This window comes from Odocoileus virginianus, chromosome 20 (assembly GCF_023699985.2).
Source record: "Odocoileus virginianus isolate 20LAN1187 ecotype Illinois chromosome 20, Ovbor_1.2, whole genome shotgun sequence".
NCBI classification, from domain to species: Eukaryota; Metazoa; Chordata; class Mammalia; order Artiodactyla; family Cervidae; genus Odocoileus; species Odocoileus virginianus.
This window is the reverse complement of record NC_069693.1, coordinates 35,138,515-35,260,410: the sequence shown is the minus strand read 5'-3', so window position 1 is coordinate 35,260,410 and position 121,896 is coordinate 35,138,515. Positions and strand designations below refer to the sequence as shown.

The window sequence follows — 121,896 nt, the reverse complement described above, 5'->3', positions numbered from 1 at the left end:
GATCAGTCAAGCAAGCCCTCTACTCCCAGTTGGTTTGAGTTCACCGGGGAAAGGAATGTACTGAACTCCTGATCAGGTAAATCACCACTTAAAAAACAAACCAAGATAAGTCAGTCCTGGGGATGTAACATACACCATGTTGACTATAGTTAATAATACCAGCTTGTATATTTGAAACTTGCTGAGAGAGTAGACCTCAAAAGCTGTCATCACAGGAAAAAGATGGTTTGGTAACTGTGGTGATAGGTCACTTCACAATATACACAATATTGAATAATTATGTTGTACACCTGAAACTAATGTAATATGTCAACTGCACTTCACTAAGAACAAACCATGCCTTGGTGCTATTTGCTTCTTGCACATGGATAGCAGGATGAAAAGTGAACTCAGAAATCTGACTAAAAGACTCCTTCACTTGAGTCATCACCACTGAGGCCTGGGCACTAGAATTTGTTTTAAAGTTTCATTGAAACCACAGAAACCCAGACTTACAGGCTCAAATTAAGATTCTGGTTCTGACATTTACCTGTGTGACCTTGGGCAAGTCACTGAATCCTGTGAGCTTTAGCTTCCTCTATAAAATGTAGAGAAGGGCTGCTTCACGGGACTTTTTTCAGGAGGAAGACACTATTGTCTGCAAACATCCCAAACATCCCTGGCCCATCCACAACGGGCCCTCAGTAAATGCTGACCGATGAACAAATCAATGTAAGGGATACGGATGTGCATGACCATGTGTAAAACTGAAAGAGACATCCAGCCGATAATCTAAAGCTCAGAGCGAATGTTGTCTCTTGGTCATGCTGTCTGTCCATTGCTCCGCAGAGCACTGATGCTGGGACCCATTCTGCCTGTTCGTGCTGTGACACTCTTCTCCCTAAACCCTTGCTCCAGCAGGTAAGGGAGCAAAATACCAGCCCCTGCCAGCATCACTAAGGCAAGAATGTGCAACTGGCTTCTTGTGTTCAATACTATGGAAGTGTTGCCAAGATCTAGCCTCCCACCAAGTAGAACTTGCATTCCATACTGTTACGCCTAAGTGGGCTGGGCACGCCAAGAAATCAAGAAACATCCAAGTCCAAGTGATGGTGCACTGCCACCAAGCCTTTTCTTTTTGTTTTCCTGGAGGGGCTTAAAGATGACAGCTGAGCCATATACCCACGGCTAGGACACCCGAGCCAAGGAACTGGGTGTGCCTGAGCAATTAACATTTAACTGAGAGGAAAGCACCAAGGAGAAGCAGGCGGTTGGAGCTCTGATGGCCAGATCTGACCCATCATCACGTCAGTGTTCAAACTACAACTGAAGAATGCCAGCAGGATGGATAAACCTGCCATAAAACACCACTCACAGAAACTCTGGACACTCTACCCAGATGGGGGAGGCCGAGGATAACAGTACTACCATTAGGATGGCTACCATTTACTGAGCACCAGGTACCACACCAAGTATCTAATCCAGATCATCTTTCACCCTCACTTGTGAAGCTAGTATCCTTATTCCTATCTACCAAGGAGGAAACTGAGGCTTGGAGAGGTTAAGGACTTTGCCCAAGTGACTCAGCTAGTAAAATGTCTGGCTCCAAGCACATAGCCACTGTGATATATCCACAGAAGGCAAAACCAGGCTGGGATTCCTGGGAGGTAGCCAGAAGGGAATAACCCACAAGGTGAAGAGTGAAAGAAATGAGAATGCAAGGGACTAGCCTAAGCCACTCCTCATTAGGGATTTGACTTTCAGTCTAGAATGCTCCTGAAAAAGTCTAGAATGCCCTACCAACTCTGGGTTTGAGAAGTCAGCCTTCTCTCCTCCTGGCCACAGAGCTGGCAACAGCATTCCTCATAGACAAGCTTTCTCCCTCACAAGGTTCAAAGTTGTAAGAAGACTACCACTCAGGACAATGCAACAGGTTTTAAGAAGCCACCCCAAACCCCAGTTTTATTCCTTATTATCTGGTTATAAAATCCTAATTATCTACTAAGGCAGGAGCTGCATTTTGATTTAGGCAGTGTTTCCTTCCATCTTTGGGTTTGAAACACACAGTCTACACTAGATGTTTTTCCAGGGCAGCTTCCTCCACTGGGCAGACCAGACCCTGCTTTGCTATTGGTGGTTTCTACAGAACCCGTGTCTCAGCTCCAGGGCTCTCCACTAACAGGTATGGTGAAAGATGAAATGATCACCAGTGATCTTCAACTGCTCTTGTGACATAAAGAGCAGAAATCTCAGCCTGAAGAGTCTCAACCTCCTCGACACAATCTAGCTGTTACAATGGATGGGGAGGGAGTTAGAAGCACAAGCTCCAGTACAGGAAAAGCAAGGTCTTGTTCTCTGACAGGTGGATTAGCTTTCAAAGTAATATAGATTTTTAACCCATGGAACCCTTTTTCAACTTCTCCCAACATCAACAGAGGCCATGAGGCATAGTAATGGCCTCTGAAAAGTCAAACCACATGAAGATCGTGACTTTGGCTCCTCTGTCTGCCTCCTGAGATGATCTGAGGTTGCCCTGGGTACGGCTGTAATAACAACAGCACAATCGCAGGAACAATGAAGCAAAGGCAGAAGGTGCCTACAGTTTTACCTCAGTCTTGTTTGTTAGGATGGAGCTGATGCGCCTGTACTGACAGTCAGGAACAATTAGCACAGAGCAGCTCTGAAAAGGAAAAAGAATTCACAAGTCATCAGTTATGGGTGAAGGGAAGTCACCATCTGCCAGCGGGCACCAGTGTGTCAGTGCTTTGGGAGGGAAAAGGAGTGGGCTGGAAGACATCCAGGGGCCTCTCTGCCCACGAAAAAACAGAGTAGCTTCTCTGCCTGCCAGCAGCACAGTGTCAACACATTCTGCGTGTCTCTCTCTGTCTCACACCCAAGGAAGTGGAAACAACTGACGTACCAACCCAAGGGGAGAAAGAACTCCATGGGCTCACTCCTCTGAAGCAGGGGAGCCTCCAGATTGCTGTTGTTAAAAGCTGATGGTCACCTCTGTCCTCAGTGCCTCCATACCTTGTCTCCCCTTGTCCTTCCTTCCCTCCCAAAGGGAAAGCCTCTGCCCCGCTTTAGGAGAGGGGTGGAGCAGCACCTCCGGGGCTTGGCTGCTCTGAATGGGAAGAGCAGCGCAGGAAGGGCAAAGCAGAGGAAAAGACGAGGGCAGCACCTTTAGGTGAGAAACACTTTCCACAGTTAGAAGCCACAACTATAAATGTATCCAACAGAGAGGGCGGTGTCCCGCTGACTTGCAATACTAGAATCAGGAGCTGCCAGAAATAAGTCATCTTGTCCACACACTATTAGTACTTCTGATTGCTGGCTACAACAAAATAAGGCCTATGTTTGTTTCTCTAAGATTTAGAATCTTAAGCGGGATTAGATGGAGGGAGAAGGGATAGCCAAGTGTAAGAAAAAACTTACCAATGAACAATAAGTGTTAAGTGACACCCCCTATGGACATAGTTTAGAATCTTTACTTAGTCACACAACATCAAGAATCAGCTAGTTCCAGGGCCTTGCACGCTGTTCCATTAGTAGGGCTCTCCTCTCCCCACCCCCACCTGCCACACACTCCACAATGCATTATAATCACTTAGAATAGAATGTTTAAATGATATCTGTTCAATAAACTGTCCCTGTTTCTTAATGATGTTGGAAAAGGAAAAAGAAAAAACAAGAAGGCAACAGAATCCAAACTCTTTGCAAGCTGCTTGGTACCTATCTTCCCAGGGTGTTTTTGGTGAAATTTTGGCTGGGCCGAAATCTATATCAGTGAGGACAGAGGTTGCAGGACAGCTTTGGGCATCTATATTGGAGTAGAAAGAGAAACCAAACACAAGTCTGGCCACAAGTGGATTCGGCACATTTTTAGATGCAGTTAAAAATGTCACGGTGTGCATGAGGAGCAGGCAAAGGAGTTTTCTGTGGGAAGTAATGCCTGTAGGCAGAATAAACTGTCCAGTCTACTCTTGGGGAGGAGCACCCTGCGATGAGAACAGAGGAGCTAGGGGGCCTCAAGGAAGGTGTTGGTTCGGAAGATGGAGGAGACAATCTTGCCCGTGGCGTTGATAGTGCCTTCGCTGTCTGAGCTGGATTCAGAGTCGCTGCTCCCGGAGTAGGCACCCAGGCCCGGAAGGATGCCAATACAGACAGCTGCAGACGGGCAGTGGATGGAGGGACTGCTCAGGGAGGTGCTTCCCAGAGACACGCAGGACGGGGCTTCTGCAAAAAAGCAGGTGGGATTGTTACTTCAGCACCCTTTTCCAAAGTTGATGGCCTGCTTTCCATGTGTTGAGGGCTTCACGTTTGGAAGCCTCAAAACAACACTATGCAGTCAACACTATAGTCACACTCATCTCAAAGTTGTGCGCCTCGTTTGCAATTGAGAAAACTAAAGCCATAGCAGAGAACATTTTAAGACCATGTAGGATGTCACCAAGTAGCTGGGGCTCTTCTTGCCCAAGGAACCTCATGGCCTCACCTCTATGACAGAAAGCCTCAACCTAGAAAACACAGGACTTGAAGGTTAGAGGAAAAGTTAAGGACTCTCCTCCACCCCTTCTTCTTCCCTGTTTCAGTCTCATTTAATCACTAAAACAACCTGGTATGTAGGGATCCCCCACTTTGCTGATGAGGGAGGTCCAAAGACCCGCCTAAAGTTAAAGGCCACTTACAGTAGAAAACATTACACTAAGTCTAAATCAAAAGATAATGTTCTAAAATGTTCCCAGAGCCCACTGCACAGTACGGCTGAAGTTCAACTCATTGTCTCAGGCTGACAAGCATATTCCCTTCTAGGGTTTTGCCTTAGCAAGCCCCTAACACCTCATATAAATGCGAAAAGGATACACGGTTCCAAGTAGATGAAATGAGGAGTAAGTAAAAAAATACCACTGAGAAGCAGACGGAGATCTCAACCAGTCAGTACACAGAGTTCATCTGCTCATACAGGAATTACCAACAAGGAAAAAGCAAGCTGCTAAAGGTAAGCAATGTGAAAACATGGAGATGCAGAAAAGTGACATGAGAGTTGACAATGACTGCAGAAGAGGTGGTAACAAGGTTACAAGAAAACAGACAAATATTTACAATTAGTATCACAAAAGCTAACTTCTTTATGATATAAAAAGTTCTTCCAAAACCAACAAATCAACTAAATAGAAAAGCAGACAGAAGAGACACAAACAGTTCACCAAAAAAGAAACAAATGACTTTAAAGCATAAACAATATGTAAGGAGAAATAGGCACCTATATATGTTGCTGAGGGAATGTAGGACAATGTGGCCATGTTCTTCACACTTAAATGATATTCACGCAACACTGCTGATAACAGAAACCAAAAGGTGGATTAATAGAGGACCAATGTAAGGGACTAGTATCCAGCCATTATGAAGAGTAGAGCATCTCTGTGTGTTCTGGTATTCAATGATCTCAAAGATAAAATAACTTCATTCCACACTCTTTTGTCCTTTTTCTATTTGTTATTATGTGCATATGACTACCTAATTCACACAATTTTTAAGAAAGCCAAATGCAAAAATTCAAAGAGTATCCTAGGGTACTTAATTAGGAAGGACAGTCCGTCTAGCTCCATAACCCCTGTATTATAGCCAGGAAGGCTACAGAAGACTGATAGTTCTAATGTCTCTTTTCCCTATCCAATCCCCTGGGCACAGAGCAGGACAACACTCATAATGTGTGAGAATGCAGGAAAATGCATTAGAGAGTTTCATTGCAAATGGCTAGATTTTGGAGGTGGGAGTGGGAGTGAGGAGAATGTGAAAATTTAGGACATAATATCAAACTGTATCTCATTCATTACCTGAACATTCATTGTATTACTATGCTCACACATACAATGATACTTTCAGCATTCTGTGAGAAACTTTTGTTTAAAAAAAAACCCTGATATGTTAAAAAAGATGGTAAGGATAACCCTATATGCAAAACAGAAAAAGAGACACAGATGTACAGAACAGACTTTTGGACTCTGTGGGAGAAGGCGAGGGTGGGATGTTCTGAGAGAATAGCATTGAAACAAGTATACTATCAAGGGTGAAACAGATCGCCAGCCCAAGTTGGATGCTTGAGAGAAGTGCTCAGGGCTGGTGCACTGGGAAGACCCAGAGGGATGGGAAGGGGAGGGAGGCGGGAGGGGGGATCGGGATGGGGAACACATGTAAATTCATGGCTGATTCATGTCAATGTATGGCAAAAACCACTAAAAGTAATTAGCCTCCAACTAATAAAAATAAATGGAAAAAAAAAAAAAAAAAACCCTGATATGGTAAGGGCATGAATCAGTTACTTAGAAATGTAATTTGTGTGAAGCTATTCAGTGAGATGTGTCATTTTATTAAGTATTTCAAGGGTGAATTGAGTTTTCCGGTCTATCTTAGAAAAGAAGGGTCAAGTTCAGAGCACCTGTGGAGGACTAAAGCTGACCTAAAAGAAAGATGGAAGCCAGCCTCAGAAATATAACCAAATAATTGGGACCATGATGGCATTAGCAAAGTTTAAGTGAAAGGACCAAATCTCCCAATTATCTAGGAAGTTTCAAGAAAGAATAGAGATGGCAGCTCTAACAAATTTCATTCCAAAAGCAGTTAAATGCCCACAGAGAACAAGATGGTGCCCTTTGATCTCACCCATTTGGTGAAGTTTCCTGCCAACTTCTGCATTTGCAGGACCACATTATCATACTAAACTGACACTGAAAATTACTAATGGAGAACATTCTTGGGATTCAGACAGATGCGTGACATGAGAGTAGATGGGACCAACTTGTACATTCACTGGATCTGCTCAGAGCTTAAGCCAGCGCCTCCAGTGGGGAAGCCTAAATCTCCATAAGGACCACAGAGCTATCTTCTGGGGGACTCAAGGGACAAAGCTTTCTATTGACCAAGGTCAAGACTCTACAAAGTTTCAGGGGACAGCCTTCTCACCAGGCCTTAGCTCCTAGCAAGAGGATATTTCTTGTCCAGTTTCTAAAATAAGAATGAAAGGGTAGGAAAAGGGATTTAGAATAACAAAGAAAAGGTGGCTCTTAAATACAATCTGTCTGCCTTTAGAGTTTAAGGAAGCCCACATGTTTTCCCTTCCACTGACTGATGGAGATAGTTCCTATCAGTGTATAAGCACCAGATACAGGGCTCCCTGGTAACTAGTTGTAAAATATTTTAGATTTCTATGACACTATACACACAGTGTATATACTTACCCTATTTAAGCAGCCATAATTTAGCAAGTTTCTTATATATTAAAAAGATCCCAGTTAAAATGGAACTCTTACATCACTGATGAGGTATAATTTGGAATAACTTCTCAGCAGAGCAATTCAGCAATATTTATCTAAACTACAAATGTATATCTGACTCAATGAGTCTACTTCTAAGTATTTAACATGACATATTGTAAATGTGAAAAATGATCATGCAAAGGGTTATTTAATGAAACATCACACTAGAAAATGAACAAAAACAATTTAAAGGTTCATCAATAAAAAAACTAAATAAATACACTATGGTACAACCATACAATGGATTTCACAGCCTTAAATAGGAATAAAGAAGCTCTCTATGCGTAAGTATGCTATGACTCCCAAGGTAACTAAGCAACAAACAGAAGCATATGTTAATTAAGATAATGATGATGATAGGAAATGCGAAACAACATATGAAGTAATCTTACCAAAAAATCAACTTGAATTGATCAAGCTCTAGATCTAATTACCATTTTACACAAAACACAGGGTATAAAGGAATACCATGGGGATGCAATTAGCAAAACTAGAGGGTGAAAAACTCTACAAGATAGAGACCCAGTTTTTTTACAAGTAAAATATAAAGGAAACAAAAATAAAGAAAAAGGAAGAACCCACAGGTTAAATGAAACTTAAAAGACATACTAGTTTACTGTTAAGACGCTGTAAGATGGCAATATTCCCAAACTGATCTACAGATTTGAGCAATCTCTATAAAAATTCCAGCTGCCTTTTTCATAAAAATTGACTAGTTGATCCCCAAATTCAAACAGAAATGTAAGGGACCTCAAGTAGACAAAACTATCTTGAAAAAGAATAAACGTGGAGGACTAACACTTTCCAGTTTCAAAACTTCCTACGAGACTAGAGTGATCAAAACTGCATAGTTGGGGCTTCCCTGACAGTCCAGTGGTTAGGCCTCTGCGCCCTCACTGCTGAGGGCCCTTGTTTAATCCCTGGTCAGGAACTAAGATCCCACAAGCCGTGGAGCACAAACAAACAAGTCAAATGTGTGTGGTAACAGCATAAGAACAGCTATATAAATCAATGGAAGAGAAAAGACAGTCCAGAAACAAACCCATACATGTTGTTCAACTGATTTTCAACAAGTGTCACAACAATTCAGTGGAGGAAAGTCCTTTCAAAAAACTTGAGTCAAAAAACTAACACAAAATGGGTCAAAGATCAAAATGTAAGAGCTAAAACTATGAAACTCTTCAAAAAAATTTAAGTGTAAATCTTCATGACCATGAATTAGGCAATAGCTTCTTAGATATGACTCTTAAAAGTACAAGCAATCAAACAAAAATAAATTGATGGCATCAAAATGTAAAACTTTTGTGCTCCAAAGAACACTATCATGTGTTCTTTCTCTACAACCCACAAAAAGAGACAATATTTGTAAATCACCTCTCTTATAAGTAGTCTAGCATCCAGAACATAAAAAGAACTCTTATAACTCAGCAGTAAAAAGACAAATAAGCCAATTCTAAAGTAGGCTCAGGATATGAGTATATATTTCTCCAAAGAAGATAAACCAAAGGTCATTAAGTCCACAATGCCAACATCACTAGTCATTAGGGAAACTCCAATCAGAACTACAATAAAGTATCACACTTCATATCCACAGGATGGATATAAGAAAGACAGTAACAAGTGTTCTATTTTTCTTTTCTTCTTTTTTTGTGTGCCACATGACATGTGAGATCTTAGTTCCCTGACCAGGGATGGAACCCATGCCCCCTGTGTAGAAATGCAAAGTCTTAACCACCAGACCACCAGAGAAGTTTCTGTAATGAGTATTGATAAGGAAGTGAAGAAACCGGACCCTTACATATACTGCTGGTGGTATATAAAAATGGTGCAGTGACTGTGGAAAACAGTTTGGCAGTTCCTGAAAAAGTTAAGCATAGATTTACTATATGACCCAGCCAATTCCACAACTAGGTATATACCCAAGAGAATTAAAAATAGTTATTTACACAACATGGGCATGAATGTTCATAACAGCATGGGTCCTAAAAGACCAAATGTGAAAACAACTCAAATGTTCATCAACTGATGAGTGGACAAAAATGTGATGTATCATACAATGGGATATTATTCAGCTGTAAAAAGTACTGATACAAGCCACGGCATGAACTATGAAAACATGTTAAGTGAAAAGAAGTCAGACACAAAAGGTCATAGGTTGCATGATTCCATTTACATAAAATTTTCCAGAAAAGGCAAATCCAGAGAGACAGGAAGTAGACTGATGATTGCTAGTGGCTGGGGAGAGGGAAGAATGGGGAGTAACTGCTAATGGGCATGGGTGGGGCTTCATTTTTGGCATGACAAAAATGTTCTGGGATTAGACAGTGGTGATAAATACACATTATTAAAAACCACTAAACTGTCTCCTGTAAAAGGGTGAATTTTATGGTATGTGAATTATATCTGAATCATTTTTTAAAGCCATGTAAACCAAATACCATGTCTAATCCTTCCTTGGATACTGATTTTTAAAAAACCAATTGTCAGACCAGAATGCAAATGGCAGAGTAGCAGGACATGGAACTCACCTCTTCCCACAGATGTATCAAGAATGCATCTATAAATAGAACAATCTCACAGAACACCTACTGAACACTAACAGAAAATCTCAAACACCTGAAAGGACAAGACAGATTTCCAGGTAACCAGTTAGTACAAAAGGAAAACGAGAAGAAGCTGAACAGGTCCTGCATCCCTGGGAGGGAGCTGAATGAGAAAAGAAGTTCCTGCACCCTGGGAAGTCCCCTCACCGGCAAGGAGGTCACCTGGGACCAAAAAGAGGCTCAGAGGAAAGCACAACAACCAGTTAGTGGCAGGCAGGAGAGAGACTTACAGAGATGGTCTGTGCCACCATCCTGTATGCTCTAGCCTAGACACAAGTCTGCTGATATGGATGGGAGTTGGGTGTTGGAATGCAGGCTTCAGAGGACAGACCCAGGGAGAGGACTGCTGTTGACTGTGCAGAGACAGCTTGTAGGGGGTAAAGTGTAGGGCACAAAAACCAGGAGTGTAACCAGAAGAAGCCTAGGCCACCAGAGAAGCTAAGCACCACTGTTAATCAGCAGGTGAAAGAGAGGGGTGGAGTTGCCACTGCAGCCTCTTTCCCCACTTGCCGGCTCCTACTTCCTCTCGCTCCAGGAGAGGCCCCCCAGGCAGGCTCCAGCGCTCTGGCCACTGCCTCAGCAGCCCTGGGAGTAGACGTTAGTGGGTTACCCACCAACAGAGGTGGGGCTGAAATCACAGCTGAGCCTCCAGGGACCATGGGACTTAGAAAGCAGAGCTGAAATCTCTCACCACAGCTGCACAAACCACAGATTTACACCTCCACGGCTGGCTTTGTGAATTCAGTGTCTGCGGAACATCTGAATAGACAACTGATGCTCCTGAGACCAGGACAGGCTAGGGTCTGAGCTGCCTCCACAGCTCCCGCAGAGGGTCCAGATGTGCAAATACTGCAGTCCTGGGACCTGACTTCAGTGGATCTGCATTGGTGGCTTTGTGAAAACAAAGCCTGCGAGGAACCAGGGCTGACTGCCAGGACACCCACAGAGGACACCCACAGTTGAGGTGGGGCAGAGTCGTGCCAATGACAGTGTATTTGTGAGCCCACACAACAGGTGAAAAGTGACACAGCAGAGCACACACACAGGTGATCAGCTCTAAGAGAGAATACTCAGTGACTCCTCTCCCAGTGGGAACATTCTAATCCCACATACCTCATACCACAGATCAGAAATGCAGCTCAGTGGGCTTTCCCTGATCCACCCGACAATACCAAGGCCAAGGGTTTGATCTCTGGTTTGGGAAGATCCCACATATCACAGGGCAACTAAGCCCACGTGCCACATCTACTGAGCCCGAGAGCTGCAAAGACTGATGCTCACGCGTCTTAGAGCTGGTGCTCCACAACAAGAGAAGCCACTGCAATGAGCAGCCCGTGTACCACAACTAGAGAGTAGCCCCATCTCACCACAATTAGAGAAAGCCCATTCACAGCAATAAAGACCCGACACAGCCAAAAATAAGATAAATAAATAGATTTTTAAAAAGAAATGCAGCTCAGAAATAGAGCTGGGGGCTTCTACTCCAACAACTAGGGAGCAGATCCTGCCCCAGACAGGGCAGTGACAGCCAGAGAGCAAAAGGGAGGCCACGCTCAATATCCAGTGCAGGCTCCAATCACCACAATATCAACCACACCTCCTCTCAAGGGGACAACGGCCAGAATACAATAAGGAAAAGAGGTGGCGGGCATCCATACTATAAAAACAGTTCTCACATCAAAAAAAATTAAACCCATGCAAGCTACAAAGGGTCATTCCCATATAAAAATAGGCCTCCAAGACTACAGTAGGTAATTGCTTCTCCTAAACTCATAGAGCAAGAGAAATGTAAGTAAAATGAGGAAGCAGAGGAATCACTCCCAATTAAAGATCAAGAGAATTCTCCTTAAAAGAACAAACAATGAAACAGACCTCTTCAGTCTGATAGACACCAAATTCAAAAAGGAGATAATGAAAACATTGAAGGAATTAAGAATATCAACAAAAATATAGATTACTATAAAAAGGAACTAGAAACTACGAGGAGCTAAGAAAAATTAGAGAATTCATTTGACGAGATAAAAGCTGAACTAAAGGCTATGAAAAGCAGAATGAATAATGCAGAAAAATGAATGTGATTTAGAAGAAAAAATAATGGAAATCACTCAATTAGAACTGCAAATTAAAAAAAAAGAAAGCAATTTAAGAGACCTATGGGATAATGCCAATCAAGGCGTAATAGGGATCCCACAAGGAGAAGAAAAAGAAAAGGAGATTAAAAATGTACTTGAAGAAATTATGGCTGAAAACTTCCCAAACCAGAAGAAAAAAAAAAAAAGATATCCAGATACAGGAAGCACAGAGGGTCCCAAACAAGATAAACCCAAACAGACCTACATTAAGACGTATTATAATAAAAAATAGCATAAGTTGAAGATAAAAAGAGGATTCTCAAGGCAGCAAGAGGAAAATAAAATTAATTACAAGGGAACACCTATAAGGCTATCAGCTAATTTCTCTACACAAACAATGCAGGCCAAAAGGGAATGGCAAGATATATTCAAACTCCTGAAAAGGAAATATCTGCAACCTAGGATATTCAACCCAGCCAAGATTATCATTCAGAACAGAGGGAGAGAAGAATTTCTCAGATAAGCAAAAAGTAAAAGAATACAACAATACTAAACCTATCTTAAAAAAAGAAATATTGAAAGGTCAGCTCTAAATAGAAAAGTACTAAGGATCTACAGGGAGGAGAAAATCACAATGGGAAATAAATCACTTAAGTAAGACATTACACAGATTTTAAAAAATTTAAAACTTTCTCTGAAAACAATGATAACCACAATAAGCAGCAAAAGGATGACCATGAAGATGCAAAAGAGGACATCAAAATCATAGAATGTGGAAGAGGAAAGTAAGAAAACTTGGTTTTTTTTTTTTTTTTTACAATGTGTTTGAGCCTACATGACTACCAGTCTAAAGTAGATAAAGGAAGGGGTTAACATACTTGAAAAACAGGGCAACCACAAATCAAAAACCTACAAACAGATTCACAAAATCCAAAAAGAAGAGAACATAAGCATAATGGACAAAAGAAAAAACAAAAAAGATGAAGAAGAAATAAAATCAACAGGAAAACAAAGTTTAAAATGGCAATGAATACGTATCTATCAATAATTAAATGTCAGTGAATAAGTGCTCTATCAAAAGACACAGAGTGGCAGACTGGATTAAAAAAACAAAAGCCTACAGCATGCTGCCTACAAGAGACTCACTTTAGGTCAAAGGACACTCACAGATTAAAAGTGAAGAAATGGAAAAAATTATTTCATGCAAATGTGAAATGACAAGAAAGCAAGGGTAGCAATACTTATATCAGACAAAATAGACTTTAAAACAAAGGCTATAAACAAAGATAAAGGACACTATATAATGATAAATGGATCAATATAAGGAGAGGATATTACACTTGTCAACATGTATGCACCCAATATAGGAGCACCCAAATACATAAAACAAATAACATAAAAAGGGAGAAATTGATAGGAATACAGTAATAGTAGGAGACTTTAACACCCCGCTCAACATCAATGGACAGATCTTTGAGACAGAAAAGGCAACAGAGATTCTAAATGATACAACAGAACATTTAGACTTAATTGATATCTTCAGGACATTACATCCCTCCAAAGCAGAATACACATTCTTTTCAAGCCCACATAGAACATTCTCTAGGATTAAACACAAAAAAGCTTAAACAAATTTAAGAGTATAGAAATTACTTCAAGCATCTTTTCTGACCACAAGGGTATATAAAACTAAAAACCAACCACAGAAAAAGAAACAAGAAAAAAAATTACAGGAAGGCTACACAACATGACTAAAAAACCAATGGATCAACAAAGAAATCAAGGAAGAAATTAAAGAAATATCTTGAGGCAAATAAGAATGAAAACACAACCACACAAAATCCATGGGATGCAGTAAAAGCAGTTCTTAGAAAGTTCATAGCAATATAGGCCTTCAAGACAAGAAAAATCTAACAGCCTAACCTACCACCTAAAAGAATGTGAGTGAGAACAAACAAAACTTCAGTCAGCAGAAGGAAGAAGATAATAGAGATCAGACAGGGAATAAATAAAAGAGATTTAAAAATAGAAGAAAAAAATCAATAAAACCAAGAGCTGGTTCTTTGAAAGGGTAAACAAAATTGACAAACCTCTGGGCAGGCTCAACTAGACAAAAATAGAGAAGACCCAAATAAACAAATAAGAAATAAAAGAGGAGAAATCACAACAGATACCACAAAAATACAAAAAAACCATAAGAGAATACTATGAACAATTAGATGCCAACAAATTTGACAACCTCAAAGAAATGGACAACTTTCTAGAAACATATACAGTCCACCAAAACTGAACCGAGAAGAAACAGATAACTTGAACAGACCAATCACTAGAAATGAAACCGAATCTGTAATAATAAAAACTCCCTACAAACAAAAGTCCAGAACCATACAACTTCACTGGGGAATTCTACAAACATACAAAGAAAAACTTACACCTATCCTTCTCAAACTCTTCCAAAAGACTGAGGAGGAAAGACTACTACCAAAGACATCTATGAAGCCATCATCCTGATACCAAAACAAGACAAAGACACTACCAAGAAAGAAAGTTATAGGTCAATAACTTTGATGAATATAGACACAAAAATTCTCAAACTAGCAAACAGAATCCAAAAACACATAAAAAAGGTCATACACCACGACTCAAGTTGAATTCATTCCAGGGTCATGACAATGGTTCAGTGTATTGAAAACAACGTGATACACCACACCAACAAAAGAGGACAAAACCAACATGATCATCTCAATAGATGCAGAAAATGTATTTGATAAAAATCAACATCCATTCATGATGAAAACCCTTGCAAAAGTGAGTATAGAAAGAACATATCTCAACATAATAAAATGATTTTATGACAAACCCACAGCCAATATAATATTCAATGGTAAAAGCTGAAAGCCTTTCTGCTAAAATCTGGAACAAGACAAGGATACCCACTCTCACCACTTCTCTTCAACACAGTATTGAAAGTCTTAGCCACAGCAAATTAGAAACTAAGATCCCACAAGTCATGTGGCATAGCCAAAATAAAAAATAAGAAAATAAAACTTTCTTTAAAAAAGAAAATTGGACACGTTAAAAATTGAATGTACATGATGGGGTTCATCATACTATTACCTCAATATCTAAATATGTTTTAAGTTAGCTATAATAAAACTTTTTTTAAAAAAGAGCATATTTGTTAATTGTCTATACACACATAGAATAATCTGGATATACACATATATCCAGATATATATGTAAAAAATGTACTTCCCTCTGGGAAGGAAAATTGGATGGAAGAGGACATATAGGGAGAAGGAAAGCTCTTCACTGAAGATCCTTTTCACAAGTAAATTCTAGAGCAAAAAGGTATCAGCAACAGCCCACCATTACTGGACTTCAGTGGATATGTATTTTAAAATACCCATTAATTTTTGAAAGAAAAAATATATTTTAAAGCATCTTTTTTTAAAAGAGAAATAAATGTAAGCCCTGTTTCAATGATGACCATTTGAGTTCAGCTCAAAGTCTCAATTCCACAGGAAGTCAGAAGAACTGAAAACACTCTTGAATTTCTTATCCCTGATTCAGTCATGAGTGATACTCTCACTTATAACTTGGTGCCACTTAATACAGTACCAGATTTGATCACATGAAAGAAACCACCAAAGAAAGTGTACTCTTTGTAAACTATTTAGCCTCTTGGTCCAATCCAATCCAATCCAACCAACAGAAGGAGTCAGGCATTCTACCTCTCACTGGTAGCCAGCCAGGTGAAATGAAGAAACTTGACATTTAAGGGAGAAAGAGAAAAACCCTTTGTGAGGAGAGGTTGGTATCACCAGGGCTTTGGCATTGTTAGCACTCCTGAGAGAACACAACTGTCATTTATCAGTTCCATGGTTTCTAACATATTACTTTGGTGGGCAGCTGATACAACCCTAGGTTTAAATCCTGCATGGTTTAAACTGGCTTAGTAAGTTTAGGTAGGTTTGCTTGGGGATACACGCGTTCCTTCACAGATACAATGCATTCCAGCCTTTTATCACGGTTCATGTGTATGATGGGTAAAGAATGACATGAAAGCTACCACCCACCTTGATTCTTATCATCTGGGTCAGGGTCCGATTTCAGTCTTTTCACACTGTTTCCACTGTCTGAACTGTAACAAACAAACAAACAAAATATGTGATTTGAGCTAGATCGAATCTTAGGGATCAAAGCTTTGGGAATCAGGAGCTCCAAAACCATTTTATATGGGTTTTAGGTAGCCTCAAGGAGCTGAGATGATCTAAAAAGTCTTCATTTCAGCTTCTTAATCTCCTTCCAATTATATTATTTTTTTAAAATCTATTTTTTAATTCAAGGACAATTGCTTTAGAGAACAATTAAATTTTTGTTGTAAAGAATTTAAACCTCTGACCAATTCAAGGGGTGAAGTATTACATCCTCAACTATCACTTAAACATCAGATTCTTTATTGTCATCATTCATCTTGGTTAGAACCACAGATCGATTTCAAGAATATCTGGACATGTTTATAAATGACAAAAATGTAGTTATTAAAGACTAAAGGAAATATCTTTAGTGACATCCTAGAGAGTCTGAACGTCACCCAAAATACCTTCACTAAAAGATTATCTAAAGAATGTACTTCTCTCACCACGCAGCTCAGAAAATGCACAATGTTCTCCAGGTCCAGCATTACTACTAATATATGTAGTGTTTGTAAATTTGTACCTATTAAACAATTTAGGACAGTGAGAAAAAAAATGCAATTCAAAGAGGAAGAAAATAGTTCTAGAAGGAAGGCCTTAATCCCAAAAGGAAGAGATGGTGAACAAAGAAACTGGCCAATACAAATCTAAACATTGTCTCTATAAAAAAAACATCTAATTTGTGGTATTAAACATGACCACACTAAAGTCCTGGACAGGGAAGGAAGAAGGTTATTATGGCTAAAAGTTCTAAGATCTATGGATAATTTTGCAGGCAAGTAAGACAGCTATTTACTTTATGGTTTTGCTAAGTAGTCCTGGTAAATTGCCAACTTAAGGCACAAAAGAACAGAAACAGAATACATAAATCCGAACTAACAGAAAGAAAAAAAAAGAATTAAAAATTTTACAATTATAATCAAAATTTTAATAAAAAGAATATAACGAAAAGAGTTTTCAAGTAAAAGACAAATAACATTAGACAGTAGAAACTGCAGAGCTCCTTGGTGGCCTAGTGGTTAGGATTCCAGGCTTTCACTGCCATGGTCCACATTCAGTCCCTGGTCTGGGAACTGAGATCCTGCAAGTCACATGGGATGATCAAAAAATTATTTTTAGAAAAGACAGTAAAAACTATACAAAAAAATCCTAGTAAGTCCAAGCCTACCTATAAAGAGAGTTTAACAGATGATTTCAAGTCAGCTATTTATGATTAACTAAAAACTTAACAGAAGCAAAACAAACAACTTATGACATAGAAATATTTACAGTAAAGGAATGGAAAAAGAGTTAGCATAGCTAATACTAACCCAAAGAAGGCTGGGGCACCTATATTAAGAAAACAGACTTTAAAACCAGAAGTATTACAAGGGATAAGAAGGTTAGTTTATAATGAAACAAAGTTTAAATCACTACAAAGAAATAACAATCCCAAACATCTATGCTTCTAATTAAAGAGCTTAAAAATATATTCAATAGACTCTGAAGAAAAATCGAGAAATCATTACAATAATGGGAGATTTCAGAATACTCCCCTCAAGGACTAAGAGAACAAGCACACAAAGACACAGAAGATCTGAACAATACAATCCACAAGTTTGTTTTGCTGTACCTACATACAACCCAGAAAAATCACATAACACAAATTCTCCTTAACTTGGAACATTCACAAAAATTAATCTCAGGAAAAGATCACAAAGCAAAGCTAAGTAATTTCAAAAGAATTAGTAAACATAAACCACAATGCAATTAAGGCAGAAATTGATAACAAAAGAAAGATTATATTTCAGAGACTCTAGGCCATCACTGATTACAGGTATTAAAATGTGGGGGGAAGAAGGTTCATCTTGGAACCAATGAAATATGGTTAAGTTACCTCAGTATCTTGATGTATCTCAGTGTATCCCAGTGGTGATGGACAGGGAAGCCTGGCATGCTGCAGTCCATGGGGTTGCAAAGAGTCGGACACGACTGAGCGACTGAACTGAACTACCTCAGGATGTTTGGAATAAATGTCTCTAAGTCATGAGTCAAGAAAGAAATCAAAATGGATATTTAAAAATACTTACTTGGAAACAGAAAATTGTATACAATGAAAGGTGAGGAAAAACTATAGCTTTAGATGCCTATAACTGAAAAGAAGAGCTGAAAATTAATTACTTTGGTATCTGACAGTTGTTTGTAACAGAAATAATAAAAGTGTAAACTTGAGAAAGTAAAGAATATTTCAAAGAAAGAATGCAGAAGACATTAAAGAGCAAAAATAATAAGAACTAAATTCAAAAGGCCTTTGAAAAGGCTAATAAAACAGAGACTACCTTCTCAAGAAAATAGTCAAAATAAGAATAAAAGTACAACTTTTCAATATTTGGGGTGAAAAGGGGACAAAAGCAGTTAGAAAAATAAAGAATACTGACAATTTAGCTAATGCATTTGAAAAAAGACAAAATGAACAAATTCCCAGAAAATACAACTAAAAAAACTGACTCAAAAAGATTTGGAGAAAGGTAGATAGTCGTATAGTCACAAAATAAAAAAGAGGGGCCCAAAGTGATTTAATGAGTTCTACAAAACCTTTGTAAAAAAACACTACTATCTTATACAAACTCCTCTAGAAAACAGAAAAAGAAAGAACACTCCCTAAATCATTCTGTGAAGTTAGGTTTAATTTTCACATCAAAATCAGATAAAGTGGGGGAAAAAAGTACAGGCCAGTCTCAATCTTGATAAAAAATGCAACAACCTATACAAAACATTAGCAAACCAAATCCAGCAAAGTTTAAAAAAAAAGAAGAAAATATATCACTGCAAATTGGGTTTATCACCAAGAGCGCAACATCAGAAAGATCTTTATTTTTTCACTCTAACAGTAAAAAAGAAAATTTTATCAATTCAAAAGCAGGAAAAAACTGACAAGATTTAATAATTCATGGCTACAAACAAAACAAAACCCTCTTAAACTAGGAACAGAACTACAAATACCATCCTTAGCAGTGAAAAGTTATAAGCATTCGGTTTAATATTTAGAGATAAAACAAGGATGTGCACAGTAACTGTTCTAGTATTTTGCTGATAGTCCCAACCAGCTCAATAAGAAAAAGGAATTAAAAGGTATAAGGAAAAAACTGTCATCATTTAGTGACTTTCTACAAAGGAATTTCAGAGAATCTACCAATAAATTATTACAGTTGATAAGAATTATTAGTAAAGTTAATAAAAGTTGGGTAGCTGGATAAAAATATACTAAAATCAACTGCATTTTTATTTACCAGCAACAAAAAAATATAAAATACCTAGGAATAAATCTAATCAAGGACATGTACAACATCTTTGAAAAAAAACAACAAAACTCTTAAGACTTTAGTGAATGACTTTAACTGAAGCGAACAAACAAATGTAGATATAAACCATGAATAAAGGCTCAAAAATATAAAGATCTGATCTCCCCATAAATTTAACAAGCAATTTAATAACATTTCAATAAAAATCCCAATAGGGACTGTTAAAGAACTTAAAACTACATCTAAAATTTATATAGAAGAATGAAGTGGCCAAAAATAGACAAGACATCCCTAAGAAGAATGTACCTTATATCAAAAAAATATATTCTGAGGATATAATGTACATTATGATGACTATAGTTAATGATATAGTATTGTATATTTGAAAGCTGCTAAGAGTAGATCTTAGAAGTTCTCATCACAAGAAAAAAGTGTATAACTATGTATGATGCAAACTATGTGTAACTATCTCAACTAGACTTATCGTGGCCATCATTTCACTATATATACATATATATTATCAAAATATTATGTTGCATATTTGAAACTGTTATACATCAATTATATATCAGTTTTTTAAAACCAACCATCTTAAAATTAAATGTATTTGACCACTTTAAAATTAAAAAGATAAGCTATAAACTGTAGGAAAAAATGTTTAAAAAAAAAAAAAGCCTGTGAATCAGTAAGAAAATTACAAATAACCGAGTAAAAAAATGGCAATATAAATCAACAGATCTTTTAGGACAATGGGACACATGAATGGCAAACCAACATATAAAATGTCAAATAAATAAATAAATAAAATAAAATGTCAACTACATTTGCTAACAGGGGAATGCAAATTAAGACCATAAGGAGATACTATTTTATAAATCACTTTATTGATGTATCTGTGCTATCCCCTAGGGTAGCAAGAAGCCACATGGAGTAATTTAATACTTAAAATGTGATTACTATGGCTAGGGGACTGCATTTTAAATTTCATTTAATTTTAATTAAATTTACATAACCACAGGTAGTCAGGGGCTATCATACTGGACACATGACTCTAGAGAAACATGCACATATGTACAAAGTTTGTCCTTAGCCCATCAGCACCATGTGTCATAATTCAAACATTCATTCACAGGAGAATGAACAAAGTTTGAATCTCAAATAATGCACTATTAAACAGCAATGAAAGTGAATGAATTACAGCCGCATATACACAAAACTGTTTTAGTCACAGAAACAATTTGAGCGAAAAGCCAAATTCACAGAAGATGGTGTACTGACAATGAAATCATTTTTAATAAAGTTCAAAAACAAGGAAGTTATTATATGGTTACCTAAATAGGAAGCAAAAAAAAACCCTACTAAGTAAAGAAAGACAAAAGAATGATGAACTAGACTTAGGAAAGTGGTGTGAGGATGACAAGGAAGGGAGACTAAATGGGGAAGAGCACAGAGGCAGACTCGGTATCACTAATGCTCGAGGTCTTAAGATGAGTGACGGGTTCACGGGTTCTTGTTTTATTACCATGCATGCTTCCCTGGCGGCTCAGTCGGTAAAGTGTCTGCCTGCAGTGTGGGAGACCTGGGTTCGATCCTTTAGAGAAGGAAATGGCAACCCACTCCAGTACTCTTGCCTGGACAATCCCATGGATGGAGGAGCCTGGAAGGCTACAGTCCTTGGGGTTGCAAAAAGTCAGACACGACTGAGAGACTTCTCTCTCTTCACACACACATCAGGCATCAGACTTTCACTCAGCATTACAGTCATCCATGAACTTGAAAAATTAAGACTCCCAGACCTCACTCCATACTGAGCGGAATCAGTGTGAGGCAATCCACAGGATTAACTCCCAGCTGACTCTAATAAACCCAAAGCTGGGTAGATCAGGAACGCCTGCCCCAGGAGACTCATTTATTACCTGCACAAAACAATAAAGGACGATCTAATAAAAGGTGGTATATAGGGACTAGGAGGGCTTCCCTGGTGGCTCAGATGGTAGAGACCTGAGTTTGATCCTGGGTTAGGAAGATCCTCTGGAGGAAGGCATGGAAAGCCCTGTCAGCATCCTTCCTGGAAAATCCCCACGGACAGAGGAGCCTGAAGGGAACAGTCCATGGGGTCGCAAAGAGCCAGACACGGCTGAGCGACTCAGCACAGCACAGCACAAGGACCAGGAGAGATACTTACAACACCCATTCTGCTAGAAGCAAGACACTAGAGACACTGACTGGCTACCTAGAGAGCCCCCTCTTGGTACAGCCCAGTACAACTGACCCAGGTCCAAATCCCCAAAGATACTGGACCATATCAAGTTTATATGAAAAGTTGAAAGGAACGATCCATGGCTTGGGTAACTGGCCCTTTTCAGGCCTCTGATGTGCCTCCCCTTTGCTGCTATGCCATGATGACATTTTTACATATAAACAATGTTGCAAGCAATGTTTCCAAGAAACTGTTCCAGCATTCAGTGTTTTCCAAACCACAAAACTCCATCAATGCACTTTCTTCAAAACATGTGGCTGGCTGCCAAAATACCATATTGATTTTCCTAACAGACTGCACTTCAACTTAGTATCATTTTGCTTATAGTAGAGTTGGTGAAATTGAAATGACCAAATTTAATCACTTTGGTGCCATTTCAGGGTTTGAAAGTGGAGGAACAGAGAACTTATCAAAACCTCTAGAAGTGCTGCCACCCCACATCAAACAAGCAGCGTCCCAGCCAGGTGTGTAACCCTGTCATAGCTGCCACCTTCTTACAGACCTCAGGGCCTTTGCCCCAGCTCTTCTTCCAGCCTGGGCTGTTCTGCTCTCCTTGTCTGCCTATTAAAGCCCTCATAGTCCTACCTAATCAGTCTCCTTTCTAATGCCTTCCTTAACTTCCCCCATAGGAGTCACATATACCCACTCCAGGCAGTTATTCCTCCTCCCTACTCTCATTACACTCTATATAAATCCTTCCACAGAACTTGCTACCTTGTTTGCCTAGAAACACAGATGCTCAAATGTTGAATTCCACGTCTCCTGTTACTTTCCAACTTTGGACAAAGGTACTCAACCTCTGAGATTCTCAGTCTCTGTACTTTATAGAGGAATAAAATATCACCTGCATTGAAAGTACTTAAGTGTCCATTGAAGAGTGATTATTATGTTCAACGAAGAGAGACACAAAGGTCAAAGGCATCAGAAGACACCAAATCTGATAGGAGAGCGAGGGAGGGCCACCAAGGAACTTCACCAAGACCTGTGCCTAGGTAACTTTTTTCTGACTACCATTACTCTGGCATTTTGGGGCACACAGTCAGAGGGAGATTAAAGTCGTGTGAATGCGGGCTGACCTCTTATGCTTCACAGCTCCTGCCAACAGCTTTGCCTGGGAGAACTTGTTCTTGGTTTCTATGGGCTTCACAGCTTTCTTCTCCACTTCCTTCTTGTTTTCTGAAGAAATTCCAACCTTGTTGAGATTACTGTGAGTTACAGGTTAAGGATCAAACTAAGCAAAAAGAAGAGCTATAGCAGGACAGTGATAAATCAAGACGTGGAAGGCACCTGTAACTCATGAGCACTTCAGCTCTGCCATGGAATGTTTGGCCTACTTATTTAGACTCCCCAGACTTTTCTTGCAGTCCAGTGTTTAGGACTCCATGTTTCCACTGCAGGGGGATGGATTCAATCCTTGGTTGGGAAACTAAGATTTCACATGCTAAGAAGCACTGCCAAAGGAAAAAAAAAATGCCCTCCCCTCTTTATTCTCCCAGTCAAATCCAGCTTATTTAAAGAAAAATGAAGATGACTAGGAGGAAGATGGCAAAGCAAGCCCAAAATAATACAGAGAAGCAAGTTTTTTCCCTTTGCTTCCCAAAGAAAATCCTGAGGAGGACCAGAACACCTGCTATTACCAAAAACATGGCCAACATCACACTTGTTGGGGAAAACGAAGATCCTGAAGAATCCAACAGAAAAAAGTGTAGCTTCCCTGAATGCAGAAAAATTATTTGCCTTTCCCTCTAAGGATAAAATAAAATTTTTCAGAGTGTCCTATGACTATTAGTAGCATTCAGCTTTAGATAAGACTAACTCCTATTCTGCGGATGTAAGACAAATCAGAATCATCTTAAGGCTCATTTAAAAACAGGGTCCCTCCCCTGTCCCAAACCTACTTACTGAATGAGGACTTCCAGAGGCCCAGGAACCTGTATTAAACACTCTGAAGGTGATTTTAATGAGAAACCCCTGTGCAGAGACAACACAAGGAGTGAAAAGCTATTTAGAAGCATAAAACCAGTTCATTTGTTACATACTATTTTCAAGCTTGATGTCAATTTCTTTTGTTCTCTTCACCAGCCCCCTCCTCTCCTTCCCTTTCATGCTCTCTCACAACCTATTAGTCAATAGATAAGTACTAGAACATGTGCAATTCCTTACTTAAGATGCAGTGGTGCCTTGCTGGAACAACAGCGACATCTAGTGCTCAAGATATCTAAGACGTATGTATTATCAGCCCAAAGGAATGGAGGTGGGACTATACAGTCTAAACTATTCCTGTATCTTTGAGCAATGGAAAAACCGGGTACCAGAAATTAGGAAATTTTAATTTCTAATTCTAGTGTCTAATTTTCAGACACTCAATTCTTGTGGGAACCAGTTATCTTAAACATTTGTAATATTCAACAGGGATTATACTTTATACTCAGCATTACTCTGAGTTTCATCTATTTATATTTAATGTTTTTAAGGTAATCATGGAAACTGATGTTAATACTAAATGTTCTTTTTTTTTAGAATAAAAATGAAATAGAAATTTCATCTTTCTAGTACAGAATACCAAAAACCATGAGCATGCTGTGATTTTTACCTACAACTCCACCATAAAGGATAGAAACTTTCAAGTACAACAGAAAAAACTTAACAAAATCACACATTTCTAATACCAAGACAAACACAAAAACCAACATTTAACTTTTTATTCTTCTTAAGTGAAGAAAAGCTCTCAACTTCTTTTTTGGTGGGTAGAGAGGGAGATGGTAACAATATTTTTGATCCACATCCAAAGCCGCAGTCCTTTTTCCCCCTTAAGACCCTCTCTCCCCCTAAAATGTTTTAAATATACAAATACATTTCAAAAGTCTCAAGGAATAGACTACATGAAGCAGTTTTTAAAAGGTCACATCGTATTTGAACACACATATTAATAAATACTGTTCTAACCTAAAGAAAACAAAAGTTCTGTTTATACTGGCACAAACTGCAGCTTACTTGTATTCCCAAGTATCACATTATAAAATATATCTTATACCAACCAAGCAAAACCAAGAACCATCTCCTGATTTAGAGCTTTAATAAAGAGATGTCTGAACCCCAATTCCTACCTCAACATGTCTCGGGCTACATGCATGCTTGGGATTGGCACATTATACATCAGTGGGCTGGAAGACTTGCTTTGTTTCAGTTTTTCTAGACAGAACTTTCCAAGTCTCCAATAAAAGCCAATAACCCTGGAGCCTCTTCAATGTTGTACTGCAATGTTATCAGGACAGAAGAGTTTCTTTTGCCTCACAGCTGCCCTGTTCATCCTTCCCTTTGAACTGAAAACCCAAGGGCCTCTCATACTCATGCCACACCAACAATACTCTCCAGAATGTTGCCTTGGGAGACACTGTCTTATTTGCTTTCCTGCCAAATTAAGCACATAAAACAAGATGTAATTCAAGTGAAAATGTAATGTATTTTTTCCTTAGAGGAAAAAGCTGGATGCCTGAAACAATGGAGTATATGCAGTACATATACCTGCCCATCTCTGCAAATATCAATGCATAATACCATCCTGGGGTCATGACGCAATAGAGTGGGGGAGGGAAGCTTCAGAAGAATCAACCTCAATCCTACAGTTGGGATGGAGGTGTGATTTTTCTATCAACTTCTATCTTAGTGTTATACCAGAATTCCACCTGGAAAACAGAGACTAGAAGCCACGTCTCTCACTACCTGTTCAGAGCACGTTTTGTGACAGCATGTTGCTACCTTATCTCAATCACCATCAGTCACCTTGTCTTTAACCAAATTCCTGGGAATCTGTTCACATTTTCTCCTACATAACTCTTTAATGGGACCTACTGCACACACTCTGCAAAAAACACCACCAACTAGTGCATACACACAGTCATAGCACCAATCTTAGAGGTAAAAAAGCCTGTTAAATCACACTACTGAGGTTATTCAACATATAAGCTTGAAATACTCAAATAAGCTTTCTCACAGGAGGAAGATGCTAAGGTGGCCTTTTTAACCTCTGCTATGAGTCATTCGTTAATCTCTTCACACATACACTGAGAAGCTACTCTACACCAAGCGCTGGAGAAAGCAGTGGTAATCAAGTCTGTGTTCTTACAGTGCTTACTTTATATTCCAGCAGTAGAGAGGCAAACAAGCCTGTAAGTATATAATTTAAGATTTTCGGGTAGTGACAGACTATTTAAAAAAATGACAGTCTAAATAGTGATGCAGGTGGCTGCAACTTTAGATGGAATGCTTAGGGAAGATCTTTATGAGGAAGGGAGCTGAGACCCAAGTGTCATGAAATGCCAGCCCTGTAAACTGTAAAATCTGAGGGCAGAGCATTCCAGGCTGAGGAAACAGCAAATACAAATGCCTTGAAATGGAATCACAGAGCTCAGTATGAGAAGAACATAAAGAAGGGCAGTAAGCTGGAGTGTAGTAAACGTGAAGAAGAGTAGTTCAAGATAAAACAGGGAGGTGAGTTGGTCTAAATCATGCAGAACCTTGTAGGACCTGGTTAAGAATGCAGATTTTAAGTCTAAATGCAACAGGAAGCCACTAGTGTTTGAAACAGGAAAGTTATATGATCCCACATATGTTTTCAAAAGTTCCCCAGACTATCGTCTAGAGAAATGGACTGGGAGGGAGAAGAACAGCAGCAGAGACAATTAGATGGTCACATAGTCCAGAGAAGGTCTACGACTACTGCAGTGGCAGTAAGAGCTGGAAGATTTGGAATACATTTTGGAGGTAGTCTGGCAGATACCAGAAAAAGAAGAGATTTGGAGGAAGGTAGTATAGTGAAAGTAGGAGTAGTGAGGCATAGAACTGAGAATTTTGATTCAGCCAAGTTACATTTGGGATGCCTAGTAAGACATGCAAGTGGATGCCAGAAAGATAACAGTGAGCCAAAGCAAGGTCCTCTTGGCTGCTTTCCCTACCCCTCTATGGAGACAGACCAGGCTTTATCTGTAGGGAAGGTCTGAGGACACAGGAGGGTGGCTAAAAATTTCCTTTAAAAAACCCAGAAGCCAGTTTCTCCCCTGGATGAGGTTTATTGCATTGCCCATCTGTTTCAGAGTCTAATCTCACAAGGCAAGAATACTGTGGTACTGACCATTAGGATTTAGGCCTTCAGTTAATCCTAAAGGATCTGGACTTTTGATTGCAACAGACTCTTGCACGCAACATAACTCTACATATTGCTGCCAGTTATTCAGCATCACAGGAACATCAGAGTTGAAAGGGAACTTAAAGATGACGAGGCAGAATTATAATGAAAAAACTGAAATGCATAGATGTTGATGAGAAACTGACACCTTATAGATTCCTAGCAAAGTACAAAGGATATTCTGTATTCCTTCAGTTCTTTCAGTTCTTCTTCTCTTCGCTGTTTTTCTATTAGTTCTTGCTGCCGAGAAACCTCATCAAGGAAGTTGGTCTCATCTTCGTCTAAGCCTCTTACCATATTTTCTGAGGAAATAATTAAACAAGGAACACTTAAAGCAGGCTAAAGGGAAAATATAGTCAAGATTTTTCCTTGTCCTGTTTTTTAATAAACAGCAGATTGTTCAGGGGATTAGAAGAAAGAATTTGTAAACACCAAAGCTTTTGGATAGATAACATGGCATAAAATCAAAGCAGCTCTCCCATTACTAGATGTTAGCATAGAATTAAAATGGGTATACTGAGTTCTAAGCAAAAATGCTCAATGTGGTCTAGATGGTAGAAAGCTGTCTCTTTTCCACCAAATGAGCACCTAGAGACTAGATAATCAAGACAATTTCATGGCTGGTTAGAAAAAGTGTTGCACAAGGCAAAAGTGCACCAAAAAGGCCCTGGAGAGTCCCTCAGATGCTGTTTTTTCTGAAGCTTACTGAATTTGAACTGTTCTTCATACTCCTGCTGCTTCCTGTCTTTCTGTTCCTGTAGCCTTTCATACAGAGACCGAGGGTCATAAACCTCCTCTGGGCATTCTGAAAGAAAAGGGAGGGGGGGAAAATACATACTTTACAATCCATTCATATTATTTTGGAATCACAAAGGATTTAAAGATAAAGTCAAGTCTCTGCATGATCTGAGGGCAAAGATAACACAAAAATAGTACAAAGTTCACAGCTTCCCTCTAGACCTCAGACAGGAGCCAGCAGTTCCCAAAGCCAACTGTGAGTGTGAACAGGGCCCATGGACTGAGACAGCTAACTGGGTGAGAGATCCACCCAAAACAAGCCCTGCATGATAGCAGCACTCTCAGCTATTCAGACCGTGGATCCACCTGACTGGCTAGAAGACCAGTGGAATCCTCTGGAATAGAGTGCGGTAGAGCGGAAAGGGTGTGGAGGCGCAGATCCTGATCTGCTCCGAGCTACGGAGACCTCACCTAGGTCCCTTCACCCCCTCAGCCTCAGTTCTTCTACTCTAAAGTGATGTTAATAGCCTGCAGGGTTGTGAGGATTAAAGATCTGTGAGCCTATATACCTTCTGGATCTTCAGGTTTTCGAACTTTTTCCCATTCTTCTTGTCTCCTTTTGCGCCGTTCATCTAGCTCTGCCTCAGATACAAACCTCTTTTTGATAACAAGGTTACCGTCATCCCCTCCATCCATAATGGAACAGTCTAAAAAACAAACAAAATATTTCAAGTGAGAACTGTAATTAAAATTCTGAAGAGAAACAAGGAAATTAAACTCTGTCTCCCCCAAGCAACAGACTACCTCAAAACTTCCTTCAGCCTTGAACTGGAAATCCTCAAGTAGTTTAACTCATAAGTCACTGACAAAAGCACAGGATTACATTTTTTTAATGTATTATGTAGTTTTATCAATATCTATGTTTATCTACAAAGTCAGTAAGAGGACCTGGAATAATTCTAAGGTGGTGAATGGTGGAGCTGAGAATCAGCTGAGAGCAAAAATTCATACTCTTACCCACTTAATCATACCCCTCCCCAGAAACCAGGGATCTTCCTTAAGAAGGACACGTCAATTTCAGCTTTCTTCTTATATCAAATTCCAGTGCTGAGAATGTTCATGGAACATCTTCCTCTAGCGAAGACGAAAATGGAAATGGAGGAAATAAATCCAAACATGCAGAACAAAAGAATAGTCTTTGCCTAAATCCTACTGTTGAAGTTCAGTTCATTGTAACAACACAGAAAATTTTTAAATTTACTAGAAACAAAACCAAATCAATGGACACAAGTTGTTGCTCCTACCTAAAGCTCATAACCCTGGACATTTCTGACTTAGCATTACTCGATGACTCCAGCCAAAGGCCTATTACAGAGAGAGAATTGTTCCGTCTCTGTGACCATGCCAAAAATTCCTAAAGTTTTGCAGAACGACCTCTTATGGAACAAGAGCCAACATTTTCTTAAATGTTTCTGGCAGAGAAAACATCAAAGATGTAGAACTCTAATGGATGGGAGAGACAATTTAGACCCTCACTGTCCTCTTTCTCAGCTGTAGCTCTCCTTCCTCATCCTATATTGGCTGTCTGGTTTCTTCCTCTCACCCTTATTTACTGGGAAGTAATTCAGAATGTGATGGGTCCTCACAGCCCACCTCAAACAATTCTCCATCTGGCAACAGAACCCACCATTCATACCCAGAAGATTTTCATCTAACCCATACTTTAAAACTGCACTCCCTTCAGGCAGCTGACTCTCTCTCTGAGCAGATGACTAGCATGATAGTTATTCCTTAAACTGAACTGAAATCTCTCTTCCTATAAATTGTACACATAGGTTGAATCCAGTGGGACTACACAAAAGAAGCCAAATCCCTTTTTCAACACGACAATGCTTCAGTTGTTTGAAAAGAACTCCCATTTTCCTCCTAATTTGTCACTTTTCTAGGTCAAGCATTCCTAGTTCCTTTAATCTTATAAAAACATGAAAAAACTGTCTCAAAACAGTGAACTTAAACTGTTAGGATTTAAACCTGGGAAAGCAATATTAGGATATGGTAATACAACTGGCATGCCATTGAATCCATCTCTTTACTCGTTACACTTGAAAAAATAAAATATAAATACTGAAAGAACTCTTCTTATAGTTCAAAACAAAAACCTTGAATCTTACATGCTTCCATCTAAATAAGAATTCAGACTCAAGATTTATTCTTATAATGCAGAACTAAGGAAGTAAAGCCATCTATTTAATTTTTATAGCCTGTTGAGTTTTTGGATAAAGAAGAATTCATTTGACTTAAAAAAAAAATGAATTTGACTTTAAAAAAGAATTCATTTGACTTAAAAAAAAAATCCCTGAAACTCAAGGGTCAGAGCCTTTAAAATACATGTAAACAAAGGTTTGAATTTGAAACAGAAACTCTTAGAGAATAAGAATTTTCCCAACATTTATCAATTACTTTTGGAAAAAGACAAATTTATGGGATTCCAAGACATTGCTACTCTCCTTCTCATTGTTTTTCTCAAGTGTTAGAACTGAACTTTTACCCAAAGAGTTTGCCTGTGCTATTTCCCCATCTTTCACATGTAGGACTAAATCAAGAATCACGGTTGGTTAATGAAAAAGAAAACAAGGCAGAAGCACGTTTTAAAAAGGAAATTTAAAGACAATGGGTTTATAATTTGACAGAAAAAAATTCTAATTCTCTCAATGGGTTGGCTTCCTGAGAAAAGTCACACTGTCAAAACTAAGGAGCACTTGTAAAAATCTGTTCTTTAAAAAGCCTAACATAATCCCAACATTCCCTCATTCCCAAAATAAAACTAGATGGCCATGCCTAATTAGAAAACATTTCTGTGAATTTAAAAGGACCAACACTAAACACAGACTGCTTCAACCATCTCTTTCTTCAATTTGCACATCTCCTATAGGTCCTTATTCCCTGGCACTTCAACTACTATTCCCTTCTTGCCTGCAATGCCACCAGTGGCCCTCTGGTTAATGAATTTTCTATATCTGGAAAGGTCAAAGGACAGAAAATGTTTATGAACAAGTAGTCATAGTCCTCAGTATGCTAGACAATATTCAGAATATTCCTTCTCCAGAAATATTCAAAACTTCCCTATCAATAAGTACTGCCGAGAAGCTAGCTTAACTTCAGACACTTTTCATGACAACTTAATCTAATTCAACCAACATATAACAGATACCTTCTGTTGCAGTCTCCTTACAGGAGGGAAAACAGGTAATGATGATTATAGATTCTGAGATCAAGAGACCTTGGTTCTGACACTTGTTAAGTTTTATGATTTAGGGGAAGTCATTTAACTCATCTAAGCTTTAGTTTTCTAATCCACAGATTATACTCATCAATGGAGATTAAGAGTACTGCACAACATAAAGTTTCTGTGAGATAAACTAGATAATTCATGTAAAGCCCTTAGCACAGTGTTTGGGACCTACTTAAAAATGCTTTAAAAGGTCTGTCATTATTGCAAAGAGCTATGCTGAGCTCTGGTTATGGGAGTGAGAGAAATATATAACCCTGTGCTCAAGGAGTGTAGGAGAAATAAATCAGTGACATAAACAACCATGACAAGTGAAGTGGGAAGGGATCAGATGAAACTGAGGGAAATCAGGAAAAGCTTCCATGTATATGTATTTGGTAATTCTATAATTCCCCTTTACTATAGTTCTTTTATTGTTTTATTATTAATTCAATTTAAATAAACTCAACATCATGCTGACTGCTTAACTCTGTGTCCAGCATTGTGCAAATTCTATGGGGGTGCATAAAGAAAATAAACTTTAAAGAGCTAGTACTCTTGTACTAGTTCCTAACAGATAACAGTGTATATAATGAATTACCAAAGTAAACGGTACAGCTAAGAGGCAGTAATGAAGGGCACAAATAGGGATCAACCCAGTTTCCCAAGCTGAAAACCTGGGCATATACTTAAGACTCCTTTTTCCTTATTCCCTTACATCCCACTAGTCACCAAGTTCTGTTGTTTCTATTTCACAATGATCTCTAATTCATCCTTTCCTTTCTAATGGCTTCTTTTCAGGGCCTCATCTTGCACAAACTACTCTAAGAGCATTCTATTAATCTCTCAGTTTCTCCTCTGGCCCCTATTTGAGCTATTTCTAAGTCTACTATAGCATTTATTCACTGTGTTTTATCACTTACAACTATTCCAAAAGCTCTTTGTATCCACAGTGCTTATTAGCACAGTGTCTGGCATATATTAAGTATATAAGAAATACTTACTGGATAAACCAACCAGGGAGAGAATTTGAAGAATTGAAGCAGAGAGGAATGCTCTCACATACATATCCTTAGATACTGTCCAATGTAAATTACAGAAAATAACAGTCATCAAACAAGTATTCACTAATGTGTCTTTGTCCCATAGGGAATTTTATTCAAACATCATACAACTTGTGCAATAGGAAACACAGGACCAAAGATTACATCACCTTACTATATTAGATAACTGACATCTTCTTCAAGAATAACTCTTGCTACTTTCCTTTAATTTCAGCTAACTAAAAAAAAAAAAAACGCTCTCATACTAAAAAGTTCTTACACAAACCATTTTTCTCTGAAGAATCCAACATTCATTAGCTGTTTATTTTGCAACAGAAAGGTGATTTCTACCCTCAACTTATTTACCTTCTTCCAGAAGCAGAGAAATCAGAAACTAAAGTGTTTATTTCTAATTCCTACAACTTACCTAAATTTTCACAAGTCTCTTATTTTCCTCTTTGGTTAGAATAATTAAAAACAAAACACAAATAAACAAAAGTCCAGGGGTCTGGAAATCTAATGATAAAAATTCATTTAGGGATGAAGATTTACATTGAGAATGCTTATTTTGTCCTTATTGTGTTTAATTTTAGAAAGAATAACTGTGCCAACTTTTCTTTACTCTCATAGCACTTTTTTATGGTGATTCAAGTTCAATTATCAAATTAAACAGTACAGTATTTTTAAAAGGATTATATAAGTTCTTCAAATAGAGAATTCATGGAAATCCAAAACCATACCAAAATCACTTTGTCCCAACTTAAAAGTTTCAAACTGATGCAAATTTTCAAATTTGCTTGACAGCCAAAGAAACAATGTTCTTATATTTCAAGCTGAAATAAATGTTAAACACTGCACTATTGTGTTTGTACTGGAGATTGTAGTATTTAATTTCCAGATTGGTGAGACAGAATGGGTTTATGCACAACATGCTATATAAGTTTCAAAAAACAAAACTTAAATTGCTGCTCCCAAGATAATTGCCATTGCTGACATGAAAATTATTTCATTTAGCTTGTGCCATGATGCAAGTAAATGAGATCTGGTTCCCTCTGGATTTGAATTTTGTGATGGCAGACTACTTAAGTGTTTACATAACTGGCCACCATACCCTCCTAATTTCTAACATTAGATACACTGTACTTGTAAAAATACACCAGGGCAGATCAGATCTCTGTGTCACAATGTTCTAAGACTTCCCCAAAGGGAGCAAAAACAATAGGCCAATCCACGTTTTTTTCTGTTAGTAAATATACTTAAGTACTGCTCTTCCAACATTATCCTGATGTTCAAGTCACGTGAGATTTTAAAATGTAGGACAGAAACTAAGAGGAATTTGGCAAACTAAAAATCATTCTAGAAAAGACTGCTTTCTGGCCAGAAGGCACTTCTATCAAGCTACAGTAACTTAAATCAAGCCAACTTCAGAGCATGACAACTACTAACAGAACAGTCTGTTAGCACTTATTACTAGATAAAGTAATTCTCAGTCACTCTTCTAACACTGAGGCTTATTTAACCTACTCCATTAGCAAAGAGGACTAAAAAAATCTAAAAATGAGGGCACAGCATTAGCAAATGCAATTCATATGTAGAATGTTTATTATAAACAGCAATTTGAAGTAACCTCTTTTTGCAAGACATCTAGAAAACACAAGCAATGTATCTTTCCACAGCATAAGAACAGTTTCATCATATGCTCATTTACCTTGAATTTATCTACTGATAGATCCACTGGAAGAAAAAAAGATAACAATTTAAATATTGGTTCCCTTAGCTGATTCTCAACTCCCCAACTCATCCATGCCTCTCAGAATGTAAGTACTTCCCCCTCACTGTATGTAATTCTAATATGAGCTATATTTTTCACACACAGTGCTTCTTAAATGCAAACCAACTACTTTATCTAAAACTCAAAGAAAAAAATAGCATCTGTTTCAAAGCTGGAGAAAAATCTGGTCAAGTTGGAATTTTGCTACACTGGTATACCTATACCCAACATGGTGCCTCCCTAATAGATTTCCAAGGATAGCTTTGGCTACATATTATTTTACCATCTGGGCTGACTTTCAGTTCAGTCCAGTCCCTCAGTCATGTCTGACTCTTTGTGATCCCATGGACTGCAGCACACCAGGCTTCCCTGTCCATCACCAACTCCCAGTTTACTCAAACCCATGTGCATTGAGTCAGTGATGCCATCCAACCATCTCATCCTCCGTCGTCCACTTCTCCTTCCACCCTCAATCTTTCCCAGCATCACTGTCTTTTCAAATGAGTCAGTTCTTCACATCAGGTGGCCAAAGAATTGGAGTTTCAGCTTCAGCATCAGTCCTTCCAGTGAATATTCAGGACTGATTTCCTTTACAATGGACGGGTTGGATCTCCTTGCAGTCAAAGGGACTCTCAAGAGTCTTCTCCAACACCACAGTTCAAAAGCATCAATTATTCGGCAGTCAGCTTTCTTTATAGTCCAACTCTCACATCCATATATGACTACTGGAAAAAACACAGCCTTGAGTAAGTAGACAGCAAAATAATTTTGTCTTGTTGGCAAAACAAAATAATTAATATGCTGTCTAGGTTGCTCATAACTTTTCTTCCAATGGGCAAGCGTCTTTTAATTTCATGGCTGCAGTCACCCTCTGCAGTGATTTTGCAGCCCCCAAAAAGAGTCTCTCGTTTCCCCATCTATTAGACACAAAGTAATGGGACTGGATGCCATGATCTTAGTTTTCTGAATGTTGAGTTTTAAGCCAACTTTTTCACTCTCCTCTTTCATCAAGTGGCTCTTTGGTTCTTTGCTTCCGGCCATAAGGGTGGTATCATCTGCATATCTTGAGGTTACTGATATTTTTCCCGGTAATCTTGATTCCAGCTTGTGCCTCATCCAGCCTGGCATTTCGCATGATGTTCTCTACATGTAAGTTAAATAAGCAGGGTGACAATATACAGCCTTGACGACATACTTCTTTCCCGATTTGGAACCAGTCTGTTGTTCCATGTCCAGTTCTAACTGTTGTTTCTTGACCTGCATACAGATTTCTCAGGAGGCAGGTAAGGTGGTCTGGTATTCCCGTCTCTTTAAGAATTTTCCACAGTTTGTTGTGAGGATAGCTTTGATTACACACTATTTTACCATCTAGGTGGACTTTGGAACCTAACCCACATTAAATTACACTCTCTCTCACCCCCACCTTCCAAGCTTTATGGATCTCCTCTCCAAAACCAAATTAAAAAAAAAAATAAAGGACTTTACACTACACCAAACATACAAGGCCCACTCACTTAGTCGTATTTTTTAACTAAATCTTTACAGGGAACATATGTGCAAGGCAGGGCTTCCCAGGTGGCTCAGTAATAAAGAATCCACTTGCCAATGCAAGACTTGCAGGAGATGTGGGTTCGATCCCTGGGTAGAGAAGGTTCCCTAGAGTAGAAAAAGGCAACCCACTCCACTATTCTTGCCTGGAAAATTTTATGGATAGAGAATCCTGGTGGGCTACAGTCCATGGGGTTGCAAAGACTCGGACACAATCAAGCAGCAATAGCATTATGTGCAAGTCACAGTGCTAGGTACTAAACTGACACTACTTTTTAGCAATAAGGAATTTGAATTCAAAAGAAGAGAGAAGGTAAGTACAGGAACAATTTAAGGAAATGGAGAATGAGGGTAAATGCTCTAAGAGAAAAGAAATAAAGCACTAAGGAGTTCAGAAAATGAAAACTAGAAAAAAGCACTGGGGAAGCTTAATTTTGATAGCAGCTATGACACTGCTCCAATACTTTGGCCACCTGATGTGAAGAGCCAACTCATTGGAAAAGACCCTGATGCTGGGAAAGATTGAAGGCAGGAGGAGAAAGAGACAACAGAGGATGAGATAGTTGGATAGCATCATCGACTCAACGGACATGAGTTTGAGCAGGCTCTGGGAGATAGAGAAAAACAGGGAAGCCTGGCGTACTGCAGTCCAAGGAGTCACATAGAGTCAGATATGACTGGGCAACTGAACAACAAGGACACTGCACTGTGAAAGGTGGTGGAAGTTTTAGATAGGTGAAGAAAAATAACCTTTAACTCAAGGTTGCCTGAAAGACAAATTTCACTCCTAAAATCAAAGGGGGCTTCCATTTCCAGGAACAGCGGGCTAGGTAATTGAGACCAATCCCTCACTTCTGCAACAAATAAAACTGAAAGTTTTTTAAAATAATTCTTAAACAAATAGAAAAGCTAACAAGATAGTAAAGAATTCGACAAAAACACAAGACAAGGTGGAAACCAGAAACTGAGCCCAATATTCAAACTGGTTTTCGTCCTGAGGATTTCTCTGATCTTGAAAGCTATTGTTTTGGTACCCTTGGGAAGCAAAAGTCAACAGCAGAGAGTCCACGTAAGGTGTGTGGGGTCCGATAACCACCTCTTTCTCCATCTTAATCTGGTACCCCAAAGAACTACAGCATCAGGTAAAGGTGAACTGGGAAGAAAAAAAGCAGGAATAATGGGCAACATAAACAGACCAAAGGACATCCAGACAGTGGAATTAACACATATGGATTACAAGACAATTATGCTTACCATGTTTAAAGAAATAAAAACCAGGCCTCAAAATTAACAGCAGAGCATAAGAAACCATTAAGACAGTGGCATGGCACATTTGAAAAGAAAAAAACAGAACTTCAGTGACTAAAACATGCAATAAATTCATTTAAATCACAACAGATGAGTTTAGCAACAGATTAGAAATAACTTATGAAGCATTAATAAAAAAGAAATTATGCAGAATGTAGTATAGAAAAGTAAAAAGAGGAAAAGGCATAAAGAAGAGAGGGAGAAAGGTCTACATTAAATCTGTAAAGAAGGAAGATATACAACAGGGCAGAAACAGTACATGATTATAAATGACTAAGAATTTTACAGAACTTATGAAAGACACTAATCCAAAAATTTAGAAGTGTAAGACACTAAACACACTGAACAGAAACAAATCCACAGTTGCATACATCATAAGGAAAATTCAGAAAACCAAAGATGAAATAAACTGTAAAACACATGCTATAGAAAAAGCGAAACAGGTGGTATTTGAGAATGAAGACAAAGCACGTTCAAAAGGAGATCAATAGTGAGCACACTGAAATTGCTTCATTTACCTGCCATGAAGATATAATTACACTAATTGAGTCTACAGCTGAACCATGCGCTCAAATCACTTAATTTACCAGATACATGGTTTTCAATTTCTTAAGCAGCAGCATGATTCTAATCACAACAGCAAGATTCTTAAATGGGAAGGTAAAAGGTATTGATATAATTGTTACAACCACGAAGAATTTCCCCATGAGGGAAAGGCATTAAGACCCAGCTGAGCAAAATAACTGGGCAGCCTCAGGTTTCAGACCCTTATAAACTGTTCATCTCAAGATCTGTTTGCAAGACTGTAAAAGCTGCCTTTGTCTCTACTCAATTCCTTGTATCAAAAAGGAGTCTACACACTAATTCCTTTCACGGGGTTCAGAAGCAGTGCTTTCCAAACCATTTTTTACGGGGTCCTCGTTAACACAGCAATAAGGCAAACAGCTGAATTATCAACGAATCTCATCCAACAGTTGGTACACAAGAGGTCACTGGGAATTCTGACCGCCAGACCTGCACTTGACTTTCTGGATCCCACTCAAGACCTGAGGCGGACTAGCTGGGGTGGAGGGGTCCGAGAATCTGCATTTTAAAAGGGCTACAGAAGCTCTTGTTTTTTGCTAGTTTCAAAACCAGTGCTAAGAAGAAATAGGTCTCCACCTTTACCGCGATGCGCGCTGCTTTCACCTGGGCCAGCAGCTCTCAAGACGCTTCAACCCTCAGTTAAGTTTTCTGCAAGACGAACACGCCAGTTTGACTTCCTTTAGAAGAAAGCTGCACTGAGCACAGAGACTGGTACATAGAGCATAATTACTGTTTCTATCCTAAACTAATTCTGTGACTCAGAAACTCGCAACCAGGCAGGCACCCCACATCTCCGGAGTAGCCTGGAGCCGTTCCAAGACCTGTGAGATAGAGTCCACTGCTCGCTTGAAGGCTGCCACCCGGCAGAAAACGTAGAGGGGAGCCGACAAGAGACCCAAAGGCCCAGGACCGCTTGAAAGGGTCGGCATCCTCCTCCACAGGACCTGGAGGCGTTCCCGCGGGCTCCCTCGGCTTTCCTCAGGCTGGGCCCCACAAGCCCCTGTCTCTGGTGACTAAGAACCCTGGGCGAGAGCGCAGACTAAGGGCAGGCCTGGCCCTAAACTTCACGTCAGACGCAGCCCCCCACCTCCTCTGCGAGGACGCTGGCGCCCTGGTCTCGCTGCCTGGCCAGGGCCCAGGCCGCACTCACCTACCAGCGTGCGGGAGGCGAGACCCCCTCACCTCGGCGGCGCCCACCCCAAACTGCCACCGCAAACGCCGCTCGCTCTTAAAAAAAATAAAAAGAAGGAAAGTAAAAACAGAAAGAATGAAAGCAAGAAAACAGCCTTTGCTTTGGTAGTTCTTTCTACCCTTCAGGGCTTCCTTTTCCTCACCGCCACAACAAAGTTCCGCCCCTCTTCCGGCGGTGTAATCCAATCCGTACCTCCCTTCCTCCCGAGAACTAGATGGAAATCCGGTGCCTTGAAAGCTAGCGGGAGAGACTTGATTGGGCCATTCACACGTCAGCAAGGGGATTGGCCAGCTCCCTCCAGGAGGGCGGGCCGAGTCGTGTTGTCACGTGATGTGATTCCTGAAAGCTGATTGGATGTGAGGAAGAGGGCTTGCCACCGAGGAAGGGGCGTTTCCTAGAGGACTGAGGGAGGGCCTGGGCGGTACGAAGCGGGGGTGGGCCCAGCACGTAATGGCAGCGCCGTGGCCTCGCGTCCATCTTTACCGCTCTCTTGGACCTGTCACAAAGGAGTCGCGCCGCAGCCGCCGCCGCCCCCTCCCTCGAGTGCGCCCGAGAGCTGGAGAAAGTCAGTGCCGCAGCCCAGCCGGGAAGCCCCTAGGAACGCGAAGCGGGGGGAGTCCCAGGGCTGGGAACGTTCTGTGAGGGAGGGGAACAGCCGCCTGAATCTGCGGCGGGGAGACCGGACTGGGCTGGGGGAGATTCTGAGGAGGGGGCTGGGAGCGGGTGGCGTTGGGCAGAGCCCAGAAAGCAGCTCGGAGGTTCTCCAGCGAGGCCCTTGCTGAAGGCGCCGGGAGAGGACCCTGGAAGAGGGTGTTTCCGCTTTAGGGGTTTCTTGACCGAGGAGGTGGTTGGGGGTCGCCCTTCTGCGGAGGCCGCGGCCAGAAGGGCCCAGGTGAGAGGCAGGTAGCTCCTGGGAGGCTCCTGATATATAGTGGTGCTCCTCAGGGGTGGCCAGGATAGAAGGGTAGATAGGAGGATGCTTGGGGAGGGTTTCCTTTTGTGGAGTTTGAGATTCAGGTGGCAGGAGTGGCAGAAGACCATCCCTGGGGAGGCTTAGACGTGCCTTAGGGTCAAGAAACGCCTCAGAGAGAGCGAGAAGCTAGGAGTTGGGAGCCAGAGCTAGCGGGTTCCCCTACCTCGGAGGCCCGATGTGAAAAATAAGTAAGAGCCTGGGGAGAGGGGATTTGCTGCGCGGTTCCGGGAGGAAGATCTCCCTCCCCCCCCCCCCCCCCCCTCCAAGTCATAGGAAAGCCCGGGTGGGAAATAGAGAGAAGCGGGAATGGCAGGCTTTTTACTTTGAAACATAGGAATCAGCCGTTTCTGGACATAGTGCAGGTGGAGTGGGTTTCCGTCCCACCGACACTCCGTACGTGACTCTTCGATCAGGCTTTTGTTCTACCTGATACCTCAGTTTCCCTGTGTTTGGGGTTGGAGATCGAGGCAGAAATGATCCACTGAGACTCTTCAGTTCTATCCTGTATAGCTGTCTGAATGAGGTTGCTCCCCCTGGAGTGTTGTACTTTGAACTTCTAAAGGTTAGAAGAGTCTATTTAATTGACTGAAGGGAGTCCCCTGGTTGTCCAGGCCCCTTACCTGCCATCTCCTCCTCCTTAACCTCCTTGGGTCTCTTCTGTATAATAACACAGTGTGTGGAAGTGTTTTGCAGACTACACGCTGTGTGAAAGTATTGTGATTCTGCCATCAAAGGGGTTGCTGTTGAGTAGTGAAAGTGAATGCTCTTTCTAAACTGTGAAACAGTGTGTAGATATAAGGGATTAGCATTAATACAGTTGGTGATCACCTATGGAGTGCGGGAGCCATATTGTACTGAAAGCTTCAAGGTTTCCACCTTTTTAGGTTATATTGTCTAAACCCATGATTTCAGCTCCTGCTTAGATGAGGGTGGAGGATGTTTTTTTTCCCAGAGTTTTAGTTTACTTTGAACCTCTGATGATACTGCAAGAGATAGCACTATAATGTACTCTTTAATAATGTACTCTATAATCCCTTCAGGGATTTTTTTTTTTTCTGACAGCTGAAATTTTCCTCCAGGTAATTTAATCTCATTATTGTAAACCACTCCCCCCTTTTCCATATATATGTATTTGTGGCCTTTTTATGTACAGGTAGTGAGTATCATGTTTTCTCCCTCAGTTTTTATTTTATAAATGAGACCTCTGTTTTTTCTCCATGAATATTATGCTTTCCTGGAGTTACCCCAAACCATACATATATGAGGCACATTAGCAAAGGTTTTAAAAGTTTTTTCCCACAACGATTGTTTCTACTTTTCACCCATGTATAGTTTGCACTTCCTGGGATGACATCTTGCTTTGTAAATCCCTCTATGATGTTATAAGTACTGTGTCCATGGATGACATCTTCCTAATTTTTGGTTAGTTGCAATTGTTAGAGCTGGTTTAACAAATATTGAGTAATTTGTGATTTTTGAAGTTTCTTTTTTTTTTCTAAACAAAAAGCTGACCTGAGTTTCCTGTTTTTCTAATCTTACGTTCCATGAGTCTTTTTTGAAAAAATCCCTGTGGTGATTCTGTGTGCTTTCTGGTTCCCAAGATACACATTGTCCAAACCTGCTGCTTTAATCTGTGTCCTGCTTTTGCCGTTTTCATAAACCCTTCATTATTTCTGCACTTCATGATTATTTTTACATTATTGATTATAGGAAGTGTTCCAGCATACTCTTTGTGGACTTTTTCTGCTTCATCAGCAAAATAACTTTTCACTTAGTAAATTGGCCAAGAATCAAGGGGAAATAAAAACAGAATTTTGTGTGAAAAGTGAAAGTTGCTCATTTGTGTACGACTCTTTGCAACCCCATGGACTGTAGCCTGTCAGGCTCCTCTGTCCATGAAATTCTCCAGGCCAGAATACTGGAGTGAGCAGCCGCCATTCCCTCCTCCAGGCTATCTTCCTGACCCAGGAATCGAACCTGGGTCTCCCACATTGCAGGCAGATACTTTACCTACGTTACTTAAAATTGGAAATTTTCTGTTTTGTGGTGGAATTCTTGTAAAGTAGGATGTGACAATCATAGGGTTGCAAAAGTAAGTGAAAAGTCATTAGACACCACAGACAGGAACTGCAATGGAACCAGAATCTATTTCAAAAGAGTTATGGGGTGGGGCAGTAAACTGTGTAGCTTCTCTTCAAATATTTGGGCATTTTCAAAGCATTTCCCTTTGAATATGGATAGTTTTTCCTGGTGTTCAAATTGTAAAATTGAAAAACAGAACAGTTATGAAATAGTGAATGCCATAACTTGGGCCACAACCTGAGGAAGAGACTTTCACAACTTTGTAGGAATGCAAATGAGTGACTATGTTCCCTTTGGTTTATCTGTTCAATAAGTAAACTTTTGAAATAGTTTTCTTGCCAACCTTTATGATTAGAAAAAAAGTACATATTTGTTCTATTTGTTTATTTCTATTCCCTCTCAGTGTCCAGAGGGAATGCTTGCTGGTTCAGTATGTAAAATCATTTTTGACTATAGATAACTATGATATATACAAGGCTAACTGAGGTAATACCTAATAAGTAGTGGTGAACTCTTGGAGAATATTCCACTTTCTCCCTCTCTAAGCTTTGGAAAACTAAGAATGCATTTGAGACAGCAGAGGATTGATACACTCCTTAAGTTTGTTAAGGAATGAACCCTGCATGTAACTTTCTTATTGCTTGAAATGATAGTTTTCAAGCATAATTTCATGGGTCTTATATACATCAAGTAGAAAGTTTCAAAATACCTTATTTGGCAGGTTTATTATTACCTCAGTTTAATGTTTCAGTGTCAGTTTTGTTTTTTTTTTTCTTTACCCTTTCTACCTCCTAAAGAATTAAGTTTCCTTTTCTGTGCTCCTTTAATGCAATGATTCTCAAAGTATGTCTCCTACCCTGCCCCACCTTGTTGAAAATGCAGCTCTTTTTTTTCAATTCTTATTGCTTCATAGTTGTTCATACTTACCTGCACCTAAAGGCTACTTATTAATAATCTACCAGGTCACTATACCATGATGTTCATGAACCAAAACTAGCATAACATTAGAGTTTACTGTTGTCTCTGATACCTTGTTTTCCCAGAAGGTACTGTCCTGAGACACTTGGCAGCAACACAAAGCTTCTTACCATGTCATGTGCAGAATAGGGATTCTTAACAATCTTCTGGAAAGGTGCTTGTTTATGATTTATCATCAGTATTGTCTCAAGTTGATCTTGGTTTTTCATTGTGCTTCCTCTTTTATTTATTTTTCATTAGCATTACCATTATCTTCATCTTTATCAATTAAATTTATGGACTTTCAGTTAACCTTTCAACTGCATGGTCAGGGATATATGTACCAACAATATTTTGTCTTACCATTTAAGACATGAATGTGTTGCAATGCAGATCTAAATCCTTCATTCCCCTATTGCCAAGGCTAATATATATAGTCACCTAAAAACTTGCTTGTACAGATACTTGAACGTTAACTAAGTTCCTTGTCCACTGGAAAAATGGTGGAGCTAGAGGCTTCCTTCTGGTGAACCTGACACTATATGCATGGGCTTCTATGGCAGGTGCTGTATTTTGGATTGGGCACTCTGTTGTCTGTGGCTGCCCTTCATCCCTTTAAGAAAAAGTATGAGGGACCTTTTTTCATCTTTGCTCTGTGCCTGGCATATTAGCATTGGATTCATATTTATTGAGTGATCTCAGCTTTTCAAAAGAATACTTTTTACAGATTTTAGAATGAATTCACTTAAAATATGAGTATCTGTTAGATGGGCTACAGTCCATGCGGTCACGAAGTCAGACACACCTGAACAGCTAACACTTTTCCTCTTAGGTTCCAGTAGATACACAGTCAAGTGTGCAACTGAGTGTTTCAGACACCATTTTAAGTAGATTTCATTGAGAAAGGTGTTGCTATTCGTGCTGTTTACTTTTTGTTTGCTTTTCTTAGCAGCAGAGAGTTTTCTATAACAGAAGAATCTTTTCAGATTTGTGAATCATGTGTTTGAATGACACATCTATATTATTTCCTGTTATTTGGTCTTCTGGAGGTGAAAATCCCCCATAGTATGGAGTATTACATTTTTTTTTCTCCTCTGGATGGCAGCTGTCATTTGCACTTACCTCAGTTCTTCCTTAACGTTTCCTTTTTGTGTCCAAGGCAAATTTTTCAGCCTTTGAGACCAGGCAGGATTATTCATTTCTCCTTTCCCCCCCTCCTCTCTTTTGTTTTTACTGTCATTTGCTTTTGGTAATCCCTTACTCTGTTCTACCATAAGTACTCCTCCAACAGTTCAACCAAAAAAATTGTCTACTTTTTCCTCAAAAAATGTACTTTCTTACACCAAACTCAGTGCACAAGAGAAGTATTAGAAACATTCAGTGCTTTTCCCAGACAACTTGAAAGTTACAATCGTGGATAAGAATACCTTTTGTGACTTAAACCTCAAGTGCTCCTTGCCACTGCAGACAAATAGTTTTCAACACCTGAGTGACATGTAAAAATATCAGATCTGCCCTTCCTTTTGGGGGAAAAGTGAAGCTCCAACCAAATATTTTACAATCTTTCCCTTCCCTTTCCTCTGAAATATCTTAGACTCTAGAGACAAAACATGCTCTTGTTAAAATGTCCTCAGGTGGTTTCTGTTTCAACTGGCAAGTGTACTCTTGATATACAATACATCTTTCTTACCTACTTATTTTGCTACCAAATAATCTTGTTGACCTCCAAGTTTTACACGTTGACCTCCCATTTAAACACAAGAAAATTGTGGTCTTCGGAGTGTCCGGCAGGATATTTTAAAAGCAAATGTATGGGGTAAGCTTCCCTATCTTAATAGGGTTATACAGGTATATGCAGTAGACAGAATTCAGCACCTACATGTTTAAGAACTGTACATTTTATGTAAATGTAACCTCAAAACATATTGAAGCCAGTTAGTGATATACATGCTGATTTTTTAAGGGAGAAGTACATTGATGCCTTTGATAAGCATCAAGAAAAAAAAAGGTGGATTGATGATGGATATAGGTGTGTACAGATGTGATAAAGCAAGTACAGTAAAATGTAAGAGTAGAATCCAGGTGGTGGGTATATACGTATACACTGTAAAATCCTACTTTGCTGTATGTTTGAAATTTTTCATAATGAAATATTGGGAGGAGCATAGTAAACATGACACTAGAAGCTATCACTTGTAAATGCATTCACTGTCCTAGGGGAAAATTCCAAAACATTTTTTAAGAAGAGAAAATCATTAAGATTTCCAGTGTATTATATATTGTTATTGTTCATGCTGTACAATTTAGCCTCTGTGAGGTGGACTGGTAAAAAGTGCTGCATTACTGTTTTGGAACAATAATGTAAAAATGACAGCAATACTAATTTTATGCCCAAAGTTTGGTTTTTCTTCCTACATTTAACCAGCCTCTCCTTTCTTGGCAGCATAGTCCTGAGGTTTTATTTTTCAGAGAATAGAAAATGTTCTTAAAGTCACTAAGCTGTATTATGATTGAATGCAAGCAAATATTTGAATAGATGAATCACTGATTCCTGGACCATTTGTTAGAGAGGGTTAGACCAGTTGGCAGATGTCTCTGTGGTGAGTTGTTTATGATGGTAGAGGTCTGTATTTTGAGTACCAGCCCTCACTGCTTTAACACTAACACTGAGAGCCCAAGTTGATTTTTCCCCCCTCTCAGAGGAGCTTTAAAACATATAAAATGGAGAATAAGTCATAAATGATACTGAAATGGAAAGAATAGCCTTTATTTCCTTTTTTTCAAAGGGGAGGATAAAAATAAATAATACTGCACTTCAGAGAAGTAGATTTGCAAAGGAAATGTTTGATTGTAATTAGGTCCTTTCAGCAAAATGGTTATGAACACTGAGATGATTTTAAAAGCATTACCATTTAGATGGTAAGAGAAGTATTTTTTACTCATAATGGCATCCAGTGCCATATCATCTATCAGAAAATAATTTCATCCATCATGAAATCAGTTGATGGTTGCCACAGTTGCAGATCTGATAGTTGTATATATTTAAATTATGTGACTAGATTTTTTTGTTGTTTCAAAACTAACTTGACCATCTAATGCCAAGTAGTCTTAAAAGTTAAGGTGAAGTATATAGATATTACAAATGTGTTGCCTTTACATAATCTCTAGTCTTACTCATTTCCCATCCCATGCCGTCTGTCAGCCCTTGAATAACATTACCCATAAGCAGCGTACCATCTTGGTTTAGTACGATGCTTCACAGGGGGCTGTGGTGGGAAATACAGGGGACTGCTTCATCCATTGTGTTGACATGTACTGTACATCATCTGTACCAGATGTAACTGTATTCCGGTGGGTTTTTGACTGACCTCTCCAAAAGAGTGTGTTCAAAGATAGCCTCAGTTCATTTCTCTGGAAAAGGAGATTCACTTTTTAGACCCCAGAAGAATCATTCTTTAGTGTTCCAGCTTGTTCCTTCATTTAGTCAGGAGGTCCTGCGTACAGTCCCAGTTTCTGTGTTAGGTTCTATAGCACAGTGATTTCCAGACATGGCTGCCATCGGAATCATCTGAGGATCCTTTAAGAAAACACTTGTGTGGGCCACATCCTAGAAATTCAGATATTGCCTATTTGGAGTAAAACCAGAACTTGGTATTTTAAGAGGCACCTAAGTGATTTTAACGCCCATCACCTTTGGGGTTGATTGTTAAGCTACATTCTTTTCCAAGGTTTTTTTCCCTTGGAAAAAACCTACAGATAAGTAAACATTGTTTCAGTGCAGTGTAGATGAGTTCTATAAAAGGTAAGATTGTTAGTTATCTTAGTGCTCATAATTAAGACAGGTCTTATTCCTAGCCCCCAACTCCCAGATCATTTGATTACTTCTGATTAGCTGTGTACTCATTTGATAATAACATCTTGCATGTGGGGATCCATTTAAGTGTTAGGCACCGTGCCATGTTTTACAGGTATTATTCCATGTAGTCCTCACAGAACTCCTGTGAGGTGTAAGAACTGTTACTATCTTCCATGTTTTGAAGTGTGTCAGTAGTCAGCGTAATTAGAATGCATAGCTGTAAATATTGCAGGGCTGGGACCTGCACCCAGACTGACTGCAAAGCCTGTGCTCTGTACTGTAGGTGGCCTGTGGTGTCCTGTATGAGATGGTAGACTGAATGTTACTGTCTTAAAACAATGGTCTGTAGAAAGTGAACCACATAGTGCTTTTTGGAATGAGATAAAACAAAGCTGTATAAAGTGTAATTGTTTAGCTTCACCACTCAGTCTTTTGCCTAAAGTATTCACAGTTTAGTCTCTGAGAAGTGTGGTTGAGTGATGCTTTTCCAGATGAAAAGCTATCCATGTTTTAGTCTTGAATAAATCTGAAAGATCATACACTATGTTCACTTATTTGTCCTGCTTTTGGCTTTAACCTTCAAGAACACTCTGTATGCTCATTTAAAGATCACGGCTAAAAAATTTGAAGATAACAGCTCTGATTTTTTTTTACTTGTTTGCTTCATAGTCTTTCCTTTGAAATGCCTCATGGCTTCTCCCACCTAATTAGCTACTTTGCACCTGGTCTTTATTCCTAATCCTTAAAAAAAGAAAGTTTTTGGTTTTAAAATTTTGAAAATATAAATTTTTTTTTTTACATTTCCTTCTCTTAACAAATTTTGTAGCTGACATCATTTTCTAGGGCATTTAAAGAAAATGACTCTTTTGGAAGAAATTTACCTGAACTATACTTCAGTTCAATTTGGGAATAGGGAAAAAAAAAATCACCACATACAATTCTTCCAAATTAGTCAGATTTTTAGAAATACCTGTATGCAATTCTCCCATTTGCTTTGAAACGTACTAAATAGAAATGTGCGTGAATTATTCTACATTCAGTTTAAATAAGCCTTAGCAAAAATAATTTGGATGGAATAAAGTTTAAGAATTTGAGATCCAACAAAGTCTTATTTTCCTTATATATTTATTTTTAAATTAAAATTCTTTATCCATTTGGAATTTTCAAATATGGGGAGGAATCTTGTGATTGTGATAGGAATCTCATTCCTTCTACTTGGATAGTTAATTGTATCATCACATCACATGTGTATCATGACTCATACTTTTCCACTGGTTTTCCATGTCTACAAACGTCTTTTTAACCCACTGCTTTCCTCACAATCACTCCCATCCTTGCAGTGATGGCAATGGTATGGTATTACTTGCACTCTTTGCTGGTTTAGAGTGTGTTCTCTTTTACTTATTTTTGTTTTTTATTTATTTATGTTTGGTCACGCCACACACCTTATAGGATCTATTCCCTGACTAAGGATTGAACCTGGGCCACAGCAGTGAAAGCACTGAATCCTAACTACTAGACCATCAGGGGATTCTCACTGTGTTCTCTTTTAAAAGGTTATTTTCAGCTGAATCCTTGCATCACGCTCCTACCTATGCTTCAGTCATATCCTTTACAGTACAGCCTCCAAATTTTGAAGATGGCCTGATTCTTTTGGAAGAACCAAGAACATCTGTGGTTTTATACTTGGCTCAGCTGTTACTTTCTTGGTACTCTGGAGGGAGATGTCTATCCACTGCCTCTCCTCTCCCCTCCTTCCTCTCCCCTGTCCCTCCCCCTCTTTCCCACTATTACATTAGATTAAGTATTATATATATAAAGAATTTTTATCTCCATCTACATTTTTCCTTCCATTTTTTTCCCTTATGAGTAGTAATTAAACTGGGCAAATATTTGAAAGAATTTGCTGCAAACCTGTCCAAAATAACAGAAACAAGTGTTCTCTTGCTTCTAATCCCACTAAGTTATTTTAATATTTATATCTATTCCTAAGCCAGTGCTCAAGATAGGAGGATTTATTTGTAAATAGCAAATGTTGCATAGAGACTCCATAGCAGTCTCTAGTCCTTATGTGTCTGTTGATGTCCTTACGGCTCCTGGTCTTCAGGTCTCCACATGATTTTTTTTTTCACCCTTTGCTACTGTGTTAAGTCTCCTGTTTCCAAATCTTTACTTCCTTTTACACCTAACCAGATTTTCTCAACTTAATGAAGAGCTGACTCTATCATTAGGCTTTTTTTTTTTTTTTTTAATGATAAACATGCTGTGTGGGATGAGAATGGCCATCCACAAATTTCTGGAGAGTGGGGACTATATCTTGTTTTTTATTCTCCCAGTGCCGACCTGGTGCCTGGTAGCAGGTGCTTAGTCAGTATTTTCAGACAAAGATCATTGGTACTTCCCTGTTCTTAACCTTGTAGCAGACATGTGCAGCAAACTTATCATTGTGAAAAATGTAACCTTGTGATATATATTGACCTTCCCCCAAACAAAGTCTTGCTTTCATAAAGGAAAAACTTTGTAATTACTTGTATTATCTCTGTGAATTCTCAAGTGTCCTCCAAATGGGAAATCTATGCAGTTTGGTCATTTAAATGGAACACTCTACCCTTATATTATTCTTGTTATCAAGTGGGTGCTATCACATTGTATGATAACTTTTTTTTAACAACAGACATTTATAATTAGATATTTTATTTGAAACATATTAAATTTTCTCATTCACTCAAGAAATAGTTGTTTTTTTTTTTTAATCCACAAAAGGAGGCCTTAAAGCAATTGTACAAATACATTCTTCTAATGTATTTCTATATGGATAGAAACACATACATTTCAAAAAGAAATCTATTGTAACTCCTATAGTTTACAAGGATGTGGTTTAGCAACCAACTTTATACTATAATGACAAAAAGAAATCACTGGTTGTTAATTCTTACATAAAGACATCTCTTTGCATCAGAAGCCTATAAAAATAACCAAAGATGATTCTTCACTGTAGTCCTAATATCTATAAAATCAAACTAGGAAGGTCTGAGTAATTGAGTAGCCAAGAAACCTTTGACTCATTTTCCTTTTCTCTTTTAGACCTGCCACTGGATGACCAGGATTCCTTGTGATTGATGATGTTGGAGATCATCTCTGCAACTTTCTTCAGCATTCAGTTGAGAGAAACAAATAGGATGCAAGTTCCTCAACTCCAGATTATGAAAACAGTATTTGGAAAACTGAAAACTATCTAAATGATTGTCTTTGGTTGGGCCGTGTTCTTAGCAAGCAGAAGCCTTGGCCAGGGTCTGCAGTTGACTCTTGAGGAGCACATAGCCCGCTTCCTGGGGACTGGAGGTGCCGCCGCGACCATGGGCAATTCCTGTATCTGCCGAGACGACAGTGGCGCGGAAGACAGCGTTGACGCCCAGCAGCAGCAGGCTGATAACCGCGCAGTGCCTGCCGCGGACGTGAGAAGCCAGCCCCGGGACCCTGTGCGGCCGCCAAGGAGAGGCCGAGGGCCTCATGAGCCAAGGAGAAAAAAACAAAATGTAGACGGGCTAGTGCTGGACACACTGGCAGTCATACGGACTCTTGTAGATAAGTAAGTATCTGGCTTACGGTCACCTCCTATCTAATGAAAAGCCTTATGCCAGGAATCATAACTCTTGGACTCCTTCAGTGCGTTAGGATATATCTGCCAAGCCTCATTACTCATAGGGCAGGGGGAGACTATTTCATTTCTCATCAGAGTAAATTATAAGATTTGATCATTTTACTTGCTAACACCTACTCCAGTCTGGAAATGTCTAAACATTTTTGTAGCAGAATACACCGATGAAAGCTTTGATCTCTGTTGGGGAATGTAGTCAATATGGAGTGAGTTTGTGTTGAAGCCTACAAGAGGAAATGGTTTCGTGAAGACTCACTCTTATCTTGCTTGGCTATCTACTGTACTGACTAGAGATTCAAGATAAGTTGTTTGACCAGTAACCTTCAGGTCAGTCGCTCAGTCGTGTCTGACTCTTTGCGACCCCATGGTAACAAGAATGTAACTGCACACAACTTCTGTTGGCAATGGAAGGATGCAGGTCAAGGGGAGTTTCTATCCTTCTCCCTCTTTTACCAATATATCCCTTAGATGACCCTCCTAGATCCATTTGGGAAACTTGGAAATTGAAAGAAACTGCAGGACACACCTGTACTCTGTTTTGTTTCTCCCCCTGCTTTGTCTAAGTGCAGAATCCCAGACCAAATAACAGTGAGATTAAAGGGCGTTGATCAAGTTGAAAAAGTATTTTAACTCAACCATATAGCACAGAAAGTAGCAGTAAGTTTTAGAACTGTAGTGGACAAAGGTTCAGATTCTGGCCCAGCCCCTTGGCTAGCTACATGACACTGAGCAAATCACTTCTTTAAGCCTCAGGTTCCTCAGCTATAAAAGGAAAGTAGTACCTTTTTGACAAGGATTATCATGAGAAAATATATATAAATCATCTAGTAAGGTGGTGCTAGTGGTAAAGAATCTACCTGCCAATCTGGGAGACACAAGAGATGCAGGTTTTATCCCTGTGTCAGGAAGATCCCCTGGAGAAGGACATGGCAACCCACTCCAGTATTCTTGCCTGGAGAATTCCATGGACAGAGGAGCCTGGTGGGCTGCAGTCCATAGTTCAAAAAGAGTCAGGACATGGCTGAGCACAGATAGAAATGGTGCCTTGTACAGAACATGTCCTCTGTAGAGGATAGTTTTTTGGTTTTTTTTTTAAGTTCTATCTGCGTTCTTTTTGCTTCAGGGTCTGCCAGTATATTTAGGTATCTAAATATGATAATCACATTTATGAGAAAACAGTTTTGTTTAGTTCCTGAAAAATGATAGCATAAAGCAAGATATACCTGTGCATATTATTTTGAGTTTTTTTAATCCTCATAGAAATAAATTTATTTTACATATTTTCTTTCTGCTATAGAGCATGCTAGGAAATATTCTTACAAATATGCTCTGTAACCATCTCAGAAAGGCCTTCCTAAGTTTATTAAAACCTGCCTTTGAAGTAGTTCTGGTATCTGAATTTAATGTCATTTTAATATGTTTGTAGGAATATCTATTTAATATAAATCTATGCCATTTACATCCCCTAAATTCAAGCAAAGGTCTAGAAACTGTTATGTAAAGTTTCTTCATGGTGACATTTAAAGCATGCTATGAAATTGTAATGAAAAATTGTCCTTCCCAAATAAGGAAGTAAACCACAGCAGTGTTATTTAAGCCCATTGGGAAAACAGGTACAGAATAGACTTTGCCATATTTTTTATAGGGTGATTAAGAGAGGTGATTAAGGAGCAAAGCAGGAGCTTTATTTCTAAGCTTCAGTACAGTATTACACATTATAAGTGGACTTATGAGGCAAGTACAGTATACTTGAATAATAGGGTAACTTTTACCTTAAACCTGTTTTTACTGAATTACAGTGAAAACTCTTCTGAAAATGGAAAAATTTGGCAGGTGCCGAACAACTATAAAGGGACATGTTGGAGAATATAATGGCAAAATCGGGTTCAGAGAGTTTGTAAACATAGAGCTTTTTTTTTTTTTTAGAAACTGCTATAGAGAAAAGAATTTGCTAACCTACAAAGTTTATAAGACTATTAAAACTAAGACAAGACAGATGGGGTTAGTAAGAATATGTGTAAAAGGATGTACGCAGATATCACATTTATACAATGATCTTAATATTTATTGTTCTCCTCTCTCTACTTGTTACTTACAAGAGAATGACCTTGATTTGAGAGGACAGCATGGTTCCTAATGGCATAATGAAGCATTGTTATAGGAAATACACTTGAAATATATACTTAATTTAAAAATCATTCTGAAGTTCAACTCTTTTGCCTTTTTTTCTTGGTATTATATCCTCAGATTGCTGATGGTATTAATGTTACTTATTCTCATGACTTTGGAATTTTAATTTGCAGGCACCTCTCGATGGAAGTTTTTTTCTGTGTGTGTGTGTGTGTGTGTGTGTGTGTGTGTGTGTGTGTGTACGCGCGTGTTCTCTCTTTCTCCATTTCTCTCTGTCACTTTTGTTGTCTCCATCTGGGGCCCAGGGGCCTTCAGTCTACAACTGAACCTAAAAGTGGTGGTTCTGAGGTCCCACCCCACTGTAGGAAGCCCAGGTCCTGCTGCATGGCTTTCTCTGCCTTTTTCTGTCACTGGAGACTTGCAACTTTATGCCCCCTGCAGCTCAGGCTACTATTTAGAGCTTTTCAACTCCTTTCACTGAGAGGGAAATGTTGTTCCCACTTGATTTGGTAAGTCTGCTCCATCCCTCGCAACAGTGGGGCTTTGGTCCCCCTTACCTGCCTTGCAGGCATAAATCTCCTGGTGACCTCTGTCTAGTTCCTGGCCCAGAGCTTGGTGATCTTATGGTTTTAGCATTTGCCTCCTGCCGGAAGTTCCTGCTCTGTTTCTGTTCCACAAAGAATTTTTGTCATCTTCTTTTTTTATATATATATAATATTTATGTTTTATTTGTTTGGCTGCATTGGGTCTTAGTTGTTTGGGCCCATGGGCTTACTTGCCCGGTGGCATGTGGGCTCTTAGTTCCCCAACCGGGAATCAGACCCACGCCCCCTGCACTGCAAGCTGGATTCTTAACCACGGGACCACCAGGGAGGTCTTTATATTGTTTGAGGGTGGGGATGTGTGTGTCCTTTAAGTGTGTCTGTATAGAATTCAGGTGCTCATATTCCTTACTGGTCACTGACCTTGTCATTTTTATTATTTTGCCCTTCTTCCCTAATCACATTGTCCTTTTTACCTCCCACCTCCAAATAACAGTGGGTAACCATTCTTCTGAATTTAAGGTATGTTCTTCTAATCTGTCTGACATATGTTTATGTCTGGTAGGAAGCTTATGTATATTGTTTTGTATATGATTTTAAAAATTTACTTAACGATTAGAGAAGTCTCTTTGGTTTTAATTCCTCTCAACATTGTGTTTGAGACTGCTACGGAGTATTCCATTGTATGCTCGAAAGTACTATATTTTGTTATCCAATAATGAGGTGACAGTCACTTAGGTTACTACTTCTGAATTTTTGTTCATACAAATAGCATTTCAGCAAATAGACTCATAATGCACCTGTGTAATTATTTCTCTAGCATTGTTGAATATATGCATACTTAATTTCATTATTGCCAGATTGCCCCAGAGCAGTGTTTGTATTAGTTAGTTATATCATTTAATACAATTTTTTAAAATAAGAATTTCCCCTTATTTTGAAAAGGAATAAGATGCATCCAACACTGGCACCTAATGAGTACCTGACATGAACTTATAATTCCCATATTGCAAGGTTATTCTGAGGATTAAATGATTGAAAATAGTTTTTGTTTGTTTTCTTTTTTCACAGTGAAACAGAGAGCCACAATATGTAAACAAATAAGCAGTGAATATATTCTTTAAATAATTAGATGATCAATTTGATGGAATATATTTCCTTCATTACTAAATTTCCCCTAAAGCATCTCTTTGAATTCCTGAGATCACAGTTTGAAAATCCACTGAATTAAGGGGAAAATGCCATTTTAGAGCAAAGACTAATTAAGTTTGGTTTCTTTTTCTTCTAACCACATTTTATGAAGTTTAAGCATATAGTGATATTTACCAGAACACCACCTAAAAATGAAGATGTTATGTAGGCCCTTGCTTCTGTAAGTCCTCATTTGGGATTGCATTTGCCTTCCTGACACTTCTTGAGGTATGTATGAGGAAGATGATGTTGGTTTCCCTGCCTTGTCTCTGTTGGCATTGGGATGTTAGAGGTAAAGCTGAAAGTGGGCTGTGGCTTTCAGTATTAATCCTGTGCTTTGACTTCAGGCCTCATGGTGATCCTTTCATGTGCTTTTCTGCCCATTTCGTTAATGTTTGTGGGCTGTCATGGACAGTGACCTTGGAAATAAGTACATGTGGTGTGCATTTATCCTTAAAGATTATAGCTCTGGTTGTCTCCTCCATCTTTCTCTACATTCACTCATATTCCTTTCTTTCTCTTTCTACCCCCCCCCCCATACTTTCAGTTTGAACTTCTATTTGAAATTGTCCTTTCTTCTTCAAGTTTGATGTCTTAAATGTTTATTTTTCAGTGATCAGGAACCTCCCTATTCAATGATTACGTTGCACGAAATGGCAGAAACAGGTATTTTTTAAGTTTTTAAAAAGACTTCCTAATTGATTAATTAATGATCATGAAGAAATGTAGTCACTTTTTAAAAATATACTTCAAAAATACTTAATATACATGATGAGGAAAAAAGCCCTTAGTCTCTGGAAATTTTCCTGCACAAGGGCAATAATTAAAAGCACTGTATTGTATTCTGAGTATATACTGCATCTTTCAGTAATGGTTTTATCTCACTGGAATTATTAAAATTATTTTGGCATTGACAGACCTTTGACTATAACTCTGCTAGAATGAGGAAGATAATTTTTTGTTCCTCAATTTTCTAAATGTCATTCAGAAAATAGAGCCAACTGTTTCAGATACTTAATTTTCTCAGTTAACTCCTGTGTCATAAATAAAAGCTGGAAACTTTTAATCATAATTTGAGAACCCAGAAACATAGCTGGAATTTTCTTCAAATAAAGATACTCCTAAATCACCAGACTCCTGTAAATTAGAATTTTTGTTTCTACCATGATGACCAGCAATTGATGACCATGTCCATGCCAAATACTAGTTGCTTAAAAGCTATAGAATGTTTCTATTCTCCAGGAGTGGTTCTATATTAATATGAAGTCATCTTGTGTTATAAGTTATATATTTTCACATTTTAAAAATAGTGACTTTATCATATAATCTTCTTGATTTGCTCTTAGATGAAGGATGGTTAGACGTTGTCCAGTCTTTAATTAGAGTTATTCCATTGGAAGATCCACTGGGACCAGCTGTTATAACATTATTATTAGATGAATGTCCATTGCCCACTAAAGTAAGTTAATAATTATCTTTTATGAAACTGACATCTGTGCTTAAACACAGGATGAATAACCACAAAGAACATCTGGTATAATGCATTTCCTCTTTATATATAGTGTTTTGAGTCTGTTTTATTTAATATTAATTTCATTGTATAAATTTGTTTTTTATTACCTATGAATTGTTACATCCTCTAAGTAGCTTACTCAAAAGCTTTAGTTTAAAATTTTTAAAATGTCAAAAATGGGAGCATTTTGGCCAACTTTTTGGGTTGACCAAAAAGTTCATTTGGGTTTTTCTGTAAGAGTTGATGGGTCCAACCCAGGTATCTATAATGGCATTCTTTGAAATTAGAAGGGAATGTTCAACTGCTAAGCTGATTCTCTCTCTAAACAATATCCTCATGACAAAACTTTCTTTAAATATTTTCTATTAAGAGAAAAAAACTATTATACCAAAAGCACTTTTGAATCTTAATATTGGTATATTGGCATAACTTTGATTATTCCAAGTTAAAACAAAAGTATCAAATTTTCGTTGCCTTATTCCATATGATCTATGTAATCCTTTCTTAAAAATTTTCAATTCTGGCATCTTCCATTTGTCTAAACCCCACACATTTAGGCCCAGCATGGAAAAACATGGACAAAGGGAAAAAGTCTTTGATCTTGTCACTGATGAGTTGACCTTTGCCTAGTCTTATAGGAGATTTCTATTATAATTTGCCTTAAAAATTCTGGTGATATTTGTTCTTGATTGATAAAAAAAATATATTTCTTAAGAAACTTTCTAACTTCAATATCACTAGGCCCTGTTGTTTTATGATTATATTGGCATTTGGGTGGGTTTAGTCTGTTTAATGACCCGAGAGTATATAGCATTTATTTGATACAACTGATACATTTTGAGTGAAATGTTATCTAGAAATTCATGTAAGAAAACTTTCAGATTGATCAAATAATATTTCCCATCAATAATGGTATCCTTTGGGTATATTGAATCATGTTTGCATGGTAATTCTGAGTTAATTTAACACCTGGTTATTACTTTTGTGTCAAAGAATTACCTTGGGGATAAAAAACCTAAGTCATATATTTTTCAGATCCACTTGTATGTTTTTGTTTTTAGGATGCACTCCAAAAATTGACTGAAATTCTCAACCTAAATGGAGAAGTAGCTTGCCAGGACTCAGGTCATCCTGCCAAACACAGGAACACATCTGCAGTCCTAGGCTGCTTGGCAGAGAAACTAGCAGGTAACTCTGGGAAGCTCCCCCAGGGAAAACCTTAAGTTGTTTGACATTAAGGGGAAGATGGAAGTTTAAAACAAGAGTTTTCCTATTAATACAAGAAATATTTTTCTTTCTTCTTCCTTGTTTTTTCTTTTAGTAAAAACGTCTCTCCCTAAAATCTCTTCTGATAATGGACCTCTACTGATGAGTTTTTTTTTTAATTGCACCTTGCTGAGTGCAGGCGCAGGCTCTTTAGTTTTTATTTTTTTTTATTTTTACAATGTTGTGTTGGTTTCTGCTATATAGCCATAATTATACATACTCCAAGATGAAGATGAATAGTAACATGAATTCTTCAACTTTGCTTTCTTTTTTCCAAATTTGTCTTGGTTATATATGTAGCCATTTGCATTTGTTTATAAGTTTTAGAATCTTGTCAATTTTGAGAATAAAGCATATACCAAGATTAAAAAAGAAAGTTTTCCTTATTTGCTTTAAAAATTAAAAATAACAGAAAAGGCTAAGCTCATATGATATTGAATCTAATATATACATATATACAAGTTTATAAATTTTAGCTAGATAAGAGTTCTATGATTTTGTTGGTCTTAGTTACCAATTCAAATAATATGACACATTTAATTATATCCAGTGTTTGTTGTATTTGTCTAGGTCCTGCAAGTATTGGTTTACTTAGCCCAGGAATACTGGAATATTTGCTACAGTGTCTGGTAAGTAAGTCATCAAAGCTAGTTATTCTTAGTCATCTAGAATTGTGCATTTTTCTAAAATTGCCAGCTTAGCCACCGGCACAGAGAATGGAATCAGCTATAAATTTTATTTGCAGGTGTTTCCTGAGTGTTTATCTATTCCATCCTATGTTTAAAAAAAAAAGTAAGGGCAGGATAGGAATTTATTACAAGCAAAAACAGCTGAGTCGGTCTGGTTTTAAATTTAGTCATAAGATAGGTGCTATGATTGGCTTTTTTGTATGCATCCTTAGAGTCTGCCAAATGGTAGTAGGAACCTCCACAGTAGAAACAAAAGTACACAGCATTCCAAGCCAGGAAACTGTGAGGTCAGTTTCCCAGTGTATATAAATCTCTCTGTTCCTCCATCCCTCCCTGCTCCCTACTGCTCTTTTAAACTATTGTTGTTATTTGGTATGGTCTGTGAAGCTTGTGGTTTGCCAAGGCTGTGCTGTCAGATATCTTACACTGCTGGACTAGGCTTGTCTGGTCTGTAAGTTATTTTTTGCAGGTCTGCTATTCATTGACCTTTTTCAAAACCTGAAAAATATTTTCAGTACCTAGATAATACGTACTTAAGCATTTAATACTATGCTAAGCAAGCACTGTAGAAATACAGAAGTAGTCTAACAGTCCTTCACCCTCAAGAAGTTTCCTGATTAGTTCGGGGAACAAAACTACTCAGACAAGATAATTAGCCTCTACTTTATGGCGGGATATGATCAAGGGCAAAATTGCTTCCTTCAGACCAAGTGCCAGGAGTTCTGAGAAGTGACTAGGAGGTGGGAGGTATGGGTGATGGGGACTGGGAATTGTGGGAGCTAGACTCCCTGATAAAGGTGAAGCTTCACCTGGGTCACAGCAAAGGATGAGAATTTGATAATGCACACAGGAGGAGAAAAATGGGCTTCGGGACTTCCCTGGCAGTTCAGTAGTTAAGACTGTGCTCTCTGAACACAGAGGGCACAAGTTTGATCCCTGGTCAGGGAACTAAGATCCTGCATGCCACATGACGCAGCCAAAAGTTTTTTTTAAATAAAGTTTTTTTAAAAATGGGATTCTTGGCTAAAGGCAAATCACTGGCAGAAGCCCAGAGCCAGAAATGGCTGTATTCCCAACATATTACAGAGAATTGTCTGATCAGAAGACAGTACTCAGAGACAGGATGATATAGACTTAGTAGCCAGGTAGGGAGGGCTCAGGGTCTGAAAAGCCAGACAGAGGGATTGAGGGTGGTTATGGCAAGAGGTAGAGTGCTAAACAGGCTTTGTAACAGGGATGAGCTTTGCAGAACCCAGTTGGACACCAGAAGAGTGAATGGAAACCAGGTGATGTTCTGGAGCTCTTTTGCAGGCTCCTAACATAACTGTGGGGAGGGATGGCTGGGAGCAGATGTGATGTTAAGCAGATAGACCTTTCTTCAAATGTGAACACATGTGATGTGAACTTAAGTGTAACTGAAAGAGCTCACTTGCTCTCACCCACCTACAATCAGCATTTGTAGACTTCCTTTCAGAGAACAGATTGAAAATGAAGCCATGAGTTGTTAATTTCATTATTTATAATTTTGGAACTTGGTAGTGATGAATGGTTCCGAGAACAGATTGAAAATGAAGCTATGATTTGTTAATTTCATTATTTATAATTTTGGAACCTGGTAGTGATGAATGATTCCTTTTAGGGTTCTGAATGAAAAAGGCATTTTTAGCTACACTCCTAAGCTTCTGTTTGGCTTGCTTAAATGAATGTAAGAATCAGTATGATTTCATTTAACAAATATAAATGTTACTAAGTAAAATAGTGCATTTAACAAGATACTTTTGACATTTCCATATCTATAAATGAACAAGAAAATAAGATTTTAGGAGACTATCATTGTCAGTTACTAACAATAGTAGCAAGTGGGTAATCAAGGACTTGAATGAGTAAAACTTTTATGACTGCTCCAAAAAAAAAGTGTAGCACACAATGGGTAAGAAGAGGAAATTGTCACCCCAGAAGGGCAATGATATATATATGTATGTCTGTATATATTTATCTTTTGTTGTCTTTCAGAAATTACAGTCCCACCCCACAGTCATGCTTTTTGCACTTATCGCACTGGAAAAGTTTGCACAGACAAGTAGGTATAGTGACTTCTTGCACAAATGATCTATATTGCTTGTTAAAAATGTTAATTTTTCTTAGTTACTGGATGAGCTGACGCCTTTGAACCCCATCAGACATGCCCACATTCTGGGGAGTTCCCTGGTGGCCTAGTGGTTAGGATTCTAGGCTTTCACTGCCGTGGGCCTAGGTTCAATCTCTGGTTGGGGAACTAAGCTTCTGCAAGTCATGCAGCTAAATAAATAACATGCATACATTCTGATTTGTCTAGATAAACATCTCAAGGTCTATAATATGGTGACAAAGGCAACAGTTTTCTTACCTAAAGAATCAAAATTGGTGACCGTGATTAGCCACTTTTTATAGTTAGAAAATTTAGTTATGATATTGCTACCTTCTAGAAAATAGAGCTCTTGGACTTTGTCATTAGTATAGTTTCCAAATTCTCTAATTGTCTCTCTGTACTCCTTCCCTCCATCAGTCTTCCCAGAAAATCCTTCTACTCTTCCATGGTTAATTTAAGGTGTATGTTTTCCCAAACAGGTGAAAATAAATTGACTATTTCTGAATCCAGTATTAGTGACCGGCTTGTCACATTGGAGTCCTGGACTGATGATCCTGATTATCTGAAACGTCAAGTTGGTTTCTGTGCCCAGTGGAGTTTAGACAATCTCTGTAAGTAGGAGTTATCCTGTATTAAAATGCCTGTTTTCATTTCCAAATCCACTTCTTAAATAGGATCACTGGTGTTCATTTGTGACAGTGTGAGTTTTTCCATATAAAGTCCTCTACTGGTAGGTTGGCTGTATTCTAGCGGTAACGAATTTAGGGACTCTTCAGACAATTAGATGGAAAGAATGCTTCTAATTGCAGTGCTCTCATATTCGGACATTGTTATCGGTCTCCTGTTTCCTGCTGCATTCAGGCCACCAATCAGATGCTATTGTGTAATCCAACTCTTCCCAACACAGACTCTTTTCACTGTCTTACAAGCAGTTCCCAGTCATTCCTATCTCTGGGCCTATTCCTTTCACTTGGAATTCCCTCTCTTCACTCTTCTCCCTATCCCAGTATTGCTTTTTAAAACTCAAATCATATCTGTACCTTGAGAGTTGCTCCCAACTCTTCTTTTTCTCCTCCAAGGGCTGTAAGAACTAAAACTAGACTACTGCTCTGTCCTCACTCCCCTGCCCCGTAATTAGCACAGCCCCCTGCTCCTACTGTAACACTGTGGGGAATTGCTCAGTGCGCAGCCTGTGTAGTGCCAGTTAAAGAACAATTCTGAAAAAGTACCATTTGGATTTTGCTGCATGCAAAAGAATGACTATAAGGAACAGAAATATAAACCTACCTATGCTGCCTTAGTAAAGCATAGTAAGCATTTGCTTAATTAATCTTCATATGGCCATGAAGCCCCAAAGCTAAGGTTATGTCTACCGATTCTGCCATTTTTGAGCACCTCCACTTATTAACAAAGAGTGGCAGCCAGCGATGACAACAGTTTTTCCACAATAGCCTGCCTTAGAAACGTGCCAACTTCTTCTTTTGCAGTTTTAAAAGAGGGGAGGCAGCTGACCTATGAGAAAGTGGACTTGAATAGCATTAAGGCCATGCTGAATAGCAACGATGTCAGCGAGTACCTGAAGATTTCGCCTCATGGCTTGGAGGTAAAGTTTCCATAGATGGACCATTCTAGGGAGAAAATCTTGTTTTCATTTTCATGCCCTGATTCTGAACAAAAGCAGTCCTTGCAAAATAGATGGAAGTTTACTACATACTCAGAGAGTGGTTAGAGGTAGAAGTGGTAGAAGAGAGAGTATCTGAGATATTATATACTCTTTCCTATCTCACATGGTCCTATACATATAGTAAGTGCTATAATATTTATTGACTTGTTTAAATGTCTGACTTTAATCTCTTCTATTTTATGCAGTTAAAGGTACAAAGACTAGTATTTCTAAAAGAGGCCCTTTCTTTTTTTAATCCCTGTATAACCAGTTATATTCAATCTAGCACTTTACCTTCTCCCTGCATGTTGGAGATGTTGCTGATTTGGGGGGGTGAAGGTTAATGAAAGAGCCGCTTATATACAGCCGCTTTAGGCACTAGACTTGTCAAGATTAAAGAGCTGTTTGAAGAATGGCTGCAGACAGCCCTTTGATCTTACATCTTACCAAATGCTTTATGTAGTTTTCTGCTTATTTTTAGGTATTCCATCTTATACCCTTCAATATCCTCTCCCTCATCTCCCTAACAAGTACAGGTTAAGGCGGTGTTTATGCATTTGTAAAAGATTCTACTATGAGAGCAAAACTCTGTAAGTAATTAAAAATTAAGCCAGTAGCCTTCACTAATTCTTACTTTGAGGTCTTCCAGTCCTTTCAATCTGGAACTCCGTGGAAACTAAACTATAAAATAGCATCCTTCCTTCAGTTTTGTATTTTTTGTCACTGAGGATGCACAGAGTAGGAGACAGTAGTCCACCAGGAGCTGTAATGAGAAAGGATAGATTCCACCTTCTGAGCAATCTGTTATCTCTGGTGGTCTTCAGGCATTGATGGTGGGCTGCCATGCCCTTTGATTTTGCCAGGCTCGCTGCGATGCCTCTTCTTTCGAAAGTGTGCGTTGCACCTTTTGTGTGGATGCTGGGGTGTGGTACTACGAAGTTACTGTGGTCACCTCTGGCGTCATGCAGATCGGCTGGGCCACACGGGACAGCAAGTTCCTCAACCACGTGAGTACTATGGAGACCTGGGCAGATGCGGGCAGCAGCGGGTGATTTTGGCAAGTGGGTGGTACATACTCATTTTTCAGGTAGGTTTGCCAGTAATCATTCCTTGGGCTGAACCACATGGTGCCAAATCTGCAGCATCAGGTTTATAAACTGATTCAGAAATAGGAAAACACAAGTGAACCTCAGCTATTTTTTACCCCTCAAGTTTTAAGTTCATGTTAATTTTCCACCCAGAGGTTACATGTGTTTTTTTTCTTTTCTAGGCTCTGTTCCGGCCCCAGCCACATCTTTAGCTCAGTTTTCATATTGTTATCAGTGATGGTTTTTACCTTGCATTTAAGCTTTAGGAACTTTGTAGGAATTGTGTTCCTTTCATGAATCCTAAATGTTGGCTTGACTCCTCTCACTTTATCTTGTAATTAGTAGGCATATTTGTTTTCAATATTTAGTATTTATCTTTTATTACAGAAAGCTATCAGATATCAGAAAGCAACTAGAGAAAGCCCTCGCTCAGCAACAAAGACCCAGCACAGCCAAAAAGAAAACAATAAATAAATAAATAATAGCCTCTTCAGTTCAGTTCAGTTTAGTCACTCAGTCGTGTCCGACTCTTTGCGACCCCATGAACCACAGCACACCAGGCCTCCCTGTCTATCACCAACTCCCAGAGTCCACCCAAACCCATGTCCATTGAGTCGGTGATGCCATCCAACCATCTCATCCTCTGTCGTCCCCTTCTCCTCCTGCCTTCAATCTTTCCCAGCATCAGGGTCTTTTCAAATGAGTCAGCTCTTCACATCGGGTGGCCAAAGTATTGGAGTTTCAGCTTCAGCATCAGTCCTTCCAATGAACACCAGGACTGATCTCCTTTAGGATGGACTGGTTGGATCTCCTTGCAGTCCAAGGGACTCTCAAGAGTCTTCTCCAGCACCACAGTTCAAAAGCATCAATTCTTCTGTGCTCAGCTTTCTTTATAGTCCAAATCTCACATCAATACATGACCACTGGAAAAACCATAGCCTTGACTAGAATAGCCTCTTACCCTCCAATTAAAAATAAATAAGTAATATAGCCTCCCATCCCATATGTAAGATCTTAGGATGGGTTTTAGAAGTGATTAAACAAAGTCAAACTAAACTTTGCCTGCCATAAGGATAGTTTCTAAAGTGCCCTTTCATGGGGAGGGAGGTGGGAGGGGAGTTCAGGATGGGGAACACATGTAAATCCATGGCTGATTCATGTCAATGTATGGCAAAAAAAAAAAAAAAGTGCCCTTTCAGCAAGGCTGTACAGCATCCCAGAATTGTTCATGGCATTTTACTAAACTGCTCACTGGAAAAAGACAAGTTAGAGGAAGAAGGCCCATGGAAAGGGCAGGTCTGGATTTTTGTCCAGGATGGAACACTGGACCCCAAACTGCCATTGCTTTTGTTGGGAACCTTCCCTTTGCAGGGCCTTCTAGTTGACTAGCCCTTAATTAAAACCTGGAAGAATGAGGCTTTTTATGTGGCACCAGGTAGTCAAAAATAAGTGGGTCTGGAGAACGTGCCAGTTAGTCTTCTGGTGCCCAACTTGGGCACTGATTTAAAGAAAGTAGTATAAATTAACACAGATAGTCTGCTCCAAATGATGTCCTTAAGATGATTTTTTTAGGACTTAAAAAATCTTAATTTCCAGAGCACTTCATTTTAAAACCTATCATCTGATTCCCGTAACAGTTTTTACTGTTATAATTTCCATTTCACAGGTGAGAAAACTGAAACTTAAGACTGGGACAAAAAGAAACTAGGACTTGAGTTCATTCACCTTCTTATTCTTCAATAATTGTGTTCTTTGCATTTGAAAATGGGGATAATCTCAGAGAATTAGCTAGTTGTCTCATTTGGAAGTAAAAATTTGTCCCAAGACTAGAAGAAATATGGACTTCTCTTGGGAGGAAGCTTTATAAATTGTGTACCTCCTAATATGGCAGCACACTGCAGGTCTGAGAGTAGTATATATGAGACTGAACATTGCAGATTTTCTTTTTAATGGCCAGTGAAGCTGGATCATTTTGTCTCGTGGATGAAACTAATTTCTGCCATATGGTTGCAAAAACTTTAGCTTTTCAGGAAACAATACTATTTTCTTATCCCTCCAGATTGCTTGATAGACTTCATTTCTTTCCTTAAAAAATAAAACATTTTTCCCTGATTTAAGTACTGGTTGGTTAGAAATTGATGAAGTCTGATATATCTTTCCCCAAATACAGCATTTTCATATTGTTATTGTACTTAAAACTTTGCTTCCTATGGACATTGTTCTGGTGATTCTGAATCTTTTTGCCTGTATAGACAGGGTGAGGCTTTGTGGAATTAGTCTTTCCTGGGACACACCCAGTTTCTGGAAATTTGAAGTCCATTCATGGTGCCTCTTTTAACTCTTACTGATTGGGCTTTGCTGTTGAAAACATGATCGAGTGTTAGGCTTGAAGATAGATCATTAATCTGAGAAGCTAAAGGGTAGGTCTTGTTCAGGTTACCTACAGAATAGTTATCTTGTTTATTGTTACGGTTTTTTTTTGTTTTTTTTTTTACTTGTTCAGGCTTTGAAAGGGATAGCAAGGCTTTCTTTCTGTTAATAATAGACTGGTGAATATTCTGCTGAGAATTTACACAGGTTCATTTAACCTTTGAGTAGTCTGAGCAGTGCATTCGGAACAACTAATTCTCACTTTGGAGCATACACATCCGAATTCAGTATGCTGTGGTCCAAGTAGTCAAGGAGTGTGTTGGAGCCCTTGTTCCACTCTTGTCTTCTGATTGCATTATGGCACAGAATAAGCAGACCATCCCCAGGATCTGAAGGCTTCCTTGGATCTGGCCAGCATTTTCAGTGGCCTTCTCCACTAAAATCTTTCACCATTGAGCCTTAAAGATAGCAGTTGTCTGGTCTGCATGTTTCCTCTATTCTGTTTTTTTTTTCTTATAACTGCTCAAAATAATTTCTTAAGATCTCACCCACCCTATTATGTTAACAATAAAGTAATTATTAAACAATTAAAAGGCAGTAAGTATTAAAAGAAGTTGCCAAGAACCTATATAATGTTCAGATATCTCGGAATACCTGTTTGCTAATTACCTACAATAGCCTTTCTGTTGTACCCAGGCTTAACATCTCTGACCAAGGGGGTGTTTTGAAGTGTACCACAGGCAAAAAAGATATTTGCCCACACCAGCCTTGGAATCAGAAAATCTCAAGGTCCAAACTTGACTTTTCTAGTAATGTGTTCTTGGGCAAGTTGGTTGACCTCCCTGAGACTTTATTTCTTCTTAAAACGGAATACAATACTCCCAGCCTCAAGGTGGTTTGTGAGAATTAAATAAACAGATGTGAAACTTGGGAAATATTTGTTGGTGAGGTCATACTCTCTCTGACTCCATGTCAAAATTTTGGTACCTTCTAAGAACCATAATAGGCTCTCTCCCTTCATCTAGAAAGCTTAGAATTCCATCCACCAGCTTAATGGTTGTAAAAGACACACTTACTTTTCCCAGAACACAGCAGGCAGAGCCTCACTAATCTCTGGGCCCTATCTCCCTCCAGGAAGGCTACGGCATTGGGGATGATGAATACTCCTGTGCATACGACGGCTGCCGGCAGCTGATTTGGTACAATGCCAGAAGTAAGCCGCACCTACACCCCTGCTGGAAAGAAGGTACTTGTTCCTCTCCATCATGAATTTATCAAGTAGGTTAAGACATCTGGTTCTGGCAAGGCATTCATTATGTTAGGCTTTAAAATGTTTTAGATGACCCTGAGTAATGGGCTGGGAAGGGAGGTGGGAGGGAGGTTCAGGATGGGGAACACATGTACACCCATGGCTGATTCATGTCAATGTATGGCAAAAACCATTCCAATATTGTAAAGTAATTAGCCTCCAATTAAAATATATTAATTTAAAAAAATGTTTTGATGGAAAAATATTAAGTGTGGGAAGGGATATTAGCATTTGTATCCCCTACCATGGGTGTGAACAATACTCTCCTGATACTCAACTCTGATGGAGCCCTTCCTTCAGCAAAACATTTCAGACTATAAAATTCTTAATTTAGTGGGGAAATTGTTAAGATTAATTAATATGAGTTAAGATTCATATGATTCTTCAGATTAATATGAATTCCACTTTCCTCTCTGGGTATATGTCTTAGAGCAGCTGTGGAGATATTAAGGACACTGAAATTGTAATGCCAATAAAATGAGATTTTCTTCAGAGTATTGGCAGTAGTCAGTGGACACATTCTGGGCCCCTCTAGATGCAGCTTTTCAGGCTGACTTCAGCACTCTTGGCCTCAAAAACATCTGTCCAGCCTCAGCTCTCCAGACATCAGGCTCAGGACACTGCAGGGGAAGAGGCTACCAGGACTCTCAGTCAAAGCGAGGATTTTAGCAAGAATACATCTTATCAGTAGCCTCATCTTTTTTGTCCCATTCAATTTGTATTCCAACTGGTTTGCTGCATCCAAGGCTTTATATCCATGAAAACATTTATGAATGAAAGATTCAAACCAGCATAGTTAGAACCACACAGTTAATTTGTCCAACAATTAGACCAAAGGATTTAAGATGAGTGAGTCTTTTTACCCCCATATAAATACAATGAAACAGGGCTTTTCTGCTTCACACCAGAGCACTAAGGGTGGTATTCTTAGGGGGCCTCCTAGTGCGCCCTACCTTGTTCTGAAGACATAGAGTCATGTGGTAGCAGATGGAACCTCTGGAAAAAATTTTTTTCTCTTTTGGCCACGCAGTCTTGTAGGAGGGATCTTAGTTCTCTAACTAGTGATTGAACCCTTGCCTTTGGCATTGGAAGTACAGAGTCCTAACCACTGGACCACCAGGGAATTCCCTCTCAGAGAATTTTAAATCTCACCAGAGAAGCAAAGTTCATGATTGTGATCTTACCATGTTTTACTGGTCCAAAAATGCACATTGCCCCTACATTTCACATCTTTGAAATTGAGATGCATCTTACAATTGATGACTTTTCATAGATTAATTGGCAGCGTTTTCCTTTCCAAACTTTGATGTAAAGGGGTCAGATCAGTTGCAGAAGAAGCAAGATGAATACGTTGAGTATAGGGCTACAAAAATAGACTTAATACAATGATATTAAAACCCTTGAGACAGCAGAATCTTCCTGTCCTAACAGTGTTCCACTTCATCCTTCAGGAGACACGGTAGGATTTCTGTTAGACTTGAATGAAAAGCAAATGATCTTCTTTTTAAATGGCATCCAGCTGCCTCCTGAGAAGCAAGTCTTTTCATCTACTGTGTAAGTACCTTCTCTCAGTCAAAAATTCAAGTAGATGCGTGGAATGTCCTTTTCTCTAGGAAAAAGAGACTGTCCATTTATATGGTCAGTTGTGTGAGAAATCACTGTACTTCAAGTAATTGGGGACTCATTTAATCATACCTGGAACTCTCCCAGAGTTTGATATAGGAAGATAAGAGCAGGATATTCTCTGGTTTATAGTCCCATCTATGTTAGTAGACAGAATGCCACCCTTCTTTCTCCCGGGGTACGAATTATTCCGACTTATTTCTTATTCCAACTTACTTCTGAAGACCACTTTGTGTATGACCTCCACTTTGTTTTTATAAATTCTCTTGATCTCTACTCATTTTTATTTGTAGATCTGGATTTTTTGCTGCAGCTAGTTTCATGTCATATCAACAATGTGAGTTCAATTTTGGAGCAAAACCATTCAAATATCCACCATCCATGAAATTTAGCACTTTTAATGACTACGCCTTCCTCACAGCTGAAGAGAAAATCATTTTGCCAAGGTAAGGAATCAGCAGTGTTGGCCTGTTGCACCCTTAAGGGGGTCTATAACGTAACATTGTAATCCTAGCTCCTGTTCTGGCTTAAAAAGCAGGTCTGTAACAAGCCCTTCTGGGCTGTACTTCACCTTGGACTCAGTGTCCCAAGGCTTGAGAGTGGCTCAGCAGTTTCCAGATGAACCAGAAAATGTCACAGAGTGATGACAGCCCTGCCTGCTGCAACAGAGCCTCCGTAATAGCCCAAGAACCAAAGGGCCTCTTATTTCCCAGCTCAGAGATCTGAGGTTCATTCTGAGAACCCCTCTTCATCTTGTCTTCGTGCCTGACAGGGATTCTGAACTTTAAATTCCTCCTGGTGAAAGTGTGACATAACACCTGTCTCATCTGCCATACCCCATCACTTTGTTATGTAGCCTGTCTTTCTTGGATGTGGCCTATAAATAGGTCTGTCTTCTCACCCACACCCTGAAAGTTCCAACTGATCCGTCTAAGAGTTCCCCTGGAGGCTGACCTTAGTTAAAACTGCTTCAGCATTTAGTTAACCACCCCTGCAAAATTAAACTTTCCAAAAGTCAGATGGCAATAGGCACCAACTGTCAGAAAGTCGTCTTTTATGGGCGGTTTCTGTGTACTCTCTCAGTACTCTTAAGATCTTGGTACCCAAAGTGCAGTATTACTTGGATAAGAACAGAGTTACCGGCTTGGCAGTCCTGTGCTGCATTGGACTTTTGTTTTCTGTGACAGTGACACCAAGACAGAAGTTGTCAGAGACTAACTGAATGACCTGTTTAATGTCAAAGTTTCCTGTTTTACTCATAGGAACAGTATTCTTTTCTGACTTCAGGGTAGGAGATCAGGGCCATGTTTCTACTTGGCATTTTGTAATTTGTTCCATATTGTAAATCCTCTCTGTCTCTACCTCTTCTTCCATTCATTCTTTTTCTTCTTCTTCTTAAACTTTTTATTATCGAAAAATTATTATTATGGAAAACTTCAAATACACATGAAAGAAAAAAAGAATAGCACAGTAAAGCACCATATATGTACACCCACCTCTCGGCTACAAAAGTCGGCCACTCACAGCCACCTGCTTCTCTTACGTTTTCTCGGTAATAGCTCCATTGTCAATTCTGTTTCCCTGGCTGTGGTCCTAGAGGATCCTTGATGAGGCAGAGTATGCCTTCCTGCCATTTCTGTGACGGATTATTCAGCAAATCCTATGGGCTGTACTTTGAGAATATATCCCAACCAACTACTCCTGGTCCCTCTCCCTTCTCCCGCCATGGCCAAAGCCTCCCATTTCCCACCTGGGTTGTTCCTGCCCTCAAACTAGTCTCCCTGTTCCCACCTTAACCCCTTCAGTCTGTTAGGACAGCCTCCAGAACGATTGTTACAACATAAATCAGATCATGTACTTCTCTGCTCAGCACTCTAGTGGCTTCCTCTTTCACTTTAAGGCGAAAGCTTGAATCTCAGCAGACACTGTAGGATTTGTCCCCTCCTCTCCTCCACTACTCCTTAGACCTCTTGCACTCTCCCCTATGCTCCTGCTGCTTCAGCCATCCTGGCCTCCTTGCTGCTCCTGAGACAGACCAGGTCTGCTACTGTAGCCCCAGGGTCTTTGCACTAGAAAGTTCTGCTCTCACAACTCTTCCTGCTACTAGAATGGTCTGACATGTGTTTTCCAATACCACTGAGCAATGAACTTGATTCTGATACCGTCTACCTGGAGATAGCCTCAGACCCCCCTGGAGAAGGGTTCAGTCCTACAGGACTGCCCTTTCCTCCCGCTTTAGATGCCAGTCACAAGTCCAGGTCATGACCTACTCGCTGTAACTGGAAGCTCCCCTGCCCTCCGCCTTTGGTTTGATTAATTTGCTAGAGCTCCCACCACAGAACTCAGGAAAGCAGTTTACTTCTGTGTGTGTGTTATTCTTTGCCAGCTGAGCCACCAGATAAGATGAGAATGATCAGCTTCCTTCATTCTCTGTTTTAGAAAATTATTGTAAGATTGAAATGAGATGTCTCATGTGAAAACGTCACTGAATAGAGCTTAGGGAATACATGGTAGACTCCCATGTACAGAGCATTTTCAGGGCATTTCATATGCATCACTGGTCACTGACCCTATTTATTTGTTGATAAAATGAACTTCCAACTGTGTTTTCTACTCAGGCACAGGCGTCTTGCTCTGTTGAAGCAAGTCAGTATCCGGGAAAACTGCTGCTCCCTGTGTTGTGATGAGGTAGCAGACACGCAGCTGAAGCCATGTGGACACAGGTCAGAGGGTTTGTTTGGTTATTTCCTCTTGTGTACATTACCTTAGACTAAGTTCTACCTGTTCTTGAATTGCTTTTACAGTGTTACCAGTTCCCTAGCTGTTCATCAAGGTTCATAATATCCAAAGTGGGCCGAAGGAGGTTTCAGAGTTTGCTAAGTAGTACCTGGCTGTCTTCCAGAAAGTACCTGAAATAGAAGAAGCTGCTTGATATGGAAGACCCATGTTTTTGTTTTGTTTTACTTTGTTTACTCAGTATTTTATTTTTAACACATTTTTCATCCCAGAATGCAAAAGGCTTAATGCTAATTGCAGGTCTCTTAGGAAATCCCTTTTAGTTTTAGAGCCTTCTCATGTACTTACTCTTTACCCTCCTCAGCATTGAGAGAGCAGCACCACCCTACCATCTAACCACTCTGCAGTTGTAGGAAATGAGGACAGCCTGGATCCTGTAGAACAGAGTGTCTAAACATCAGCAAGAGTAGCAAATAAAGCAGTCCCCTAAAAAGGCCTCGCAACTAAGGTTAGAAGGAGAAAGAGGAGCTGGGCAGTGTGCTGACCTTGGCCTGGCCCAGGCACGTGTGCTGATTATATACAAGCAGTACCTATCCCAGTGTCCCAGACCAGCTCTCTGTAATTTAGCCCATCCCATACGCTGCCTTGCTCTTATTCTTCACAGAGCTTTAGCTACCAGGTCTCCCTTTATCAACTCTGTAGCCCAGAACTCCTCAAGATCTGGGCTTATTCTTCTTTGAGCTCCCTGGCCCTTATTGGTGGTTTGGCACAGAATAAGTGCTCATGAAAGACGGCTAAAATCTAAAAACTTAGAATCAGGTATCTTAAGTATGAGCACAATCCCCACACTAGACATATCCAAAACAAAGTTGGAAGAGCAAATTAAAAGAATTATAAGAAAATCTAGCTCCACTTTCAGCAACAACAGTTTTGTTGAGTAGAGGTTAAGAAAGGAAATCTGGCTAAACTGAATGACATGAGCCACCCCCTAGAATAGACACTGAAAATCTAAACATTCCTACTATTAATACCATGGAAGAAATTGAGATGATTTTCCCCCTTTGCCTTACCCTCTAAAAGCCCAGATGGTTTCACAAGTACATTGTTTCAAACTTTGAGGGAATGGATGAATTCTATATAAACTTCTCAGACCACAGAGAAAATAGCAAAGTCACAATTTTCTTACAAAGCATGCATGTTAATCATACAAAAAGCTGATGAAACACAAAAATGAATGACTGAATATAAACCTAAAAATCCTAAATTATCAGCAGCTAGTACACAGCAACATGACCAAGAGGGTCATTTATTTATTTCAGGAATGCAAGGTTAGTGCAACATAAGAAATCAATGTACTTTCTCAAATGTATTTAATCAAATGTAATCAAATATAATTTCTCAAATAGGCCAAGGGACAATCAAGCAGAGAATTAGCACTTTCCACAAAAATGCTAAAAATTCAATATCTATCTCAAATGAATGACTACTACAAAACAGAAATGGATATATAAATAAAAGTATAAATTAAGGATGGATGGATACTTCCTTTACAATATAAAAAAACATATATATCTCAAACACAAGCATCTTTTTAAGGGGGACACACTGGAAGCCTTCCAAGAGATGCTAGGGGCCAGACAAGGATGCCTGCTGTCAGAACACAGCAGTGAAGACCCAGTGTAACCAAAAATAAATACATTTTTAAAAATTTAAAAAAAAAAAAACCAACCAAAAATAGGGTGAGAAAGAATATGTGTAAAATACCACCTTTAGGGGGAAAAATGTTAATAGTTTCCTCCCAGTATATGAAAAGAATGACACAGTAATGGAACAGAAGGTAGAACTACTTACAAAGAAAAATATATCATAGAGACATTATGTCAAATCTATGGTGAAAGATAGACTGTTCAACAAATGGTACTGGGACAGACAGATAACTGTCTGGGGAAAAAAATAGCATTGTATTTCTACCTACAGAGACACATCTCTGTGCATAGGCTGTATATATCCAGACTTTCTGGAAGAATGCACATGAACTTTTAACTTATTCCTCAGAAAAGGAAGATTGAAGGTCAGAAGTGGAAGAGAGACTTAACTGTTTACATATTTACTTAATGTTTCAGTCATGTGTGATTATTACCCTTTCAGTTAACATGCTCCATTGAGTCAGCACATCGTCAGTCTGACTTTTTGAAGCACTGACCTAACGGGTATCTATGTCTTTCTCCTCAGTGATCTGTGCATGGATTGTGCCTTGCAACTGGAGACCTGCCCATTGTGTCGGAAAGAAATAGTGACTAGAGTCAGACAGATTTCTCATATCTCATGACACACGTGAAGAGGCCTCATGGACTTATTTCTACTCAATTTCAGCCAATGTTGAAAAGAAAAACAGAGAAAAAAATCTCTAATCAGTTGTATGCACATTGAAACTTATAGCCATGGCCAGATTTTATGCTAAAAAAATGATAGTTTATCAAAGACAAAATTCTCCTAGAATCTAACCCAACCTGCCAGCCCTGAGAAATTCCTTTTGAGGCCAAGGAAAGCTGAATGCCAGTAGCTAGGCCTGTGGTAATTCCATGAAAAGTAATAAGAGACAGTGCCCTCCTGAATGCTGAAACCACACTGGATTTCTCCAGGTTGGGTTCATTTGGTTGTGTAACACAGGATGTTTTGTCTCATATTCTAAAGTTTTTATTTTGGGCAGAAGTCATTATGAAGAAGTAAATGACAGCATTTCTGGGTTAAACATAACTTCCCATTGGTCAGAGAGCCACTGGTATGTTAAGCATGGATACTGCACTGCAAGACTTGAAGCTGTAAAACTAGAATCCCACAGGTCAATACTACAAGCAACATGGAGGGCCTGAAAGAAGGTGCACAGACTGTAGACAAAAAAACAAACCCCAATTTTTGATATTTCAGTGATTCCAAAGAACATTCTAATTTTTTTTTTTAACTGCAGAAAATTGGTGGTATTTTCACATTCATGATGTTTCTATCCAATTTCAGTACCCACATTTTGTGAGGAAAAAATGTTTTAACAATGCAGGAGGAATTCTTAAATTAATTGCAATGTTAGACTGGAGAAAATTTGGTATTTAGGGTATTTTTAAGGTACCATCAAATCAGGTCTTTTTGGTTTTTGTTTAAAATAATTTTTTAAAATCAGTATTGTTTTTGGAAGTAATATACTTTGAAACTCTTGAACTAATAGTCTCAAAAACTCTTAGAGGACAGTCTGAGAGCACGTATTCCTGTTGTTTAAAATAAATACATGTTTTTGAATAGTAAATTCAGTCATGGATTGTTGACTATGTCTTCATCAAAAGTGTTATTCCCTCTCAGGGTCTCTGGTGAAGACCTTCAAGAGTTTGGTTTTTTCTCCCAGAAAATTGGAAGGTAGAATTGTAAATTCATAGAACTTATTTTATAATGGTGTACCTCAGCAGCTGCCTTTCAATTTATGCCAAGTCCTTACTGAGTTTATACTTGAATAGTAAATATGTCTTCTCAGTTTTACAATGTCTTAAATTCAATGCACATTTTTTTCTTCCTTCCCCACCCTTTCTTGTTTGTAGTTCATTAAATCGTCCTATTACCGAGCTGATTTCCTTCCTGGCCGTACTTGTTGGGGTGCTGGATTTTTTTCCATGTCTTTAGTCTTCCATAAATTCAAATATATATATAAATATATATATATATATATATGTTCTCTTCTTTAGCTTGTGGTAAATACAGTAATTTGCATTGAATAAATAAAACATTTGTTGCCTTTTTTGACTTAATTTTTCACAACTTTCATTGGTGCCTGCTGCTAAGCTTCCAAGATATTATACTCAGGTTTATCCTTTCCAGGTTAGGATAGAATCAAGTATTAGAATTCAGAAGCAAGGCTAATCACTCTTTCATCCAGCAAACCTTTACTGGACACCTAATATGTCTCGGGCACTGCAACTATGTGGTATACAAAAACAGATCTGTTTGTAGAGCTGACGTCGGTAGTGGGGAGAAAACTATGTTTTTCCTTACTATAATAAATTGTTGAGTGCTTTGAGAAAGAGCACTAATTCCTTCCCCTAATTCAGATGAGGGGAAGGAGAGAAACCTCACTGAAGGAGTAACATTAATTATAAAGAAAGGAGGAAGTAGGACCTAGGGATATAGCCAGGCAGAGGCTGAAGATATTGAGCCAGTTTCTGGTCTCAGGCGGTTGAGTGACTGGCAGCTTCCACTTCCTGTCTCTTGAAATATTTGTTCTTGGACCTAGCTACCATGGTGTGGGAAAACCCAAATATCCATGAGAAGACTTACATGGAGAGGAACTGAGACAGCCCCCTACCCCTTAGGTCCTCTGTTCAACATCCACAACTGAGCCATTCCAGCCAAAACTAATTTGAGTAAGCTTCTTGGAAGAGGTTTCTCGAGCCCAATCCCAGCTACCCCCAACTGATGCCAAGTAGAACAGAAACAAACTGTCCCTACCAAGTCCTGTCCACATTACAGATTACTGAGCAAAATAATTTCTTTTTTTTTTAAGCCAGGAAGTTTTGTGTGGCTAGTAACAGCATTAGATAACCAGAATAGATGGAATCAAGTTTCCTTCTCTGCTCTGATCCCATGTATTAACTCGGGCTGGTTATTTACCAAACCTTTCTGAATGCCTGCTTTCTACTTGGTACTAAACAGAGATAGTACTTCTGAGAACTGATCTCATCCTAGATATCTCATCCTAGATACAACTGTGTCATGGTAACGAGTTTAGTTCCACACTCCACTGATAGCTATTTTATGTTCATTTAAAGATATCCATTCAGGCTGGCCATCTGACCCACAGATCAAACATGAACCATATCTAAAATGTACCACACATTTGGCCAAAAAATAAAGTGCAACCGAAAAGACAACAATGTCTAGTGATCCAATCAGAGAACAGGTCTAGGGTACCCTTTTGTAAAATTGGGCAGTTTCAGAGGGGCTTATCCTGGAGGAGAGTTACCTGATTGCGTTGCTCAAAGTGGTTCTGTCAACGTTACTTTTGCCTAGTTACCGAAGAAACGAGTTATTGCCGAATAATCTTTTTTTATGTCAATGTTTATGATGTAAATTACAAGACATCCACTTCTTGCGGTGGGGCTGGCTTTGGTAGCTGTCTCTTGGTAGTTCCACGAGAGGGAGCAACTGTCTTGAAAATCAAATGTCTGCACTATCTGGCTCAAAAGCTAAGGGATTGACTCTGAAAAGATTTTCGATTTACAGTGCTCTTAAAACCAATTTGAATGACTTAGTCTTCTTAAATCTTGTAATTCATTCTCCATTAGCAAGTGGGGAAATCAAGGCTCTCTCGGCTTCTATTCCTTCCTCTTCACATTGGGTACATCTTGGGTTTAATCGCCCGACAGCGTGAGTATACGTCTGTGAGCCCCAGACCTGGATGCGCCCAGTTTCCTCTCGCTACCCTCCATCCCTTTGCCTCACTTCCTCTCCCTATCTTTGTCCCGCCCCTGGTTTGTGGTAACGCAGACCTGTGATTGGTTGCTGGGAGCCCCGAGGCGGTGGAAGGGTCTCGGTGGCCATGGTGACGGTAGGCGGGGCGTGGTAACTGACGCCGGACCCAGCGGCGGTAGCGGTGAGTTTAGCTAGGCCTGGTAGGGCTGGGAGTCTCGTCCGGCGTGTGGCCGCAGCCGGGAAGCCTGAGGCCGGGGCGTCGCACGCAGGCGCTACCCGCCTGGGCTGTGAGCCGGCCGCGGCCTCGGCGGCGAGGCCTCCCGGATGCCGGGTGGAGCTCTGCGGTGCAGAGCAGAGGCTGCGCCCGGGCCGCAGGCAAGGGTAGAAGGCCAACGGGTCCGCTCTCCGACGCGCGGTGGATGCGGCGGCGGCGGCGATGGACGCCCTAGAGGAAGAGAGCTTCGCCCTGTCCTTGTGAGTCACGCCGCCCGAGCCCGGGAGACTGAAGGCCGGGGCTCCTGGCTCTTGGCCTAGGCCTCCGCCCTGCGAAACCAGTGCCCTCAGTGGGGGTGGGAAACCAACAAGACTCCCCCCACACCACCCCACCCCACCCCACCCCAGTTCCCGCTGTGGACTCTGCCGCTGCGGCGACCGCGGGGTTTCAGGCGCGGAGAACAGGAGCGCAGCGTGGTGTCGCGCGACGATACACGCCTCTGTCACAATCCCCCGGTCTCCAGTCCTTAGTCGTCAGCAAAACCTGGTGGGTTTGAGTGGCCGAGGCCCGCCCGACCGCGGGTCAGAAGATTCGCCACCGCCACCACCACACCACCACCACCCCCTGGGACTCTAACTGCCCCTCCCCACCCCGGCCTGTGTGTTGACCGCACCAGGTTTACGCCCGCCCACAAGTAGATTGGTGTGGGGTGATAGTGAAGATGCGGTGAGTAGAAGCCACAGGAAATAAATGTGAGGAGACTTAAAATGTCTGATGTGAGCCTTGACCCCTTTTATTTGTCCCTTTGTGACTCCTGTGTCCCATCAGTTTCCTGAGAGTAGATACACTACATTAAACTTTGACGTCACGGGTGTGTAAAATGTGTTTTCTTCAGCGTGCAAAAGCTAGATTAAACAGTAAATCATTCTTAATTGTTGAGGCCGGGTGATGGAGAATTCATTTGAAAAGGGCCATAGTACATTTTGGGGGCGGGGGGGAGGAGGAATTAGGCTGAAACAGTACCTAATCCAGGTCTATTTTTCAGCTCTTCCGCCTCTGATGCAGAATTTGATGCTGTGGTTGGATATTTAGAGGACATTATCATGGGTAAGCTTCCCAACTCCAGCTCTTTAGTTTTTAGACTCTCATATTTAACGACATTGAAATCCACTTGGAGAGTTAATTTTTAAAAAGAGAGAAAACATCATGCTGCATATAATGTTTAATGTGGCATACTGAAATACGAAGTAAGCCGTCCTGTGGTTTGCCTCTAAAGGCATACAGCACCTACTCCTGAAAATAATTGATTACCATAGATTCAGTCCCCGGAAGGGACTCATTCAGGTAACAGGGCACCTTGGAGTTATGGGGCTTATGGCAAAACTTCACCAAATATTAACTACTTTATTTCAGAGAGTAAGAGCGGTTTTTAGTCTTGAGTCTTAATATTTTTGTGACATACAGCAGTGTAATAGCGTAACCATAGCACACATGTCCATGAGGAACAAGGTGTCATGCTTCAGCTGGTTCCATATTTTCCTAGGTCCTGAGTTCATATTTGTGGATTCATTTGGGCTTCCCTGGCCGCTTAGCTGGTAATGAATCCCCCTGCAATGTGGGAGACCTGGGTTCGATCCCTGGATTGGGAAGATCCCCTGGAGAAGGGAAAGGCTACCCACTCCAGTATTCTGCCCTGGAGTATGCCATGGACTGTATAGTCCATGAGGTCGCAAAGATTTGGACACCACTGAGCAACTTTTACTTTGGCATACATAGGTCCTGCTAAGTAACAGGCATCTGTCATCTAAGACAAATATGTGGGAGAGAAAAACTTGAAAAAAATCTCTTGTATGGGTGACTTTGGAAAAGAACACTGTTGTTATAGTGTTATTAGCTGTATTTCTTAGTCTTGTTTAGTGAAAATCACTTGACCCAGTTTTGTACCTTTGGGTCCTATAAAGGTTCATGACCTTAACTCCTAAATACAGATGAAGATACACCATTAAGGTCCCATGTTGATCAGAGGATTCCTGGGGAATGCTGAGAAATACCTGGAGTTCTTTTGGCCTCTACAAGAACCCTGTGTGCAGTGAGGGAAATGAGCTTTCTGAAAGCCCAGGGCATTTATTCCTAAGTCTAGGCCATTTGTGAAGCATTCCTTTTGTTTTTGGAAATGATATTCTATTTGGTTGTTGAAATTCCCTAAGCCCTGGTAAGTGTTTGCTATGAATCAGTCGCTATACATGAATCCTCATCTAAATGCCACCTAGCAATCTTTTATGATAGGTACTCTGAAGTTGAAGCTGAAGCAACTGGGACTCAGAGAAATTAACCTGCCCAAGGTTACGCAGTGTTAGTGGCTGAGGTGGGATTTAAACTCCGGTAGTCTAGCCTCTGTCAGAGCCTGTCCATCTAATCACTACACTGTTCTTACCACTGCAGCTGAATTTAAGAGAACCATTTGTGGAGTTCCCAAGCCAGCCTGCCCGTGTGGCTGTGTTTGAAATGGACTAGAGGGTGGTTGCACACAGTGTGAAGGCCCTTAATGCCACCAAACTTTACACTTAACACCTTCAGCTTTCCCTCTGCTAAAGGTTGGCCATTTAGAAAGCAGTTCTGCTGCCATTTAATTCCTGCATGTTAAAAAGAATATATGTTTCCTATTGCGATTCAGATGATGAGTTCCAGTTATTACAGAGGAATTTCATGGACAAGTACTACCAGGAGTTTGAAGACACGGAAGAGAATAAGCTTACCTACACACCTATTTTTAATGAATACGTAAGTGGGTTCCTATTTCTCTTACTGGAGATTAGGATTTCTTTGAAATATGAACTTAGGATTTCTTTAAAATATGAATTTAGAATCAAATAATGTTGAAATCTGCTCAACTTTTAGAATCTGCCACCAGCACCCTGCTAGGAAGTCTAATTAGAATTGGGTTTAATCTTCATCACCTATTGTTTTCTTTTGCATAGTTCTTGGAGCTGTTTTCCAAATAGTTAATGATCTCATCTATTTTAAAAACATGGTTGACTTTATCATAATCCTACTTTCAGTTACAGTATATGGGTTCACCATACCTTGCACTTACATACTTTTGACCTTTCAGCTTTCACACACTTTTTCCTTACTACATAATTCAATCAAGTATGCATGACTGTTAGATAAAGTGAAAACCAAGACCCAGATCACTAACTAGTTGGTGGCAAAACCAAACTAGAACCCAGGAACCTTGGCTCTGGACCCTTGGGTCTTTGCATATGCCAAGGCCCTGTGCAGCCTCCTGTTAGGATCTCATCTGTCTGAGACGTTTGAACCTCTAGGACTTAATTCCTTGAATGCAAAAGTGTGGTAGAGCTGGTGAAAGTTTCTTAAGCCAGGCCTCCGCTTTTAACAGATCTGTGATTGCCTTTCAGTGTATGCTTTTTCATCTGTTTCCACGGATTCTATCTACCCAGGCAGAAAAGCCCCCACTTACTTCACTCTTCATTTCGTACCATGGGGGGTGGGAGCCCTTCTGCTCTCTTAACCCTACCCACCTGGGAGCATTCCTCTCATTGCAATGTCATTACCTGCATACACCTCTCCCCTGGAGGGCCGAGGGCAGGGGGTGGGATGAGCTCAGTGAAGAGAGGAGCTGGGTTTGGGTTCTCTCTGGTGCCCCCAGCGCTCAGCGGGGAGCCAGGCACACAGAAATGTTTGCAAAGGGCTAGAGAACAGGCTTTCTGAAAAGAAGTTTTACTGTTACAGATTTCTTTGGTAGAAAAGTATATAGAAGAACAGCTGTTGGAGCGGATTCCTGGATTTAACATGGCGGCTTTCACTACAACTTTACAGTGAGTTGAACTTGACTTTTTATACTTCTTGGTACCCTGCTCCTCCTCAACTCTGAAAATTCATAGACCCTCCTTTTTCTTCCCCCTAGTGCTTGAACATCAAGCTTCAGAGCACTTGGTGGTTAGGTCCTGGGTGGGAGGCCCTCCATACCTTTGAAGGAAATCTCAAGGAGATGGTCTGTGTCATCAGTTGTTCATGAAGCAACCACCCTTTTCCTTCTCAGGCACCATAAAGATGAAGTGGCCGGTGACATTTTTGACATGCTCCTCACATTTACGGATTTTCTGGCTTTTAAAGAAATGTTTCTGGACTACCGAGCAGTAAGTCCTTCTTGTCTGTTATGCCACACTGAACCACTTAGAAAATTCCAGGTGGACCTGTCAGGCACAAACCATCCTCTGTGCTCCCCACTGTAAGACTGGCCAGTGTCAGCCAGACAGCGAGCAACATACCGGCAGAGCAGCCGCTGTCCCCCACTGGCTGGGGCCCGGGGTGCTTATGAAGAATTACACATTCATAGTTTTGGTGAAACCAAAGGTCCCAGGCACCTTACAGGGTCCATGTATAATCAAAATGACAAAGCCAAAAAACAAGTCTTAATTGCCTTGCCTTTCTTGTAACGCAGGATCTTAATAGGAGAAGGAAATATTTTTCATTGAAGAGAGGTGTTTTTTGTTTTGTTTGTATTGACCTTGCTGCTTGGCACACGGGATCTTGGTTCTCCCAACCAGGGATCAAACCCATGCTACCTGCAGTGGGGTCTTAACCACTGGACCTCCAGGGTCCAGTGTACCCTGAGAGGTACATTTTTTGAGTGACCAGTGCTGAACAAAAATGCAAAATCACATCCTCCCTCTTCCTATGTGCTCCCTGGTGGCCCACCCTAAACATCTCCCTCCCCGATCAGAGCTAGAAAGGACTTTCTTCTGTCCCTTGCCTCTTAACATTGTGGTGTTCTCTTGTAGGAAAAAGAAGGCCGGGGACTGGACTTGAGCAGTGGTTTAGTGGTGACGTCACTGTGCAGATCATCTTCTGTGCCAGCCTCTCAGAACAATCTGCGGCCCTAGGTCTCACCTTCAGGCTCCGGGCTCTTCCTGGACGTCACCAGCTCAACAGACTGGGAGAGGCTTTGGCTAATGATGTCAGAATACATTTTGGAAAGACTGACTCTTCTGCAACTCTTCATTAATGTTAAGTATTGATGGGTCAGAAGACAAATTACCTGACCTTTCTGGCACAAGACATTCTTGGTTTTGGTAACCCTAGTACTCCTCCCCGAGTAGACCCCTCTCTCAGGCTTCGGAGTCTGGCTCCTGCAGCAAACCCGAGTCCAGCATTCAACCTGGGATGCCTGTCCCCAGCATTCATGTCAGGGTGTCTGTGTTGGGAAAATTTACCATCATCAACCCTTGGCCCAGCAGGCCTCACATGTCCCAGGAGGCTTTTCATGCACCCACAGCTGATCACGGTTTGAGTCCTACAGCCTCAGTGGGGGTTTTGACTGGGAGTATTTATCTAGGAGTTAACTGCAGCTAGCTGCCCATCTCAAGATTTCTGAAAATCCTACCATCACAGCTAGTAGGAATCAACTTAGAGATTTCCTTTACCTAAAAGCTACATGTGAAAATCAAATCCTAGTCTTACATGTGCAGTCTTTTTACCACTGTCTTCTACAGGTCCAGATGTAGTCCCATTGTTTTCATAACCCTCGTTTGTGCGTTTTTGAAAAAATATTTTTTATAGATGAATACTCAGGCTAACCTAGTGGATACAATCTTGGAACTTCCATGATTACCCACTTCAAGATCAAAGTATTATATGCTGTGTGCTTTTTAGCTGTTAGTGCTATGAAAGCTAAAATGCTTTCTACCTTGGTCCATTTTACTGGGTGCCAGTGAATGTATGCTGGAAGTAGTCTAAAATATATCCTTTTCTTAGAGCATGTTCGCGTTTGTGCAGGTTTGCTTAAAACCCTTTCTGTGTAAATCAGCTCCTTAGGTTTGGGGTAGGAGCTCTGCACTTCCTTCTTGGCTGTCAAAATAATCCTACCAAGATAGTGTTCCATGGTCTAGCTTAGCACAAGTAGGAGATAGCAAACAGCTTTACTGGTCATCTGCTTAGATTCAGTACATTGTCTTACTATAGTGTTGGATGGGACATTACTGGCCGGAAAACATGGGTGAAAGGAAAAATGTAGTAGTTCAATTCCAATGTGTATTTAGTTTTTTTTTTATTTTTAAAGTAAAAATAGGAATCTCTACTAACTTTTCAGTTGACTCTTTTGGTTTTAAAAGATGAGCTATAGGCTGTGTGTTTTTCTGTACCGACATGGCACTTATTAAATACTTTTGTACCATGAGTAGAATTTGAGGTGTTTTGCATAAACCATCTTTCTAAATGAGCCAATCCCTGTGTACTATTGCTGCTGCCATCAAGTTATCAGAGCTTTGGTCTTTTGAGCCAAAGGCTTCCTTAAACACTGACTCTCCTGGCCTTGCTTACCCTTCTTGCTCTTTTTATAAATGAGACTGCCCATCACAGGCTGCGCATGTTGGAAGCACTTGATGAAGACTCTGCTGATCAGTCTAGGTGAGAAAAAGCAAGTGGACAAATCCAAAGGTGAAATTATGAAAAGTGAACAAGAAAGGCAGATGGGTTTTTTTTCTCCTTTTCCACTCAGAAAAAAGCAGGCAAGCCTGCTGTAGCTTCCTATTAGGAAATAGACTTTCTGATTAAAAAAAAAAAACTTACTAGAATTCTTTCTCTGTCCACTCCAGAACTTATATCATCATGTGCCACCTTTAGAGGGGCTCAGGTATCTCTTCTCTTCCAAGGAGATGGTTGTTCTGTGGAAGAAAAGCTATGACTAACCTAGACAGCGTTATTAAAAAGCTAGACATTACTTGGCTGACAGAGGTCCATATAGTCAAAGCTATGGTTTTTCTAGTAGTCATGTATGGATGTGAGAGCTGGACCCTTAAGAAGACTGAACACCAAAGAATTGATGCTTTTGATCTAAGGTGTTAGAGGAGATTCTTGAGAGTCCCTTGGACAGCAAGGAGATCAAACCAGTCAATCCTGAAGGAAATCAACCCTGAATATTCATTGAGAAGACTGATGCTGAAGCTTCAATACTTTGGCCGCCTGATGCAGAGACTCATTGGAAAAGACCTTGGGGCTGGGAAAGATTGAGGGCAGGAGGAGAAGGGGACAACAAAGGATGAGATGGTTGGATGGCATCACTGACCCAATGGACATGAGTTTGAGCAAACTCTGGGAGATAGTGAAGGACAGGAAAGCCTGGCATGCTGCAGTCTGTGGGGTCACAGAGTCAGACACAGCTGAGCAACTGCATCAGGCCTGGCCAGCATGAGAAAGCCCAGTGTTTGGCCCCAGCTTCGGGGGACACTTGCCTCTTCCTATAGCTTAGGCCTCAGCCCTGGGCAGCACTGTTCACCCACACAGCAGGGGCTGAGGACTTGAGGGGAGCATCAGCCTGAACCACAAGGTAGTTGTTTGACAAAGCATGTTAACATCTTTGCCCAAAGAAGCTGTTTCAGGGTGTCAGAAGCCTAGCTGAGGATTTTGTTTTCTCTTAAGCCTCAAAATAGGTCGGTCCTCCTTAAAAATGCTCTTCTTATGGCTTGACCCTGCAATGACTAATTTATTATTCAAACTCTGAGGCACTGGAGAGTAAAAAGGGATGCAGTTAATTGTCATCTCAGGACAACAGGCCCATACTAGGCCTATACCAGGCCAGCTGGGACATGGGTATCTGACTTAACGTACCCCCTCCCCTGCCCCTCTCCCCCAGAGAGTAGCTCATCCACAACTGTTTGAATCTAGTTACACTTTTCATTCGTCCCAGTTTTTTAAGGTGGGACCAAGGGATGCCCAGAAATGCCTGTGGCTTGTTATTCAAAGCATGTTGTGCTGTGGTAGGAAAATAAGCTCAGAGGGACCTCCCTCTCTCTGCTGCTCCCCCGTCTCTCTACTGTCAGCTCCGCAAACTAAGCACCTGGATTATCTGATCTCTGAACTTCACAAGCTATCAAGGTAGGCATATCAACCGATTGTTTGACTCCTCGGATGTGAAACCCACAGATACAGAGGCTCAACTGTACTGACTTAGGTTGCGGCTTCCTGGTGTTCATAAGCATCTCTAACTATGATTCCCCAACATCTTTTCCAAATCAGTTCTTCGGTTTTTATTTTTGTAAAAAACAAAAAGTTACCACCAAGCACAGGGCAACTCAGCAGCAAGGCCTTACTCCCCGCCCCCCCCTCCCCATCCCAGGTGCCTAATTAACAGTCAGGGAGGCAGTCAGCATTGATGTTGGTTTCCCCAAGGGGAAAATGACAAACAAGGGCTTGGGAAAGGGAGGGACACCTGGATCAGGTTTTCATCATTGAGAGTCACTTAAAACTGATTTGTTTTAAATAACTGGTACGTTCAAAAGGCAGGAAAGGAAAACCATGCTGTCAGAATCATAACCCTTTCTACATGTTTCCCTACAAGTGACATGTTGGCTTGGGGGAGGGTCAGACCAGAATTAATGTTTTCAGGAATCAGAATGGTTTCATGAGTTTGCTCAGCTTTCCCAGAACAAAAACTAGGATAGATACTTGCTGCTTGTTAGGCTTATTCTATGGTGGGTCAGGGGCTGCGGGTGTGGAGGTCACTGTTAGTGTATTTAGTGCTGGCGAGAAGGCTAGTTCTCAGCCTTGGACACGAAGTCCTAAGGACAAAGCAAGAGAGTCCCGTATCCCCCATCACCTTCTGAAATATGGAGGGCAGAGAGGACAGTCTTGGCTGTTGGCCTCTCTCCAGGCCACATGCCTGCCAGAGGAAGAGCCCTGATTCCTTGGGTGTGTCGGGTGAGCCCGGGGAGCCTGATGAGCAGAGATGAGCACGCGTAGTCCCTTCCAGGCTGACTGTACAGGGTGCAGACTTCAGGCTTCTGGAGCCACCTGCACTGGGAGCAGACTGTAGCCTTCAGCCCCGCAGTGGCCCATCGCACAGGTGGTTTAGGCATAGCCACCAGCCATCTGACTGGTGGCTGCATTGCTGCCTACTCCTCGCCAGGCCTGGAAGCTGAGGAAAGTGCTCACTCCATAGGCAATCATCACTAAACATGAAAAGAACTGAAAGAGAAGACACAGAGGTGAGCCTGTCTGAAGCATGGCATGTGGGGCTGGTGGCCACAACTGTGAAACAGGGTAGGCACAGACAGGGAAACCAGAGCCCCTCAACCAAATGAGCCACACCAACTCCTGCTTACCCTACGGTCATTTAATGACTATCGGGCTGATGGGTACCAGGTTTTGGGTGCTAACTTTGCATTAACCATACAGGCAAGGTGTGTCAGACCGATAAGGAAGCCTGGACAATATGCCAAAAGTGACAAAAAGGTAGGAGCTGCTTTAGACACAGCTCTGGGATCTAGTTTTTTAAAAGGCAACATTCAAAAGCTGCCCTAGGAATATTATGTAATTCACATTCCAGAAATCTCCATGTCTTTTTTTCTGGTGACTGAGTTCACAGATTCCAAAACCATCCTCACCAGGAAGAATGAGGAAGCCCAAGTCCGGGTCTAGCCCTACCCAGGGCTCAGTCCAGGTGTGTCCCTTCACCGCTCTGAGCCTCAGTTTCCTGGTCTGTCCGAAGGGTTGGCAGTCCCTCTCCCCCCGACCCTCCTGTCCTCACACACACACACACACAGGGAGTGGAAGAACACTCATGGGTGAGGCATGCCAGGTGTGTGGGGTTCTGACACTTTACCCGACATGTATCCCAAGTTTGGGTTGCCTAGGAGAACCTGAGAATCTCCCAAATAGTTTAAACCAAAAGGTTTTTGCCTGTGCCTTTCTCAAAGGTGGATGATAGAGAGCTCCTAACAGACTCCAAGGAGACATACAACCCTAGATCAGTGTGGCACAGCAAAGTTCAACAGGTAGCCCAAGCTTCATTTGCCAGCCCGAAGCATTTCCCAAGCATTCTGGTTCCTTGGGGTTTTGCTGTTAATTATGGACACCTGGTGGTTCAGTGGTAAAGAAGTCACCCGCCAGTGCAAGAGACATGGGTTCAACCCCTGGATCGGGAAGATACCCAGGGAAGGAAATGGCAACCCAGTCCAGTATTATTGCCTGGGAAATCCCACGGACAGAGGAGCCTGGCGGACTGTGGTCCATGGGGTCGCAAAGAATTGGACCCAACTTAGTGACTAAACAACAACATGGACACCTGTGAGTCCACTGGGAGCTGGAGGGTGATTGAGCCTGTGGCAGGTGCCTGGCCTGGGATCCGGAAGCAGTGGGAGTCCAGGGGCATAGATCTCGCTTTGACCCGTCTGCCCTGTAACTGCCGAGGGTGCCCCAGGGAACCATACTCACGGAGGCTGCTGCACGCTGGTTATATGGCCGGCTGCCCTTCAGGGATGTCGGCTCAACCGAAGCAGAGCAGGTGATGAAGGCCGTGATGTAGAGAACAGTGGCACCCACGTTAAATACCATTAACTGGGGGTTGGGAGAGTGGAAAGAACAGGCTTAAGACATGAGACTCTCTATGGAACTTCCTATTCCCACTGACACACCCTTTAGTAGCCCGAACAGGGACTGGGGCTTGAGGAGGAGGATGGAGACCGTATGGGTTTTTCCCACTAAAAGGGCCTCCAGAGACAGAGGTCTACACAGGGCCAGCCCGGAGGCCCCATGAGCAGAGAACATAAACATATTGAAGGCTGAGAGATGGTGGGGGCCTAAAGTGATCTGGCTGAACATAAACAGTTCCATGTGGTAAAACTCACTTCTGATAGCAAGAGGCCAAACCGAGCCTGTCTGAGTGCTCCAGCTAAAGGGCCTGCTCCTCTGCGGTGGCTCCCCGCCAAGCCTGGCCCTTCCTGTGGCCCCTGAGGGCTTGGCTCTGAGGCTGACCCCGGGGGTGGGGGGGCAGTGGGGGACCCTCATGTCCCTACCTCTGCCCCCAGTGGGAGGAATCTATGTCTGCCTTCTGGCCACATCCTAGGCTCTAGGCCCCATATCAAATGCCACGGTAAAGACCCTCAGCCGGCTGGCAAGGAAGGGCCCTAGGCTAACAACCAGTTCCAGGTCCCATTTCCCCAGTGCTAGGTCCCTGGAGTCAGTTCTTAGCAGATCTCTTAGCCCAGCCAGACAGCAAACTGATGGCCCTCAGGCATGTTTGGTTCATCTCACATTTTTAAAAAAAACAATTACCAACATTCTAAAATTAGATTTCATATAAAAACTAAGATTTCATATAAAACTTTCAATCTTAAAATATCAAGATTTGGCACCTGCATTCCCACTATCAACAGAGCTGAGTAGAGGCAGCTTCCTCTGCACAGACAGGTTCTCCAGAACCCCTCCTGACTTATTTCACTTGTATGTCTCTACTTTAGGGCCTCTTGCCTGGGCCCTAAAGGGGGCTCGTGGTCCCCATCCAAGAAAAGCCTGATTCGGCAATCCTAATTCCGCCTTATCTAGGAGTGTGAGGAGCTGCCCTGCCGTCGTGGCCTGGGGAAGGAGCCTCTCCCATCGGCAGCTGTGAGTGGAGCCCCACTGCAGTGCTGAGAGACACCAAGGCCCCGCCATCTCAGGAGATGTCTTTCTTCAAGGCTCCTAGGACACAGGGCAGGGGCTGGACCCTGTCCAGGAAGTCAGGCCACCCCCTCGTCACCCCAGGATCTTCCCTCCAAGCCCAGTGCCCACTGCAAACACCACCTGGCTCCTATCAGTGATGTCAAGATCTAACAAACCCGGTCTGTCTTGAGGATGACTCACGTTTCCTCAGCTTCAAAAGTCATTGAATTGCAAACAATGCTGCCTAGTCCCAGCCTTGCTTGTCTGACAATCATGTGCCTCTCTGCTCGCTGAAAGCCTCAGACTCCAGCTGCAGGGGTTTTCCGGGCTGGAGAAAAAAAAAGCCCAAGCAGCTTTCTCTGTGTCTGGCCAGGGTACTTCCTATGGACACTCTCAGCTCTGTGTTCTAAGGAGACTGACCTGGGCAAACCGAGGACACCACCCTCTGCCAGGCTGCGGGGGCCTCACCCTGCGCCCAGCCCATCCTGCACACACCAGGCCCGGCCTCAGTGACTCCTGCCAGCTCTCCCCAGCCTGCAGGCCCAGGGCTGCCAGTCTGGGCCCAGCCAGAGCCACAGCACCCACAGAATCAAATCCTGACTGCCCACCCCCCAAAAAGGAAAAATATTTTCAAGATCCCAAACAGCCCCTCACTTGTACTCCCTCCGTGGGATTAAGTCAAGCCTGAGTCGTCCTGGATTCAATGCTCTGAGCACTCAGAAAAACTGGACTCCAGAACCACTCATCCTCCTCCCCCAGCCCCCACTCAGTTCTATAGGCCAGCGAGGACTTCAGTCAACCCCCAGCCACCACTTCTCACTTAGGGAAGGTCACGTCGTCCCAGCCGGCCCAGAGGCAGAGGGGTCGGCCCAGAGCCGCCCCCAGGGCTCCTATCCAGACTCACCACCAGCGGCCAGGGCACCATGTACAGCTTCACGTGCAGCTGAAACAGGTAGAGGACGAAGAAGACGATTGTCACCAGCCAGAGGAAGACAGCGACGAACATCACCCAGCCGTAAGACGGATACAGGTGGTACGGAGTGTCAGCAATCAGGGCCCACACCAGCAGCCCCAGCACCTGGAGAGGGTAGGACGGAGCCAGAGTCTCCCAGAGCCCCCAGCGCTCAGGCTGGAGGCCACAGTGCGGAGGCTTCCGGGCCTTCCGTGGGGCGCCCCCTGCAGGACACGTTTCTCATTGGCCCGAGAAATACTTACTTGGCTTCTACCACACGTATACAAAGCCCTTGCCCGGTAACTTGACTCCTTCAGACCCCAGCTGAAACGGTACGTGCTCCAGGGAACCTTCCCTACTCCTCCAGCCTGGGTTCCAGAGCCCTCTCCTGGGCTCACATGGCCCCTCAGGCACCACCCACCCAAGATGAATTCTGTTTCCTTCCCCAGGTCAGAAGCCACAGCAGCACTGCCATCCACTCGGCTGCCTCCAGGGTGAGACCCCTGCAGCCCTGGAGAGGACGGTCTCCCAGGCTTGCCCAGTTCCCCAAGACAATGACCGTCTCATTCATAAGTGCATGCTGGCACCCAAGACAGGACCTGAGCTCGGCCAGGGGCTTAGGAAAAGCTACTGAAAGAAAGATGAAGTCACCAGCACATCCCTGAGGCAGGGACACAATCACAGAGCCCCAGAGGTACGGTGACATCTGCCTGGAGCCCCACCAAGCCCCCTCCACCCAACCTTCTCCAGCCCTCCTAACTGCCCCATACAGGTGCGACCATCCCTGCCTTCCAGGTGAAACTGGGCCTCGGAGAAGCGAAGGGACTAGCACACCATCTGTATGTGGCAAGGGGGGCCCCAGCACCCCGTAGTGTGCAGAGTAGCTAACACCACAGCCTCCAGGTCGCCTAACTGAAAACCCACTCCTCTTGCCGGCTGTGTGACACTGGGCCACTCGCAGCCACTCCGTGCGGTGCTCACATCACCGGCCATGTGAGAGAGAAGAGCACATTTACTCTGTAAGGTCGGCACCCGTGGGGTTCATGTATGTAAAGGAACTATTCCCAGCCGAGGACGCCGTGCTTCGGGGAATTCTACATGGGTAGGTTGGCTGACCCACCTCAAGGGCATCGTGGGGAACTTGGCAGAGTGGGACCTTACTTGCTCAGGAGCAAAACCCACTTCTGCCTGCTGGTTTAGAGGACAAAAATTTCCCCAGCTTCCCAGACAAGGGAGAGCTGTCACTCACCCCAGAGCAGCCAGAAAAGGCCCCCTAAAGAGAAAGTCGTTCAGTCATGTCCGACTCTCCGAGACCCCATGGACTGTAGCCCGCCAGGCTCCTCTCTCCATGGGATTCTCCAGGCCAGAGTACTGGTGTGGGCAGCCATTCGCTTCTCCAGGGGATCTTCCCAACCCAGGGATCGAACCCAGGTCTCCCACATTGCAGGTGGATTCTTTACCATCTGAACCACCAGGAAAGGCCCCAGAGAGGGTCCCCTGCCAAGGACCAAAAGGGAAGTTTCTGTATCAGTCCCCCTCCACGTGTGGGGCAGGGCAGGGGGGACCCTAGCTGAGGCCCGGAGTCCAGGAGCCCCTTTGACATATTTCCTTTCCCCCCACCACTGGAAGTGAGAGGTAGAGCCCTGGGCGTGGCAGTCAGCCACTGGGCTTTCACCCTGCCTGTGTGGTGGGATGCCAGGCAAGTGCCCCCGCCTCTGTGTGGCTCCCCAGGGCACCTCTAGTCTACCCGCTAGAACCTAGATCCCTGGGTTTTGGGCATCGTTGCGTCTCCAGTACCCTTCAGTGCCAAGCACATAGTACCTGCCCAGTAAATACATGCTCAGGTGCTAACCAGCCTCAGCTTCCTTATCCAGGAGATAAGGACCAGACACCCTCCCAGCACAGGTGCTGTGTGTTATAGGAGGATGCAGGTCTGTCGATAAATGTGCTCCCAGCCTTGCCTCCCTTTACCCAGGGGTAGGAGTGGGAGACTCAGGAAGGCACCCTCTCCCCCTTCTCTCCAGGCTTTTTGCACCCGCCCCTCTTCCTCTCTTGGGGGGAGGGGTGGGTTCCCAGGGGTGCCCGCCTGGCACTGCACCCCGCCAGCCTTGCTGCCCCACCTCCAGCCTCTACCAGCCACCACCAGTAGACCAGGTGGCCCATGGGGCCCAGTGTGCGGTGAGGAAGGTGGGACAGGGAGCAGGGCCTTGTGGGCAATCACACCACTGGCGGGGAGTCCTTATCCGTGAGGACCCAGAGTCAGGGTGTCTCAGCCCAGTCCCCCAAGCTTTTACCACTCATCCTTCTGAGAGACCCTGTGCCTGAAACAGACATATCAGTGGGACCAAGAGCCCCCAGACCCGGGGGAGTCACTGCTCAAAAGGAGAACAGACACCCCCAAAGCAGCAAGGCACAGGACCCTTCCAGGGGCAGACAATTATCTCCTTGTCTTTTTTTTTGGCCATGCCACTGGGCATGTAGGATCAAACCCGTGCCCCCACAGTGGGAGCATGGAACCCTAACCACTGGACTTCCAGGGAAGTCCCTAATTATCTCCTTGCTTTAAAGCAGGGTCCTTATGGGCCTCCATGCCATCATGTTGCCTGGTTCCAACTATCTGAAAGGAAGTTAGAAAATGCAGTGAATTAAAAATCACAAAGGGAATGATTTGGGTTAATGTACACTTATCAATTGGTGGCATTATCACTCATGGGCTTGGTCACAAATAACCCCGTAATGCCCTCCAGCTCATAATGTGCCAAGCCTCAGGTGAGCACCTTCGCTTTTATTTCACTGATTTTCCCATAACCCTCTCATTAGTCAATCTTATTTATTAGCCCTATTTTTCAAACAGGAGCTCAGAGGAAAATGTGCCCATGGTGATCTGTGGTCACCCATGAGTCAAGGACAGGGCAGGGCAGGACTTGAACCCAGATCGACCCTTCTCTGAAACCTGGTCTACTGAGTTACTTAGTGATGTACAAAAAATGAGGACACTTGGGCTGGCTCCGCGGGGCGAGGCCCAGCTGGCATCCTGGCTCCCTGGTCTCTGCCTCTCCCTCCTGCTCAGCCCTGATTTCCAAATCAGCAAGTGCAGCCTCTGGGAGACAAAGCTGCTGGAATAAGCAGTGAGAGTTCCTGGCGTCCCTCTGGCCTTGCCACCCTGGCCCTGTGCCCAGGGAGCTGCCTCGGTTTCTGCTCTCCGACAAGGAAGGTCCACCTGAACCTGACAGACTGGTTTTTCCCGTCCCCTCACCCCCAGCCCCAAGAATCTGCAGGAGCACCCCAGTCTAGGATAGGGCACCCCCGCACGTGCTGACCCTCTGCTGGGCATGGGAAGCTGGGCCCAGGCCTCATCTCTAGAATGTGCGGGAGCTGCTGGACCCTCCCTCCTGCTGTGGACCCACAGTCTGGGTGGAAGAAGCCAGAAGACTTGTCTTACAGGCCAGTCCAGAACAGTAAACCCCACCGTGCAGGGGAAAGGGGGAAGCGATAGGAGGAGAGCAAGGCAGACAGCACTGACTCTGCCACCTGGCACTGGGCTTCGTCCCCGGTCCTTCTGCAATTCTAACACCCCCTCTCTGAGCACAGGCCTCACCGTGTGCCTCCCTCTGGGTTCACTCATTCAACAAGTATCTGTTGTGGGACTTCCCGGGTGGTCCAGTGGCTAAGACTGTATGCTGCCAATGCAGCAGGGAGCCCAGGTTCGATCCTGGGTCGGGGAACCAGATCCCACAAGGCACAACCAAGAGGTCCCATGTCACAACTGAAGATCCTGCATGCTGTGACTAAGACCTGGTGCAGCCAAATAAATAAGTAAAACTTTTTTAAAAATTGTAAAAGCCAAACATCTGTTGAGCACTTACCACTGTGTGAGGGGTAAACACAGGAAGTCCTGCTCTCACTTTACAGCTGGGTTGGGGGTAGGGGAGTCAGATAAAACCCTAGTACACGAGGGAAGCACAGGAAATGTGTGATGGGGAAAAATTCAGCTGAGAAGGGATAAGAAGATCAAGAAAGATCTCACTAGGACATAGGGTGGGGGGGCGGGCAGTTGGCAAAGGGAGGGAGCCGGGTGAGGAAGAGCAGAGCTCTGTGCTTTAACAAACTCTCAAGGTCCCTGTCTCTTGCCCCCATGTTCCTCTGTCCCCATGCTTCTCTACACATACATCTGTGTATCTTACTCTTCAAAGACTGACACAGACAAACATGCACAGGATGAAACCTCACCCCTTGGCCCTCCCAAACTCTGAGGCCCCTGCCATGCCTCCTCAGGCACCCGCTGCAGATGAACCAAGAGAACTGTATGGAAATCCTGAAGGAAAAAAAAAAAAGATACCCTTTTCTTCCTGAAAACCTAAAGATTTCAGATGAGGGATTTTGTCTTTAAACAATAGCTCCCCTGGTGGCTCAGATGGTAAAGAATCTGCAGGAGATTCAATCCCTGGGTTGGGAAGATCCCCTGGAGAAGGAAATGTCAACCCATTCCAGTATTCTTGCCTGGAGAATCCCATGGACAGAAGAGCCTGGTGGGCTACAGTCCCAAGGGGTTGCAGAGTCGGACATGACTGAGCGACTAACACTGTCAAAGAGGTCACATTCACACATGCTCCAGGACTTTGGCGCTTCCAAAAAAATTTTTCTCAACTGGATAACAGAGATTTCTGTTCAAAGTACCTGCTGAGTCAAAGATGAAAGGGATTAGTCACAAATGCCTGACCATGAGGCATTTCTCAGTTGAGGGGTGACAATCCAGGGGCTGAGGTTCTTTTAAGAGGGAAACTGGACATAGAGACACACACAGAAAGAACACCATGTGAAGACAGAGGCAGAGATAGGAGTGATATGTCTCCAAGCCAAGGAAAACAAAGGATTCCTGGCCAGAAGCATGGGACAGACTCTCCTTCAGGGCCTCCCGAAGGAACCAACCTTGCCAGTACCTTGACTTTGAACTTCTAATACTGTGAGATGATAAATTTCTGTTGTTTTTTAAGTGACCTGGTTCATGGCAATTTGTTATAGCAGCCCTAGGCATTCATTTAGTACATCTTTCTTCACTACTCTTTGAGGCTGTGAATGGCTGTTATGATCTGACTTAACTGGGAGATGTTGGCGTTAACTGATGAAAAGCTGGTCTGTTGACTCCCTGGGTTCAAGCTCTGGCCCTGCCAACTTACGAGCTGTGTGACCTCCAGCAAGTTGCTGAACCTCTCTGTACCTCCGTGTGCTCATCTTCAAAATGTGCCAACCTTACAAGGGTAGATGTAAATGAAGTAATGTATGCAAGGCACTCAGACCAACACCCAACACAGTCTTGACACTCAGTACATGCCCTAATGTCATCACTTGGAGAGGTTAGAACCTGGGTTTTCCAGTCCGTTCTCTGTGCCTGGTTTCCTGCAGTAGATAGGGTAGGAATAGCTGTGCAGTTCTAGGAGTGTGAGGCTTGATGAGATCAATGTATTTAACCTTAAGCACCAAGCATAGTTCCTGGCAGATAAGGGTCACCTCCCCACCCCCACCCATCAGTGCGGCCCCGCCCACCTTTCAGATTAGGCAGCTGGGCTTATCCAAAGGTGGTGGAGGTGCGGAGGTGAAGGGGAGCAGAATGCAACCCAACCCCACCCTCGGACTCCTCCTGCAGCTACACTCCCTCCACCTCTCACAGGCTAAGGGTCCCAAGGACGGAACCTTCACTCGCTTAGACCTCAGTCTTCCCCTCTGTACAGCAGAAGCAGGGAGGTCTGCTCAGCATTCTCCAAGGCTCCTCTCAGTCTGAGGCCTGACACTCCTCAACTCAGGCCTCCTCCAGGGCTACCCACAGCCTCTCCTCCCTCATACTGATGGAAGGGACTCTACCAACCCCAGGAGTACTCACTAACTCCTCTCCTGCCCCAAGACAGTCACTCAACTCTCCTTTTAATACCCTCCATTCCCTGGGCCGAGTAGCCCTTGAGATTTGTTGGGTGACCTTATTGTTGTTGTTCAGTCGCCAAGTCACGTCCAACTATGCAACCCCATGGAATGCAGTGTGCCAGGCTTCCGTGTCTTTCACTATCTCCCAGAGTTTGCTCAAACTTACATACATTGAGTGGGTGACACCATTCAACCATCTCATCCTCTGTCGCCTGCTGCCCTCAATCTTTCCCAGCATCAGGATCTTTTCCAATGAGTTGGCTCTTCTCCTCAGGTGGGCACAGTATTGGAGCTTCCCATGAATATTCAGGGGTAATTTCCTTTAGGATCGATTGGTTTTGTTAGGTAGTTAGAATAGGAAAAAGGAGTCCAGAATGGCAGTGGCTAAAAGACCTGGAAGGGAAAAGCCCGGGAAAAGAGAACAAAGGAGGGTCTGAGGACCGAAGTGAGAAACTCAGGTAAAACAAACAACACTCCTGGCTGGCCCAATTTACATAAGACAGGCCCAGGGACAGAGAAATCTATAAAAGAGGAGCCAAAGCCCTCTCCTCTCTCTCTCTCCCACGCCACGGGGCACTCTTCTCTTCGCATCTTTGCATCGACGTGCCCTCAAGCCTCAAAGACGGATTTTCCTGCTATTATCTAAATAAATTGAGCTGTAACACTGATTTATTTAAGAGCTATAAAACAGTCTGTCCTCCGAGAGCTGTGATCCGCCAAGGGGCTTTAATGTCCGTCACTCCAGATTTTTGTTGTGACAAGACAAAGAACCGAGGAGCATAGACTACACTCGCCTGACAGTTTGATCTCCTTACAGTCCGAGGGACTCTCAAGAGTCTTCTCCAACACCCCAGTTTGAAAGCATCTCATGCCCATACATGACTACTGAAAAACCATAGCTTTGACTTTGACTATACAGACCTCTGTCGGCAAAGTGAACGCTCTGCCTTTTGATACGCTGTCTAGGTTCATCATAGAGTCACCTAACCTTTTTGGCTTGTTTCTTCATCTGACACATAAGAAGGTTGGGAACGTACCCCTATGCTGGTCACCTTGTTAGGGGAAACACATCGACTAAAACCAGCCACCCTGGTCAGGCACCACAGTAATCGTAACCGTGTGTGTGTGTTATTTTACAACAGGAGGTCCTGGTAAGGAACACAGGGCTAACAAGCCCACCACTAACCAGAATTTGGGAAAAGTCAAAAGCAGATGTCACCTCTCAGTGTCCTACCACCTCCCAGAATCCTTCTCGCTGGCACCCACCCTGGCTGAGAGTGCATGCACCACCAGAAAGGACCCTGAATCAAGAGTGATTGGCCAGAGACAACTAATTGGCCTAGAAACGAAACCCGTCACCATCAAACCCGAGACTGCAAGCCATGTGGCAGAGCAGTTCTGGGTCCCCTTATCCTCCTGCTCTCCTCTAGGGCACCCCTTCGCAATAAAGCCTCTTGCTTTGTCCACACGTGTGTCTCTTCGGACAATTCATTTCCGAGTGTTAGACAGGAGCCCACTCTTGGGCCCTGGAAGGGATCCCCCTTCCTGCAACCACCTCATAGTTATGTCATGCAGGAAAAATAAAGCAAAGGAAAAAGTGAAGAGTTGTAGAGGCTGTGAGTGGCTAGGAAGGCTGTTAGACAGCTTGGGGCTTAGAGGGAGTAAACCCCAGAGTTGGGGGGTGGGGTGGAACAAGGGAGGGCATTGTGCCCCAGAGCTAACATTGTGCTTTCAAACTCAGCAGCCACCAAGACAGGCAAGTCACAGAAATGACTAAGGTGGGCCAGGGGAGGTCTGTGGAGCTGAGAGCAACCAGCTGATGTCTGGGGAAATGCAGACCTGGGATAGCCAGAACTTACTTTTTTTTTTTTTTTTGGATTGCACCCACCACACAATATGCAGGATCCTAGTTCCCCAACCAGGGATCAAACCCATGCCCCCTACAGTGGAAGCACAGATCCTTAACCACTGGACCACCAGGGAAGTCCCAAGAACTTCTAATTTTTAAAGAGACATTAGAAATCCAAACTTCTACATGAAATCTTCAGTTTTTAAACATTAGTAATAAACCAAATGCTTTGGGAACAATTTGAGGGCAGGGCCCATCCAACAGCCCCCAGGACTCCCTTCTCCCCATTGCACCTTCCAGAAAACTGAGGTCCAGGGGACCACGTGAACGCTTTCTGGGGTTCCCCCACACAGGGACACATCTGGGCAGCTCAGGACACTCAGAACTTGGCCTGGCCCGGCCAGGCCTCCACCCCTGCTCTGGCCCTTCTCCCTGTGGTGAAAGGGACTTTATGGGGACAAAAAGCCACCCATTGTGTCACAGGAGACAAAGGCGCAGGGGACAGAGGCGCCGGGCGGCGGGGTGCCACCACAACTCCACACCCCACCTCCTCCCTGTGAAGAGGGTAAGGCTCCTTGGAATTCCCGCTGTGTATCTGCAGGCCACGCCAGGGCAGGTTCATAACCCAGCCTGGAGCCAACTGACCGGGTCTGGGCTGGAATCTAACTCCGCCAAAACTCGCTTTTGTCACCTGAAAAGCAGGCACGTGAGTTACCACATCGAGTCACTGAACAAACTCTCCCCCAAGGGCCCGCTTTGTGCCAGGCGCTGTTACAGGCTTCAGGGAGTGCGGGGCGGGGAGAGAGAGCCAGGCAGCCGGGGTCCCCACCCACAAGCATGCAGCTCCCAGCCTGGGTTGCCAAGAAGCAGGGGGAGGAGGGGAACACTGGGTCACCTCCAGGGCTTTCCAAACAGAGCCTTTATCACATTGCTTCTTATTCCAGAGTCCTGAGTTACAGAATTAAAGAGGAAAGAGACGTTTACACCCCTACCCTCACGGCCCTGCCACCCCTAGAGTCCACTAACGGGGACCTCCAGCCCTTGTGTGCAGACAATGTCAAGGAACCCACTGCCACCATCTTCCTCTGGGGTTTCTCTCGGGGTTCTAGAAAAACCTCCCCAACCTGAAGCTCAAGCAGCACTATGGGGCCAGAGACTAAGCAGGTCCCCTCCACAGACAGCCCCAGCTGTGCGGAGGCAGGTGGAGACCCCCTGAGGCATCCCCAAGGCCTTCCCTGGCTCCCAGAGGCAGCAGCCACACAGCCCCTCAGTGGGGTTCCAGAAATTTAAACCCTACCTGCCTGCCTTCCCACCCTCCTCCCCTCCCTCCATTGGGGTCTCCTGGTCTCCCCAGAAGGCCAATCTGTGCCTTCTCCCCAGCACAAAGACCCTAGCAGCCACACAGAGCTAATCCGGGAAGGCCTTAGGCCCCTTGAAAGTCCAGGTCAAGTGCAACTCAACTCCAACCCCTCCCCCCACCCTGCCCCAGTGCTTCACTCCCAAGAAGCCCAACTCTTTACATAAAGCATGTGGCCCATTTCACAGAGGAGGAAACCACGTCCGTCACTTGGAAAAGATGAACTTCGCCCAAGGTTATGTTCAGTTAATGGTGGGGCCAGTTCTGTGACTCAGCAGATGGAGAGACGCCCAGGGGGAACAGAATTCCAAATCCCAGAAAGTAGAGAAACTCCCTGGAGACTAATTGGGAGAGAAAATCAGTGCCCTGGAGGTGGGAGCAGAGAAGGGGCAGGGGCGGTCCTTGAACCCTAAGGGGATGACAGAAGCAATGTTTTCAATACCCTAGGCTGGTCCCTGCCATTGGCCCTCCAGAGATAGCTGGCTGCGGGGGTCACATGCACTTCATTAGCCCCACGAGGCCGGGCCTCTCTGCCTGCTGGGAGTAGGGTTGGTGTGAAACCATTTACCAGACTGGGACTTGAACCCGTGTGCTGGAACTCGAACCCAGCCAAAACCCAGCTTGGGACTTGAACCCCGTGGCTGGGACAAGGGACAAGGGAGGCTCCTTGTCTTAGTCTACAAGGGCTGAACTCCCCACATAGCCATCTTGATGTAGAACTGCTGTAGCTGGTTCCTTAGCCTTCCTGTGCATCTTCTGGATGATGAAGCATTTTTTGAACCAGCACCAGTGTACATAAATATGTATAAATGACAAAAGACTCAAAAGGCAGGGACAAACATCTGTTTACAGTGAACGATAAAGTTGGTTACTATAACCAGAATAACAAATGATCACATTTAACATAACATACCAAATAACCTTAGTTAAATATTTCTCTTTGAGATAACAAAGGAGCCCTCTAAAACATCCCAAAGTTAGTTTTTAGTTAGATAAGATCATAAGTCACTGAGAGAGAATACTTTTTCCCTAACCTAAAGGTTTTTTCCCCTAAAGATCTCAAAAGCGAATACAAATCACTTATAGGCAAAGAAACTCATCTCAAGCTGTTTGTCAAAAGAAGCATTTCAAGAATACTTTGGAGGGGGAAATCAAATCCAGTCTTATTTTATTTTAGCCCATTCCTAACAAAATTCATTTACCCAACTAAATTTAATTCAGTCTTAGAAAACCTGATCATGTGTAACTCTTTGCCTATATTAATCACACCAAAAAAGCTTAAACCACTTCCAATACCAGATATCAGTTTTGTCCTGAGTATTTTTCAGATAACATGAGACTGAAATTAATTCTGGCTGGATTATGTTGTATTTGTGAGTATTTAATTTGTCAATTAAATAGAGTTCTTTTGTGAGTTAACTTTTGGCAATATTATACATCTAGAACACACATATAGATGCATGTGAACACACACACAAACCTCATAGTTTCTGTTTCAGAATTCTAGTCATGATCTTGAGAACCCAAACCATTTTCCCAAAATAGCTTTTAAATCTGGGAGAGTTTTGTTATCATTTTGTATATATTGAGGTAATCTGAGGTGGGATTATCTTTTTAATCAAATTCTTTGTTGCTCTTTCTGTCCATGTGGGAAAATTCTCTAGCCATTCAGTGAATGTGTCTACCAAATACTCGTTTCCTCTGGACTTGGGCATCTGAGTACAATTTACCAGTTCTCCTTGGTGTTGAATGGGTCTAAATAATGGAGGCTGCTGCTGCTGCTAAGTTGCTTCAGATGTGTCCGACTCTGGGCGACCCCATAGACAGCAGTCCACCAGGCTTCGACATCCCTGGGATTCTCCAGGCAAGAACACTGGAGTGGGTTGCCATTTCCTTCTCTGATAATGGAGGAGGGGGTGGCATTTTCCTAGGATTATTTTGTAAACATGTGTCACATGATTTGGTAATCTTGGGCCACTACCATTTTCATTCCTTTACCCACAAGCAATCTTTGTAGTGAATTCCAAAGAGCTTCACATCCATAGTGGGTAGTTTCATATAAAACCTTGATTACTTTCCATTGCTGAGCTTGTGGAATCACAGTATTTTCATCTAACACATACCATCCCTTTGGAGAAGGAAATGGCAACCCACTCCAGTACTCTTGCCTGGAAAATCCCATGGATGGAGGAGCCTGGTAGGCTACAGTCCACGAGGTCGCAAAGAGTCGGACACGACTAAGTGACTTCACTTCACTTATACCATCCCCTTTGACTTATTAACCCCCTATTTTTAGCCCAATTTTTCCCCTTGGTATAGCAAGGTTGTGGCAGTTCCTCTATCAGGCCTAGGACTTTCAAAACTGCCTGTGTATTACCTGTTGGTATGTAAGCTAAGGTTTCCAATCCTTTGGGTTAAGGCTGAGAAGGTTGCACCAGTGTCTATAAGAAATTTTTCCAAGCCATATCAATGATCACCTGAGGCTTGACATTAGTTATATAGATGGTATCTCTAGGCAGAGCCTTGGGTCCCATCAGTTTTCTGATTGCAAAACCATCAATGGTTGAGGGGCCTCTGCTCTCTGGTGTCTGGGGCATTCCCTCTGCCAATGCCTGGCTACTTACAAAGGACACATCAACCGCAGTGCTTCCTCTAGTGCCCCTTTTGTCCACACAGGCTACACTGGCCTAGTATGGGTACCCATGGGTCTCATGGTCCACCAGGACCAGATTGGCCAAGTAAAGGCAGCCTCCTAGTTGGTGGTCTTTGAGCAGACAAAGCCACTGCAATCATTTGGGTCTCTTGCATATTTCTCTGGGTGCATTCAGTCTTTTCAACCATATCCCCATTATTGAAAACCAAATAAGCCAATTGGAACAAATCATTCATTGGAGTCGGAGGACCAGCAGTTGCTTTCTAAATTTTGTGCCTGATGTCTGGGGCAGACTGGGCTATGAAATGCATGGCCAAAGGGGCCCGTCCCTCAGAGAAGGAGGGATATACTCCTAAAAGCTTAGGTATCCTTCCTAAAATCTTCCACTAATCTCCTTTGGAAGACTGCAGGTTTTTCATCCTATCCCTGTCGGACGTCTTTTACCTTTTCATATTTAAAGGTTTTACTGTAAGTTTCTTCATACCCTCTATTAAACAGTTAATCATATGGTCCCATCTATCTATTATCAATAGAATTCAGCTGGTAATTCCATTGCAGATTTGCCTCTGGGACAGCATCATTCCCCACCCAGTGCACTGCAAGGCCCTGTCGGCTTGGGCTGCCAGTCAGCCTTCATAGGCTCTGGCTGCCAGTATTATATCCTGCTTTTCCTCAGGGGTGCAGCAAAGGGATAGTAAAATCTGTTAAGTACCCCCAAGTGAGATCAAAAGATCTTACTAGTGGGGTAAATTATTTTATAAAGAGTTCAGGATCGGGGCTTCTCTGGTGGCTCAGTGGTAAAGAATCTGCCTGACAATGCAAGACACTCTCAAGTTCAATCCCTTATCCAGGAAGATCCCACATGCCAGAGAAACTTAGCTGGATTTTTCCACAGCTAAACAAGGCTCACCTGTGACCTGAGCACTACACATCTAGCACTTAGGGGAAAAAAACAGCTTTGAAAAAGTGTCCAGACAACCTATCACACAATTATACATAGCAGCTCTACTTGTAACAGCTTAAAAAAAAAAAAAAAAAAAAGAGTTCAGGATCCTCAGAAAAACTTCCCAAGTTGTCCTCTGCCATACTTAGATCAGACCTTGAGAAAGGTACATAGACACATATTGTTCCTCAATTTCCATCAGGAACTTCTCTCAGAGGCAAAACTGTAGGGGCAGTTGGTTATATCACTGACAGTGCTAGTTGAAAAGGCCAGTTTTCATTCCAATCCCAAAGAAAGGCAATACCAAAGAATGTCCAAACTACTGCATAATTGCACTCATCTCACATACTAGCAAAGTAATGCTCAAAATTCTCCAAGTGAGGTTTCAACAGTACGTGAACTGAGAACTTCCAGATGTTAAAGCTGGATTTAGAAAAGGCAGAGGAACCAAAGATCAAATTGCCAAAATCCATTGGATCATAGAAAAAGCAAGTGAGTTCCAGAAAAAATCTACGTCTGCTTTATTGACTACACCAAAGTCTTTGACTATATGGATAACAACAAACAACAAACTGTAGAAAATTCTTCAAGACATGGGACTACCAGACACCTTACCTGCCTCCTGAGAAATCTGTATGCAGGTCAAGAAGCAACAGTTAGAACCAGACATAGAACAATGGGCTGGTTACAATTTGGAAAAGGAGTATGTCAAGGATGTATACTGTCACCCTGCTTATTTAACTTAAATGCATAGTCCATAATGCAAAATGCTAGAATGGATGAAGCACAAGCTGGAATCAAGACTTCCAGGAGAAATATTAATAACCTCAGACATGCAGATGACACCACCCTTATGGCAGAAAGCGAAGAGGAACTGAGGAGCCTCTTGATGAAAGTGAAAGAGGAGAATGAAAAATCTGACCTGAAACTCAACATTCAAAAAACGAAGATCATGGCATCCAGTCCTATCACTTTATGGCAAATAGATGGGGAAATAATGGAAGCAGTGAGAGACTATTTTCTTGGGCTCCAAAATCACTGCAGATGATGACTGCAGCCAGGAAATTAAAAGATGCTTGTTCCTTGGAAGAAAAGCTATGACAAACCTATGAAAACCTATGACAATTGTATAAAAAAGCAGAGATATTACTTTGCCAACAAAGGTCTAGTCAAAGCTATGATTTTTGTAGTAGTCATGTATGGATGTGAGAGTTGGACCATAAAGAAGGCTGAGCACCAAAGAATTGTTGCTTTTGAACTGTGGTGTTGGAGTAGATGCTTCCTGAATATTCATTGGAAGGACTGATGCTGAAGCTGAAACTTTAATACTCTGGTCATCTGATGCAAAGAACTGACTCACTGGAAAAGACCCTGATGCTGGGAAACATTGAAGGCAGGAGGAGCAGGGGTCGACAGAGGATGAGACGGTTGGATGGCATCACCAACTCAATGGACATGAGTTTGAGTAGGCTCGGGGAGTTGGTGATGGACACGGAAGCCTGGTGTGCTGCAGTCCATGGGGTTGCAAAGAGTCAGACATGACTGAGTGACTGAACTGAACTTGGGTAACTCAGGGTACAAAGAAGTTCCTGAATATGAGTGGGGCCTCTTTTCATCCCTAGTTGTGTCTTCCCCCTGAGATAATGGTTCCTCCCAGCAGGCAAGGAGTAGCTCTGGCTCCTTAAATCCTCCAGAGGATTTAACCTTTGGATGGCTCCATAGGGTAGGTCAGTTAAAATGTCTTCTGTCTCCTTGCTAGAATTATCTCTCTGAAATGTATACACTGTAAATTCCTTTTGGGTCTCACTGTCTAAATACATGGCCATGAAAATTTGAACATATGGAAGCTCACTCCATTTAAATTTCCTTCTACAATATAAATCTAGCTGCAATATAGTATCATAACTCAGAGACCCATTTAATGGCCATTTTTCTTGGCTTCTGGCTCAGACGGTAAAGTGTCTGCCTACAATGCGGGAGACCCAGGTTCAATCTCTGGGTCAGGAAGATCTCCTGGAGAAGGAAATGGCAACCCACTCCAGTATTCTTGCCTGGGAAATCCCATGGACAGAGGAGCCTGTTAGGCTATAGTCCATGGGGTCACACAACTGAGCGACTTCACTTTCACTTTTTTCACTTTTCTTGGCTTCCTAGCTCATATCGTGGCCAAATATGATTATACAGCCTAACAAGTTTCTTTGTTTTTAATCCCAGTAGTCTGAATCTTTCCCAATCCTGGAGGATAAGACCCAGGGCCTATTGGCAGGAACTGATGCCGCCAGACCCATTTCAGACCCAAACTGAGATGATGTCTCTAACTCCCATTCTATCCAAAATTTTATCCTTAAGTTAAAATCCACCACACAATTTGGTCAAGATTTACACTTAGAATTTTAGATGCCATTCCTTCCAAGATAGTCTCCCAACTGGCTGTAATGCCCAAAAGTTGTTGCAAAGAAACGGCACAGAGATGTCCTCAATGGTGTTGACGATGAGCTGGAGTTGGTCCAGTTATAAGTTGGGAATAAAGGGTCAGCACTTGTAAGGGTTAGAGGGAGGAGAATAAAAGTAATCTCCTGGGATGGTCTGCCGTCTTGGTCCCATTTGATACTAATTGGTTTATGTCGTGCCCTTGGGCTATGTCATTCTTTCAAGATGTGCCCTGCCCCCTTTCCTTCCGGTTACAGTCCCACTTTAATAAATGTACCATAAGATGCACTCAGTGGCTTGGGTGAGATTATTCACTGTAACAGAGCGTGGAACAGCAAGAGTGGAAAACCAAGTGTCTGTCAACAGAGGGACAGGCCACACAACTCACACCACAGCGGCACAATGGGCGGCTCCAGAAGCCTCAAGAGAGGTGATCAGGGTTCACACACTGAGACGAAAAGACCTTCACGACATGGACTTCCCTGTTGGTCCAGGGGTTAAGAATCCCCCTTGCAATGCAGGGACAAGGGTTCTATCCCTGGTTGGGAACTAAGATCCCACGTGCAGCGGAGGAATTAAGCCTTCACTCTGGTGCCTGCACAATGAAGACCCAATGCAGCCAAATGAATAGAGGTTTGAAGGGGCAGGGAGTGGTGGGGGAGAAAGAAAAGACCTCCATGACATTTTTAAGTGAAAAAAGGAAAGCGCAGAAAAATAGACTGGATAGACTCTGTGTATGTGCTCAGTTGCTTAAGTGTGACAGACTCTTTGCGACCCCATGGACTGAGCCTGACAGGCTCCTCTGTCCATGGGATTTCCCAGGCAAGAATCCTGGAGCCAGATTGCCATTTCCTTCTCCAAGGATTGAATCCAAGTCTCCTGCAGTGGCTGGCAGACTCTTTACCACTGTTCCACCTGGTTAGATGATAGCCCTGGGGTGAAGTGGGGAGAGGTTGAGGTATACACAGGAAATAGAACAGAGTAGGCATGAGGGACGTCAACTCTAACCACAGGGGACAGATATTGCTCGTGGTGCTCTTTGCCATTCTATTTTATTCTGGATGTGTAACTATATTATCTATCAAAAAAATTAAGAAAAGAAAGGATTAAAAAACAAAAGTAGTTCTCTGTGCAATGATACAGGACATCCCTAGGTATATTGCCAGGAGCGAAAGACTGGAAGGGCACAGGTGTGGTGGGGCTACCTGTGTTTTGTGTAAATAACCCACTGACTCACCCTGGAATGCCACACTCATAATGCCTCGGGCGAGGGCCAGGGATGGGGGTGTGGGCAGTGACCCAACCAGGATGAGAGATTATATATTCATTGATAACCCTTTGTATTCATTAATAGCCCTTTGGACTGCTGAAATGTTTTTGCTATAGGTCTGTATATATTTTTAAAAGAATAAAAGCATTTTAAAAAAAAATGGGCCCATCTGGAGAAGGAAATGGCAACCCACTCCAGTATTCCTGCCTGGGAAATCCCATGGACAGAGGAGCCTGGGGCTACAATCCAAAAGTTAGCCAAGAGTCTGACACAACTGAGTGACTAAACAACAAAAAATGAAAAGTAAGTGAAATTTTATATTCTTTAATGTGTGTATTTTAAGTCATTTATTAGTTCCTCTTCTATTAGTAAAATTACAGAAGTAATGCATTTGCACCAAAACCAATGGAACAATGCCAATAAAAAAAAAAAAAACTTAGTATCTCTGCTTCTCTCCATTCCTCACTGCCTCCTTCTGAGTCCACTTCCTTTTGAGTAATGTCTGCACCTCATGTATCTCCCCCGTATATTTCTTCATGCTTAAACATTAACACAAATTATTTTAGTATATTTTTTGCCCAAAAAGTGGATATTTTATACATTTCTCTGTAATTTTCTTTTTTACATACAACTGTACATTTTGGATTTTGAGTCAGTAAATGATGACTGAACTTAGTTGTTTTAATGGTTGGAGTATATTCCACACTCTGCTTGTACTGATAACCTATTCAACTACAGTATTTCCCCAGTTGTGATATTTCAGATTGTCTCTTTTCCATTTAAAATTAATGCTGCAATAAACAGTCACATATTAAAAAAAAAATGGGCCCATCAACATTTACACAGTGCTACATATAAAATGGATAACCAACAAGAACCTACTATATAGCACTATTATGCTATATCAATGTTATATGGCAGCCTGGGTGGGAGGGGACTTTGGGGGAGAATGGATACATGTATTTGTGTGGCTGAGTCCCTTCACTGTTCACCTGGAACTATCACAACATTGTTAATTGACTATACCCCAAACAAAATTAAAAGTTTTAAAAAAACAAAGAATGAAAAAATAAAGTGCTACTGTAATGATGTAAAGTAATTAGCCTCCAACTAATAAAAATTAAAAAAAAAAAAAAAAAAAAGAAAAAATAAAGTGAAGTGAAAGTCCCTCAGTTGTGTCTGACGCTTTGCAACTCCATGGACTAACAGTCCATGGAATTCTCTAGGCCAGAATGCCTGAGTGGGTAGCCTTTCCCTTCTCCGGGGGATCTTCCCAACCCAGGAATCGAACCCAGGTCTCCCACATTGCAGGCGGATTCTTTACCAGCTGAGTCACAAGGGAAGCCCAAAATAAATAAAAAACAAAGCAAAAACCAGGCCCATCAATAGAGAAATGGCTAAATGAACTAGGGTCCAACTAGTGACATTCTGGAATAGCCTGAATGGTTAAGAAGGAGGGAGACAGCTTGAAGAGATGCAGGTGCCCTGGGTATAATACAAGCAACTGAACAAAGGATACAGAATTAAGCCATCAGTGTTTTTTTTAATGCATGGGGAAAAGAAACAGAAACACTCCAATACAGCAGTTCCCTTGGGGAGACAGGCAGGGGATCCAAGGATAATTTTAGTCTTATCTGTAATAAGTTTTTGCTTTTTAAGGAGAACGTGTCCATATATTGCTTATATAATTACAAATTGACTCCAAACATTCAAGAATCCCCCAACCACAAGTGGGGTGTGTAGGCGGAGCTAACAATACAGGAACTGGTCTGCTCCATACAGTGGAGCATGGAGGAAGGTGGGGAGCACGCAGCATCAGGAATGCTGCCCTAGGGAGATGGAACCCACAAAATCAATGCTAAGGAAAACCCTGTGAGTCCCCAAAACTGCAATCCCAATATGGCCAACCTCTCTCGCACCTCTCAGACCTCAACAACATTGTCTCAGCAGGCTAAAGAGCTGACTTTCCGGTTCTGTCCTGCCTCCAACCTGGAGAGGAGCTGCCATGCCTTGCGGGGCTGAAGAGAGATCCAGGATTACCAAGAGGAAGAACTTTCTCATACTCCCAGGTGCACAAGGAGGTAGCAGGTATTCTTTAGAGAGACTGGGCTCGCTGTCCCTGGAAGCATACAAGCTCTTGTTGAGGAGACACCCGGGGACCTTTGGGAGCAAACGTAAGAGCCTTAGATTTCTATGACGCTGTGAACCCTAATAATTTCCCTTCATTCTAACACACACTGTGCTAAGCCCTCTGCAGGCATCAGCTTCCACCTCCCCCACAATCTCACCATCACCATTTCACAGATAAGGAAACTGAGGCTTGGGGATATTAAGGAACTTGTCCAAGATCACAGAGCCAGGATTTGAAACCAAGCTTCTCTGCTTCCACCAGTCCTCTCACTACTGCCCATGGATCACTGTGATCAAGTGGCAAGTGAAGCTTCCGATCTGTTTGTTCATTTGCTAACTGGGAATTGTGTGTGTGTGTGTGTGTGTGTTTGCTCAGTCATGTCCCATTCTTCATGTGACCCTATGAACTGTAGCCCGCCAGGCCCTTCTGTCCATGGGATTCTCTGGGCAAGAATATTGGAGAGGATTGCCATTTCCTCCTCCAGGGGACCTTCCTGACCCAGGGATCAAACCCTGGTTCGATCTACACAATGTGCAAAGATCTACACAATGTGCAAAGATTAACACAATGTGCAAAGATTAACACAATGCATCTCTGCATTGCAGGTGGATTCTTTACCTCTGAGTCACTGGGGAAGCCCCAAGGATAGGATAGAAGCTTCTAAACACAAATGGCCCTACTGTCATAGACCATTCATAGGGCTTCTATGTCCCAAGCCTTCTGACTGCTGGGCCTTTATATGAGATATTCCAAGGTTTGTCTGCTCTTTACTTCCTTCTTACTACCCCTTTCACATAACTAAACCTTTCAGAGCCCATTTCTATCAGGAGGCCTTCCCTGGTGGCCCTGGCCTCTGATGAGTTCCCCATGCTGATTTCCTCTTCTTCTCCTCCAAGGCACCCCATTTCCCACCAAAAAACAAAACAAAATCCCAAAAACAAAACAAAAGGAAGCACAGCTAGAGCCAGGCTTTGGATCCTCAGACCTGAGTGCAAATCACAGCTTGGCCACTCTACCCCATGTGTCCTTGTACGAGTTCCTCAACCTCTTTAAGTCTGTTCCTTTATCAGTAAATCCACATGGGGCTTCCCAGGTGGCACCAGTGATAAAGAACCTGAATGCCAATGCGGGAGACATAAAAGACATGGGTTTGATTGCTGGGTCAGGAAGATCTCCTGGAGGAGGAAATCATAACCCACTCCAGTATTCTTGCCTGGAGAATCCCATAGACAGAAGAGCCTGGTGGGCTACAGTTCATAGGGTTGCAAAAAGTTAGACACGGCTGAAGCAATTTAGCATACATGCGTGCAAACCCAGGAGATCACCTTTCTCCCCCGGGCTGGAGGAAGATTAAAAAAAAAGAAGAAGAAATGTGCACTTCACTTTATACTTACTCTGTGTAAGTCTCTAGGATCAGCCAAGTTAACCACAGCTTCCACAAAGTTCCTCCACCTACTAGCCACACAAAGATCTACAGCATCAAAGCTTCCAGGTTTTTAAGACCAAGGGTTATCTGTAGACTGCCTGCTTCCTTTTTTATTTTATTTTTCTTTCTTTTGAGATGCTATCTGCATAAATTCATGCTTCCCTTTTTGCCTAGGCTGCTAGGAAACTCAACAAAGAATCAACAGCCTTAAATTTGTGACAGAGTCTAGATTCTTTTCAGCTCTCTTTAAGTCAGCCCCTGCCCCATCTCCACTCACACACACACTACCAACTTTAAAGAATATATTACTTTAACTCTTCTGTCATATGTGACTTAATATCATATCCCATCTCATATTATTTCTGGAGCTAGATGGGGTAGGGGAAGTGACAAGTCAGTGAACACTGAGGTTGGTTCTTCAGGACACATTTAATACTAAGCAAAGAACACATCTCCTTCTCAAGAAGCTGGGGCCTTCCTACCCAGCCCCTCTTCCTCCTCCCACATCTGGAACCCTTCACCAGATCTTGGGAAACACGGATGTCTGGTACCTTCCCATGTACTGCCTCCTCCAGGCAGCCCACCTGATCCCTCCATAGGAAGTTCATCCTTTGAGCACCTCCCTCGGAGACCAAGAGTTCCAGAGAGCAGGCATTGGACCTGGGGTCTCCATTGCTCCCACAACAGCACCACACCCAGTGCCCAGCTGGGGAGGAGCCCAGCTGAGTGTGATAACAAAGTGCAGATCAGAAAAGTCAGGCCACTGGGGGCTTTGATCCCAGCTCTAACACTCTATGAGCTCTTGGGCCAAGAACTGACCTCCAAGCCTCAGTTTCCTCACCTGTAAAGTGGAGGAATATATGAAAATATGAAGCTCTTAGCAAAGAGCCTGGAGCCTAGTTGGCATCTGAGTGGTGGGAGCCACACTGGCTGCCCAGCAGATGTGGGGCCTGTTGAGTGGAGCCCCCTTTGTCTCACACCCCATGGAACTGTCCATTGCCAGAGAAACAGCTCAGGAAGCAGCTTCTCCCACAAGCCAATTGGTGAAGTCACGAAAAGGTGCAGGTCTTCAGCACTCCAATGGGAGACTCTCATCCTCCCACCCTGGGCTCCAAAATCACTGCAGGGAGGGTGAAGGAAGGCCATCCCACTCACAGCCAGTCCCTGGAGTCTAGGTGCCAAGCTCCCCCACAGCTCTCTGGGCCAGTCCTACATTCCATGGACATCTCTGTCTACATCTGTGTGCGATGGGAGCCAGATGCTCAGGACTTGGCTGCTAAGCCCACAAGGACCCCCAAATCAAGAGACACTGCCTCCTCCAGCAGAAGCTACTCCAGTTCTTGGAGACAGAGCAGGACCCTCCTCTAGTTCCCCTTATTCTAAGTCTCACTGTTCAAATGCAAAAGGGGCTGATGCTCAGGTCCTGTCTACCAACAGTGAACCCTGGGGGACCCACTCCACGGTCACCCTGTCCTCAGCCTGGCTTAGAGGCCCCTGCAGTTCCAACCCCCCTAAGGCTGTGAACAGAAAACCGTCATCACTTATCTCCCTCGGCTTCTGGCCACCCAGAAACAAGTGCTTCAACTCTGGTGTAGGGGAGCAAAATTTACCATCCCCAAACTCATCTTTCTGGCATATCAATTTTAAGCTGGTTATTTGCTAAGAAGAGCAGGCAAGGGAAAAGCTGAAAACCAAGGCTCCTTACCCTTTTGTACGAAATACTTACATTTGTAAGGATGTCTCCCTCACAGTACCAGGGAGAGGAGGTTGACCAAATCTCTAGAAACACATCTATGGAAAAAGCAGCTACTTAAATCTGCACCACAAACTTACCCTTGTTTCTTGTGCTTTCCCCGGTCACATCCCATAACTGACCTCACATCCTCAACATCCTCTTTTTCTTTAGCTGAAGATGTGATTTAAGGGGAGGCCTTTGGCCATTTTTTGAGTTTCTCAGTTTTTCTGGGTCTCTCCCATGTGTACATAGCATTAAACCTTGTTTGATTTTTCTCATGTTCATCTCTTTCAGTGGCTCAGACAGTAAAGCGTCTGCCTACAATGCAGGAGGCCCGGGTTCGATCCCTGGGTCAGGAAGATCCCCTGGAGAAGGAAATGGCAACCCACTCCAGTACTCTTGCCTGGAAAATCCCATGGATGAAGGAACCTGGTAGTCCTTGGGGTTGCAAAGAGTCTGACACGACTGAGCGAATTCACTTTCACTTTCATCTCCTTCATGTCAATTTAACTCTTAGACCAGCCAGAAGAACTCAGTGGGTAGAGGAAAACTTCTTAAACTTCTTCCTCCCCTCCACAGGCTAAATCAACCTGCTGGCTACTCTCCCCACGTGTGTATGTGTGTTCAATCACTCAGTCATGTCTGACTCTTTGCGACCCTATGGACTGTAGCCCACAGAGCTCCATGGGATCTCCCAGGCAAGAATACTGGAGTGGGTTGCCATTCCCTTCTCCAGGAGATCTTCCTGACCCAGGGATCAAACCCGGGTCTCCACCATTGCAGGCAGATTCTTTACCATCTGAGTCACCAGGGAAGCCTGCTCTCCACTTCTCTTCCCCTTCCCTAGTCCCAAGCCTTGGCCTGCATGGTCGCCTGCCCTTTTAGCACCCTTCCCCTACTTCTGCCTCATACATCAGTGAAGTGAAGTGAAAGTCACTCAGTCGTGTCCAACTCTGTGAACCCATGGACTATACAGGCCAGAATACTGAAGTGGGTAGCCTTTTCCTTCTCCAAAGTATCTTTCCAACTCAGGGATCTAACCCAGCAGGTTCTTTACCAGCTAAGCTGCAAGGGAAGCCCAAAGGGCAATGTCAAAAGCCACCTTTCTTCCACAAGCCTTCCTGAACTCAGAACTGATTCTCTCTCTCTTCTGCGCTTCCACACCCTTGGGTCGGGGACTTCCTTCGTACTTGGCAACTGCTCCCTTCACAAGCGGCCAGAAGCCTAGCACTCAGCATTGCTGCAGACAGGCCCTTCCTACCAGCAGATTTAAATTTGGGGGAACCTCTGCTCCTCCCTCTCCCTTCCCAGAGAATCTGCCAGACAACTCAGAGGAGTTTAAAATGCAGATTTTTGGGCTGTAGTGACTGAGATTCCAATTCCACATTTTTTCTTGGGGTGGGGACCAACACCTACAAGAGCCTGAGGGTGAGGTTGGGGACAGGGCTCACAGGAAGAGATCTGAGGAATTCTCAGAGATAGCAATAAGGATTTCATGATCTCAGCCATAGTCAGCTCCCGGTCTTGTGGTTTTGTTTTTGCTGACAGTATAGAGCTTCTCCATCTTCAGGAAAACCACTAAATCATTCAGGTATGACCTGAATCAAATCCCTTACGATTATACAGTGGAAGTGACAAATAGATTCAAGGGATTAGATCTGATAGAGTGCCTGAAGAACTATGGATGGAGGTTCGTGACATTTTATAGGAGGCAGTGATCAAGACCATCTCCAAGAAAAGGAAATGCAAAAAGGCAAAATGGTTGTCTGATGAGGGCTTCCAAATAGCTGAGAAAAGAAGAGAAACTAAAGGTAAAGGATAAAAGGAAAGATATACCCATCTGAATGCAGAGTTCCAAAGAATAGCAAGGAGAGATAAGAAAGCCTTCCTCAGTGATCAATGAAAAGAAATAGAGGAAAATAATAGAATGGGAAAGACTAAAGATCTCAACAAGAAAATTAGAGATACCAAGGGAGATTTTCATGCAAAGATGGGCACAATAAAAGACAGAAATTGTATGGACCTAACAGAGGCAGAAGATATTAAGAAGAGGTGGCAAGAATACACAGAAGAACTATACAAAAAAGATCTTCATCACCCAGATAACCATGTTGGTGTGATCACTCACCTACAGCCAAACATCCTGGAGTCCAAAGTTAAATGGGATTTAGGAAGCATCACTATGAAAAAAATTAGTGGAGGTAATAGAATTCCAGCTGAGCAATTTCAAATCCTAAAAGATGATGTTAAAGTGCTGCACTCAATATGCCAGCAAATTTGGAAAACTCAGTAGTGGCCATAGTACCGAAAAATGTCAGTTTTCATTCCAATCCCAAAGAAGGGCAATGCCAAAGAATGTTCAAACTACAAATCAATTGCACTCATCTCACACACTTGCACAGTAGCGCTGAAAATTCTCCAAGGGAGGTTTCAACAGTATGTGAACCAAGAACTTCCAGATATTCAAGCTGGATTTAGAAAAGGCAGAGGAACCAGAGATCAAATTGTCAACACCCATTGGATCATAGAAAAAGCAAAAGAATTCCAGAAAAACATCAACTTCAGCTTTACTGACAACACCAAAGTCTTTGTCTGTGTGGATTACAACAAACTGTGGAAAATTCTTCAAGAGATGGGAATACCAGACCACCTGGCTGCCTCTTGAGAAATCTGTATCCAGGTCAAGAAGCAACAGTTAGAACCGGGCATGGGACTGCAGACTGGTTCCAAATTGGGAAAGGAGTACATCAAGGCTGTATATTGTCATCCTGCTCATTTAACTTCTATGGAGAGTACATCATGCTAAATGCTGACTGGATGAAGCACAAGTGGGAATCAAGATTTCTGGGAGAAATATCAAGAACCTCAGATATGCAGATGACACCACCCTTATGGCAGAAAGTGAAGAACTAAAGAACTTCTTGATGAAAGTGAAAGAGGAGAGTGAAAAATTTGGCTTAAAATCCAACATTCAGAAAACAAATATCATGGCATCTGGTTCCATCACTTCATGGAAAATTGATGGGGAGACAGTGGAAACAGTGACAGACTTTATTTTTTGGGGCTCCAAAATCACTGCAGATGGTTGACTGCAGCCATGAAACTAAAAGACTCTTGGTCCTTGGAAGCAAAGCTATGACCAACCTAGACAGCATATTAAAAAGCAGAGACATTATTTTGCTGACAAAGGTCCATTTAGTAAACAGTATGGTTTTTCCTGTAGTCATGTATGGATGTGAGAGTTGGACCATAAAGAAAGCTGAGCGCCCAAGAATTGACACTTTGAATTGTGGTGTTGGAGAAGACATTTGAAAGTCCCTTGGACTGCAAGGAGATCAAACCAGTCAATCCTAAAGGAAATCAGTCCTGAATATTCATTGGAAAGACTGATGCTGAAGCTGAAAACTCCAATACTTTGGCCACTTGATATGAACAACTGACTCATTTGAAAAGACCCTGATGCTGGGAAAAATTGAAGGCAGGAGGAGAAGGGGATGACAGAGGATGAGATAGTTGGATGGCATCCAACCATTCAACCTACTCGATGGACCTGAGTTTGAGTAGGCTCAGGGAGTTGATGACGGACAGGGAAGCCTGGGTGCTTCAGTCCATGGGATCGCAAAGAGTCGGACACGACAGAGCGACTGAACTGAACTGAAAGTGATAGCACTGGTCCAAGAGGAAGTGCGACCACCTGGGTAAAGAGGGAAGCTTGATCTGGGCCCCTGCCTTCAGTGCTGACCCCTGGCATTCTTGCTAGGACCCAGCAGTGGGACAGCAGGAGAAGCCCTAACGGAAAATGGATCTTGACCCGCTTCCATCTTCCCGCTAGTCCCCTGAAAATGCAACAAGCCCCTCCCACAGGGCAGCCACCCAGCTCCCAGACTGGCACCAGAGGGTACTGCGGGGCGGGGCGGGGTGGGCGGGAAGCTAACACCTTCAAGCCTGAAACTGGTGCAGAAGGGGGTGTGCCCATCTATCCGTCTCGGCAGGGATCTACAGAGGGTATTGGATACAGAATTCCTGCCTCTGCCCTCCCACCAAACCCTCCCCCACCGCTGGGCGTGGTATCTTGGCCCCCAGGGGCCAAACCTGCCCGAAAGCGGCAGGTTACCCAGCGGAAGCTAGATGGGTCGGGCTCCCTCGCAGGGGTCCGTAGGGCCCGCTGAAGGGTCTGTGTTGCCCCCGGATGTGCCCGCTCGATTAGGCGAGGCGTGTTCTGGGGTGCCGCCACCGGGAGCAGCTCGGAGCTCGGCAGAAGATCAGCTGAGATCCGACTTTGCCTCAGACTGGGTGCTGGAGGGCTGAGGGCAAAGTCCCGGCAAAGGGAGAGCCAGAGTCCGGGAGAAACAGTCGCGCGCAGTGGTTGCGTTTGTGACCGCTTCTGTGGATGACCTCTTGGTGACCAGCGGGGACGGAATGATGGGGCGCTCAGACATTGGTACACCTTGCGTGTAATCTAAGAGACGGCAACTAGGGTGAGAGGGTACCAAGGAGATCTCGGGAGCGTCCGTCCTACAAGCGCCCCCCGAGGAAGGCAAGGCGCACTGGGGCGCATGTGAGCCTAGGTTGGGGGTGTGCGGGGAGCAAAGAAAAAGGGCAGCTCCGGAGTCCCCGACCCCTCCAGGCCCGGCCGGGACCCCCCCCCCCATACACACACCCCACCACCCTAACCCGGTTCCGGGGCCCAGGCCCCTCGAGCGCGCTCACCAACTGCAGGAGCATGAGCGCACCGAGGCTGGAGCGCACGAAGCCCAAGTCGGGGCTCAGCGTCGACACCGCGGCGCCGCCTCCCTGCGCCGGGCTGCTGGTCCGCGTGTTCACTTTGGATGGAAACTCGGCCATGGCGCCTCCGCTCGCCTCCCGAGGTTGCTCCGGCCGTCGTCGCCGCCCCTCCCGCGGCAGGTGCCGGCTCCTGCGCGGCTCCTCCCCGGGGGGTTCCGGCTGGCGCTTCGGCTCCAGGAGCTACGCGCGGCGTCTGGGCGGGGAGCCTGGAGCCGCCAGGTGCTACAGGAATCCCGGCCCGGCCCTCCTCACGAGACACGCCCCTTTAACCCTTCGCTCACCGCCGGCCGGTCCAGCTCCGAGCCGCACACGAAGTCGCCAGTTCTTTACAGACGCGGAAATCGAGGCTGCGATCAATGAGATGGCTCCACCAGAACAAGCCTAGACAGCCACACCTGTCTCGCCGTTGGCTTCCGAGCCTCGCGATAAACTGCTGGCCGCTTGCAAAACTACCCACATCCCTCCTGGATGTCTCCCTAGCGCTGTGTGCTGTTGGACGAGCCCCTGCACCTCTCTGATGTCTCCCCGTAAAGCGGGATCGTCATCGCTGTGTCGAGACTCCCAAGGAGTCCCAGATGACCGAGCATCCTTGAGGGGAGGGTCTGGGTGAAATTTGGGAGTGCGTGGAAGGAGGAGATCCTTTTATGACTCAATTGATCTGGTCTTCTCTTCTGAAATGATGGGGCCGTAACTTAAGAAGATCGCTGAGCTTCCGTTTCCTAGTCTATAATACAGGGAGAGGAATGAATTTCACTTCACAGAGCCTCCGGCAGAATAAATGAAATATTGCACGGAAAGTTTTTGTCATTGGGTGCGGTGCGGGGAGGTTGTCAGAAAGCGGGAGATGATGTTGGAGTTACAGTTTCTTTGCTGCACTTGCACCCTGAAACTCACTTGGCGCGCACACTCACACACCTCTCAGGCTATAGAGACCTGCACAGACAATTGTTTCGTTTATTCATCAACCAGAGATTGTTGAGACCTTACTATATTGTCAGACCCTATCCCAGGCCATGTGAATACAGCAAGCAAAAAAACCACACAAGGCCTTCTCGGATACCACTTCCTACTGGAGGTGACAAGTATAAACTGGAGAGAAAAAATAACTTCAGATAGTGACAAGTGCTATAGCTAAAAACAAAAACAAAAACAGGAATTCCTTGGCTGTCTAGTGTTTAGGACTCAGGGCTCTCACAGCTGGGATGGGTTCTATCCCTGGTCAGGGAAATCAGATATCACATGGTGTGGCCCATAAATAAATATATAAGTAAAACAGGAGTGTGACAGAGATGACCACGAGGTAACTTTTAGACAGAGTAGTCAAAGATGACCTCTCAGAGATTTCCCTGGTGGTCCAGTGGCTCAGACTCCATGCTCCCAGTGCAGGGGGCATGGGTTTGATTTCTGGTCAGGAAGCTAGATCCCACAACTACAGATTCCACAGGCCACAAGGAAGATCAAATATCCCACCTGCTGCAGCTAAGACCAAATGAATAAATAGATATTTTAAAAACAAAAAGAAATCTAAGATAATCTCTCAGAGAATGTGACACTTGATATTTACTCAGCTGGATATTCACTCAACTGGATATTCAACCCCACCCCCACCCCCTTCCCAATGCACCTGGGACCCTCTTTTCCACCCCATGAAGGCAGTAGATACTCAGGGAATGAGAAATGCTTCTTGGTAACGGGCAAAATCGTTACCCAGAGCCCAGCCTCTCTGCAGACTGCTCGAGGCCAAGTGCAGAACAAAGCTGTCGAGCAAACCCTTGATTTTAGGATGACACAGAAAACAGTAAGACAATTGTTTCCGAGGCAGATTCTAAAACAGTAGAGTATTTTTGTTTTGGTTTTGGTTTGGATTCTGTGTTTTTGCTTAGTCCCACTTTCATTCCTTTCAAATGGCAACAAGCAAGACTCAATCACTGTACTGTTTTTTTTTTCTTCGACCTTTTCTTCCAAACCAATTTCACTCGCCTCCGGTCAGAAAAAGTGGGAAGGAACCTGTCTCCAGGCTGGAACATGACGCCCACCCAGAGCCCCCACTTTTGCCAAGAAAGCCCTGGGTTCTTGGGACAGGGGGACAGAGAGCCAGATGAGGTCATAGAGGAGAGGGTCTCTCTGTTCCCAGGGTGAGTTCCCCTCCTCCTGTCCAAACAGGCCGCCTCCACACATCATCTGGAGCACCTGTCTCATCTTCTGCATGCTTAGTTGTGTCCAACTCTTTGCAGCCCCATGGACTGTAAACCCCCAGACTCCTCTGTCCATGGAATTTCCCAGGCAAGAATATTGGAGTGGGTTGCCATTTCCTACTCCAGGGGATCTCCTCAGCCCAGGGATAGCACTCACATCTCCTGCGCCTTTTACACTGGCAGGCAGATTCTTTACCAGGGGAGTTCTCCTTAATTCTACAAAGTCTCGCTACTCTGATCAAGCCCCTACTGTGTGCAGGGCCGATTGTCCATGGGGTGGGGATGGAGCATAAATTGCAGAGGCTGTGGGGATTCCAGCACTGAGCAGATGTTTGGTGTGCACCAGGTAGAGACATTACTTTGCCAACCGAGGTCCATCTAGTCAACAGTATGGTTTTTCCAGTAGTCATGTATGGATGTGAGTTGGACCATAAAAAAGGCTGAGTGCCCAAGAATTGATGGTGCTTCTGAATTGTGTTGGAGAAGACTCTTGAGGGTCCCTTGGACTGCAAGGAGACCAAACTAGTCAATCCTAAAGGAAATCAATCCTGAATATTCACTGGAAGGACTGATGCTGAAGCTGAAGCTCCAATATTTGGCCACCTGATGTGAAGAACTGACTCATTAGAAAAGACCTGGATGCTGGCAAAGATTGAAGGCAGGAGAAGGGGACAACAGGGGGTGAGATGGGTGGATGGCATCACTGACTCAACGGACATGAGTTTGAGCAAGCTCCAGGAGATGGTGAAGGACAGGGAAGCCTGGCATGCTGTAGTCCATGGGGTCACAAAGAGTCAGACATGACTGAGCTACTGAACAACAACAGGCAGTGGGAATAGCTGCTGTGAGCCATCCAAACAGAGACCCTACCCTCAGGGAATGTAATGGGAGAAACAGTCTCGAGATATACAAATCCACAGATATATAGATAATTTGATGATGTTACTACAAGAGAAATCAAGATGCCATGGGAAAGAATAATAGAGATTAATAAATAACTGGGTCAAGGAAAGTGTAAGCACTTAGGCAGAGACTTGAAGAATGCATAAGAATCAGACAGGAAAAGAGCATTCCAGGCTCAGAAAACTACCATAGGTGCAAAGGTCCTGAGGCAGGAAAGACTTTGGTGTCTTTGAGGTGGGACATAAATTTATAAAATGAAGGGATTGGGGAGAGGTGAAGTTCAAGAGGCAGCCAAAAGCCAGGTCAGTGGTGCTCAATTGTGTTCAACTCTTTGCGACCCCCTGACCCCACCAGGGTTCTCTGTCCATGGGATTTCCCAGGTAAGAATACTTGAGTGGGTTGCCATTTCCTTCTCCAGAGTATCTTCTAACCCAGAGATCAACTCTGTGTCTCTTGTGACTTCTGCTTGGCAGGTGGATTATTTACCACCTGGGAAGCCTGGAGCCAGGTCACCTGGGTCCTAAATCCTTGCTAAGAGAGTGTTTGGGCTGTGCCTTGTGGCATTCGGGAACTTAGTTCCCAGAGCAGGGATTGAACCCTTGCCCCATGAAGTGGGTGCACAGAGTCGTAACCACTGTACCACTAGAGTATTCCTGGATTTTATTATTAAAAAACAGACCATTAGAGGGCAGTTATACCATCTGATTTCCAATTTTTTTTCAAAAATTCACAGAAAGATTCCTCTGGGGGTGGGGGGTGGTGGTCATCCAACAAAATCCAGAAGCCAGTTTGGGGAGGTTGCTGATTAAAATCAGCCAATATTGACCGAACAATTTTCCAGCTGGCCCTGTGCTTGGGGCTGTGGGGGTGGTTAGTTTCAGTTTATTTTTCATTGCACAATTATTTCTTTAGTTTGTTTCACTGCACATCACACACACATCTCCAAATCTGGACCCTCACCTTTAGTTAATCACTGAGAAGAATTTGGAGTATCCCATCAGATCTTTCTTTTTCTTATTTTTTTTTCACTACCATATAATATGTGGAAGCATACAGGCTTGCTTTGTGTATAGCTTTAAAAATTTTTTTACCAAGCAATGGGAATAGACTGTATACATTGAAACTTGATATTTTTTTTCACTTAACATGTCTTGGAAATTTCTCCACAACAACACACAAAGATTGACCTAATTCTTTTTACATGTCATATAATATTTGATGAAGAATCTGCCTGCAATTCGGGAAAACCAGATTTGATCCCTGGTTTGGGAAGATCCCCTGAAGAAAGTAATGGCTATCCACTCTAGTATCCTTGCCTGGAAAATTCCATGGACAGAGGAGCCTGGCAGGCTACAGGCCATGGGGTTGAAAAGAGTCGGGTACAACTGAGCAATTAACACAACAATAATATTTGATAGGATGGCTGTTACAGTATCCTTTCCCTTATTGGTAGACAGTTAAGTAGTTTCTAATAGTTCCTCATTACAAGTTATATTGAAATAGGAGGGAAGGGGGCAGAGCATAACCTTTAAAGAATGACATAGCCATTGAGGATATTATGCCCCAGATGGTGGAAGATTCAACTTTTCAGTAGACCCTGACCCTCATTATACACTTTGTTTTTGTTGCTCAGTTGCTGAGTCGTGTCTGACTCTTCGACCCCAAGGATTGCACAGTCCTCCCTGTCCTCCACTATCTCCTGGACTTTGCTCAGATTCGTGTGCGTTGAGTCAGTGATGCTATCTAAGCATCTCATCCTCAGCTGCCCCCTTCTCCTTTTGCCTTCAATCTTTCCCAGAATTATACACTTGTTATAATGCAATAGCATATGCTAAATGACATACCCACAGGCTCCAGGACAGTTCTGAGGCTAAGCATGTGCATATGTGTGTCTGGCTCTTTGTGACCCCATGGACTGCAGCATGCCAGGCCTCCCTGTTCATCACCAGCTCCCGGAATTTACTCAAACTCATGTCCATTGAGTTGGTGATGCTATCCAACCATCTCATCCTCTGTCGTCCTCTTCTCCTCCTGCTTTCAGTCTTTCCCAGCATCAGGGTCTTTTCCAATGTGTCAGCTCTTTGCATCAGGTGGCCAAAGTATTAGAGTTTTAGCTTCTATGTCAGTCCTTCCAATGAATATTCAGGACTGATTTTCTTTAGGATTGACTGGTTGGATCTCCTTGCAGTCCAAGGGACTCTCAAGAGTCTACTCCAACACCACAGTTCAAAAGCATCAATTCTTTGGCACTCAGCTTTCTTTATAGTCCAACTCTCACATCCATATATGACTACTGGAAAAAACCATAGCCTGAACTAGACAGACCTTTGTGTGCAAAGTAATGTCTCTGCTTTCTAATATGCCGCCTAGGTTGGTCATAACTTTTCTTCCAAGGAGTAAGTGTCTTTTAATTTCATGGCTGCAGTCACCATCGACAGTGATTTTGGAGCCCCCCAAAATAAAATCTGCCACTGTTTCCATTGTTTCTCCATCTATTTGCCATGAAGTGACGGGCCTGGATGCCATAATCTTCGTTTTCTTAATGTTGAACTTTAAGCCATCTTTTTCACTCTCCTCTCTCACTTTCATCAAGAGGCTCTTTAGTTCTTCACTTTCTGCCATAAGGGTTGTATCATCTGCATATCTGAGGTTATTGATATTTCTCCCAGCAAGCTTGATTCCAGCTTGTGTTTCATCCAGCTGGCATTTAGCATGATGTACTCTGCATATGAGTTAAATAAGCAGGGTAACAATATACAGCCTTGACGTACTCCTTTCCTAATTTGGAACCAATCCTCTGTCCCATGTCCAGTTCTAACTGTTGTTTCTTGACCTGCATATAGATTTCTCAGGAGGCAGGTAAGGTGGTCTGGTAGTCCCATCTCTTGAAGAATTTTTCACAGTTTATTGTGATCCACACAGTCAAAGGCTTTGGTGTAGTCAATAAAGCAGAAATACATGTTTTTCTGGAATTCTCTTGCTTTTTCGATGATCCAGCAGATGTTGGCAATTTGATCTCTGGTTCCTCTGCCTTTTCTAAACCCAGCTTAAACATCTTGAAGTTCTTGGTTCACATATTGTTGAAGCCTGGCTTGGAGAATTTTGAGCATTACTTTACTAGCGTGTGAAATGAGTGCAATTGTGCAGTAGTTTGAGCATTCTTTGGCATTGCCTTTCTTAGGGATTGGAATGAAAACTGACCTTTTCCAGTCCTGTGGCCACTGCTGAGTTTTCCAAATTTGCTGGCATGTTGAGTGCAGCACTTTCACAATATCACCTTTTAGGATTTCAAATAGCTCAACTGGAATTCTATCACCTCCACTAGCTTTGTTTGTAGTGATGTTTCCTAAGGCCCACTTGACTTCACATTCCAGGCTATCTGGCTCTAGGTGAGTGATCACACCATCGTGATTATCTGGGTCGTGAAGATCTTTTTTGTACAGTTCTTCTGTGTATTCTTGTCACCTCTTCTTAATATCTTCTGCTGTTATGTCCATACCATTTCTGTCCTTTATTGAGCCCATCTTTGCATGAAAAGTTCCCTTGGTATCTCTAATTTTCTTGAAGAGATCTCTAGTCTTTTCCATTCTATTGTTTTTCTCTATTTCTTTGCACTGATCACTGAGGAAGGCTTTCTTATCTCTCCTTGCTATTCTTTGGAACTCTGCATTTAAATGGTTATATCTTTCCTTTTCGCTTCTCTTCTTTTCGCAGCTATTTGTAATGCCTCCTCAGACAGCCATTTTGCCTTTTTGCATTTCTTTTTCTTGGGGATGGTCTTGATCCCTGTCGCCTAAACAATGTCACGAACTTCCATCCATAGTTCATCAGTCACTCTATCAGACCTAGTCTATTAAATCTATTTCTCACTTCCACTGTATAATTGTAAGAGATTTGATTTAGGTCATACCTGAATGGTCTAGTGGTTTTCCCTACTTTCTTCAATTTAAGTCTGAATTTGGCAATAACGAGTTCATGATCTGAGCCACAGTCAGCTCACAGTCTTATTTTTGCTGACTGTATAGAGCTTCTCCATCTCTGGCTGCAAAGAATATAATCAATCTGATTTTGGTGTTGACCATCTGGTGATGTCCATGTGTAGAGTGTTCTCTTGTGTTGTTGGAA

At 42.5% G+C, this 121,896-nt stretch overlaps 4 protein-coding genes and 1 long non-coding RNA gene across 11 annotated transcripts; 2 read left to right on the top strand and 3 right to left on the bottom strand.

Moving 5' to 3' along the window:
- Positions 1 to 3,447: 3,447 nt before the first annotated feature.
- Positions 3,448 to 38,713, bottom strand: PSME3IP1 (proteasome activator subunit 3 interacting protein 1). 4 transcript variants are annotated; one of them, XM_020903803.2, is made up of 8 exons: positions 38,307 to 38,521; positions 28,651 to 28,767; positions 28,203 to 28,340; positions 27,602 to 27,700; positions 27,076 to 27,197; positions 22,787 to 22,917; positions 16,050 to 16,114; positions 3,448 to 4,215 (listed from the first exon to the last, which is right to left on the bottom strand). In XM_020903803.2, exons 3-8 carry the CDS (start codon positions 28,327 to 28,329, stop codon positions 3,998 to 4,000), a joined length of 762 nt encoding a protein of 253 aa, XP_020759462.1. In that variant the 5' UTR covers positions 28,330 to 28,340; positions 28,651 to 28,767; positions 38,307 to 38,521; the 3' UTR covers positions 3,448 to 3,997. The 4 variants fall into 4 exon arrangements, with proteins under 4 accessions (XP_020759462.1, XP_020759457.1, XP_020759459.1 ...); XM_020903798.2 differs by lacking the exon at positions 28,651 to 28,767 and having other exon boundaries at positions 38,491 to 38,713; XM_020903800.2 differs by lacking the exons at positions 28,651 to 28,767; positions 38,307 to 38,521 and adding an exon at positions 38,541 to 38,713.
- An 84-nt stretch (positions 38,714 to 38,797) lies between these two features.
- RSPRY1 (ring finger and SPRY domain containing 1) lies at positions 38,798 to 73,913 on the top strand. 2 transcript variants are annotated; one of them, XM_020903795.2, is made up of 15 exons: positions 38,798 to 38,913; positions 49,301 to 49,805; positions 54,351 to 54,403; positions 55,084 to 55,196; positions 56,312 to 56,438; positions 57,087 to 57,145; positions 59,219 to 59,285; positions 59,813 to 59,944; positions 60,821 to 60,936; positions 61,860 to 62,003; positions 65,589 to 65,700; positions 67,215 to 67,317; positions 67,680 to 67,832; positions 70,005 to 70,109; positions 72,355 to 73,913. In XM_020903795.2, the coding sequence occupies exons 2-15, from the start codon at positions 49,456 to 49,458 to the stop codon at positions 72,449 to 72,451; spliced, it is 1,731 nt and encodes a 576-aa protein (XP_020759454.1). In that variant the 5' UTR covers positions 38,798 to 38,913; positions 49,301 to 49,455; the 3' UTR covers positions 72,452 to 73,913. The 2 variants fall into 2 exon arrangements, with proteins under 2 accessions (XP_020759454.1, XP_020759455.1); XM_020903796.2 differs by lacking the exon at positions 38,798 to 38,913 and adding an exon at positions 39,131 to 39,240.
- Positions 70,032 to 75,644, bottom strand: LOC139029913 (uncharacterized). The gene is made up of 2 exons (XR_011482211.1): positions 75,125 to 75,644; positions 70,032 to 70,295 (listed from the first exon to the last, which is right to left on the bottom strand). It is a non-coding gene; the product is annotated as an uncharacterized lncRNA (long non-coding RNA).
- A 104-nt stretch (positions 75,645 to 75,748) lies between these two features.
- Positions 75,749 to 81,986, top strand: ARL2BP (ARF like GTPase 2 binding protein). 2 transcript variants are annotated; one of them, XM_020903805.2, is made up of 6 exons: positions 75,749 to 76,047; positions 76,833 to 76,894; positions 78,462 to 78,568; positions 79,541 to 79,626; positions 79,851 to 79,947; positions 80,593 to 81,986. In XM_020903805.2, the coding sequence occupies exons 1-6, from the start codon at positions 76,010 to 76,012 to the stop codon at positions 80,692 to 80,694; spliced, it is 492 nt and encodes a 163-aa protein (XP_020759464.1). In that variant the 5' UTR covers positions 75,749 to 76,009; the 3' UTR covers positions 80,695 to 81,986. The 2 variants fall into 2 exon arrangements, with proteins under 2 accessions (XP_020759464.1, XP_020759465.1); XM_020903806.2 differs by lacking the exon at positions 75,749 to 76,047 and adding an exon at positions 76,320 to 76,513.
- A 1,825-nt stretch (positions 81,987 to 83,811) lies between these two features.
- Positions 83,812 to 115,303, bottom strand: PLLP (plasmolipin). 2 transcript variants are annotated; one of them, XM_020903807.2, is made up of 4 exons: positions 114,599 to 115,303; positions 88,131 to 88,304; positions 86,021 to 86,143; positions 83,812 to 84,772 (listed from the first exon to the last, which is right to left on the bottom strand). In XM_020903807.2, exons 1-4 carry the CDS (start codon positions 114,731 to 114,733, stop codon positions 84,656 to 84,658), a joined length of 549 nt encoding a protein of 182 aa, XP_020759466.1. In that variant the 5' UTR covers positions 114,734 to 115,303; the 3' UTR covers positions 83,812 to 84,655. The 2 variants fall into 2 exon arrangements, with proteins under 2 accessions (XP_020759466.1, XP_070307359.1); XM_070451258.1 differs by lacking the exon at positions 114,599 to 115,303 and adding an exon at positions 94,265 to 94,473.
- Positions 115,304 to 121,896: the final 6,593 nt, after the last annotated feature.

Coding starts and splice junctions, on each gene's coding strand:
- PSME3IP1 (XM_020903798.2), bottom strand. CDS start 28,329: ATGGATGGAGGGGATGACGGTAACCTTGTTATCAAAAAGAGGTTTGTA. Junction 27,701..28,202: donor AAAACCTGAAGATCCAGAAG/GTATATAGGCTC, acceptor CTTTTCTTTCAG/AATGCCCAGAGGAGGTTTAT. Junction 4,216..16,049: donor CCCAGATGATAAGAATCAAG/GTGGGTGGTAGC, acceptor GCTTTTTTGCAG/AAGCCCCGTCCTGCGTGTCT.
- RSPRY1 (XM_020903795.2), top strand. CDS start 49,456: ATGATTGTCTTTGGTTGGGCCGTGTTCTTAGCAAGCAGAAGCCTTGGC. Junction 54,404..55,083: donor GCACGAAATGGCAGAAACAG/GTATTTTTTAAG, acceptor ATTTGCTCTTAG/ATGAAGGATGGTTAGACGTT. Junction 60,937..61,859: donor TTTCGCCTCATGGCTTGGAG/GTAAAGTTTCCA, acceptor TGATTTTGCCAG/GCTCGCTGCGATGCCTCTTC.
- ARL2BP (XM_020903805.2), top strand. CDS start 76,010: ATGGACGCCCTAGAGGAAGAGAGCTTCGCCCTGTCCTT. Junction 76,048..76,832: donor GAGAGCTTCGCCCTGTCCTT/GTGAGTCACGCC, acceptor TCTATTTTTCAG/CTCTTCCGCCTCTGATGCAG. Junction 78,569..79,540: donor CACCTATTTTTAATGAATAC/GTAAGTGGGTTC, acceptor TTACTGTTACAG/ATTTCTTTGGTAGAAAAGTA.
- PLLP (XM_020903807.2), bottom strand. CDS start 114,733: ATGGCCGAGTTTCCATCCAAAGTGAACACGCGGACCAGCAGCCCGGCG. Junction 88,305..114,598: donor CGCTCATGCTCCTGCAGTTG/GTGAGCGCGCTC, acceptor TACCCTCTCCAG/GTGCTGGGGCTGCTGGTGTG. Junction 84,773..86,020: donor ACCAGCGTGCAGCAGCCTCC/GTGAGTATGGTT, acceptor CTTCTCTTTCAG/TTCTTTTCATGTTTAGTGAT.